General features: G+C 42.5%; 4 protein-coding genes across 10 annotated transcripts; 3 read left to right on the plus strand and 1 right to left on the minus strand.

Annotated features, from left to right (window-relative positions):
• The first annotated feature begins 27629 nt into the window (after nt 1-27629).
• LOC147889053 (polyphenol oxidase, chloroplastic-like) lies at nt 27630-29980 on the plus strand. The gene is made up of 2 exons (XM_087392708.1): nt 27630-27807; nt 27895-29980. Exon 2 carries the CDS (start codon nt 27981-27983, stop codon nt 29712-29714), a length of 1734 nt encoding a protein of 577 aa, XP_087248834.1. The 5' UTR covers nt 27630-27807; nt 27895-27980; the 3' UTR covers nt 29715-29980.
• Nucleotides 29981-33520: 3540 nt separating this feature from the next.
• Nucleotides 33521-114224, minus strand: LOC147889054 (Polynucleotide adenylyltransferase family protein). 7 transcript variants are annotated; one of them, XM_087392754.1, is made up of 17 exons: nt 113872-114224; nt 113631-113761; nt 112381-112498; nt 94774-94826; nt 90138-90187; nt 89922-90020; nt 89709-89818; nt 89479-89606; nt 81475-81541; nt 81219-81302; nt 55277-55339; nt 55058-55172; nt 54788-54958; nt 54453-54550; nt 34074-34243; nt 33920-33960; nt 33521-33586 (listed from the first exon to the last, which is right to left on the minus strand). In XM_087392754.1, exons 1-15 carry the CDS (start codon nt 114001-114003, stop codon nt 34139-34141), a joined length of 1524 nt encoding a protein of 507 aa, XP_087248880.1. In that variant the 5' UTR covers nt 114004-114224; the 3' UTR covers nt 33521-33586; nt 33920-33960; nt 34074-34138. The 7 variants fall into 7 exon arrangements, with proteins under 7 accessions (XP_087248880.1, XP_087248881.1, XP_087248879.1 ...); XM_087392755.1 differs by having other exon boundaries at nt 33543-33586; nt 33920-33953; XM_087392753.1 differs by lacking the exon at nt 33521-33586 and having other exon boundaries at nt 33615-33953.
• A 9967-nt stretch (nt 114225-124191) lies between these two features.
• Nucleotides 124192-125555, plus strand: LOC147889055 (uncharacterized). Its single transcript, XM_087392765.1, has 3 exons — nt 124192-124377; nt 124604-124673; nt 125070-125555. Exons 1-3 carry the CDS (start codon nt 124236-124238, stop codon nt 125212-125214), a joined length of 357 nt encoding a protein of 118 aa, XP_087248891.1. The 5' UTR covers nt 124192-124235; the 3' UTR covers nt 125215-125555.
• Nucleotides 125556-137554: 11999 nt separating this feature from the next.
• On the plus strand, nt 137555-139579 carry LOC147889056 (uncharacterized). Its single transcript, XM_087392547.1, has 4 exons — nt 137555-138174; nt 138409-138649; nt 138766-138883; nt 139003-139579. The coding sequence occupies exons 1-4, from the start codon at nt 137615-137617 to the stop codon at nt 139092-139094; spliced, it is 1011 nt and encodes a 336-aa protein (XP_087248673.1). The 5' UTR covers nt 137555-137614; the 3' UTR covers nt 139095-139579.
• The last annotated feature ends 4600 nt before the right edge of the window (nt 139580-144179 follow it).

Raw genomic sequence — 144179 nt, forward strand, 5'->3', positions numbered from 1 at the left:
ATGCGAAAGTCATGAGAGAGAAACTCTCCACCATTGTCAGTATGTAGGCATCTAAGCATTCTATCAGACTGATTTTCAACCAAAACCAACCATTTCTGAAATACTTGGAACACATCGCTCTTCCAAGCTATAGCATAAGCCCACACTTTCCTAGTTGCATCATCAATGAATGTCACATAGTATGTATCCCCACCTAATGACCATGTAAGCATGGGACCACAAACGTCTAAATGCACCAAATCAAGCCTTTCAAGCTCTTTCTTTCCCCTTCTTTTATGGGATGATTTAGTCTACTTCCCATAGAGACAATGCTCACAATTTATGTCCCACACTTGGCACCTCTTGCCAAAACCATAGAGCCCTTTTGAATTTTCAAACTTTGAAAGCCAAAGGTGATCTGAAATCACGATCATCTAGCTGACCCATTGAAATGAGATCTTCCTCAACTTAGGCACATGTCTCACATTTTCAAAACAAATGCAGACCCATTTGCAAAAGAAAACTTTATGTCACCTACTCCCACTATGTCACATGCATAGTTATTTCCAAGATGCACACAACCTGTCTTTCCACTATCATAAGTGAAGAACCATTCCCTATGGGGAGTAACATGGAATGAATCACTAGAATCCAAAATCCAATCCTAGGAATATGAATCATCTGAAGTGGTAAGCAACTCTATAAGTAGACTAGACATGAAGAGAATGTCATTGTCACTATCATCAGAGACTGCATTGATCTCATTATTTGCACCCCAATTTGCATTCTTTTTCTTATCCTTTTGCTCTCTTTTCAGCTTGTAGCAATCCTTTTTCATGTGGCCCTTCTTGCCACAATAGTAACACTCAATGTTCCATGCCCTCGATTTGCTACAAGACTTCCCTCTTTCTTGGGAATTCCCCTTGAACTGTGATCTTCTTCTTCGCACATTTAAGGCTGCATCCTTCTTGTTGCCATCCATAGACTTTCGTCTAATCTCCTCGGTCAACAAGCTACCCACAACATCATCAAACTTAAGTCACTGCACTAGATGCAAAGTTACTCATAGTTGTACGAAAGGTATCCCATGAGGATGGCAATGAACACAAGAGGAATATTGCATTAGTCTCCGCATCAAAATTTAGCTTCTGAGCCTGAAGCTGGTTGAAAATAGTACTGAATTCATTCAAGTGAGACGCAATGGAGACCCCATCCTTCATCTGCAACTCAAACAACCTCTTCATGAGGTAAACTTCATTAGAGGTAGTTTCCTTCTTGTTGCCATTTATAGACTTCCATCTAATCTCCTCAGCCAACAAGCTACCCACAACATCATCAAACTTAAGTACTCCACTAGGTGCAAAGTTATTGACAATTGTATGAAAGGTATCCAATGAGGATGGCAATGAACACAAGAGGAATATTGCCTTAGTCTCCGCATCAAAATTCAGCTTCTGAGCCTAAATCTAGCTAAAAATAATAGTGAATTCATTCAAGTGAGAAGCAATGGAGACCCCTTCCTTCATCTACAACTCAAACAACCTCTTCATGAGGTAAACTTCATTAGAGCCAGTTTCCTTCTCATAAGTGGCACATAGTCTCTTCCACAAATCTTTCTTAGTCTGCTCATTTACCACTATGAAATAAACTAACTCTGCAAGATGAAGTCTAACAGTAGACAACTCATTCCAATCATCCTCAGACATAGCTACAGGCTTAGTTGCGATCCCTTCCAAGGGTTCAATATTCTTCTTTTGAATAAGCACATCCCTTATCTGTGCTTTCCACCGAGAAAAGTTTGTCCCATCAAACTTTTTAGTCCTGAAAAGCTCCTTTTCAGACATGGAAGAGGATGCCATGATGTAAATAAAGCAAAATCCCAAAAATGCAATGCTTAAAGCATCAAAATGCATCTGACTCATGTGCATATACTATGGACACATATGAGCAAATCTATCCTAAAAGAAAATGTCAACCTGCAATGACAAAACAATGGCAAACCAAATGCCAACAAGAGCCGAATGCCTCAAGCATAAACACCATCCATGGACATAAGCATCAATAATGTCTCATCCAAGAGAGCATAGCAAAGTCAGTGCATCAACTACAATGTTTCAAAGCTATCCCTCAGCATAAAATAGCATCTATTTGCTAAACATCCATCAATAAAGCATCCCACAAGGCAATTTGGTCCTATCAATGCATCCAACAAGGATCACAATGCATCCATCCATTCCAACCCAATGAGCACCACAAATGAGCGCACATGGCTCAAACTGCAACCAGAGTGGTCTGCATAAGGATATCCAACCAAGGATGTCTCAAAATAGAGGCATCACTACGGGATAGGACTCAGCAAGAAAATCTACAAATATCTATCCTCTGCTAGAACTCTAAAATCCCAACTAACAAATGTAAAATCAAAAGTCAACCCTTGCAATTTACCAACAAAATAAACCTTAGGTAACTTAGACCTTAGCAAAAATGACATGTGGCAAAAATCTAAAACCTCAAAGAAAATCTAAAAAATAAGACGAATTCATAGTGAACATAGAGTATCATAGATTAGTAAAAGCTCCACGGAATCGCCCAAAAACTTGTAGGTAGAGGTTTTAGCTCGTCCTCGATCCACCAAAGTAGACAAAATCTGAAATGGTAGCCTGTGTGAGCGGGTCAGAACCATGGGTGTTTAAACGTAGGGAGAGCTCAGAAAGATAAAACTTCTCTAAATCTCCACGAAATCACACAAGAGTTGACAGATAGGGGTTTTTCAGGTCTTTGGAAAGCAATGGGACAGACAGTTTCAAAAATTGTGTTCCCAATCATCGGGTCCAACACACGGGTTGAAAAACGTTTTTGCAAACAGATCTGTTTGTAAACACCACCAGAGTGCAAATGATGATGAGCAACATGTGAGCAACAAATGCCACCCGCAAGCATAAGATAGACCACTTGGGCTCTGATACCCGTTGAGAGTGCTCTCAACAAAAGTGGAATGGAAGAGGGTGAGAGAGATGGAGAGATAGAAGAGAGCCACACAAGTTTTTGGTGGGTGTAGAACAAGGATGATTTTTTCAAGTTAGTTTCATTAAGAAGCTAAAATTTTATATTGGTGTCAAAAGTTTGTATGCCCTAATAAAAATAAATGTTTGAAACATTCACCAAGATTTGAAACTTTAATGCAAAAATGTAAAGTTTCACCAAGATTTACATTTTTTCCTTTAAAATTCAAAAGAAAAAAAAATAAAAAGTACTACACTCTACTAATATTGCGAAGCTTAAAAAATGATCTTCAAAACTTGCATCAAGATTTTATATTAATATATAATCATAGCTTCGATAAAAACATCCCTGGTGTAGAACACCCCAATCTTCTATGTCATCCATATATATACATATGTCTTTGAGTATTGTACATAACCTGGGCTAAGGCACAATGGCCTTTAATCCCCACAAGGAGAAAAAGTTTAACTAGACAATTCAAAGAGGAATTGGTAGTAGATTGACATCAATGAACTTGTCTAGTAGATTTCCATTTCCAAGATATTATAAAGCATCAAATAATTCCCAAGACCACTCAGCATTTGGGTTAGAGTTGAAGATTCATGAGAAATGGGTTGAATGGGTAATGTCCTCACAATTGGGAAACACAAGATACTATTCACAAAAATAAAGTATGGAGTGTCAAGAGACAATGAATCATGGCACCAATCCTAGAACCCAAGAGACATGTAATGTTATCTGAGGAGAATATGGAAAGGACTCTTATGCAAGTTTGTTGCAAGAAAATTTGCATCAGAAAAGTTGCAAAAGATGATTGTGAGGCCATACATCTCGATATTTGGAGTAAGACAATGCCTAATAGACATAACCATCTTCTTTAAGAGTTTTCTTGCTTTCTTAATCAAGGTGAGGAAAAGGCAATAGCATCTTCCTTTGGGAATGACAAAGAAGGTTGTGCTAGAAAGAGTTAATAAAACTTTACAAGATAGAAATGAGAGCATGATTTCAAGGTTAACCTTCTATAAAAATCTGGCATGGTCAATTTTATTATGTCTAGACACCATTAAGGTAAAGGATGTCAAAATGTAAGACCTGTGATGAATTCATGGAAATGCCTAAAAGCTTAAAATCCATGGAAGCACTAGAAATGCAACTATAACATTAAAGCAAATCCTTGAATACCATGCATTGGCACAGCATCATCTTCACCAAACAATGCCATGGGAAGTGTGGTATGGCAATAGCATCTTCCTTTGGAAATGACAAAGAAGGTTGTGCTAGAAAGTGTTAATAAAACTTTACAAGACATAAATGAGAGCATGATTTCAAGGTCAACCTTCTATAAAATTTGGCATGGACAATTTTGCTATGTCAAGACACCATTAAGGCAAAGGATGTCAAAATGTAAGACAATTTTACTATGTCAAGACACCATTAAAGCAAAGGATGTCAAAATGTAAGACATGTGATGAATTGAAAACGCCATTGAACCTAGTAAATGTGAGCAACAACAAGGAATATATATAAAATGGCAAATAATCCATTTACTTCATGTTCATGTTCTAGGATTCTTGGAGAGAGGAAGCTATTTCACATGTTGATAAGTCCATGTGCATAACCATTGATGGCATGGATTAGAATACAACAATTTTGCCAAGATATAGATGCACCCCACTACCATTGGAGGGTAAAAAAGGAGTAAAGACAAAATTTTGTGGACTATTAGTACATGGATTCCGACTCTTTTGTGATGTATGGATTGATAATTTGCATGAACACGATAGTAAGCAAGAGGCAAGCAATAAAAAAGGTCAAATATGCATGTGGATGTTCACCTCCTACCTTGCATATCCAGGCTAATAATTGCTAGAGAAAAAACAAGAACAGATATATATTTGGTTTATTCTCTATGCTGGTTGGTTTGAAATTTTTTGAAGAAGTGAAAGTTGGTTTTCTTATTATTGGCCATACACATGAAGACATAGATGAAATATTTAGTGTTATCTTTGGCAAGTTGCAGTCAAGGGATGTTTTGACAATGGATGATATGACATTTCAAACTAAAAAAAACTTTGGAGGTTCTTGAAAGGAAGAATCAGAAGTGGCTATCTTAGAGAGGATGGTAGATTGGAGAGCATTCATAGAGCTACATTTAAAACAAGGAGATGATGCACTAATAGGAGACACAAATCCACACTACTTTTGGTTTACCATGCATAAAAATACTCCAATATGCAATGGAATCACTAATCAGTGGATGTTACCAATGCTTTCAAACCTCATTTGTCAAACGAAGCTTCCCCCTCTCTTATTTTGTCCTCTTCTAGCATTTTCCAAACAAAAATTCATCGTTTGATGTCAATAGAAAGGAAGTTTTGAATTTTGGGCTAAACTTTGAATAAAAGCAACTTATCAAATCAAGGAACACAAAATTTCCAGTGTTCATAAAGGGTGATCACCCACGGACATGACTTGCTAGGGAAGACGATCCCAGTGAAGGTCCTCAGACATTTTTCCATCATCCCCTGAATACAACACATGTTCAGATGCAAGTCCATTACGCAGCTGATGATGTGGCATGCTACACACTAGTTCACCGATGACACTTTGGGGGTCCTAGCAAATTGTGCTGCTTGGAAGCACATAGACAACATGTGGCCAAAGTTTGCAAGGGAGCCATGTAATCTACATCTTCGGCTCGCAATGGATGGCATGAACCCTTTCAGGCTACGCTCCACATCTTGGTCGATATGGCCCATAGTCTTGGTGAACTACAATATCCTGCCATGGCTAACAAGAAAGAAGAGACATCTCATGCTTGCCCTACTTATGCCAGGGAAGTACCCTAAGGTGCCAACTCCATTTAGTAAGAAAACCTATCAAAATCTTGAGTATGAGATGAATTTAACAATATGCCATGAGTAGAAATTATTCAAATTAACATGGTTGTGTTATACACTAAAAGAGCTGCAAATACATCTTTACACCTTGAAATTTGGGTAGCACATGAAAAAGTTACATCAATTTGAAAGAAGATGGGTTTTCACATTTTAGTGTATTTTTTGTTTTACCCCCCCTTCAAAAGACCCCCCCCCTTGGGCCTCACATATTATGAAAAATATGTACAAATCTTAAAAGCTTGCATATTTTTCAAGGTATATACCTTATATTTTGTGGGAGGGGCGACATGAAATTTCCATATTTTTCACTTGCATATTTGAAAGTTTTTAAGGAAATCCATGCATATTATGTATGGACCTTGTCCCCCCATACCTTGGATCTTGGATGAGGGTAGTAACATATTACACATTGAGTTGGTGCCCCAAGGGAAGTACAAGGCCCAAAATATGGACGTGTACATGGCACCCTTGATCAAGTAGACCCTATGGAGGGGCATACGTGTCTTTGATATTTCTAGAGCCCTGAGGCGAGAGCCGCAGACATGTGCATCAAGGGAATTTTGATGTGGACCATGCATGACTATCCAAGATTTGGGGGCTGTGCAGGTACGTGCTCTTACATGCCTATTGATACCTTTATGATTCTATTGTGGTGTGATCTATGTCAAATGACCTATGTGTCCATGCATATATGTAGGACTTAAAACACAAGGGTACCATGCTTGTCCTATTTGTGGCCCTAGTTTGAATGTGAGACACTCTAAACATATGAGGAAGATGGTTTATGAAGGTCATGCTCAATAGCTTTCGCTTGATCATCCTTGACATGAAGGTCAACTTGATCCACCACCAATCCGTAGGAAGGCAAGTTACTAGATTCGGGATTGGAGAGCTAATAGTGAGGAGCCTCGTCCTAGTATGGACCAGCTGTCTATCTTTCATGAGAGTCCATATTGGGGCAAGTTAAAAATCAATCACCTCTTGGATCCCATGCATATGTTCAAGAATGTGGGGGCTTCTATTTGGGCACACTTGGTTGGTGACAAAGACACAAGGGGAGTGCAAGAAGACTTGCACGAGATGGGTAAGATGCCTCACTTGTGACCCCAAGAGCATATGCATAGAACTCAAGAGTTTGGTTCTACAATTTAGGAGGGTGGTTCAGGAACCCAAGAGCATCCTCCACAAAGTGTTCTCCCAAAGGCACCATGGATCCTTTCCAAGGTAGAGGAGGCAAGGGTCAAGGCATATATTGCATCTTTTTGGACACGCATGGGACACATGCATTGCCTGAGGTGTGCGTTTACAAGGGACAATAAGTTTAGTGGTCTCAAGTCCCATGATTGGCATAAGGTCTTATAAATATTCTACATGTTAGCTTGAAATAAGAGTAGAACTAAGATTGAAATGCTTTCGTGTAATTAACTTATATGATTGTGACACATTGTTATAACTCCTTTTTTGCTTGGGCAGTTTATCCTCCCAGTTACAGTGAGAGGATGCTTATTAATCAGAAGATGTTAGAACCGCTATCTACAAGATCAGTGGCATTGTCAAGTATGCTTACTATCATACCACCTTCCTTATATTTCATACAATTTTAAATGATGGGTATAAATTATTGAATCTTACAAGTGCATGTGGAAAAGGTGGATCTCACAAAAAGAGATCTCTGTATCAAGCATCGAGAGGGCTAAGTTGGGCTCCATGCTGTGTGCTTGCTTGAGAAGCAATTTTACTCAAGCATTATGACGACTTAGCTACACACTTGCTTGTACACGTAGTTGATGAAGTCACCCTTCCGAGAACCATTCATAGTTGTTGGACGTTTTTCCTTGAACGGTTTATGAAAACCTTGAAGGGATTTGTAAGGTAAAGAGCTAGACCCGAAGCAAGCATGGGAGAGGGATTGCTTGTGCAAGAGTCATTAGTATACATCATAGAGTTTCTTGCATCCATGGATCTTGATATGCCACATGCTTGGAACATCAAGGATGACGATCGTGTCATTGTAGAGGTTCCCCAAGGTAAAGGGGTTGAAAGAAAGATGAGCGAAGAGCAAAAAGAGAAATTCAATAAGTTTTGTGTGCTCAATAGTCCCAAGATGCAAAGATGGGTGGAGAGATATGAAGAGGCCAAATAAATAATAATAAATGAGAGGGTGAGATTTAGAGTCATGCATAGGCAGAGGGTGCCATATCCACTGGACCTTACTCTTCTCCCTAGACACATGTCCCTTGATTGGCTACAAGAAGCCCTTCGTGAAGCCAAACATGATGGAGAGGACATTACTAATCGAGAGCACGGGACCTTGCAGATGTATGCCACATGTAAGTTTTTAACATTTCTACTAAATTTGGGAATTTATGATCACAATCGCCAAAAAATGCATCCTCATTATTTTCATCATGTTCTTTTGTAGTACAAAAATTACTACGCATTGTGGTCACATGGACGGCATTTTTGTGTCGAAGGCATCTATTCAAGGAGAGTCACATATGATTGTGGAGTCATGGCTAACTTTGTACAAGATAGCTGAGAAAGTGCTTCTAATACCAATCTTCTCTCCTCACAGTTAGATTATTATGGGGCCATACATGACATCTATGAAGTTTATTTTAGTTGATTTAGTATTTTCATTCTTGATGTCAAATGGTTAAGAACTATCTACAATGGTCCCAATGTTATAGTCAAGAGAGGTAGCGATGGTTTCTTTGCCATTGACTCCATCAAACCCTGGACTGATGAAAGTGATACCTCTGTTCTTCTAGAGTATTGTGAATAGGTACACACTAATTAATTGATTGAAAGCTAATATCTTAGTTTTCAAACAAATGTTAGTAGATATATGTTCATATATATATATATATATATATATTAGTTTTTTTAATTTCTACTTGAGCATAAATGAATATAATTACTAGCACCTAATTTGTATCTTCAACGTAGGTGGTATTTCATCTTTGATCATTTCGATCCAAGATGGTGGTACGTGGTCCAAGTTGCTCCTCGAAGCAAACATATTTTTGAAGATAGGAATGTGGGTATGGAGATGCAATGGATCTAGGGAAGAGGATGATGATAATGATATGGGCCACGAAGAAGGTGAGAATAATGACACTGTAATGGAGGATGGTGGAGATCGTGATTTTGGGGAAGAAGAGGGAGAACTAGAGGATTAAGTCTTAGGTAGACATACAGTAGATGATGATGTAGGCAATCAATTGTATTTAAACCTTGAGATAGACATATTTGGCACACAAGACTTGGCTCAAGATGAAGCCATCAATGTAAATGCTACTAATTCATAGTTTTGGCATTGATGAGTCTTCTTATGTGTAATTTGGCCCTCACATTTTTATAGTGACATTTTGTACATTAATTTGTATGTTAAGTTTACTATCAATATATAAGTGTTTTGATCTCAATTTTGGTCTACATACTCTTATATTTTTTATCTTTCAAATGACCAAACTTGTGGTCCAAAAATATTTTGGGACGCTTGGAAATGACGTTCTGTAAAAACATCGATATGGAAAATTGTACCCAGAAGTCAGTGAAAGCGTCAATAAAAGGGTTGGTAGCAGTCTGTATGGTAATCGGTATATATGTTGGTATAAGGGTTGGTATATACCAACCCCTATACCGAAGATATATCGACAACCATACCAATGGCTATTTGATGTCTACATCGACATCTTCCATGCCTGCCACCCATACCAATGATCTTTTGCCCATGCTCGCACCCGCAAAGCATCAAAAGATAGTGTCTGAAAGAGGCCCGTGTCTTGTACTGAAACATCTCCAATTGCATACTCGATTGTGGACAATGTAGTCGCACACCACTAGTCCCAACTTGAAATTGAAGAAAAAAACGTGGGTCTTAGATACTTGGGTAAGCAGTCAACAGCTATGGAAGGTCGCTCACAAAGTGCAACTACGCATAGGAGTGGCACACGGTCCCTAGCACAGTTGGCAAGTTACTCGAATGTGCATATGGAAAGGGGAAATGCACTAATGTACCTCATTCCAATGCATGTACACGTGTGCATCAATAGTCCTTGGAAGCCTCCTTCAAAGCATAACACAGTGTGTTTGAAGCTATCTGTCGAAAGATTGTTTTTTAGCTTGCAAACATTCTCTTTGCCCTTTTCTTTAAAGCCTTCGGGCTGTACCATGTAAATTTCCTCATGCAGATCCCCATGCAAGAAAGCTGTCTTGATATCCATCTCCATAAGCTCCATATCCTCTATTGCCACAAGTCCAAGTAGGCAGCTAAGTGTGGTAATCCTCACAACCGGAGAGAATGACCATGCAAGCATGGGACCACATACGTCTGAATGCACCAAATCAAGCCTTTCAAGCTCTTTCTTTCCCCTTCTTTTATGGGATGATTTAGTCTACTTCCCATAGAGACAATGCTCACAAAATTCAAAGTCAGAAAAACACAAATGCAGTACATAACCCAAACAGCATAAGAGTTTCATTTCATTTTGGCTCATGTGTCCCAACTAGCAATGCCACAAAGAAGTACTTGGCTACTCGATTATTGCAACAACATGATCAAACACCCTTGATACATGTAAGGGATACAATGTCCCACACTTGGCACTTCTTACCAAAACTATAGAGCCCTTCTAAATTTTCAAACTTTGAAACCCAAAGGTGATCTAAAAATCAGGATCATCTAGCTGACCCGTTGAAATGAGACTCTTACTCAGCTTAGGTACATGTCTCACATTTTCAAAACAAATGCAGACCCATTTGCAAAAGAAAACTTTATGTCACCTACTCCCACTATGTCACATGCATAGTTATTTCCAAGATGCACACAACCTGTCTTTCCACTATCATAAGTGAAAAACCATTCCCTATGGGGAGTAACATGGAATGAAGCACTAGAATCCAAAATCCAATCCTGGGAATATGAATCAACTGAAGTGGTAAGCAACTCTATAAGTAGACTAGACATGAAGAGAATGTCATTGTCATTATCATTAGAGACTGCATTGATCTCCTTATTATTTACCCCCCAATTTGCATTCTTTTTCTTATCCTTTTGCTCTCTTTTTAGCTTGTAGCAATCCTTTTTCATGTGGCCCTTCTTGCCACAATAGTAACACTCAATGTTCCATGCCCTCGATTTGCTACAAGACTTCCCTCTTTCTTGGGAATTCCCCTTGAACTGTGATCTTCCCCTTCACACATTTGAGGCTGCATCCTTCTTTTTGCCATCCATAGACTTTCGTCTAATCTCCTCGGCTAACAAGCTACCCACAACATCATCAAACTTATGTCACTCCACTAGATGCAAAGTTACTCATAGTTGTATGAAAGGTATCCCATGAGTATGGCAATGAACACAAGAGGAATATTGCGTTAGTCTCCGCATCAAAATTTAGCTTCTGAGCCTAAAGCTGGCTAAAAAAAGTACTAAATTCATACAAGTGAGAAGCAATGGAGACCCCATCCTTCATCTGCAACTCAAACATCCTCTTCAAGAGGTAAACTTCATTAGAGGTAGTTTCCTTCTTGTTGCCATTTATAGACTTTCATCTAATCTCCTTGGCCAACAAGCTACCCACAACATCATCAAACTTAAGTACTCCACTAGGTGCAGAGTTATTGATAGTTGTATGAAAGGTATCCAATGAGGATGGCAATGAACACAAGAGGAATATTGCCTTAGTCTCCACATCAAAATTCAACTTCTGAGCCTAAATCTAGCTAAAAATAATATTGAATTCATTTAAGTGAGAAGCAATGGAGACCCCTTCCTTCATCTGCAACTCAAACCACCTCTTCATGAGGTAAACTCCATTAGAGGCAGTTTCCTTCTCATAAGTGGCACATAATCTCTTCCACAAATCTTTCTTAGTCTGCTCATTTACTACTATGAAATAAACTAACTCTGCAAGATGAAGTCTAACAATAGACTTTGCTAATGCATCCAACTCATTCCAATCATCCTCAGACATAGCTACAGGCTTAGTTGCGATCCCTTCCAAGGGTTCAATATTCTTCTTTTGAATAAGCACATCCCTTATCTGTGCTTTCCACCAAGAAAAGTTTGTCCCATCAAACTTTTTAGTCCTGAGAAACTCCTTTTCAGACATGGAAGAGGATGCCATGATGCAAAGAAAACAAAATCCCAAATGCTAGTGCTTGCATGAAAGAATCACACCAAATACTAGGTGCACCCAAATATGTCTACCAAAATGGAGGGTAATATCACCAAAAAATGCAATGCTTAAAGCATCAAAATGCATCTGACTCATGTGCATATACTATGGATACATATGAGCAAATCTAGCCCAAAAGAAAATGTCAACCTGCAATGACAAAACAATGGCAAACACAATGATAACAAGAGCCGAATGCCTCAAGTATAAACACCATCCATGGACATAAGCATCAATAATGTCTCATCCAAGAGAGTATAGCAAAGTCAATGCATCAACTACAATGTTTCAAAGCTATCCGTCAGCATAAAATAGCATCTATTTGCTAAACATCCATCAATAAAGCATCCCATAAGGCAATCTGATCCTATCAATGCATCCAACAAGGATCACAATGCATCCATCCATTCCAACCCAATGAGCACCACAAATGAGCGCACATGGCTCAAATTGCAACTAGAGTGGTCTGCATATGCACCCCACTACCATTGGAGGGTCAAAAAGGAGTAAAAACAAAATTTTGTGGACTATTAGTACATGGATACCGACTCTTTTGTAATGTATGGATTGATAATTTGCATGAACACGATAGTAAGCAAGAGGCAAGCAATAAAAAAGGTCAAATATGCATGTGGATGTTCACCTCCTACCTTGCATATCTAGGCTGATAATTGCTAGAGAAAAAACAAGAATAGATATATATTTGGTTTATTCCTTATGCTGGTTGGTTTGAAATTTTTTGAAGAAGTGAAAGTTGGTTTTCTTATTATTGGCCATACACATGAAGACATAGATGAAATATTTAGTGTTATCTTTGGCAAGTTGCAGTCAAGGGATGTTTTGACAATGGATGATATGACATTTTAAATTGAAAAAAACTTTGGAGGTTCTTGAAAGGAAGAATCAGAAGTGGCTATCTTAGAGAGGATGGTAGATTGGAGAGCATTCATAGAGCTACATTTAAAACAAGGAGATGATGCACTAATAAGAGACACAAATCCACATTACTTTTGGTTTACCATGCATAAAAATACTCCAATATGCAATGGAAGCACTAATCAGTGGATGGAGTTCATTTATGGATTTATTACAACAAATAACTCCATTGAAGGAAGCTAGTTTTGTTCTCACAAAAACAAAGAACTTGACATAAATCTCGAAACACTTTATTAAACTTATTGAAAGTAGGATGCAAAAGCATCTTGAGCCATCAAATAAAAATTTGGAGATAATTAAGTCAAACGAGGCACTTGTCAAATCTTTAAAGAAATAAGAAAAGTTAATGAACATTGAATACTTTGAATCTTTTTGGCCAGAACAACCTGAGTAACTAGGATAAACATCCGATGAAATATGGTGATTGATGTGCAAAAAGCTAAGCAATTCCTTCTACCTTGGAAATATTGTGGTAGGAAGGGTGACAAACCCTTGCTGGAGTTTGTACTATCTAACAAGATTGAAGACGGTTTGTTTGTTGCAGTTTGTGCATTTGATCCAAATTCAAATTTGGATCACAAAGGTGGCCCAAGTTATGTGGCAAAGGTTGCCTAGATAGCAAGGGAATTCCTATAACATAATAGCTTTCTGGTATGAACCAAATCCATTAAAATGTCTCCCAAAAAGATATACAATGAAACAACTCTATGAGGGTTTCTTGCAAAAGAAATGTAAATGGGTTCCAAACAAAGAGGGCTTAATATAGATGGAAGTGAGTAGCATTATTCATTGCTATAAATTGAGGACTGGAAGTCTTAAAAAGAAGCATGACTATGATGTTGAAAAATGTATAACAATTACTAATTCCAGCCGTGTACGTATTAAATATCATTTGGCTAGATCAGATGCAAATGCAATACTAGAATTTGATGACTCTGAACATAATTATTGTTGAATTTGGGAGACTTATGGAAAATTTTATAGACAAGAGGGTTTTAAAAATACTTACCTAGTGTATTATGGACTTTTAAATCAAAATTGAAATATGTATACTACAAAAGAGGGGAAATAATTATTTTAAATATATATATAAATAAAATAGGGGTGTTTTAAATGTGATTATTCTCATATGTTTTACCTTTTTTTGTTCACCGCTTTTAAATGACATCAATGTTGTCCTCCAAATACAAAGAAAGCACTATCCTAGCTGCCTCCCAGGGACATCAAACATCGAACAAGCCTTGCTTTGAAGCACAAGAACAAGAAGAAGTGATGCAACACTAAGGGCACAGGTTTGGAGATGAAAGCTTTCATTTATTTGAGTTTCTTTAAATCTAGGAGCTGTACATTCACTGTTGATTTTCTTCTTCTCGCTCATATTACATCTCTTCTACATTTTCTGCATCCCACCCTAGCACCTCTCATAATAAATGCATGTGTGTGTCTCTCTCATAAAACTCATCAACGCCCTTAGCATCAAAGGAGGACTACTAGAAGGAGATCCTAACACCCCTAAGATTGCCTCTGATGTAGTAGACCACTTTGGAATTGCACGTGTTTATGGATCCAACAAGATTCAAGTAGGGGAAATGGTAGAATTTGCCAGTGGTATGAAAGGAATGGCCTTGAATTCTGAGAATGAGAATGACGGAATTGTCATATCTGGTATTGATACTACCCTGGTTCCCAGCATGAGCAGCACACACGCACACACACACACATGCATGCATGCATATCCACATGCATGTGCACGTACACCCATGCACGCACGCCCACACACAGACACATGCATACATACATACATACATATGTATGTACATACTTACGTATGTATATACATACATACATACATACAAGGCCTATTTTGAAACAAGGGCCTTGAGGTGCTTCCAAGGGTTGGTTTTAAAACCAATCATGGGTTTTCTCCTCATCACCAAGGTTCTCCCTTACAAGAAGAGGTGCCGCCAAGACCTTGCATATGCTCCACCTTGCTTGAGGGCCTCCCAATTCAAAAGGGGAGGTGCCACCAAGGTCAATTTTGAAACTAACCTTGGGTATACTGTACAATCATTTATGATCTCCCTTGCAAAAAGGGAGAGGTTCTAGCATCACCAGTCTTAAAAGCAAGCTAGGGTATTTTCCACCTTGCCTAAGCTTCTTCCCTGACCAAAGGAGAGGTGCAATCGATGGTTTTAAAAACAATTTTTCATATTATCCTTCATCAAGATTGCTCCCCCTTGCAAGAAGGAGAGGTGCTACCTGGGTCAGTTTTAGAACTAACCTTGTGTATCCTTCACGATGCCTAAATGTTAAACTCCTTCCAAATAGAGGGGTGCCATGAAGGTCATTTTAAATCCATCTTGGGCACCATTTTGCATTACTAATGCCTCTCCCTTACTCTTTGGAGAGGTGTTATCAAGGTTGGTATCCTCCACCATTGTTGAGGCCTTTCCCTTCCAAAAGGAGAGGTGCCACTAAGGTCAATTTTAACCTTGGAAATGTTGGCTCCATCACTAACACTCTCCCTTGCAAGAAGGAAGACGTTCTAGAAAGGTTAGTTTTAAAACTCATCTCGACTATCCTCCACCTAGCTTGAGGCCCTTCCCCTACAAAAGGAGAGTTGCCAATGAGGTTGGCTTTAAAACCAACCTTTGGTAGCATCCTCCATCACCATGTCTCTCCCTTGCAAAGGAGAGATTCCATCAAGGTTGATTTTAAAACTGATCTTGGATATCCTTCACCATGCTTCAACCATAAACCAATTTAAAAGGAGAGGTGCCACCAAGGTAACGGACCTTTGGTATCATTTTCCATCACCAAGTTCTATCTCTTCCTCTCATGAGAGGTGCTAGAAAGTTCAATATCCTCCACCATTACTGAGGGCCTCCACTTCTAAAAGGAGAGGTGCCAACAAGGTCAGTTTTAAAACCAACCCTAGGTAGTCTCCTCCATTACCAAGGCTATGCCGATTGAGGATGGTGTAAATTGCACCATACCCTAAGGGCATTAGGGGCAAACCCTAACCCTAAGGGGCTCTCATGTATATATTCATTTTTATGATCAATACAACATAGTGTACAGGTAGCTATATCATGTGCACTCCTCTATCTATCTCTCTCTCTCACTCCCCACTTTATCATGGTACCAAAGCACTAAGTGCTCCTAAGCCCTTGCATCTTGTCAAGGCATCAAGCCCTCCTTGTGTGAAGCACCCTCCATCTCCGAGAGAGAGATCCACGAGGTCCTTTCTTTCTATGATAGAGTTTCCATTGTGAGAGAGTCAAAGACCTTGTTCGGTCAAGGTGACAAGCCCCCCTTTGTGAGGCATTTTCACCTCTTCTTGTAGATCCCCTTCTCATCTTTGTTTCGGTTTTGAAAGTTTAGGAATCCGCTTCCTGGAGCTTGAGATAAAGCCTCTTGAATGATATGTGGCTCATTTTATGATTATGTTCATTTTAGTGAGATTGTGATCATTCAAATCCATCCAATCTCATATCATAGAATTTGCAGCTTCATCAATGACAGAAGAAATTCTAGCATCACAGATTCAAGCAATACCTTCTCAAGTAGATTGGCTTTCAACAATAGTAGCTTGTAGAGTTTCTTGTTCTTCAATAGCTTTTGTGGACACACATCCATTCAAGAAGCTCCTAGTTGCAAAAATAAAGTCACCATCGATGCACATCAAGCTAATTCTTTGGCAAAAATCTCTCACTTTGGTTGACGTATTGATTGACTGGAGTGTCTATGCCATTGTCTTACCATGGAATTCACATTCTTTAGCTCAACGTGTTTCTTGCAAGACTGTTGTAAATATTTTTTACTATTCTATGTAGCCCATTTTATGTTTCACAAATGGAGCAAGTAGTGTACAAAGGGTGAGATATTTCTGCAGATGTTAACTCACTGGAGACCTGAGTAGTGAACATTGCACGAAAGGCAAAAGTACTTGTGAATGAGTCTTTCAACCAAAAAGTAAATGTATGCTGAAATGTCTTCCAACAAGTATGCTACATGTTTACTTACCAATTCTCACTATTAATTTGGTCCTAGGAGTACTTGTAAACTACTACTAGCTATTGAATAACTAGCAAATTGCTATTGAATAACTAGAGACAATGAGCATTTCAATTTTTATGTGCTCTTGGTCATTATCGAATGTGAGCTAGATATCAAACGTGGTTTTTCTTACTTCTAAAATTCAACATTATCACAAAGCTACTCACAATTGTGCAATCATCTATGCTTGTGCCATTTGCAAATTTTAGATAACAACTTGTTGAACCTATTAGTTTCATACATGCCAACGTCTTCCAAAACTACACCACAATTGTGCCAAGCATATGTGCATCTGTGCTTTGCAATAGTTCTGCTATTGTTATTGTCTCCTAGAATGTTAGCTCAATTTGATGCAAACAAAACTTTCAAGGCGAAATCACTTCATTACTTGGAGACAGATACACAAATCTCTCCTCTCTCATCTATGTCTCCAATATTGACCAGTCAAGGCTCTCAAATCAAAATTAATTAATATGTATTATTACATTGGAATATTGTTATATAAGAAGATAGTCGTTTGTCTTTTTGCTAGTATAGGAGGGGCAGATAGAGGAAGGGAAAAGAGAGTGAGAGATTATATGTTGAATTGCTATGTTTTCTTCCATTGAGGGGATGATTGAGGGAGAGAGACAGAGATTGTATTTCAAACTGCTAGGTTTTAGAAGTATTTGAGAAAGAAGGAAGAAAAAGAGATCCTAATCAAAGAGTTTTGGGAGGAAGAGAGAGAGTGATATGATATTCATAATTTTTTCTTTGTTTGTGGAGAAATAGAGCAGGAAGAGAGCATATCATAAACTAAGTATTTTAAAATAATTTGATGTTTGTTTGTGTGAGGGGTAACTTGGAAGACAGACTGAGAGAGAGAGAAGTATTCTATGTTTTTTATAATAATATTTTGCTTGTTTTTGTGAGAGGTTCAGTTAAAGGAGAGAGATAGAGAGAGAGAGAGAGAGAGAGAGAAAGACTTGCAAAGAAAGAGAAAGAGAGGGATAAAGAAAGAGAGAGTAGAAGACATAAATTTGGAGGGTCTATGGAAGTAAAAAGAGCTAATTTTAATCATATGGTACAGGGGCAAGTAACTATGGAAGTAGAAAATGATAGATATAGAAGTAGTTTATAGTCTATTATATTGAAGAATGTTAAGAATGAGCATGGGGAACAGATTCCTCAGGTCTACAGGAAATATTATTGGATCAAAATGCAACCCACTAATCATGGGTGCTACAAAGTGGGTCAGAAGGATACAATGGACATCTCCAAACACTGGAAGGGAAGGATCTTAGATTTTCAAATTTCTCATGGCAGTAACACAGTGACACGGGTATATATTCAGCATGTCTTTACCCATGCTAACATATATGTGCATCCGAGAATCCGAATGTAGGACTTCCATATCATAGGCCCAATTGAAACTTTTTCAAAGTGTAGTAGTACTTCATTTGCTTTTTAGAGTATTTGCATTTATTTTGGGACTTTGACACAACTGTCTTATGCCTTGTATTTGTTTTATAGACTTATATCCATCTACTTACAAAGAGTGGGAGCCTACAGCATGCGTATCTGGGGTGTTGTATGTCCTCCATGTTGAGATTGGGAGTCTTCAGTATGAAGGTCACACACCATCAAAATTAAAAAAGGATGGGATCTTCTTCTATGACTCAATGTTCATTGTGCCAAATGAAGAAGGATAGTATGGTAGATTAGAATCTCTTCCCATGCCCTCTTTTGATAGTCCAGAATGGCCGCTTCCAAGCATGGAGATAAGTGAATCATATAGAAATAGAATGTTTACTGATGTGAGAAATGCTATGAAGCCAACTACTAGTGGAGGAAATGCTAGGTTGAGCTGGTTTCTTCCATTTCCATGCTTTGTTGATTTCTTTGCAAGTTGTAGGCAATTAAGGAAAACAAAGATTACTTACACTTGCAAGAGCTTAGAAATGGACTAGCTGTCTGAGCTATTTGACAATGGATGGACAACAAGAACATGTCATACTGAAGATTTAGTACAATGTCGATTGAGCACTTCAGATGTGACATTTCAGTGAGCAAATCTTGCAATTCTTGTTTGTATAAAAAATGATTAGGATACTATGTATTAACAGATCCCAAATTTTGTAGGTATTTTAATGGAAGGCAAAATCTTTGCATGACTTTCACATATAGAAGGTTTAGATGGAAGAACCTGCAATGGGAAGCAATGGATGATGATCTGTGTGATGGGACTCACAATACTATTGTCAAGGTATCAATTTATCGACAACGACATCCTGATCTAATGTTGGAATTAGAAGAGGAGTGGGCCATGCGATTTATCACGGAAGAATTGTAGTTGGCAACATCAAGCCCTCCCCAAGACTATTATTTTAGACTTGATAATCACAAAGTTAGATATAGGGATGAGACAAGTATCCTTTGTAAGAAATTTCCCCCCCCATACTCTAGAGATAGTAGAGACATGATGGCAGGTATTTCATAATATCCAGTTTCTTAGATCCTTAGTGCTTCAACAATGCACTTGGCAATGAGGTATTCTTACATGTATGAGCAGAAATCATAAATAATACAAAGTGTTGTTTCATTTATTGTTAAGATTTTATTTATTAAGTTTGCACCTCCAGATTGATGGCTCTCTATGGTCTATGAATGATAAAGCGATAAATATTTGTAATTTTAAATCTGTGTGGATATTTGTATATCTGTATTGTGCAAGAGATAGTGTGTGAGAGAGATAGATAGCAATTAGAGTGTGCAAGAGAGAGAGAGAGAGAGAGAGAGAGAAGTTGAGAGTGCAATAAGTGACACAAATAATGCACCTGGCCATGAGATAGAGTTAGATGTATGAATAGAGAGAGAGAGAGACAATAGTCAGGGACACAAATAATGCACCTGGCCATGAGACATTGTTAGATGTATGAATAGAGAGAGAGATATACTATGAGAGAGAGAAAGAGGTAGAGAATGGGAAGAGAGAGAGAATTAAGATTGCATTTATTCATTTGCACCTCTAAGTTGAGAAAGAGAAAAATAAGAAAGTTAATTAAGGTCTTTGAGAGACTATGAGATTGAAAAAAAGCCCAGATACAACTAATCCAAAGGATGGAGCTGCTAACAAAATACAAAAAGTGTATATGTAAAATCAATGTCCATGACATAGATAGCTAAGGGCAACAAGGCAACAAGAGCGGGTGTCAAAGAGAGAGAGAGAGAGAGAGAGGGAAAATAGGGACACAAAGGGAGGGAAAGAGATAGAGAGAGAGAGAGAGAGAGAGAGAGCGAGGGAGAGAGGGGGAGCAAGAGAGAGAGAGAGAGAGAGAGAGAGCAATGAGGGACACAAAGGGAGGGAAAGAAAGAAAGATATATTAACATCCTCATAAGACCTTGCAGGTCTAAGAGAGAGAGAGAGAGAGGGAGGGAGATAGCTAAGGGCAACGAGAGGGAGAGAGAGAGAGAGAGAGAGAGAGAGAGAGAGAGGAGAGGGAGAGAGCTAAGGAGACAGAGAGAGAGAGTGAGAGAAAGAGAGAAACACTTTCCAAAGAAAAATAAATAAATATAAAAATATTGTAATTAAGAGCATTTTTAAGAGCAATGCCCATTTTGTAAAGTACACTTCTAAGGTCATTTTCACATTTTCAGTTTCCACTCTTGAGTAACCTTGCATTCCACAGCCTCCTCTTTCATCTTCCTGAGCATCTTCCTACACTCATGGCTTTCCCTAGAGAGGCTTTTGACCAGTGGATTTCATCCCCACTGATTCCCATGCCTCTGCAAATCAGGTTTATCCTATCTTCTGCAAGGCATTCCATCTTGAGTCACATTTGAGAGCTCTCCTTCCTACTGATAATCCCTCTCTTCAGTTTTTTGATAGACTTATCCATGGGCAATCTATCGTGATTGCTAACTCCCCTCACCAATGGGTTTCATTGGATATTTTGAGCTCTTTCAACCAGAGTGCTAACTTCAAGAAGACACTAGGTAGGGCCATGGATAATGTCCCTATCTCTCTCCATGACTATGCTATTCCCATCAGGGATGATTCATCTTCCCCAATTCATTTGATCGAGAGAGATGCAGCCCTTACTGTTCTCCTTGCAACTAGCAAGTTTGATGAGGATGTTGGCAAGCAATCCAAGGGTCCTGCATCCACAAGTAGTAGAGCAGGTCTATCAACAAGTGGTGGAGGAGATGACCTAAACCTATACCTGGAGCCTGAGGAGGATACTATTAGCCTAGCTAGGGAACAAGTTGAAAGAGAGGTCATCTTATCTTCATATTCGACTCGTGCATATCCAACCTCTACCTATAATCTAGATGAGGTAACGACCAAGCCACACCTTGCTTCAGTTGCCCTAAATTCGACATCGTGCAACCAAAGCCCAATTTCTAATTGCATGATATCAGATTTAGTACTTTCACAGAGTTTTTTTGCTTGAAAATGATGCACATGGTTGCTAGGGTCTCAGTGGCCTCCCAAATATGATTTAGGAAATTAAAAGTAGGGTTAAGGGTTTAGGGTGCAAAACCCAACCAAATTTTATGATTTTAAACCCAGGACATCCTGCCACTGCCACTTGCCCTTGCCACTCCATTTGTGGAAAAAATTAGGGTTATGGTTTTGAAACATAGGGAAAATAATTGGTTTATATTTTTTATTCAAGCCACATGGAATACAATTAGTTTTAGGGAATAAAAAATAGGGTTTAGAGTTTATAGTACAAAACCCAACAAGATTTTATGATTTTAAACCCAGAACATCCTACCAAGCCACTTGACCCTGACACATGCCCTTGCCACTTGTTGCCCCTACCACTCCATTTGTGGAAACAATTATGGTTATGGTTTTGTCACAGATGAAAAATAATATTTTTAAAAAATCATATTTGGGAGGCCACTGAGACCCTAGCAACCATGTGCATCAATTTTATGCAAAAAAACCCCTTGTAAGCCCAAAATCCAACATCGTGTGAGCTCTAGTCGCACGATGTCTAATTTTGGGCTTGTAGGGGATAGAAACTGGGCTCTAGTTGCATGATGTCAGATTTTGGGCTTAAAGGGGGGTTTTTTGCCTAAAATTGATGCACATGGTTGCTAGGGTCTCAGTGGCCTCCCAAATATGATTTTTTTTAGATTTTAATTTTCATCTATAAAAAATCCTTATTCTTATTAATTCCTAAAAAATTATGTTTTATTAATTTATGTAATCTTTGGGTTTTGATGTGATATGTTAGTTGCAGGATATCTTATGGGTTGATGAATATACCGGATGCAACGGTGGAACCAAAGGGTCTTCTGGTGGGGGGATGGCTTCGATCGACCACTACATCAACAGAGTGGCTCAACACCTTTTGGTGTTCCATCGACAATTATTGCCAGATGGAAAGATGAATATCATGAAGTTCAGGGTCCTTAGTCAGATGGTGAAGATGAGGCCAATCTGTCCTAGTACAGATCGCGTTGTTCTAGTTAAGCGTAGTGTAGCTTTATTTTTGTTCTCGGATACATGATCCAATCCTCTCCATAATATCATAGTTATTGCAAGGCTAGCTGACATTATAGATCCCCAGGCTATAGAGAATGAAATCGTGCAACCCTCTCTGCTTCAACAAGCAAAAAGGGGATATGAGCCAAGCAAGAAGAAGCGTAGACTAGAGTAGCTTGTGTGTTCAAGTGGGAGCTCTTTGTAATACTACTCTATGTCAATAAAGAATACCGTTTTCAAATTATTTTCTCTTCCTGCTACAGAACATTGTTTCCTTTTCCATGTTAAGTAAAATTGAATATTATTTCCTTTTGCATGTTCTATTGAGATTTGATGTTTATTATTTCATTTTGCTATTGTATACGTCATCAAAAAGTCTTTCATAAGTAAATTGAGATTGCATGTAAGTAAATTAATAGATTGCAAATACACTAAAAATAAATTTGAGATTGCACATACAAAGACAATTCAAAAAAGGACATTTTATTATATTGAAAAGAGGCTAATACAAGATAGATTCCCATAGGCAAAGTACATGAACTCTAACTATTGCCCAAGGTGGAGCATATAACATCCCTAAGTTCCCTTGGGCTTCCTAAGATGGACAATAAACTGCATGTCTGAGGCGGTCACCAGTGACCCTTTTCTTATGGATGGCAACCAGTTGGGTGTCATCCATGAGGTCTACTAGGTAGGCCTCAGCTGCATGCTCCATGGAAAGCAAGACATCTCTAGAAATATGCCAGGGAGCCTCCACAACTCTGCGCCTATAAAACTGGGACATTGAGCTAATGTTGTCATCCTTCATGACCTCACGTACCACCCTTGCGAAGCTCACCATCGGGATGAGCAAATCGATGGACTTTTGAAACTTTCTGATCTCCTGAAATGCCACCGTCCCCAGTTTGAATCTATATCACCTCACTAGAGGAGGGCCTCTTTGCCCTTAATGTGGAGGGCCTCTTCCTCGATGTTGACCGCCTCTTTGCCCTATACCTAGAACTCGGGCACCTCTCCCCTATTGGCGTGGACCCTGATTGTCTGCTCTTGCCTTGGTCCTCTACTCTGTCCTTCATTGTTCCTCTTCCTCGCACTCCTCCTCTGTGCTCTTTGAGTCATCAATCTCTACATAAGGATCTTCTTGTGCCTTTCTTTGTCCCTCTTGTGCCTTCGTCTCTCCCTCTTCTTGTGCCTTCCTTTGTCCCTCTTGCTCCCTGTCTGGCTTCCGGATTGGCAGTTTCTCCCTTTGATGGGGATCATTGGGGGGAGAGGGGGGGAGGCTATCACTCTCTGTCTCTGAGTCTGGAGGTGGGTCTAGTTGTGCCAGTTTCCGCAGTGCCTTGATCTTGGGCCTTGCCATGGGGGATGGAGAGAGTGTGCAAGAGAAAGGGTGAGGGTGCGAGAGATAGGGTGGAAATGCTAGGGGCAAGTGGAAGGTGGTGTGGGAGTGGAGAGCTCTTTAAACAATGAAAAGGAAAAAAGGGTCCATTCTTTTATATAGGGCCAAAACGCTAATTTTTTAAAATACTTGTTTCACTAAAAACTCTAAGAAAAGTAAAATTAGTGCAACCTTAAGGTAAATACTTATAATTAACATAGAATAGCTCTCTAGGAAGGTGACACACAGTGCAAGGGGGGCTCGGTGCTCAACTACACCCTAGAGTCCAATTGGATACTGTCCTCTCATTTGCTACCCGTTCCGACACCATATGACTCTATTGAAGACATGATCCCTATCCTCAATTCCCGATGGAATACCTCTAACTCTACGCTTTGTTGGAAATGAAGATTTCGACTTATCTAGTCTAAAGCTATTCTGGAAAAGATGTCAACCTTGCTCTGGCTTGTAATGCTAAAGGCTGTTTGGACAAATGCAAGGGGGGTTAAAATTGGAAAAGGGGATGGAAAATGTCAACGGTGTCCAAGAGCTCAAGAGGATGTTTTTCACCTTTCGTAGCATGCCCGTCAGCTAGGAAGGTCTGGAAGAAAGTGCAGATACAATTAGGAGAGCCAGTCAATTGGAAAGCAATTCTCCTGGGGGATGTATCTAAAGTCAAACACACACGATGGGCATGCGTGCGAGCACATGCATTGTGGTTTGTGTGGATTTCCAGAAATGAGCTTCAATTTAACGATAAGCATACTGATGCAGAAAATTTGTTTTCTGAATGGTTAGCAAGCATAGCAGATTTATGACAGCGACCTCGAGCAGTTCTTCGTGGAGATCAAGAACCATAAACTAGAGCACCGCCAGACTTTCAACAAAGAATGCCACTTCAAGGGATCCATTTACTATGAAACCAACTCAGAGTGACTTATCTACGAGATATTATATGGCTAACTCACAATGTGTAGATCTACATATATAACTATTGTTTTTGGGAGCTAAATGTATATCTTATGAGCTGTTTATAATATAAAACCTTTTTTTCTCCCAAAAAAAAAAACATATGCAAGAGCACTGGATGTTCAAGGGTGGTGGCATACAGTTGTGGAAAAGAGATGCTCTTGGAAAAGCTTTGTGGCCAGGTGGTGGACAATTGGTGCAATGTTATACAAGACTATATAAAATATTAGGACAAGCACAGGAGTAAAATGGCTCAATAGACCCTTGTTCTATATACATAGGGCCAATGATACAATATTGAGAAAACAAGGCTGAGGCGTTATCAGAAGATGCTATGCAAAGTCAGAGTACATGTAAAGTCTTTTGGTCATAGTCATGTAGTAGAATGAAACACCAACACCAACACCAATGACAACAAAGAAACTACATAAACATTTGTGGGATCATAATATTATGATATCAAAGAGATATATTATTCCCAAAATTAATGAAACTCTTGGACACATTTTCTCATTAGAATAAAATTAAGGAGATAAATAAAGATATTACGAAACATTCCCAGAATTAACTAAACAATGGAGGCATTGTCTAAATTAACAAGGAGAGCCATAGTTAATGAAATAAGAGACTCACAAAAGTTAAAAAATTGATGCTCTTGAACCAAGATGAAGATGGACAACAAAGATGGCAAGAATATGCAAAGGGATCATAAAATAAAAATGTGAGTTTTTCTCTCCCCATTACATTTTCCCAAATCTTGCAATTTTACCAAAATCAGTAATGCTCTCTTAATAGTTTTTTCTTTAAAGAAGTATATCCAAGTATTTCTAGAAATAATCATCGGTGAAGGTGATGAAGAACAATGCTTTACCTATTGACTAGTAGAAGCATAGCCCCCTATGTCAAAATGAATGATTTGGAGAACATTCGAGCTCCTGGACCATGATGTTGGAAATGGTTGCCTATGATGTTGCTTTTTGATGTAGCATGACTCACATGGGACCAACATACGTCATACCTTAGTTAGGGATTGAACTATCCACCATTGATGCCCACACATTCATGTCTACAAATGCCACAATTGAGGTCAACACTAGTAAAGAGCTGATTGCGGGATGATTTTTGGGAGATTTGGAGTTCAGTCTAACCAATTGAGTATGTTATGCTAGTTTCTCATCGTTCTACTTAAGATTGAGCAAGTGGTCTTGGTGATTGAGTATTTGTACAAAGAAGGAACGTGTGGCCACCAAATGAAGTGGGTTTTGAAGTATCTCTGGGCTTGCTATAAGGGCCTTTAAATTATAAGTATCCATGTTGTTTAGTCTTGACTGTTGTAAATTCTAACTAGAATCTTCCTTAAAGTGTTACGCATTTATTTTCATATTCTTCATCACAAAACCATCTAAATTACTTGTTCGTATTCAATTTATATGCATTCTTAAGAAGCTATTCATACATTTAACACAGCTAACCACATTTTCATTAGTGATCCTCCCTTGCTAAAAATGGGAATAGGCCTTCGCCTATGTATCTGCATTCGTGTGAGGGTGTTGGTTTGAGAAAGGTGCAAGCATGGGTGAGGTAGAAGGATATCTATGATTTATTTTTTCCCCTTCCATAATCACATGACTTACACACATCCTATGATTGAGTCCAAGTGTCTCAAACCCCTTCAAGGTACCTTTCTAATGTGTGAGGGTTTTTGGCCTGCCCTTTAGTGACTGTTCATCTTGAAAGCTAAAATTATTTTGTGGGATTTTATTTCGTCCACATCCACCATGGAAAACTAAAGTAGAGGCTTCCTTTAAATGTTTTTTATGTTAGGGGGTTCCTTTAAATGTTTTGATGTTTACAAGGTAGGCATAATGAATGCTAATCATATTTTTTCCCTTGTTTTTCCCTAGTACCATGCCGTTGGAGATGTGTCCACCCTTGAAATAGGTATTGTTCGACATTGTTGGAAATGGCTCAAGATCTTCCAAGAAGCCTACTAGATTTGAGGAGGCATCATTATAGTGAGGGATTTTAGGGGAATGGTTTTGGGTAGGCAAGTAGGCTAGAAGTGACATTTCAACCGAGTGGGAATGCATTCTCCTACGTGGAGAAAGGTAGGAACCAATTCCCATTCCTAAGCGGAGAAAGGTAACAACCGGGATGAAAAGCAAGGTGGGGCGCATTCCATGAAAAGGCAAGGTGGAGCATCGGAATGAGAAGGCAAGGTGGAGGGACGAGGATGGAAAGGTACGGTGCAGTGTTCACAGAAAACATTTTTCTCAACAAATCATAAAACGTGGGGTTTCAAATTTTGAAGGTTTTTCCTGAGAATTTGCCGACCTTTTAGCTAAAATATAACTAAATTGCCTAAAATTTTGCAGATTTTACAAAATTGAGAAAATATTTTTTACAGGTGAAAATGAAAATGTTACAGGTTCATTGTATATAGTTTGCAAGTTTTCTGTGAACACTGGTACGGTGGGGCTCATTCCATTGAGAAATGTAGGAAAGTGTGAAGGGTCCTAAGATATATATTCGTGTGAAATGACAGTTCAAACCCACGGATCTTGTGTGTGGGAATGTGGGGATGGTGGGATTTGAATCAAAAGGCCAAAGAAGGCGGCATGCAAAGAAAAGAAGGCACACGAGTAGGAGGGGACGCTATACATGCTTATTAGGAAGTTAAATGAGCGACGTGTGCATGGGTTTAATCACCGGCACACGTTCCCAACGTTCTTCTCTCCCACGGACTTCTCCTCGCTCCCCTCCGCCTCTCCTGTCTGCTTCTTTTGCCTCTCATCTCCCTCCCCTCACCTGCTTTAAGACCACTTCGCTCACCTTTCCTTTCGCCATCTCCCATCCCAGAATTTTTCTCAGATTCGGAACTTTCTCTCTTCTGTACGCCTCCCAGCTGCTGCCTCTGCTCACGTGAGTATCGTCTCCAGCTCTTGTTCCTTCGCATTCTCTTCCAGTTTGCATTCCATCTGCTTTACCTTGCTGCGCTTGTGCCTGCAGATTGCGGGAGGGCTTTGACGGTTCCCCGTCGCATGAGAAATTGATTCGGTGCCTGTAGCGAAACTATTTTGAGCTGCTCCTCCGTCATGGTGGATTTTCATCATCAAACTGCACAGCAGCAACTACGAGCTTTGGCCAGAATGCTGCGATGCAATAGACCAAGTGCACCTTCTTCTTCTAGCCAGAGCTCATCACTGTCGTGGTGTATCATCCTGGGTATGACGGTGGTGATGCTGCTCAGCTTTGGAAGTGCGAGAATGGCGATGGCAGACCCCATTCTGGCTCCCGAGCTCAAATACTGCCATCTCCCACTCAATCTGCCCGACGAGGAGATCCCGTTCGATTGCTGCGCGCCTAATTGGGACAAGCCCGCTATAGACTTCGAATTCGACGAAAGCGCCCCCTCGAAGCTCAAGGTCAGGCCGGCAGCCCATAACCTCGACGACGAGTATGCTGCCAAGGTGAATCGGGCTTACTCTCTCATGAAAGCGCTCCCTCCCGAAGACCCTCGTTCCTTCGCTCAACAGGCCAACATCCACTGTGCCTACTGTGGCTCTACTTACCAGATGGGTAATTCCTCCACTCCCCTTCAAGTCCACGCTTCCTGGCTCTTCTTTTCCTTCCATCGCTGGTATCTCTACTTCCATGAACGCATCCTTGCCAAGCTGCTGGATGATGACACCTTCGCTTTGCCTTTCTGGAACTACGATCACCCCGATGGCATGACCATCCCTGCTGCCTATATCAATTACACCAACCTTACCGACAGGTACCGCGAGCCTTCGCACCTCCCTCCGTCGGTGGTCATGATTGACTACTACTACATGAATGCCTCGATTCGCACCGCCGAAGAGCAGACTGCTGCCAATCTCGCAATTGCCTATCGGATGGTTGTGAGTGGGGCTACCACCCAGTATAGTTTCTTCGGACAGCCATACAGGAAGGATGACGGTCCAGAGCCGGGCTATGGGACTTGTGAGACTATGCCACACAACAGTGTCCATGGCTGGACTGGGGACCATATACAGATTGGGAAGAAGGACATGGGAACTTTGTATGCAGCCGCCCGGGATCCCGTCTTCTACACGCATCACGCCAATCTGGACAGGTTGTGGGTTGTGTGGAGAAGTCTTGAAGGCAATGAGGACATCGACGATTTCGACTATTTGAACTCGGAATACGTCTTCTACAACGAGAATGCAGAGCTAGTGAAAGTCAAGGTGAAGGATTCCTTGGACACTGTGAAATTGGGATACGTTTATGAGGCCGTGGAAAATTTGTGGTTGAATACTACAGTCGCGAGTATCAGCGACGGTGTTGCGAGTTTGTCGGACAGTGCCAAACTGTGCGTAGCTGGAGAGGAATTGACGGAGCCATGCTCAGCTGTGGTAAATAGGGACAAGCTGAATGCTCTGCAAGCGGAGGAGATCCTCGTGATCGAAGGGATCGAGGGGCTGCGAGATACTCCCGCCCACTTCGAGGTCTTTGTGAATCTGCCCGAAGCAGACCTGTCCACCATGCTCAATTGCACGGAATTTGCGGGACGATTTTCCACAATGGCACAGAATCTGATCACCAACATGACGGGGAACTACATCAACACGTCGGTACGTTTGGCGATTAGCAGCAATGTGCAGGAGCTGGGGCTGGGAGGAGAGGAGAGTCTAGTAGTGACGCTAGTGCCTCGAATTGACGACCCTTACAGCCCAGTGACAATAGTCGGCATCAAGCTGGAATACGAGACGGTAGGGGTTGGGCATAGGCCATCATCTTCATCGAAGATTGTCACAGCTTCGTCCTTCCGTTCTGAGGAGCAGTAAGCCAGGAGTCATGGTCGTCTCTAAATTGCTCTCCTTTCACCTCGTAGAAGTAGTATATGGTCTTGAATCAGCATAGAACGTACAACTTCCTCGCTTCCGTACAAGTCTGTAAAGTTTTCTTGTACGTCAACTGAGATTGGGTAGCCTTCCATTTTGCTAAAGACCTAGGATGCTCTCGTTACCCATTTGTCCTCATGAGCATAATCATCTTTGCCTCTCTTTACTTTTGTCATTCAAATATATTTATTTACTCATCATTGATGAGATATTTACTTAGTCTAAGCTTATACATTCATAACGTTGCAAAGAATTTGACTGGGTCTCCCAAACGTGAACATTTCATACCATGGAGTAGGATTGTGAGATCTAAATAGAAATGTCTTTCGTTGATATACCAATTTTTCAAAGAAAAGCACATATGTCCTACATATTGGAAATTATGATAGTTATTGCACTTTTTTTCATTATTTTTTTTCTTAAGTTATCCATTTTTAAAGTACATATCTGTAGTGCCAGATTTAAAAAATGGTAATCTCTTCACTCATAAGAAAAAACTTAGAAAACTCTTTCACTCATGGAAAAATCTAAATAAGACATAAAATAATTAGCCTTGCAAAATATGACATAAAGATAAATTAAAGGTGATTACAATTTCATAGTTCATAGATATGATGATAAATTGGAAGATTTAGCTTATTTGGCGCAACACTGATGCAAAAAAGATTTTCAAAGAATGAGTTCATTTAACATGTGTGTACCATGTGCACATATGGTTGATAGTCTACCAAGGCATACATCTACCATGTGCACATATTGTTGATAGTCTACCAAGGCATACATCTGAATAAGTCTAGGGCAACCATCACCCTAACCTTCTCAATAGAAATGTGCATAGTATCACTTTCACTCTATGAATAGAGATGTACATAGTATCAAATCTAACTTTCACAAGGTATAAGAGCCTTCTAATGGGACCATTTACTTGTGTTAAAGGTTGGAAGGTAAAAAGCTTTCCAATGGGACGTTGTTTTTTTGTTAAATTTTAGGTTGGAAGGTACACAACTTGTACATCTCCACTAGGGCGCGTGTTTCCACTCCATGTTCACATGCTTTTGCTTTCATAGAGGCCAAAAGAAGATGTCACTTCACCATGTTTACGCGATCAACTTGTGGTGGATAAGGGCTTGCCCAAACTTAATAGAACATAACCATGCATCTTAGGCTAAATAGTGTAACCTAGTCTAGCAAAAATTGATCCATGACTTCATTTCTATCTAGATTGCCCATCTGCTTTAACATTTAAAGCCCACCTATTTACAAAAACAATTCAGTCTTCTAAACTCTCTCACTCTCTCTCTCTCTCTCTCTCTCTCTGTGTTGCACATGCAATAAGTAGGGGAGACCCTACCCCTCTCCTTTGTCACCTCCCTTCCCTCCCTCACTCTCTCTCTCCTCTATCCCCTCTCTTTCCCACCCACACGCATGTTGTGCATGCAACAGGGTTGGGGAGGCCAATTGACCGCTCACTTCCCCCCCAATCCCCTACTCCCTCCCCCCCACACTCTCTTCCCGATCCCCCCACGCAATAGGTGGGGGAGACCCTACTAATCTCCCCCTCACTCTCTCTTCCCCTCGCCCCCTACCCTCTCTAATCCCTCCTTCCCCCCCTTCACTCTCTCTCCTCAACTCAATCTCTTCCCTACTCACCCATCTATTACGCATGCAATAGTTGAGGGTCAATGCACAATCAAAGAGCTATTTTAGGGGCAATTTTGGGACTACAACGCGATACGCTTGTGCGTGAGATTTTGAATTTAGGATGAACTCGCACTCGCGCCGAAATTTTGTTGCAGCTCGGCACCTATCATCTAACCACAACCTTTTTCACGTTGGTGCAAGGAAAACGTACTATACTAATCCGAGTATGTAAATCTAGCATCGTGAAAACCCATGCTTAAAGCATGTGCAACCATCGTGCTAACAAGGAGGTGACATTGGCTTGGAGCGACCAACACATTGATTCTTGGAGTTATTTTAATGTTGGTTGTAGTTAATCATAAAGTAGCATCATGAAAACCCATGCTTAAAGCATGTGCAACCACCGTGCTAACAAGGAGGTGACGTTGGCTTGGAGTGACCAACACATTGATTCTTTGAGTTATTTTAGTGTTGGTTGTAGTTAATCATAAAGCAAGGAAAATGTATTTCCTTGTGCAACCACGTAGATCTTAATCGGCTCGCCTTGCAGTCCCACAACACCACAGTTTTTTTGTGGATTCTATATGAACCCCATTCATATATTTCGCATCATTTGCCCTTGAGGGATCGACTTTCATGTCGATCTCGTCCTTGAGGGGTCGTGAATTTTATGGAACTAAGCAAGGGTAGTAGCATTCTAGAGTGTTAAATTATAAAGCATATGGTACCAAATCACTAAAGGGTGATCTGGTGGTTCCTCTATTTGGATGGTACCAATGGCTAAAGAGTGATCTAGTGGTTCCTCTATTGGATGGTTCCCTTGTTCAAACATACAATGTACCATCTTAGAGTGAACTGTATATACAATATCAACTTTGTGTGTGCATGTGTTTCTTTTTTTTTTTTGGGAGAGGGAGGAAGGAGTGGCGAAGGGAAAAAAGGAGGAGCAGAGGAGAAGATGAAAGAAGTGGGAGTGGTGGAGAGAAGCCGGTGTTTTGGTGCAAGTGGTGGTTCAGGATGAGGAGATGATGGACCCTCGACTCTCTGTGAGGGCGTTATCCAATCCATGGCCAACACTCAATGCCCCAATGTAAAGACAAATAACATTAATTGTTATAAGGGATATCTTTTAGGCTAAGAAACTATTGTGACACAATCCCCAAAGAAAATGACCACAATGAAAACATGCAATAAGCGTTAATTGGATCTTACAATAGCTTCATTACAAGGAGAACTCCATGGAGACATGTCGTTTAGAAAAATACAAATTTCATAAGGCTAACGCACATGGTTTGGCACTTCAATCGACACTCCCATGTCTCGACTCAAAATGCTCTCTAAAAATGGGCTTGTCTAGATATATAAAACACTGAGTAGAAGGCTTGGCATTGAATTTAAAATGGGAATATCGATGACATACAAGTACTGATTGCATAAAAAAGAACTACTTAGTACATTAAAGATACTTGCATTACGCTGAGTTGAATACTATATATGGACAAGGAGATCAATTAGATTAATATTGGGAAGATTCAAATGTCAAATCACCAAACCAAACTCGCATAAAAAGTTGAAAGTAATGCCCTCTCATATTGTAAGAGAGGTTATAAATGCACATGCTAGAACATAATGGAAGACTACAAAGTCAAGGTGAATAGTATGCACACAATAATAGGAATGAAATATAATTGAAAACCTTGAATTCTTTTAGCCCATGAAGCATGATATCATTTTTAGGAGAGATCAGAAAAAAAATTTGAACGAGCCTTGTGTTCCCCAACAAACGTAAGAATTGCAAGCAAAATGATGAAGGCACTTGCATGCGTGCAACATAACAAGCTTGTCAAGCTCATGGCAATCACCCAACACTACGATATGTTTAGGGGGTGGATGACAAGATATCAACATGTCATGGAGGCTCACATCTAATGTAAGGGTAGCGTCGAACTATGGAAGAACATCACAAGAAGCTAATTACACATTAAAGCTATCTTGAATTAAATCATTAAATAAGCTAGAAAACCTCCTTTTATAGGGTAATAAGTTCACACACCATATAAAGTAAAATTTTTAAGGTGGCGTAATCCACTAAAACTAGTTTCTTACCGTTCCCAAAAGTAACAAAAGTTTGGTTGAATATTAGGTTCAACCATTGCACTAGTAATTTGGTTACCCTATTGCACATCACACGTTCTTTTTAACAAGTGAAATTGATACAAATCAGGGCAATTAAAAATGGTGTACAATTCCAGACATACTGACTTTCCAATGCTACCTATTCAAATACAAATTGAATATCAACCAAAGTGCTCAATAGGGTAAACAATTGGAGCAAAGGACTATCAAGCATTAACCTAGGACTCTAAAAATGCATGTGCATAGTTTGCGATACACTCGTGTAATCATGGCTTATCATCTAGTCCTTGAGCTAATGATATCACTCGAGGTAGCTTTTCCCATTTGCAATGGGAAGGGCTTCTAATCTAAGATTAAGTTTAAAGACTTACCAATGGAGAGTAGGCCACGAGCTCCAGTATCCACCTTTTGACTCCAGTATCAAAAATAAAAAGCCAACTGCAACAATATGCTCAACTCAGACACAAAATATAATGCAATCAAGCAAGATACACGAAGTCTACAACCTTGGTTCAAAGCACAAACCTCTTTCTTCCCATCTCCAAATCACAGTGTCTTGTTGTGAAGATCCATATTGCTCTTTTAAAACCTCAACAAGCCCTCTGACACTTTGCATGTTCCTTTCTGAACCAGTCAAGGCAGTCATCTGCTGTGCCCGTTAAATGAGCCAACTCCCATTCAAGAAGCCGGTTTTGCTGCTTTGCACGACAATTATAATATTAATGATTTGTAGAACCTGTTCCATACTAATTCTCTACTTGCAAGCACCTTGTCACAACAATAATAAACTAAATTTAGTGCATACAACTATATAGCCTTACAATATTATGAGGGGAAAAGGACTTCCATTTTGTTCAACATAATCTACTTGCAAGCACCTTGTCACAACAATAATATACTAAATGTTTTAGTGCATACGACTATATAGCCTTACAATATTATGAGGGGAAAAAGACTTCCATTTTGCTCAACATAATCAAGCCAAAAGGAAACTGAGCAATATAAAATTAACAAACTATAAATACCTCTGACATGTGAATGTTCCTGTAGTGCAAAAAGTCACAAATCCTTGAATGTCATCAATGCACACATTACAAAACAATGGTACATGCAGTCATACACAGAAGAAGCAACAATCCATATAGCCATAGAGGGCACATGGACAGCATGGAGTCTAGGAAACCTCAAATAATCTATAGAGGGCAGCACAACTTCTTGTTCGTTTCGTATGTGCATTGGAGTGGGTGCCAACTTTGCACGTGAATTGCAGGATCTCACTTGGGATTCTTTTAGTGAGTTGGGGTTTGTACCAAATGCTGTACATTAAAATTTAGAGTTGGGATCTGCACCAAATGCACATTTAGAGTTGGGATTTGTACCAAATGCTGTACCTAAAAACTCTTGCTGCTGCACATAGTCCATGCAAGAAGCCATACAGCAATGGGCATTGCACAAAGGTAGCTTCGCCTCAAACAGAATCATGGCTTGATATTTGTGATGCATCAGATCTCAAATCTTGCTTAAACATTTCAAAACAAGTTAGTCTTGATTCAGAGTACAGATTTGGAATCCTTTATTTGTTTTTGAACTGAGATTTTTACTGGCGATGTACATCTTGAACAGGGACATATTGGAAGGCATTGTAGGGTCACTGCAAAAATCTCTCCCCTGCTGACCTTTACAAATGGGATAGCCTGAAGTAAAACTCCAAAAGCTTGAGTCCAGGCTAATAGATGGCTTAGTGAGGCAGCACACATTCCCTTTGAAGGAAAGTGTGGGAGGAATTGATTGTGATCCTTCTTTCACATAGAGGATACATATTGCAGGCCAAGCATGAACGTAAAATTTATCAATACTCTACTTGCTTGTGTTGAAATCTGAGGAAGCCTTGACAATATGACACTTCACTAAGACAATAATGCTCGGAAGGTCAAAAGAATCAGGTTTGGAATTCAATATGTAGAATTTCCTCATCATGAAAATCTTGTGGGTATTGGTATGAATTCACGGCAGAGTTTGAATAGTAAATGCATACCATACAGCCTGAGCCATAATAATGGTACGGTACAGTGAAAAAAAAGATGACCTACCTGTATAAAACAGCCCAGCAAAAGCAAATTTGTTTTCTGCCATTTTGCCACAGTAGTTCTCCGTCACCTGCCAAGCACCTATCTACTCGTGCATACCCTTCTCACTCACTTCCTCCTCTTTGCCCTTGCTCACACTTATAACCCCATTCAAGGCCTCGTGCCTTTCATCTACTTGCAGCCCATACTGCACCTTCTGTGAGGGAAAAGTGAGGGAGTGGAACGATGATGACAGAGAGAGAGAGGGGGAGACAGAAAAGTGTGGGTGTGAAGTGTTGAGCCACACCACAAACTCATAGGTTTTATTAGGATTAGGCTTTCACCCTATGACTGTCTTAAGACAGTCATAGGTGTCATAACTTTAACAAAAGGGTGGCAATGTGCCTTTACCCCAACAACCTCCCACCTAAAGGCCAATGTGCCTAAAGGGGAGAAAAGAATAAAAATTACAGCAATATACAGTTACTGTATACAAGACCATAAAATAAGAATGGTCTCATCCTAATCCCATGATGTGGCAGCAATGTGCAAACCGCTCTGTAGGCAAGCTCTTAGTGAGCAAATCTGCAGGATTATCATCAGTATGCACCTTCACAAGCTCAAGTCGCTTGTCTTCCAGTACCTCCCTGATGAAATGATATTTCACATCTATGTGCTTGGTCTTTTGATGAAAGACCGGATTCTTTGCCAACATGATAGCACTCTGACTATCACAATGCAAAACTGGCATATCTCTTGTAATGCCCAAATCTCCCACCAGCCGAGTAAGCCATATTGCTTCCTTGCAAGCCTCAGTGGCTGCAACATATTCAGCTTCAGTGGTTGACAGTGCAACGCATTTCTGCAACCGAGACACCCATGATATAGCACCTCCTGCAAATGTGAAAATATAGCCGGTAGTAGACTTCCGGTTATCTGCATTCCCTGCATAGTCTGAATCTGTAAAACCATGCACCAATGCATCCTGCCTACCATAGCATATGCACAAGTCTTTGGTACCCTTGAGATACCTCAAGACACCTTTCACTGCTTCCCAGTGCCGCTTGCCTGGATTTGCCATATACCTGCTGATGACTCCCACCGCAAAAGCAATATCCGGACGAGTGGCAACCATGGCATACATCAAAGAACCAACTGCAGATGCATACGGAATCTTGGCCATTTCAGCCTTATCATCATCTGATCTGGGGCTGTCCTTACTGCTGAGTTTTAAATGTGGAGGCAACGGGGTACTAATAGACTTCCCCCCCTCCATTTTAAACCTCTGCAGTATTTTGTCAATGTACTCCTTCTGTGACAGAAACAAAAGTCCCTTGGACCTGTCACGAATAATCCGCATGCCAAGAATATGGTTTGCATCACCCAAGTCTTTCATGTTAAAAGACTTATGCAGTTGTTTCTTCAAAGAACTAATCTCCTGCTGAGATTTGCTGGCAATCAGCATGTCATCCACATATAGAATGAGTAGCATCAAACTGCCATCCTTTGCCCGTTTGGTGTACAAGCAATGATCGGTTTCACACCTATGATACCCTTGGGACTGCATGAAGGCATCAAACTTCTTGTACCATTCTCTTGGCGCCTGCTTGAGTCCATACAAGCTCCTCTTGAGCTTACACACAAGCTGCTCTTTCCCTTTAACAGCATATCCCTCTGGCTGACTCATGTAGATCTCATCATGGAGATCTCCGTGAAGAAAAGCAGTCTTCACATCCATCTGACATAAATCCATGGCCTCATGAGCAACAAGAGCTAACACTGCTCTCAAAGTAGTCATCTTGACTACAGGGGAAAAGATCTCATCAAAGTCAATGCCCTTCTCCTGCTTAAATCCCTTGGCAACCAATCTGGCCTTATACCTCGGTAAAGCATTTGAATCCACTTTGACTTTGTAAACCCATTTGCATGGCAAAACCTTTCTGCCTGCAGGTAGCTGCACCAAGTCCCATGTATCATTTCGAAGTAGGGAGTCCATTTCTGACTGCATGGCTTTCTCCCACTTCCTTTTCTCTGTTCTTCCCATAGCTTCCTTGAAGCTGGAAGGCTCACCACAATCTGTCAGCATGATAAAATCAGCCACATTATTGGCTCCTGGAACAAACCTGTCAGAAGGCCGTTGTACACGGGTGCTTCTCCTAACAAAATGTTCCGGATTAGGCTGCTGTCTAGCCTGTTCGTCATGCATGACGGGTGGCTGTACCACCATATTTGGCTGTTCTACAGCCCCATTTGCTGGCATATCCAGTGGTGCATCATTGGCAAAATTGTCTGACTGATTTTCAGCCTGTATACCCTCTTGAACAGGGTTATCTACAGCAGCCTGCTGCTGCATATTAATGGGCATTCTTTGCTGTCCGACATCATCATAAACAACCCTCCTGTATTCCACAGGTTGCATGGGTTCTTTGTGTACACTATCCTCTTTAAAGATGACATCATTGCTGCGTATAATCTTCCATTTGACGGGATCCCATAACCTGTACCCCATTTCACCTTCGTCACCATAACCCATGAAGATGCATCTGAAAGACTTGGCTCCAGTTTGGTGTGCAGTTCTTTGCGTACATGAGCAAAGCACTCGCAGCCAAACACACGTAAGTGCTTATATGAAGGTGGCTTGCCAGACCACACCTCTTCTGGCACTTTCAACTCCAAAGCCTTGTTCGGCGACCTGTTAATTATGTGAACTGCTGTTTGCACGGCTTCTGCCCAAAAGCCATGGGGCAATGCAGCATAAGACAACATACATCGAACCTTCTCCTGAATAGTTCGATTCATCCGCTCACTCACACCATTTTGAGATGCATTATGAGGGGCTGTGAGTTCCTGTTTAATGCCCTTAGCTTCGCAAAACTGTACAAAAGCATGTGACACATACTCACCCCCATTATCGGATCTGAGGCATTTCAACCTGCGACCTGTCCGATTCTCAACCTAAGCGACAAACTTCTTGAAAGCATCTAAGGCATCGCTTTTATGCTTCAAGAAATAGACCCACACTTTGCGTGTGGCATCATCAATAAAAGTAATGAAATACTTTGCACCCCCTAGTGATAGCTGTAGCATCTCACACAAATCAGTGTGCACTAGATCAAGCGGTGCTCTATTTTGGGGAGTTCTCCTCTTACGAGGAGTCATAGAATGCTTGCCAAATATGCAATGATCACAAGTAGGCAAATCTGAAAATGAAAGAGACGGCAGATAACCCAAACGTGACAGTTCTTGCATTCCTTTAACGGACATGTGTCCCAACCGGCTATGCCACAATGAGACCTTTGGCAGCTCGGCTATGGCAACAACATGATTACCTACACTGGAAACATAAAGAGGGTACAAGGTATCACTCTTATAACCCTCAGCCACTACAACCTGGCCATCAGTAATCACCCATTTGGAATCCCCAAATGTGGTGTGGTAATCACTGTCATCCAACAAGCCAGTGCTAATCAAATTTTTCTTGATTTGCGGCACATGACGAACACCATCAAGCATAAATGTGCGTCCATCAGGGAATACTATCTGTATACTGCCAATCCCTGCAATCTGACATGCATAGTTGTTCCCCAGGTGAACAACTCCATGAGTACCTGTGTAGGAAGTAAACCACTCCCTATGAGGAGTAACATGAAAAGAAGCACCTGAATCCAAGAGCCAGGTGTGCATGTCATGACCATCAATAACCAATGTATGTGCAATTACAGCAGAAGAGCATAAAACATCATGTCTGTCACTGTCACTGTCCTCTGCTGCAACATTCACTGCATCCAAGTCATCTGCCTTGGCCTTGCCTTTGCCTTTGCTTCCACTGCCTGCATCCTTTGTCTCAGCCTTCTTGGCTTTCTGATCCCGTATAAACTTGAAGCACTTAGACTTCACATGTCCCTTCTTGCCACAGTAAAAGCATTCAATATCCTTTTTGCCACGGGACTGACTGCGGGATTTGGACTTTCCAGCAGATCTCCCCTTCTGCTGAGTCCTACCTCTTTCCTGTACCTGCAAAGCATTGGAAGACTTGCTGCCCATATTATTCTTCCTGCTCATCTCCTCCATAAGGAGAGAGCTCTCCACATCAGCATACATAAGAGTGACATTTGAATTAGACAGGGTCGTCTTGAAAGTGTCCCAACTCTCAGGGAGGGTACACAACAAGAAAGTAGCCTTGAACTCCTCATCAAGGTTCAATCCCTGTGCAATAAGCTGTGTAAAGATGGCATTGAACTCACTCAAGTGTGAGGTCATAGCTGTACCTTCCTTCATGCGAAGGTCTACAAGCTTTTTCAACCAATAAACCTTACTGGCTGAACTCTTTTGGGCATACAACTCTTCTAGCCTCTGCCATAGGCCATAAGAGGTCTTTTTAGCCTGAACATTGAACACAAGAGAATCACTGAGAGTAAGCATGATAGCAGTCCTAGCGGACAAATCAAGCTCCTCCCACTCATCATCTGACATCCCAGATGGCTTGACACCCTTCACCCTTATGGGCTTAGAAATCTTCTTTAGTAGAAGTACATTCAAACACTGTTCTGCCCATAATGCATAATTGTGTGCCCCTTCCAATTTCTTTATGTTCAGAATTGAAGATTCACTTCCCCCTAATGCCATATCAGATAAGGGAAGTACCTGACTCCCTGTAAGTCAAAAAAATGACTAAATAAAATTCTGATTTCTCAGAAAACCTGCTCTATCAAGAGCCAGGAGCACTCACAATAGTGCTGTTTTTACTGTCAAAAAATCTGCAGCAAAACAGAAAATTTTCCCTCCAGTCACTGTACCTTCTGACACACTGTACCGTGCTCAAATAGGCATAAAACAGTAACTTCAGAATGCTGCAGCTGTTCCACAAGTGCTTTATCAGTGCATCATCAGCTGACTAAGCACAAAACACTGCTGTCCTGGACACTTCTCCCACCTCAGATGAGGTATTGCACTGATTTTATATGCATAAACCACTTGTCATACACTGTTTTGTTCATTGAAAAGAGGCTCCAAACACCTCAGCCTGTCACAAACCTGCAACAAAGAATGGGACAAATCCCAAGCAATCACCCTTCTGCCAGGGGGATAAAAGGCATCTGAAGGTCTCAAACAGTAACTCAAGTGCTCACAAGCAAAATCTGGGCAAAAGCCCCTTGATTTGACACCTGTACCAAGTGAAAAACACCTCAACACTGAGGTAGCATACAAAATACAGCGCTCTCCTGGCACTTTCACCTGACAATGTAATGCATAAACGGCCCTGTGTACACAGTAACAACACAGATCCCAACGTACAAACACTGAAGAGAAAATCTTTTGAGCACTCTCAACGATGGACAGTTAGGGACCGAGTAAACTCGATGCGCCCTGGCCAAGCATGGCTCAACTGAGATTTTTCAAGGTGTCGTACACAGAATGTGACTTGCAAGAAATGTCACTGAATACACTGCGGAAACAAGACCAATGTGAGCACCCTGGCTCCACACTGCCTCAAGGCATACACTGCATAAACTTCCAGGCAAAAGCCCTTTGAAATTGTCACCCGAAAGCTGAGATTTGCACTCAGCAAAAGCATACACTGCATAAACTTCCAGGCAAAAGCCCTTTGAAATTGTCACCCGAAAGCTGAGATTTGCACTCAGCAAAAGCATAAAAGCCCTCTGCAAAATCAAGGCATTTGACCTTCCCGAAACAAGATAACTGTGCAACCACCACACACTGTGGCACTAGTCACCTCAAGCACGAGGGACACGAGGGTACTTGCTGTACCTTCAACACACAGTTTTGAGAACTGAACAACCGGGAATGAAGAGCAGAGTGCTCTCTTTTCCTTCTTCCCAAAAAAAAAAATGTGCCTCCTGTACCTGCTGTACCTGCGCAGGGTACCTGCTATACCCTGTACCTGCGAGGGCACAAATCCCAAGAAAAAAAAATTCTGACCTGTACCTCCCTGACGCAGCGTCTGTACGGTACAGCTACCTTGCTGGCCACACGACCGTACAGCCGTACGACGGCCTGTACGGATTCCGTACAGCCGGTACGGGTGGCTGTACAGGTCGCTCCTGTACGGCTGCCCGTGTGCAACCTGGGTGCGCGCCGGCGCTGCGCGCTGGCTGCGCCCGCTTGGTAGCGGGTAGCAACTAGCAGCAGCTAGCTGCTGCTGTTGCAAGTGCGAGCTGCCCCGCGCTGCCCTGTTCTGCCCGCGCTCTGCCCGCGCGCTGCTGTAGGGTGCGATGCCCGAGGGGAGGGTAGAGGGAGGGGTAGACCGGAGTGGAGTGGGAGAGGTAGAGGCTCTGATACCAGTTGTGAGGGAAAAGTGAGGAAGTGGAACGATGATGACAGAGAGAGAGAGGGGGAGACAGAAAAGTGTGGGTGTGAAGTGTTGAGCCACACCACAAACTCGTAGGTTTTATTAGGATTAGGCTTTCACCCTATGACTGTCTTAAGACAGTCATAGGTGTCATAACTTTAACAAAAGGGTGGCAATGTGCCTTTACCCCAACACCTTCTCACCACTAACTCCTCTCCAAGGGCTTCTTGCTGCCCTCTACTTGCTACATCCACTTCTCTACACATCCACTTCTTTCATGCTGTTGCTTCCATGCTGCACCCCCAGCCTTTCTAGTTTTGCAGCCCCTCTTCCTGTCTGCATTCGAACTCTTTGTTTGCTGCATTCGCAGCCCTTCAGTTTTGCAGCCCCTCCTCCTGTCTGCATTCGAACTCCTTGTGGTGCTCCTTTGCCCTCTACAGCATCTCCCTCTCTCACACACAGTATTTTGCATGCATGATGCTCCTTGGCTGCGAATTGCAAATTTGTGACACCAGCATATTTTGCTTATTTCTTTTGTGATCTCTCTCTTGTTGTGGGCATCCCATTTCCGAGAAGCACACCATCATTTCCAGTAAAAGAGCTGGCTATCTTGGTGAGACAATCGAAAAATCGCTGGCCGCACACTCCCGATTCACGTGGATCCGGATCCGACACACAGACACCCGTGACCTTTTCATAGCAATATGCTACTTCCCGCCAGACACATCCCACTTCGCCAGAGTGGCACGAGAAGAGGGTGAGACATCTCCATATGCACCCTTACATCACGATATCCCAGACCTTTCAACCCGCGGGGAAGTTCTCCTTGTTGGGGACTTCAATGCCAAGACGAGTTCGCGACAGGCACCACTCCTAGACTTCCGAGATGACTCTATCATGCTTCCAGACATGGACCTAGACGGAGCAGGTATGACTAGAACCTCATCGGACCGACACGGGCCTGTTACACCATATGGACACGCGCTCCTTGATTTGGGCAGGATGCATGATCTCATCATCTACAACAGGCTCGACCTTTGGCCCTCCTCAAGTGGTTTTACTTGCTTCCCACATGGGAAGGGGCACTAGTGTAGTAGATTACATCATGGGATCCCCTACCTTCACTTCATGTATCACCGACTTCACCGTAGCACCACTCCCTCCAGGAGCTGATCACACATACCTATTCTTCACTATCGCCACCCCATGCTTAGCCACACCACACACACCACATAGGAAGCACAACACCTACCACGACATACACTTTGATCACAGCCTCTCATCGACCTACTCTGGACGCCTAAACAGACTCTTAACCTACATCGATCACATACCACTCATAGAGGACCGTGCTGCCCTGATTAGTCGCACACTCCACGAGGCTGCCCTCCAAATCTTTCCCCACACCACACAGTCCACTAGACCACCACCTCTTGGTTCTCTACCCTGCAACAATTGGTACGATGCGGAGTGCAAGGCTTATCGCCGATAGCTCCAACTTGAAACCAGATGTCACCTCTCGAACACACCAGACACGGTACGCAAGTACCGACGTCTCGTACGTCAGAAGAAGGAGGTTTTTCTTCGTCAAAATGAGGAGCTGCTGCTGCAATCTTGTACAACAACAACTCTAAGGATTTTTTGCAGAGATTCCTTGAGCGTAGGTTCCCATCACCCCTCACCGACACGAGAGTCTGGCACACGTATGCACACCATCTATATGATGTCCCACACCAGCCCACTCCAGACCTCATACACACACCTCATCCCACCACTTGCACGTTGTTCACCAGAGGGGGGTCAAGGACGCGACATTGAAACTGCACAATCGCCAAGCTAAGGATCGCGAGGAGCTATGCACTGAGTTTATCGCATATGGGATCGACACGTTAGCTCCGATCCTAGCAAAGCTATTCAATGACACTGTTTGCCTTGGCTTCCCCCACATTTGGACACTCAACACCATCACCCCCATCCACAAGGTAGGGGATCCCATGGACCCGAGTAACTACAGGACTATCATGATTGGACATGTGATGTCCAAGATCTATGCAGTTGTATTGGATGCATCGGTCAACCTGTTCGCAGAGATAAGAGGGCTCACAGCAGAGGGTCAGGCCGATTTCAGGCGAGACCATGGGACTATGGATCACATACTCACCCTCACGAGTGTCATTGAGGAGACCAGACCACGGAAGGAGAGGGTATACTGTTGCTTTGTGGATTTCCGCAAAGCCTTTGACACAGTACCTCGAGCTCGTCTTATCACACGCCTACAGACACTGGGATTTGATCAAGAGATCATCTGGGCAATCATGGCACTGTATGAGAGAGTAATGGGCCGAGTTCGTACAGGCACAGGTTGGATAGATGAGATCCTGAGTACCATAGGGGTCAAACAGGGTTGTCCCTTATCACCGCGACCCTGTTTGGCCTCTACATCGATGAGCTTGAGACTTTCATGGGGACGTTCGGAGGGACCAGTTGCTCACTTGCCCGGATCATCATCAGGATTCTTCTTTATGCAGATGATGTGATACTCTTGTCGTCCACACCCGAGGGGCTCCAACGACACCTGGATGCACTACAGGCTTTTTGTTTATCCCATGATTTGGAGGTCAACCTTGGCAAGACCAAGGTCATGATCTTTAACACCTCTCGAGCAAACATGCAACAGAAACAGTTTACTTTTACTTTGGGTGGGTCACTAGTTGAGATCGTATCCTCATACACTTACTTGGGGGTCATCTTCTCCGGCCCGATCTTCACGATGAGACCAGCGATGCAGGCCAGACTAAGCAGGGGATACGCCTCACTGGCTCGGCTAGAGAGACAGTGCTTTCACTCCCACTTCCAGGACCCTCGAACCAAGGCTCTTCTCTTCGACTCCTTGGTCCGACCAGCCGGTATGTATAGTAGCCCTTGTTAGGGGCCTGACATGTCAGAGATAGAGTGGACACACGTGGAGCACTTGCAGATCCTCATGCTCTCACGGATGATCCGGGGGAAACCATCTGTACCACATCACATCATTCAAGCCGAGTTTGGTGCTTCTCCACTCCAGCTCGATGCAGCCTTTCAGAGCATCACATATCTACACCGGGTTAGATCATATGGGGACTGCACATCAAGGAGACAGAGGTTGCCGTGGTTGGCTCTCGATTCCTCCATGAGGTTGGCAGCAGAGGGAGACGAGCGATTTTGGTATGCACGGACTCACAGATGGTTTGTGAGACTAGGGTTCCACATCGATAGGATACCTCCTTTTCAGTACAGTTTAGATGCCCCTCCGGTACTCCCACCCACCATCCCGATTGGGCCACATACCAACCAGGTCGTTCGAGAGGATCTCCTGCAGCTACACACCTTTAGGACCTGGTTGGAGCCGAGGGAGCTTCCAGTGAAGCTGAGTTTCTACAGAGATTACTGTCTTCGCATTTCGGAGGAGGGATTCATCACACCGCCGGGGTACACTGAGCTTCATATGCCTCACTCACTACGGATCTCCATCGGACAGTTTCAGGTATCATCACACCGCCTCCGCATAGAGAGCGGCACAGCAGAGGGGATTCCTAGGGAGCATCACTTATGCATACTGTGCGACTGTCAGGAGGTTGAGTCGGAGGAGCATTTTATTTTCAGGTGCCCAGTGTACTACGAGATCCGAGGTCGCTACCACTGCCTCTTCAGAGAAGGCTCCGGGCTCCTTTCGAGATTCCTCACCTACCTAGATCAGAGATGCCTCGCAGCCTTCATTCACGAGGGAATCCGACATAGAGAGTACTTACTCAGGCGAGGGGGCTTGGTCACATCATCAGACACCTCTCAGAGCGGGATCACAAAGTTCTTCCCATCCAGTGACATTGATCGTTCAGTCTCTAGCCATCGACGTGACAGAGACCCCGACCCGACGATCGCAGCACGACATACAAGACATCAAGGGGACACACAGATCACTCTGGGGGACCTCCCGTCATTGTTTAGACCCGGGATACGTCCCACGGGAGTCACGGTGGCTCTGGTCTTGCGTCGAGCCTCATCCAGGAGACCGAGACGCACGGCACCCCTTGACGGGCACCAGCGTCCCATCACCAGCTATGGACCAGCCAGGGGGACGACATGACATACGGAGGATTCCGCTCCGCTCCACCAGTCCTTTTCTTTTCATTGTTACATCCAGATGTATTTGATTATGTATGATCAGACTTAGGATTCAGAACGGGTGATGATGCTCGTTTCAGTGGCTCCACCCTTACTGTGATTTGTATCAGGTTTTCTTTCAGTCTCATAGACCCATCGGTCTTCCGAAGACTCTAATAAAATTTCTTTCTTTCTTTTCTTTCTTCCTCTTTGTTGGTTCACAAGGTCTTGATCTTCTTTCCCCGGGCCTTCCACTGTTGGAATTGGTGAAGGCTTGAGACTTCTTTGCAATACAGTAGATCCAAATCATTCTACTGAAATTGTCGCTGAGATTAGAAAATACCAGCTCCTAAGAGTGATTTCGTGGACATCTTTCCACATATGTCAAAGTGGACCAGCACACTTGGAACCTTAGCTTGCTGCGTAGCCTCCTTTGGGAATGCCTCCTGGTGTTGATTGCCCTCCATGCATGCTTGGAAGACTTCAGCACTATCTGCTATATGTGGAATTCCATCCACTAGTCCAGCTCTTTGCATTTATGAAAGAGTTCCATAGCTAACATGCTTGAACCTTTCATGCCACAACTTTGAAAAGGACCAAAACAAGAAAACAAGAGAGTCATGGGTGATTTGCCAGATTTTCCTTCCAACCTCGTTGTATGGCACAACTCATGTTCGAACACCACTCACGTTTCAATTCATGTGTTTCTTCTTCTAAAGAGCCCCTAATCTCCCTAGATGGGCGTAGATTGCCACATGTCATCTTATAAGGCCACTTAGATGCTTTTTTAATCTCTTCTTGGGATTCCATTTAAACCATTTTACCCCTAGGCACAATTCATAATTAGGAACACCTACACCTCGTCACGATCGTTCTTAGGATCAATTCATAATTAGGAACCCTACAACTCGTTGTGATCATTCTTAGGATTTGTCCAGTTTTATCGAAGGCATATAAAAGGATATTCCGAGATAGTATCACCCTTGACTGAGCTGACATCAGAAAAAGTATCTTTCATGTGGGCGCATAATCAACAGGCGAGTTTTGATGCCATAAAGAACTCTAGTCCGGTGTTTAAAATTGTTCATCTCAGAAACCGTTTTTCCTTTAGAAACCAATGCAAGAGGCATTGCGGTAGGGCAATTAGGAGAAAAACATGTCCCATCAATGTCTAGTCAAAGAAGATGGTGAGGAATTAAGAGATCTAACTTCTGCTTACACAACTTACAATTGCCACGCATGTTGAATGCAGGGTATTATGCCCACTCTGAATCCTAGGCACAAACCATGTCATCACCTGAGTCTACAAGCACGTTCCAATAACTCTTGTCAATATAAGTCAGAGCCAGGTCATTTTCTTGTTCCGAAACAACCCTCTCTAGGCCTGGTCCACATGCTTGCTTTAGCCCCAGATATGCACTTCAAGAACAACACACACGTAAAAATAGAGCCAAGTGCTAGCAAGCAAAGCTTGTACTGCACGCTTTAAAAATGTGGGCTCTAGCTAGAAGAAAATGATTGAATACTGTTACGCTCTAGCCGAGGTAGCATGACCTCGGAAGAATCAGTCGACATTTCCCTTATAGGATCTATCTTTGTAATATATGTGTTTGCGCTTTATGTAAATGATCGGGAGGGATTAATGTCAAGGTCCTAGGTGAGGGCTGATAGCACCAGACTAGATAGATCTGAGACCAAGGGCCTAGTGCAAAGATTGTGCCTAGGGGCAAGGAATTAAATGCATCCCAAGAGAGGGGTGAAATGTTGCATTAGGAAGGCCCTATATGGATGACATGTGGCATCTAGATCTATCTAGGGATTTGGGGTCTGTCAAGGCTAGTGAGAGAATTGAAGAATTGGTGGATTTACGTGATTTCGATATAGCTCTCTCTCTCTCTTGCTTGAAGTCTTGGCAGAATTGGCTGGGTGGAAACGAAAGGTGCTACTCCCGTGATCTGTAAAGAGAGAAAGGCAGATATCTGTGAGAATTGGTATCAGAGCCCAAGGTTGTGTAAGGGAAGGCTTGGGTTCGGTAGGCTCCTTGGTTTGATCGTCCTCATGATCATTGGCTTCTTTTTCGTCCAACGAATTTAGACAGCTGAGTCGGACTTGAGAGATGCACGAAGCAACGCGTTTCAATTGCAAAAGTATTACGACGACGCACTCAACGAAGCAGCTGATTGACGGAACAGGGACCGTGGGAAGGCACGTCGTCGATCATAGCTGGTGACGAAGCTAGTTGGTAGGTGACGAAGCTAGTTGGTACTACGTTGACGGACGGTAGCTGGTGACGAAGCTAGTTGGTAGGTGGCGCAGGAACGTGGTGGTCTACGACGGATTGAAGAAGGAAGGTGACAGTTGCGGAGGTCTTCGGTGAGATTTGTGAGAGGAACGCAGACTGGTCGTGAACGAACCTGTGACGACAGAATATGGTTGACAGCGCGCTGCCACCAATTCAGCCGTAGCCTTGGCCCTCCAAGCTCACGTAGACAGCTCGTAGTTGGGACTTCTTTGGCCACCAGTTCCGCTTATATGCTGTAGCTAGTTGATTGCAAATTGCTCGGGCTGAAAGCTGTGGGATTCAAAGTCCAGGGAGCACTCTATCTATTTTCCTTTTGGTTTTCGTTATTCCTGTTTTGTCGGAAGCAATTAGATTTTCTTGGTCATCAGAGGTCGCAGTTGATGATGCTATGGCAAGAATAAATTATGCTTGAACAGATTATGCCTGTGTGTTTCAGTCGGAGTCAGAATGCAGGAATTTCCCTAGTATAGGGAAAAGCGCCATCTGTGAGATATGCCTGTATTAAATGCTTGATCAGTGTGAATGTGGGATTGCAGGAATTCCCTAGTATAGGGAATTGTGTTCAGAGTGTCAATACCCTGAATTGTGTCAGCTTGTGATTACAGTGTTCTAGGGGTGTTTTAAAAAAATTATTTTTTTTTTAAAAAAAAAAAAAAGGCCCCAAAACAAAACACCTACTGAACTAAATGGAAGCAGAAGAAGGAGCTTCCAGGAGGGACCCTGGTGTATCGGGAGTCCGGCCGACCCAGCAGGGATCGCGCCCAGTAGCTCACACTTTATCTGGCAGGATTGCATTGCTGGAAGATGCCTTGCAACAGTTGTTAGCGCAGCAATTACAAGCCAACGCAGGGCAATCTGAACTTAGGAGAGTGCTACAGAGTATGTCTGCCAGACCTTCTCGAGAAGAGAAGGGAAAGGCTCCAATGGAACTGGAGTCTAGTGTCCATACGGTCGAGCCTAGGAAGGCTAAAGTGCCGAATATTGCAAATTACAGACCGGAAAAGTATTCTGGTCGGATGAACGACCGTAGCTCCGATGTCATTGAGACCTGGCTACACAAATGGGACGAGGCGTTCGCCATTTGTGAGATCAGAAATGACATCAAAAAGATCCGCGAGGCCACCCATATGTTTAGTGAGGCTGCGGATCGGTGGTGGATTAAACAACAAAAAGATGGCATAGCATCCACTACCTGGGAGGGGTTTAAAAGAGAGTTCAGGAAACACTTCTTACCTCCTGACGAGGCATCCCGAGCTTGGGATCAATATAGGAACCTTCGTCAGAGAAATTTATCAGTGGCAGAATACACTGATAAGTTTCGAGAGAGTGTAATGAAGGTTGACGAACCCCTGCCTCAATCAATCCAAGTGAAAGATTTCATATTTGGATTGAATGATTGAATAAAAATGGAAGTTCGGGCTAAGTACGCGAACACGCTAGATGATGCAATAGCTATAGCCCTGAACTACGAGGATGCCAAGGGCAGCAAGCCAAGTGGGTTTGCACAGGTCGCGACCCAGTATGGGTATCCGAAGAAGTCTGGGTTTAAGAAGAAGTGGGCTAGTAGAGGGAGTGGTTTGCAGCCGAGTGGTCAAGCCAAGCAGGCGAGACCGGCTGAAACTCCTAAACCGAGTACCACCATTGGAGTGAAAAGGAAAGTAACTCCAATGGCAGCCCGGGCTTGGTCTAAGTCTCCCTTAAACCCGGAACAAAGGGAAAAAGCGAGGAGAGAAGGCTTATGCTTTGGTTGCCTTCAACCTCATCAGTGGAGAGATTGTCCACGTAATAAAGATCGTCGGATGGCTGAGATGGTGATCTCAGAGTGCGACGTGGAGATGCAGGGAAGTCCCAGAGCGGAAGAGATGCAGATTCAGCTAGCGGGATCTTCTCAGAGGTTAGTACCTTGTTTGTTCTGTGTGTCTGTTACTAAGTTAGTGACGAGTGCACCTGATAACATCCTATCTAAGCCCGCAGCAACGGGGTATACAGCCTTCAATGATACGGAGTTAATCAAAATGAAAGGGCAAGTGGCCAGTCATGATGTCATTGTGTTGTTTGACTCAGCGTCAACTCACAATGTGATTAACTCCAAGCTCGTGAAGAGGCTGAAATTAAAGACAAGTCCATCTGACTATGCGTATACAGTCAGGATGGCTGATGGAAGTTCGACTGAAGTATGGGACCAAAGGGTTACCCAGTTAGAGCTTCGGATTCAGGACTATGCTGAGAAGCTTGATTTTGAAATAACCAAGCTTACTCATGCGGATATAGCCCTGGGAATGGCGTGGCATTCTAGGAAGAATCCAGCCATTGATTGGAAAAAGCACGTATATCAATTCGAGATGAATGATGTGCTTTATGTCTTGCGAGGTGAAAGAGATATACCTCAGGGACCGTTGGTTTCCGTGATGGAAATCAGAAAGGCTCAAGTAGAGTCTTTATACCTTTGCACAGCATCGGTAGAGTCGGTAGATGAGTCTTCGGCTAGCACTGATGTTACGCAAAGTGATGAGATGGCCAAGCTGGCTAATCTTATAACAGAGGAGTTCTCTGAATGTTTTAGGGATGAACTACCTTATGGGTTACCTCCAGAGCGGAAAGTTCAGCATAAGATTGAACTGATCCCGGGGGCAGAACCTGTAAATAGACCTCCCTATAGAATGAGTTTTACTGAAGAAGCGGAGGTGCGTAGGCAACTGGAAGAATACCTCAAGTTGGGACAGATTCAACCAAGTTTCTCACCTTTTGCTTCACCAGTGATATTAAAGAGGAAAAAGGATGATACGTTTCGCCTCTGTATAGATTACAGAGCATTAAATAATATCACTGTTAAGCACAGGTATCCGATGGCTCGGATTGATGATTTGCTAGATGCATTACATGGAGCCGTGATTTTCAGCAAGATAGATCTTAAGTGCGGCTATCATCAGATCCGGATTAGAGCCGAGGATGTGCATAAAACCGCTTTTAGAAGCAGGTTTGGTCATTATGAGTTTTTGGTAATGCCCTTCGGACTTACCAATGCTCCAGCGACCTTCGTCATGCTTATGAACGATTTACTACGTCCGTATATCGGAAAATTCGTAGTACATTTTATTGACGATATCTTGATATTCAGTAAAAGTATTACTGAGCATCGTGAACACTTAAGAATAGTGTTCAGTACTTTGAGGAAAGCCAGTCTTTACGTGAATAAAAAGAAAACTATACTGTGTATGGTTAGGCTTGAGTACTTAGGATTCATAATTACTCCACAGGGGGTAGAAATGGATCCGAAGAAGGTGGCTGCGATACTAACTTGGCCAATCCCTCAGAGTCTGACCGCGTTGCGATCATTCTTGGGATTTGTCCAGTTTTATAGAAGGCATATCAAAGGATATTCCGAAATAGTATCGCCATTGACTGATCTGACCTCAGATAAAATACCTTTTATTTGGGGACAAAATCAACAAGAAAGTTTTAACACCATAAAACAAGCTGTGGTCTCAGGACCGGTGTTAAAGACAGTTGATCCCCAGAAACCGTTGTTCCTAGAAACCGATGCAAGTGGCATTGCGGTAGGAGCAGTCCTCCTTCAAGAGGGAAGGCCAGTAGCCTTTGAAAGCAAGAAGCTTTCTCCCTCTCAAAGGAATTGGCCAACTCATGAATTGGAGTTGTATGCTGTTATCCATGCTTTGAAAACATGGAGGCATTATCTGTATGGTTCAGAGTTTTATGTGGATGTGGATCATGATACTCTGAAACATTTCTGTAAACAGCCTGACTTGAGGGGCCGCCAAGCTAGGTGGGCAGAGCTCATGCAGGAGTTTAATCTAACGATTCGGTACCGAAGAGGAAAAGACAATAAGGTAGCTGATGCGTTGTCTCGCATTATGCACAACCTGAGTTTCACGGTATTAGAGAGTGCTCTAATGACCGAGATCGGAGAAACTCAAAAGGTGGACGAGTTTGTCCAGAGCTTATGGCCTAAGGCTCATGTGTTACAACCCGGGGAAAATGAAAAGGATGACCTGGCATCCAGAAAAGGCCAAACTTATGCAAGATATACCATAAGGGATGGTATGCTAGTTAGAAATGGCAAGGTTGTAGTACCTGGTCAGAATGATCTCAGGCAGAGAGTCATTCGACAATGCCATGATAGCCCGTGTGCGGGACATCCAGGAGTCGAGAAGACATATGATCTCGTGAAGCGAGATTTCTTTTGGCCAAAGATGAAAAAGCATATTCATGAATATGTGACACGGTGTTTCTCGTGTCAGGTAAGTAAGGCCGAGCGGGTGAAGCCACCCGGACTTTTACAGCCCTTGGAAATACCACTAAGTAAGTGGGAGAGCATTTCCATGGATTTTATTGTAGGACTACCTGCAACACAAGGAGGGTATAATTCTATCCTTGTGGTGGTTGATCGTCTAACCAAGATGGCTCACTTCATTCCGACTAGAGAGTCTATTAGTGCCCCGCAAGTAGCGGAGTTGTTTATTAGACATATATTTCGTCTGCATGGATTGCCTAGATCCATAGTGTCAGACAGAGATGTCAGGTTTACCGGTCACTTTTGGACAGCGGTATTTGAGACACTAAGGACTGAGTTGGGAATGAGTAGTGGGGATCATCCTGAGACGGATGGTCAGACGGAGAGAGTCAACCAGACTTTAGAGGATATGCTGAGAGCATATGTGTCATTGAGGCAACATACATGGGACAAGTGGTTGCCATTGTTGGAGTTTGCCTACAATGATAGGAAACATTCATCTACTGGGTTCAGTCCGTTTGAGCTGAACTATGGTTATAGACCAGCTAATCCAACTATAGTTGGAGTACCTCAGAAAGTGCCTAGTGCCGCGAACTTTGTAGTTCAGATGCGGGAGATGCTAGCACTTGCGAGAGCTAATATCCGCCAGGCTATGGATAGAGCCAAGGTATATGCGGATGAAAATCGGTCTATAAGAGTATTTGAAGAAGGAGAAAAAGTTTTTCTCAGAATTCCTTCGCACTCGAAGTCGTTGACTTCAGGAGAGTGTGTTAAGTTATCACCTCGATACTGTGGGCCGTGGTTAATTCTAAAGAGAATAGGCCGTGTAGCCTATAAATTAGAATTGCCACAGGGGTGTAAGGTGCACCCGGTTTTTCATGTTTCACGTTTAAAGAAATTTTTACATACTGGTGACTCACTAATCGAAGGTGTGGTTTTGTTTCAGGAGATAGAGGATATTGCAAGGCGCAAACCAACAAGAATCCTGGACCGAGGAACAATGCAAATACGAAATCGGAAGATACCCACGGTGTTGGTTGCATGGCATGGTCAGCCTCTATCCGAAGCTACCTGGGAATCCGTATATCAGTTGCGGAGAGTGTTCCCAGACTTTATCATCGAGGACGCTGATGTCTGAAGAGGGAAGGAATGTTACGCTCTAGCCGAGGTAGCATGACCTCGGAAGAATCAGTCGACATTTCCCTTATAGGATCTATCTTTGTAATATATGTGTTTGCGCTTTATGTAAATGATCGGGAGGGATTAATGTCAAGGTCCTAGGTGAGGGCTGATAGCACCAGACTAGATAGATCTGAGACCAAGGGCCTAGTGCAAAGATTGTGCCTAGGGGCAAGGAATTAAATGCATCCCAAGAGAGGGGTGAAATGTTGCATTAGGAAGGCCCTATATGGATGACATGTGGCATCTAGATCTATCTAGGGATTTGGGGTCTGTCAAGGCTAGTGAGAGAATTGAAGAATTGGTGGATTTACGTGATTTCGATATAGCTCTCTCTCTCTCTTGCTTGAAGTCTTGGCAGAATTGGCTGGGTGGAAACGAAAGGTGCTACTCCCGTGATCTGTAAAGAGAGAAAGGCAGATATCTGTGAGAAATACTCTGCTGACATGACCTATTGTGGGATTCCAACCCTCAAGCTGAGACTGATCTAGGCTTCTATTGTTAGGTCTTTAGACAGTACTCATATACACGTTTAAGAAAGAATAAAAAAGGCATTTGTTCCCACATTTTGGAAATGGGCACATGCTAAGGCTGGATGTCAATTCCCAAATCAAGTACTTCATATTGAACCTAGGTTCAGAGAGAGAACATATACCCATTCCTTGACTTCAGGGCCTCCTTGCTTCAGTCCAAGTTCATTCATTATAGCTTTTCCATCCAACAATCGCTTCCGCTCCCAAACATTCTCTAGACCTGCAAATTTCCATTTTAATAATTCATTTTTCCTCTTGACTATCTAATGTCAATACTGAACATTAAGTTTTGCACTACAAAAGTTATACTACACAATTTTTTAATGACTGCATATCAACATGGTAAAAGTATTCAAATGAACAAGCATACAGAGTATATTCCTTTTAGCAACTCATTTTAAATGCACAAAAAACTTTGAAACACCTCATGCATGAAAAGTTATTGTCGGTGCCCAACCTAGTTGAATGATAGCAGACTCAACAGCCAAGCAGTGGTTTGTCTTTTCTTCGACTTGTAACTTCCTATTTTCGGCTGTCGAATCAGAAGACAAGATCGCTGAGGGTTCCAAGACTGATGATAGCAGCACAGCCACCCTCCACAGCATTTTTATCTCCAACATAACCTTCCCTAGCCCAAGAAACTGGTGAGATTAGAACTCCAAATCAATTAATCATACAAAACACAATCAGTCATCCAGAAGGGTATCATTTAATGACGATTCTGCACCTGTACTGATTGCCTGACTCGCACAATTAGACTTGTCTAGCTCTTTTGTTTCTTGATTGAGAAGTTGATCAGATATGTTCCGGAACTGTTGTGCTGCCTTGTGAAGATCAACCACCTGATTTTTTCCAAGACAAAAAATGCATGTTGACAACAAATACCTGAATCGTTTGGCATCCTTGGCTTGCAAAAAACAATACGAGAAAAGAAAAACAGCCACACCATTTCAGCATCCTTGGCTTTTAACTTCAAGGAGTCCCTAATAATTGTTTGTGAGACTGGGACCTGCACCGCCAAATGGAACAAAGCTTGTTAGTACCAGAGAATGACCCTCTCTGCAAGGCATGCAACAGACGAATAGCAGCTATCATTATCACTTGGTTGCATGTTCCTTTGCAGGGAGGATGCCTAGGCCAGACCCCCTAAAACCAGGTCAAACAGGCACTTTCACTAAGCATTTAAAGGTTTTGTTTCAAGCTTTGCATGTATGAAGGAAAAGCGAAGCACCGTAGTCCTACAGAGTTAGATTTGATTTAATGTACAATATGATCTGGGCACATAAAAACAGGACTCTTAAGTCTGGCTGCACCTATATGTAGGAAATAATATGGACTTGCGCATAGCCCTTAACTTTCAGGACATTTCTCAGATAATTCCATCATTGTTTGAGTTTTTCATCAATATATTCCTTATACAAACTGGCTGGTCCATAAATGTGCTGATGTAACTTTTCAGCCTAATTTCTCGCAGAGTGGTCTTGGTCAGCGTGGTGAGTGCCATCTTAATTGAATGTCTCCGGAAAAAACATGAGAATCTTGTGGAGTTGAATGTGTGCGCGCGCACACGCGTGCATGTGTGTGTGCGAGTGTCTGCATGCATGCGTGCGTGCATGTAAACGGGCATATGATGTGCACACGCGCACGTGGTGTGTGTCCCTAACAGCATGCTTAGACTCATCCTTTAAAAGGAAAACAAGTAGTGCAGTCTGAACCTCATGATAGCCATGCCCAAAGAATAAACCATAAACTTTCACACACAAGAGGGGACAAATCAGGCCTATTTATCTTCCTTCTCCAAGTAACATGACTTAGCAAACTTCTGCATAGCTGCACCGATATAATGGTGGCATTCAATACAATTAAAATCTCAAGAAAGCTTAGCATCCACAACACTTAAACCCTTCCCCCTGCACCCCAACAAAAAGAACCATCTATGCAATTCACCTAGTGTGCATTAAATTCATGTAAACATATAGCACCATTATTGCTTCTACCATCGCTGTTGCCTTGAATGGCTTGGGAGCAACATGTGCACTTTTATGGCGATATTCCCTACCTTTAAAACCAGTTCAAAGGGAGATTCTCTCAGTTCTTATACTGTCAGAAAGTGGCTGGTGCCATTTAAACTGCCACATGTCACAGTGCTTTAAAAAATTTTGAAAATCTACAATGGAGAGCAGTTTTGAGCTGATGACATAAGAGCTTGAAATAGCCCCTTCCACCTTTAGGTCTTCTTTGAGAAAAGAGTCAAAATTGTGGAGACGCTATTATATGTAACAAACAAGGGGTCCTTGGAACCTTCACTGTTTTGGAGGGTTTTGCATGCTGTGGGGTTTTGAAATTGAGTCTTGGGGGTAAGCTGATCGATGCTTTTATTACTAATAACTATTTATTAAAAAACTGATACTGCTAAAGAAAATTTATGAAAATAACCAATTTTGAAAAGATTGGAAGAGAGGTAAGGTTAGAACAAGGAACTGACAGTTTATTTGTATGCTGGTCTTTTGACAGTATCAAGAGCATCCTTATGAGAAAGTAACGGAATCCTTTGGAATAAATGTAAAGCCTTTAATGTGGCAGTATGTAAAATATCATGGCTTAGTATGCAAGGTTAATTAAGGACACATTGCATTTATGGATAATGGAATGCAATGTAGCATACATTGCATTTATCTAGGGGAAAAGATGGTATGAAGTTAAAATTGTTTTGTGGAAGAACTTGGATGTCAATTGTGATAAGTAACACACGCCCCTACATGATCATCATAAGATAACAAAAAACTTATCACTGATGGACCTGCGTGCTTTACCAGGCTTCCACATGGCGTTAGGAGCTGATGGACCTGGATATGATGATCCTTTACCAGCACCATCTATGGTGTGGCAGGCTGTGATGACACTGTTTGGAAAAAGGATCCATGAGTCCACCACTGCTTTGCATTCCAAAGAATTGCAAGAAAACCCTGATAACAAGCTATTGGTTATGCAACATATTTTAATGATTGTCACAAAATTGTGGTCGTAGGCAGAGGGAAGGGGAATGAAACAATAAGCATCATTGAACAATTGGCACAGCCGTTAGAACAGATGATGGAGGAAGACAACATAGCATTAAATGAATTTGCAAAGAAATTCCTGAATACTATGAGGAATCTGTTCATCTGTTTCACACCACCACAGGAGACATCCTCAACTATGACGCAGCAAAGCTTCAGTAATTTGGTGCAAGGAACAAATGGTGAACAGGTTTGAACCGAATTGGCATGATCAAACCAAAGTGGTTGTGCCCCCTAGCTTAGCTTTTCCTCGATCCATCTGCATTTTGAGTAGATCTCCTCACATTAAAAATGTCAATTATATATTTTGGGGTCCTTCTATCATTTTCAAATATGTTGCTCTTGCATCTCCCAGCAGCAAATGCTGCCAATGGAACAACGTTCATTAGTGCATAATTATAGGTAATATTTAACTGGAAATTCCCAGTCTTGTTTTTGTAAATTCAACTAAACCTACAAAAAGATCCATGTGTCAACTTCAAACAGTCCCAAAAGATTCATATCATGAACCTTCCATACTTTGTTGATGTGTGCTATAAGCTTTGCTTTGAGAACTCTTGATGGAAAGAAGGGGTTGGTGTATGTGAAATAAGCATTCTTTGTACGTGTTGCAGGAGATGACATATTGATGCCTGCACTATGTCTGAGAAGATCTTTCTTGCACGTCCTATGATAGAACATCCAAACTACAGTTGTGAGCTACTTCATAGTGGAGGATGTGTCTTGCGGTGACATGAATCATTTCATCCTAAGGTTGTCGGGGGAAACTGGCCCATTGGGGATGTCAATTTATAGCATATAACACATTCCTCATAGTATTCTCAAATTGCTCTCCAAATTCCATCGATGCTATGTTGACTTCCTCCATCCTCTATTCTAATGACTGTGCCAATCGTTCAGTGATGATTATTGTTTCATCCCCTTCTGTCTTTTTTTCTTTTTTTTTTGGGCAAAAAAGAGACTTCAATTTAAGTAAGAAAGAAACTTGCTAGAGCAAGCTCTGTGCGGAAATACAACATGCTAAGCATGTAATAAAAACACCTCAGAGGAATGAGGTAGAAAGAAACCAAGGCTGAGGCTGAAAATGCCAACTCAACCCTGTAGAAGTCTCATCAAAGAAGGGAGAGTCTCTCCAATCTTTAAGTTAAGTAACTCTCCTAGAGGAGACTGCTCAAGATGATCCCTGCATGATCGCCCAAATGGCCATTAGAGGGTATACCGTATCTGTCCAAGTACTGGCCAAGATCTGAGAAAGGTGAACCTGAGAACCCTCCAAAGCCTCAGTGCATCTGGCTCTCCAAATGTGCCATGTTGCAATGCTAACGAAGACCTCCGAAGGAGAGTCAACCGAGGAATGAGCAGCCCTGAAGAGAGTGGCCAGAACATCCTCTAGAGACCACGACTCCACAAGGTGTCGTCAGATGTGAAGAGCCCAAGAGGAGTCAAGTCTCTCAAAGAAGACCTGGGGCCCTGAAAGAGTGAGCCAAGCCACTGATCCCCAGGTCATGTAGAAAGGTAGGCGAATAAAAGTGCTGAGAAGTCTTGCCATCCCCTTCCATATGATTCTTGCCTGTCTGCAATCCCAAAGACAGTGCTGTATTGTCTCCAAAGCAGAAAGGCAACGAGGGCAAGAAGGGTCAGCTCCGAACCTGGATCTCCATTGGTTCACTCCTATCCCACCATGAATAGAAAGCAAAAAGAAGAGAGTGATTTTTCTATTCCAGTGGGATTTCTAGAGCCTCTGCCAAAAAATTTTATGCAAGTCAGCAGAAATCTGAAAGTTCTCCCAATGAGGAGCTCTCGTAGGCCTCCGACCCCTACAGCTGAGCTGGAATTTCCTGGCATTGCTGACCGTGTAACGAAAGAAGGGGGTGCCCTTCTCTCGATGCCCTTCATCTATCCAATCAGCAGCTTATTTGTATCATGGTATTCTACAATTCTTGTAAATCCAAGGCAATGATGAACCCATGGACATTGGATCCTTTTTCCAAACATTGTCATCACAACCTGATATGCCATATGGATGACGCTTGTAAGGGATCATCATATCCCAGTTCCATCAACTCCTCATGCCATGTGGAAGCCTTCAAAGCATGTAGATCCATTAGTAAAAGTACCATATCATAATTACAGTAAAGTTACAACCCAATTTCTTCCCTCAATGAGCTGCATCCATAGTAAGTTATGGTTACAATTTGAGGGTCTTTCAAATTTGTAATCCTATGCATACTTCTTGGGACAATGCATTTTTAACATGCATGATTCAGCGTTCAAAAGTCCATTTTCACAGCTTAATGCATCTCATCATAGCCACGTATACACTGTTTATTCAAGTAGTGCATCATGTGGTCTTAAAGAATAAATTTACTGCCAATAAATAGCTGGAAACAATGCTAGTACCTTATGTAGAAGCTTAAATCGTTAAAATCGGCATAACAGCAGTCTAGCTGACCCAGTCATATTCCAATCTCTCTATTTTTGTAATAGCAAAGATCTGGTTATCATGATCTAGCCTCAGCTGTTTGCATTGTTTTCTACCAATGAAGAGGGAGCTATTTTCGTGACCACCTCCAATAACACAGCTCATGTACTCACAATCCAATATACAGCAGGGACCCGAGCAGATACAAAAGCCTGGAAAACCCAAACACAAAGGCAGCATGCACAAAAAACTGAACGCAACAAAGGAAAACATAGCAAACCAACAACACGACATCAACCACCGCAACAAAGGCGAATGATGCATGCAACAGAATCAAACACGCACAAGATCTTGACATTTCCGTTCAAGATTAAATGCCTATGTTCATAAGCGCTTCGCTTATCTTGAACAACCTCAAGGGGCCAGATTCTGTTTGAAGCATCCTAGAGTGTCCCAGTTTGATCTTGAGTCCTCTTAATCCTTTCCATGTCAGCCTTTCATTGCATTCCCATGCATATATACACGGTGGAAGCTAGTTCCATGCTCATCCTCAGCAAAGAACATGCAGGTAGAATACACGCACCCAGTCCAAACATTGACAACAAGCATTCATACATGACTCATGCACCCATGACATGCACCCAGTTCAAACACTAACAAAAACATGCAGGTATAATACACGCACTCATTCCAAACACTAACAAAAAGCATTCATACACAACTCACGCACCCATAATCTGACATGCAGAAGGGACCCATGCTCACACACATGTTCCCATTGCCAACATCCTGAGCTCACCTAGACTCGGGCTCACCCGGATCCAAGAGGGCCATTTTTTATTTGAAGTAAACTGCAAAGCACCATTGCATTCACTGGCAGCCAAATACTAGAGAAGGTGAAATGCCTAAGATCTAGGTTTTATACTTGCAAGCCCAAAGCATATTCATGTTCTCTCCCATTAAACAACTTCTCATGGCTGATTCTTGGAGAGGGGAGGAGTTTGGCAGATGGCTTGACTTCATGGAACACCAAAGGTTTCGTGTTGACCGATTTGAGCTTGTTTAAGTAGCTCCCGCATTCCTCTTTACTTACTAGGCTGTCAGGTTTAATGCCTGACCTGATAAAAGAATTTAAAGAAATGCGAATGCAAAGTTTCTTGTCCCTCACTCCCCTAGGGCTTGAAAATGCTTCAGTTGTGTCTATCTTCATTTCTCCTTTTGAGGTCTCTAAGAGGCTTTTCTTCATTTTTTTGTACTCCTTTTGAGGTGATGACCCCATACAGACCACTATCTTCTCCTCCAACGTCTCTTTTTGCAGAAAATCAAGGTGCTCCAAGCATTGTGCATGTACTGGTCGTATCAATAACGACTCACAAATGTTTCTAAATCTCTTTTTCTTTGAATCCCCCTTGCTTCCTTTTCTCCTTCCTTCAAGTTTTTCCTTATCATTCCTCCCTCATTTTCCAAAACAAGGGATGAGTGGGCTTTTCAAACGTACCTTTATTTCTCAAGCTCATGTTAAATTGAAGATGTCACACAGCCAGGATTCTCAAAGTGTGTGTGATTAAGTGTGTGTGTGTGTGTGTGTGTGTGAGTTGACATCTTTTAAATCATCCCAAAAAGAAATATAAAATTCCACCGTAAGGCCATCCCAGCTAGGGGACTTGTATTTGCTGAGGTGGAACAATGCGTTATCAAGTTCTGTGTCAGTAAAAGGTCTTTCCAAGGTAAAAGCATCATCCATTTCCACTATTCCAGAAACATATTGGAGAAATTCAGTCCTAGCATCAGTCATTTGATTTGATGGGGAACCAGGAGCGGAGAACAATTTTTGGAAATAATTTTGGCATTCATCTTGGAGATCAGAGAAAGAGTGCGTCCAAGAGCCATCTAGCTTCCTTACCCTTAGACATGAGTGTTTCTTTCGAGTAGCATGCAAGCCCTGGAAAAAGGCTTTTGATGAGCCGCCCTTATCCATGAGGGGCTTCATTCTTGCCCTAATCTGCCATTTGTGCAATTTCCTCTGATCATTAACAGTCAATTTAATCTGAGCATGTGAAAGGGAATCGTTTTCTGAATCAGAGAGAGGCCTTAACTGAGAAAATTCAGTCAATTGTTGTGCTGTCCTTTTTGCCCATTTAACCTCATTCCTCCATTCAGTCATATGCCAGTTGTCATACTCCCTAATGACATTCTGCATACGAGAGACAAAACTGTCCCAAGCATAACTCATGTCCTCCTAGGCATGCAAAGGCAAGGGATGAATTGCAAGTCTGATCATTTGCTGGAAATAGTGATGTCGGAAATAAGCCTGATTAACATGCAATAATCTACTAGAAAGGGGTGGCAAATCATCCAGAGGCATGCCAAGCTGCAAATTCATCCACAATGGGGCATGATCTGACAAGCCCAATGAGAAATCTATAAGGAGATGAGGGCTAAAATCTGCAAATTGTTGTGGGTAAAACAAATACCATCTGTCAAGCCTTGCCCAGTATGTAGTAAGTGCATTATGGTGAAAAGTATATCCAGGCACTGACCCTTGGAGAAGCAGCCATAAATCTTCAGCCTGCAAAAAAAGAAGCATGCTATCCCATTTCTGCCTTTCCAATGATAGCATATGAGATCTTGAAGTGGTGTTATCTCTTGGCAGAGGGGAATTATTAAAATCTCCACATATGAATGCATTGGATCTCCATGGATATCTGCATAAAGAATCCCATAATGAAGCCCTCATGGCAAAGGTCTGGGAAGCATAGACTGATGCAAACTCAAAAATATCACCATTGACATTACATTGTATGACCATCCATCTGCCACTGCTGTCATTGAAGGCTAACTGAGGCTCCAGCTCATGTCTAACCAGTATGCATACACTTGAGTAGCTAGTGGTACCAGCATAATATATATCATAACCGCCAAAATAACCATGATGACCAACCATGGAGTGTTGATTATGCTCTTGCAAACAAACAATATCTGGCTGCATTTTATGTACATAATTCCATAAAAGCCTCCACTTTGAGACATTGCAGAGGCTCTGTACATTGTATGTAAAGCACTTAAGTTGCCGCACTCTTGGAAGCATGGCATAGTCAAACTTGTGCCCAAAAAACATCTGTGTGACCATATGTCAAATTGGAGGCCTATTACTTTGATGCCTGTAGTTTACAAACTCATTGCCAAAATGATTGGGCATAGGCTTCATAGGATACTGGATGCGGGACTTCATCCTCATTAGTATGGGTTTGTGCCGCGAAGACAAATCCATGACAATATATCCAATGCCTTGACTGCAATTGAATATGCTAAGTATTCGCATCAAGATGTGCTTATATTGCAGGTGGATATTGCTAAGGCATTTGACACTGTTCAATGGGATTTTATCTCTCAAATCATGACAAAGTTGGGCTTTGGTCCCAAGATAGCAAATGCAGTTTACTGGCTTTATTCTGGCTCTACTTCTCAGTGCATTCTTGGGGGTCATCTCTCTCGGTCATGGACATTGGGTCGATCAGTTCGACAGGGCTGCCCTCTTCGTGCTCTCTTCTATGCCATTGCGACCCATCCCCTTTTAATGTATCTTGATCATCTTACAAACACAGGAAAGATGACTGGTCTTAAAATCCCTGGGGCTGCATCTTTTTTGGCGCAAGCATATGCTGATGATTCCTTCTTTATGCCACAGAATTCTCCCCAGGAAGTTCACATGCTTATGACCACTCTTTCATTATATGGTTTGGCAGCGGGATTGCATGTCAATTTTAACAAAATCTAAATTACTTCCCCTGAAACAATGTGACTGGCATTCTATTCTTTGGCTAAATCAGGTGGTGCATTCCAAAGATGTAGTCAGGCATTTGGGATATCCCATAGGATGGCATATCACCAGGAAGCAGCAGCTAAAATGGATCTTCCAAAGACTTCTACATAAACTGGAATACTGGAAGATTTCTACTTGGCCTCTTCATGTCAGGCTCAAAATAGTACAGTCCATTGTAATGTCCTATGTCCAGTTCTATTTGCCTTTGCTGCATTGGTCCTCTAGGGATATTTCAGCCTTTATGTCTCAAGCCATGGAGATGTTATGGAGGACAAAAACTGATGTGAAAGCATTGAGACTGATGAAGATGGAAATGGTGTGCTCTCCTAGGATGCATGGTGGACTTAATGTCCTCAATATAAGATATCATGTACTTGCAAGAAAGGCGACTATGCTGCATACTTTTTTTCGCCAACAACAGCCATAGACTTGTATGCTAGCATCCATGTGTGTCAACACGAGGACTTGTGCTTATGGTCATTGGATTACTGATCATTGGGAGGTTGTCATTGGAAGATTTGTAGGGAAGATACATGGCTGTCCTTTCTCTACTGCTCTGATACTTGACTGGAAACAAGTACTTTCTAAGGTCAAATGGGCTCCTGATAATTGCTTGGGAACAAACTCGATGAGGAAAGAAAGTATTCATTGGAGTGCCATCTTTGACATTCCACTCGCTTTACAAGAACCTGTTCGGGCATACAATCTCATGAAATTGGGTGATGTGGTAGATGATCAGGGCTATGTCTTATCTTTTCCTCAAGCCACTGCTTCCTATGCATTGGCAATGCATCATAGGTCTATATGGAAGAAAATTGCTGATTTATTACATCCTTTTCTACCTGTTCCTCCTGTGGCTGACACAAACAAGCTTACAGATTGGCAATTGCAACCCTCTGCTACATGCACTCATCCTGTTCCTCTTCCTGCCTTAACCTCCATCAAAGCCTACAGGCTTCTTCAGCCTGCTCCATGGATTCAGCAATATGCTAATTCTCTGTGGCATATAAGGAAGCCCCTCTCAGGGTGGCGGAAGAATCTCGTTATGGAAGTGTAAAATGCCATTGAAACAAAGACTTTTTCTTTGGAGATGTATGACAAGCACATTGTCAGTGGGGGTCACACTTGTTGAACGTCGCATTGCACCATCCACATGTTTAAGATGTCAGGCTCCTTCAAAGATTGTTCTTCATTTGCTTTGGCACTGCCCGTGTTCTAGGATCCTCCTCGGGAGAATTTCAGATTGTCTTCGGCTCCGTTTCTCGAGTCACAGATTTGGGATCTCAATACTCACTATTTCTCTCTTGGGTGAGATATTGGGCTCTTTGGACAATCTGGAGTGAGCATAATTTGGCATACTTGGGTCGGCAGATTCACAAGTCATATGAATCTTTCCGAGCCTCATTGCGGCAATCCTTATATTATGCCTGCCATGAGGGTGATATGGATGCTTCTTGCATAGAGCTTTTCTTTTTATGTTTCTGATCTTTGGGATACTCTCCATTTTGGAGACCTCCCATCATGTAAATTTATGAGCATATAAATATACTGCAGTGGATATTCCCCAAAAAAAAAAAAAAAAAAAGTGTGTGAGTTGACATCAGTCAAAGAGAGAGAGAGAGAGAGAGAGAGAGAGCTGAGGAGCCCCCAGCCAACCCTCCCTGCATACAGCTACGTTCCCAGCCCCTGTTTGGGGGTTTGCCAACCCTCCAGCTAGGTCCTTGGCCTACTGCACTTTCCACAGAGCTCACTGCTCAGGTTGTGCCTCTTTTGGTGACCTGCAGGAGGCTGTGTGCAGCCTTGTCGAAGCTTGGGTTGCTGCTGTGCGTTGAGTTTCTGGCTATCCTTCTGTTCGCGGCTCATTTCCGCCCTCTTTTCACCACTGCTCCATGCCTGATTGTAGTCGCTGCCCTCGGGGTGTATGGGTTGGGTTGTGTGCATGAGTAATGTGAGCATTTCTCTCTTGAATCCATCCGCCCCTTTTACTCAGTCTGCTACCGTTCATTTCGCCTGCAAATAGTCCTTATTTTCATGGTTCTTCATCACCATTTCACCTCTCTTTATTTTGACTGTGCATAAGTTTCCCTTTCCTCGCCAGTTTTCCCTTTAATTCTGACTGTGCATAAGCCTCTTTCTGTCACTCTGGTTTTCCATCCTTTACCTTCTTTTCAAACTTGTCTTTGCTGTGAATTTCTGCTTTTCTTTTAACACTTTTCTGCCAGCTTTCTCCGTGTTTACACTCAGCCGGTTTACAAGCTGTCTCCTCTCGTTTTATACCTCTCAAACAGCCTCTTTTATAGGCCTTTCTCGGCCTAGCTGTTCATCCTTGGGTGAGACTTAAAAAGCTGTTGTCAGAGACATATCTTGCTGAGTGAAGATGGCTTCTTATCAGTATGACAAAACCTTCAACAAAGAAAGGAGCTCCGAACAAAAGAAAACGCAGGGTCAGGATGACCCTCCTAAAGTATTGCATGAGCCCAGCAAGTGTCTGAAGTGATGTATGAAGGGTTTGAAGACACTTGAAAGGATTGACAGGAGCCGGCTCCTACGGTTGGCATCATTGCCGAGGTTGATGATAAAGTCCATCCTTTTCCCTCGGCAACCTCGGCCGAGAAACCAAGGCATTATAAATATCATAAATATCAGTGATTATCCTTTTCCCTGGCCATATCCCAATTGCTGCATTTGTGGGAAACTGGGTTACACACATTATGCAGCTCGGGGGGGGGGGGGGGGGGGGGGGGGTAAGCAAATGCTTCTGGGGTACTCTCCCCTCTTTTATGGGCAGCAGATGGTGCATGTACTGCTTTGTCTCTCCCCCCAATACTTCCATTTTTGATCCGCCATCGCTGCCCCGTATGAGTTGATTTCCACAATGTCTGACAAAATTATTGCCAAATGGGAACTCAAATAGAATTTGCATCATGTGGGACACGGATGTCTCCACACCGGAATCATACACTGTTACTGTGAACAATGTTGCAATGGGTAGTGCATTCTACAAGCTTAAATGAGGTCTTTTTGAAGGCGCTTGTTTTGAATGCAGGAAGTTTGGTCACATGGCTTCCCAATGTTCCCTGGCATTGCATAAGATGCCCCCTAAAGCTATGCCTGCTCCTGTACAAAGCAAGGATGTTCCTGGGACTTCAGGGATTAAAAATAAATCCACTAAGCCTATCCAATTGTCCAGGATAAAGGCAAGGCTAAGGTTACTCCTGCCTCAAATGCCTCCTACAACTCAAGCAAAAGCAAGGGAAAATTCCTCACATGATGGCTGGCAATCTCCAAGGAAATTTGTCTCAGCTAGGAGGGCCACTTCCACCTAGTAGACGTACTCTATTCCAGAAGATGAAGTGGTCCTCTTATGGCCTGGCTCTAAAGATCATGCTTTGGATCCTAAGGTGGACATGCAGTCCTGACCACTATTTAGGGTGCTTTGTTTTGTAAATATGCTACCAAACTACAATGTTTGACACATAATGTACAGGGATTGTGTGATTTGCACAAATGGAAGATTATATGGACTTATATAAATAGATAGCAGCCTCATATATTGGCTTTGCAGGAGCATGGGTTATGCAAGCCAGACAGGTCACTTTTCGGGATATGACATTTTCTATGATGGAGTAGTGCTTTTTGTGAAACATGACCTTCAGCCAATCATGGCATTTAATGAACGGGCTGGTCGTTAGATAATTGTGCAATGCGTTGTGCAAAGGATAAATTTTTGGATTTGCCTCGGTGAATGCCCCCCAACCACTCATTGCAGAGCTTTGATCTGGCGGGACATGCTAAATTATCATTGGAGGCAAAATGCCTTTCTCCGTGGGGATTTTAATAATGCGCCTCAGCTAGGAGACAACACATCGTCTCATACATATATGCTTGCCTCTGGGAGAATGCAATGGACACAATTACTCTCTCAATTTGGTCTTGTTGAACTCTGGAAAGAGACTCAGCCCTTGCTTCCTAGTTCTACTTTTCAGCATAGTGCACAGTCTTCTTATCAAGCCCACTTAGATCACCGGTATCTGTTTAATGCACAACAATATGGTGCCTTCACCTGCAAACATGTGGGCTGATTATGCTCTCCTGCATTCAGATCATGCTCCTTTGTGGCTGCGGTTGTGTTTTTACCTCTTTGGACACATTATCACATTGATGCTGATTATGCATGGACAGATTTTGTCTTCCGCATGCAGCATGTAATTTTGTGATTCCGGCAATAATTTTATGCGTGCTCTCAGAGAGGATGTTGCTAAATCTAAAAGTACCTATCAAGAATCGATAGAAATTAGTCATTTTCAAGAATTAACTCATCATGAGGCTGCGTACCTATGTCAGGCTATGCATTTTCTCCGATGCAATGACCAAAGGAAGGTTCAGAAATGGGAAACCAGGTCTAGGGAGAGGGCTTTCATTGACAAAGGCTGGTCCTCAAAAAACTTGCATTCTAAGAGGCAATGTGGCAACATTTGCCAGGTCAAAAATTCAGATGGTTCTTGATCAGTTCCAAAGATCATCTTGTTGAGGCTTGAGTTTCTCACTTTGCTCAACATTTTGGGCAAGTTGATTCTCCTTCACACGATGTGATGTCAACACTTGGCATGAACTCCTTTCAATATGCCAGTCCAATGCTACTCCACAACAGGCTATGCAACTTGAATTGCCCTTCATGGAAAGAGAGCTGAAAGATGCATGTGGGAAACGAAAATTCCAGGACAGGATGATCTAACGGTGGAATTCTATCTACAATATTGGGATGCCATTTCACCTGCATTATTATATATGATCAATCATGCATGGGACACTCAACAGATGCCAACAAGTTGAAAAGGGGCTTGGTGAAATTATTGTCCAAAAAGCATTTATGTGAGTCTTTTACAGATAAGAAGCCCATTACACTTATGCCTATCATCTATAAGCTGGTTGCTAAAATGATAGTGGCTCAGATCAAAGCCTTTCTGCATAATGGGTTGCATCCTGCTCAGTATGTTTTATTCCCCGCAGACATACTACTGACGATATTGCCAATGCCTATGTGGAGATAGAATATACAATATACACTGCGCAAGATGTTCTCCTGTTATTACAGGCAAAATTTGATAAATCCTTTGACACAAAACAATGGGATTTTATCTCACAAACCATGCAGGTTTTAGGATCTGAGGAAAAAGGCAGCATCTTATTTTAATTAGTTATGTCAAGAAAATCAAGCTGCTAGCATTCTAGCAAGTGATATTACAGATCACTAGACCCTTTTTTGTTCGGTACGACAAGGATCTCCTCTCAATGCGTTGTTCTATGCCATAGCTACTCATCCCATGCTACAATACAAGGATCATTTGGTAGATGCAGGTGCCTTGCATGGTCTAGAAATACATGGCAGCAGACCCTCGATTGCATAGGCTTGTGCTAATGATTCCTTTTTCTTGCCCCCGAATACTGAAAGGGAGCTTTCATGCCTCATGTGTGTTTTATCGCTATATGGTCTGGCTGCTGGGCTGCTTGTCAATTTTCAGAAATCTAAACTTCTGCCTCTCCATGAGAAGGCTTGGATCTTTTATTATGGCCAGGGAACATAGTTTTACCTAACCAGCCGGTACGCCATCTTAGTTACCCTTGGGTGGACAGTTACTTGCCATCAACAAATGGACTGGCTATTTGACATACTAAACCAGAAATTGAAATATTGGAAACTGGCAACATGGCCTTTGCACGTCCGCTACCACAAAGTTCAATCGATTCTAGGTGCCTATATCCAGTTTTATTTGCCTTTGACGATGTTTGCCAAGCAAGACATATCCTGTCTTATGTACACTATCATGGAGCTTTTTTGGAGGTCACACTTTTGTCGGAAAGCACTTAGGCTGCTTTTGGTGGATCACCTTTGCACATGCCTAAAATGCATGAATGGGACATTCTTTTAGGTCACATTGACGGTTAAGTAAAGAGATGTTCTTTTGTTTCTTGTTTATTTGCTGATTGGAAGCACATACTCTCCCATCTTAAATGGAATGGCAGGGAAGGTATTACCTTCTTCCCTTTTCTATAAGAGACAGTCCTCTCTCTCACAATCATAAAAGAGATCTACCATCTTTCTTTCATTGTGCTCTCACACCTCTTGCAAGATGCATCTATTCTATCCTACGGGATCCTACAATTGGTATCAGAGCTTTAGGTTCTAGATCTAGCCTAGCCTAGCATTAGATGCTATCTCTATCATAAACTACAAGTTTCTTCATCTTCTCCATTTTCCTCCTTCCCAAAATCTTTAAGAGCTCTGTTCTCTGCCTACAAACGACCATTGCCCAAACCCTTTGAGCTGCAAACTCCTCTTGTATGGGCGAACTTCCACCTGCAAGCTTTTGGTGAAATTTCGACTGTATGTGAAACGCCAACACTCACACTCTCTGACGCCTTTTCTTGCAATGCGACTTGCTGGAGCAACCATTCCAAAATTCCTCTGAGCCAAGCTTGCACAACAGTATGAGCTAGCTCCTGTCCAGATTTGAAGGGAAATGGTCCACCAAGGAGGGAGAAACAGCAAAAAAACCAGTCGACTTTCAAGCTACTGGCTATGGCGACGTGACGCGGCATTTCGCCTCTCCTCCTCAGTGGCTCTTCTCTGGTATACCAGCTTTGTTTCTACCTAGAAAGCCCTCTTTTCTTTGCTTTAAAGAGTGAGATACAAGCCCTCCAAGTTCAGGTCTCTGTTTTGGACAGTTTTGACAATGTTGAGTTTGATGCTACATTAGATGCAACTTTAGCATTTCTGATGTTTTAAAGTGTTGAATAGCTTCAGTACAACCATGGCTACAGCTTTGCTTTAAGTTGCTACACCTGGATTTGCTTGGAATGCTTTCATTTAGCCACCTCTATGAAGCATGCAAGTGAAAACATCATTTCCATTATGTTTTGTAGTATGGAATTCGGTTACAGGCTACTCTAAATGCTTGTATTTTGAAGCTCTTCAACTCTTTCTAGCCTTGTAAGAGAGTAGAAACTGCCCATTTTGGGTTAGACCCTCTCATGGCTATCATCTTGAATATGGATAAGTTCAATGGTAAAGGCTTTCACACATGGTAGATGAAGATTAAGTTTGCATTGATGAGGGAAAACCTCTGGGGGCTTGTCAAACCTGCTTCAACTACTTCTTCAACAGCCTCTAATGCTAGAGAATCCTCAGCTCCGACACATCCGGCAGCTAGAGAGGAGAAAGCCTATGGCATCATTGCTCTTGGCTTAGGAGATGACTATATTCATCACATTTCTGATTTAGAGTCTCCTTCTGAAGCTTGGCAGAAGGTTGACATTATTTTTTGTGCTAGCTCTCACATCTCAAAATTGTCACTTAAGATTGCTTTCTTTGAATTGAAGATGGCTAGTGGCACTCCTTTGGCTGCCCATGTCAATTATATGCGGAGTCTCATGACTCAACTTGCTTCTATCAACTCTCCAATCACTACAGATGATGCAATGGCAGTATTGCTCAAAAGTATGCTTGAAGATTATAATCATGTTGTTACCACTCTGAAAAATCTTCCTAATCCTACTCTTGAAGGTCTTATTACTGCTCTTCAAGAAGAAGAAAGGCACATGGAGCTCCGGAGAGGCAATGACACAGCCTACCAGAGAGGCAATGGCACAGCCTATGCCATAAAAATTCAAAGGGGCAAGTTTTCACCTTGCAAACATTGTGGGAAGACTAATCACCTCTCAAAAGATTGCTTCAAAATAATCCATGCAAACATTGTGGCAAAAACAATCACCATGAAAAGTATTGTAAAGCCAAAAAGGAAGAAACTACAAAGTCAGAAACTGCCAATCTACTTTCATTTGATGAGTCTCCACATGATGAAGACTATGCTTTTTAGGCACTTTGTTTTTTTGTTTATCATCACTTGGTCAAATTTTGAGGTTCTCTGCTTGGAGTAGTACTCCAAAAAGAATATGTAAATCACCTCTGGTCACCATATGATGTAGACCATGTGATATGTGTTTTGACTATCCCATTTCTCTGAAACTCACACCCTTGGGAACCCTTGCTAGCATGAGATCCTAGCCATAGATTAATCCTTGACCACCATGAGATGGCATGAGAAACTATAAGACTAGATGAATCCTTGACACTGCAAGAGGCAATCCCTTGAGGGGGGTTTGTTGGGGTAAGTATGATCAAGGGCTTGCTCTATGGTGCATGTGTGCATCTAGGGGAGTCACATGTGTGTTTGTGTGTGTTGTAAAGGCACATCAAGTGCTATGATGTGTCTAGTGTGTGACCTAAGTGATGATGTAAGACAAAGGCAATCCCACAGATGTAGGGATTGATTCCCACTGATGTAGGGACTGATTGCCACTATGTAGGGAAGGTATTACCTTCTCCCCTTTTCTATAAGAGAGAGTCCTCTCTCTCACAACAAATCCCCCTTGAGGGGGGTTTGTTGCGGTAAGTATGATCAAGGGCTTGCTCTATGGTGCATGTGTGCATCTAGGGGAGTCACATGTGTGTTTGTGTGTGTTGTAAAGGCACATCAAGTGCTATGATGTGTCTAGTGTGTGACCTAAGTGATGATGTAAGACAAAGGCAATCCCACTGATGTAGGGATTGATTCCCATTGATGTAGCCACTGTGTAGGGAAGGTATTACCTTCTCCTCTTTTCTATAAGAGAGAGTCCTCTCTCTCACAATCATAAAAGAGATCTACCATCTTTCTTTCATTGTGCTCTCACACCTCTTGCAAGAAGCATCTATTCTATTCTACGGGATCTTACACAGCCTCATGTTATAAGCATTGTATTTATCCAAGTTATAAGAGGCCTTAGCATATAGCATGTAGTCTGCATACCCGCTAATTGAAAATAATCAAGTAAAGAGTGACAGAGAGAATGGAGGCTCATCAGTGCAGCAAACCTAGATTACACATTCAACCAGGAGAAAAATGATACATTTGGCATTTGTGAACCTATGAGCTACATCTTTGCAGCTAGCCGGAAAGATTTACTGTGATAACAGTTGCATGAGAGGAAATATATGTCTCCTTGCTCCTTGAAAGGAAGCACTGACAATATGCTAGCCTATGGATATTATGGCCCCTAAACTATCATATAGAAAGATGGGAACCTTGCATATCAGTTGGAGCTGCCAGCTCCTTCCTGAGTTCATAATCTGTCCCACGTATCTCTGCTCAAGCGACATTTCAATCCCAATACACCAGGTTCCTTGTAAGTTCCCACGTGTAGATGACAAGGGTCACATCCTCTACAACCAAGATGTTGCTATGTGTAGATAAAGAGGCTCACATTGTATTGACATTAACCACTACCATTTAGCAAGTTTTCCTTCCCAGGCATGGGCAGGTTTAGCAAAGACTTCTGAAGAGTTAGTGGAGTGCACTCTCCAGTCTCTTAGACAGGCTGGTACTAGAAGAGCATGTTTCCATCGTCACTTCATTGTCCCATCATTCCTCTAGGCTCTACTACCCTATCTTTTGCTATGCACATTCTCAACACTTGTTAAGATGGAAATGGTATCATAATTGGGAAAGGCCTAGTGGCTCTAGATGCTAGACTCAAAAGCACTATGAAAGAGAAATTTGCCTTCTTTCAACATTGACATATGAATGTGGTGGTTCAAAGAACCCAAATCATCCTCGTTGCACCCTAGCTCCACACCCTACTCTTCATCCTCGCCACACCCTATTCAAGCTAGGGTGACACTAAGCTTCTCGCTTAAATGCCCCCCCCCCCCCCCCCCCCCCTCTTTTCCTTCTCTGCCTCACCTTCCAAGTGAGGCAGACACAATACGAGAGCAATATCGTCTGGTCTACCAGAAGAAGCAGGCTTTAGTTTGCCACAAGGAGGAGTTAATAACCATTTTGTCTTGTAACAATTCTAAGGACTTCTGGTGGAAGTTTCCCAAGTGACGATCCCCTTCTTCTCTCACGAACACCACACTATGGCACTCTTACACACACACACGCTATATGAAATCCCTCACCGGACATCACATGACCTCTCGCACTTACCATGTCCTACTTCCTGAAAACACTGTTCACAACCGGTGGTGTCAAACACGCACCTTTGACGGCCGATCGAAAGATCATGAGGGACTACATACTGAATTCATTATTGCATATGGAATAAATATTATGGCTTTTGGCAAAGCTTTTTAATGAAGTGGTTTGCACCGGTTTTCCTCACACCTCAACCCTTAACATCATCACTCCCATTTACAAGGCAAGGGATCCCATGAGCCCAAAAAACTACAAGACCATTTTGATCAAACATGTCATGTCCAAGATCTATGCATCAATGCTCGACACAGGTTTGCAGAAATCCAAGTACTCAAGGCCAAGGGGGGTAAGTAGGCTTTGGGGCTGATCATGAGACTCTAGATCACATACTCACTCTCAAAGGTGTCATTGAGGAGGCAGAGCACAAAGATAGATGGTTTATTGCTGCTTTGTGGATTTCCACACTACCAAGAGCTCACCTCATTAGACATTTGCAGGAGCTTGGGTAAGGCCAAAGATCATTTGGGCAATCATGGCACTCTACGAGAGGGTCTACAGCAAGGTTCGAATGGGAACACGGTGAACAAAGAAGGCCATGAGCACCATCGGGGTCAAGCAGGGTGCATGTTATTGCCAACCTTGTTTGGCCTCTACATAGATGAGCTTGAGACTTTCATCAAGACACAAGGGGGATGTAGATCCCCCTATACGTAGACGATGTGGTCTTACTCTAACGATTTTTTGCGGCGATTTCTAGAGGGGCGGTCCCCTTCACCACTCACTGACACTCAAGTTTGGCATATTATGAATCCCAAGCTTTATGATATCCCAAATCAGCCAACTCCTGACCTCTCACACATACCCTGCCCCACATATTTCACACTCTTCACTAGGGGGGTGTGAAGGATGCCGTGATGAAACTTCATAATGGCCGACCGAAAGATCATGAGGACCTATGCACTGAATTCATTGCATATGGGATTTATCTCCTAGCCTCTATCTTAGCAAAGCTCTTTAATCAAGCTGTTTGTCTGGGGTTCCCACGCACCTGGACTGTTAACACTATTTCACCCATCACAAAGGCAGGGGATTCCATGAGCCCAGAGAACTATAGGACCATTATGATCAAACATGTCATGTCGAAGATTTATGCAGCAGTGCTTGATTATGAGGTCAGTCGATTCGCAAAGATGCAAGGACTTAGAGCAGATGGACAACCTAGATTCCGATGTGATCATGGGACCATGGATCACATCCTCACACTTACGTGTATCATTGAGGAGGCGAGGGCATAGAAACAGAGGGTTTTTCGCTACATTGTGGATTTTTGCGAAGCCTTTGATACAGTTCCAAGAGCCCGCCTCATCAGGCGTCTACAGGACTTGGGTTATGACCAAGAGATCACTTGGTCAAAAAAGGATTTGTATTATATATTATTCAAAAAATATACATTTTTAGAGCCAAGTTTACATTTTCAGTAAGACGTTTCAAGATCATAACCGATAACCAGGTAGCAAACAGAAAACATCATCATTCGGAATCTGAATCTGATTTGTAGAAGATGTTCCCTTTGAATTGGCACTCTTCACTAAATATTCGGAGATGTTCCTGCTCATGTTCACGAATCCCTGACAAGAAAAGATCTAAATCACGATCGTAGATCTGAGATGCCTACTAACCAGTCAGCAAACAGATGATCTGCGTTAGTAACATTCTGACTGAATTGAAAATCGTTTCTGGGAATCCAAACAAACCATAAGGCATGTGCTCGAACAAGTGCCCCGTGAGAGTGTTTAACTGATGCTGCATCTCCAAAGAGTATGGCTTTCCAGTTCACTGGCTCCTAGTTGATTCTCTAGACCCTTTTGGCAGATAGGCAAAACACGAAGAGATGGAAAATATCTTCTTGTGCAACGCTTATATTTACCATCCCCTTTTCCAAGCCTCAGCCCCTCAAATTGGTCCAAACCGCTTTGTGTAGACATCTTCTCAGGTATTGTATTTGTCCAAATCAAGGAGAATCGCCTCCTCTAGCACTAAGGGGAGTCAAGAGCATTCCACATAGCATTGAGGACAGGGATCATGTCTCCTTCGTCCTCAAAAGGAGTAGAAACAAATAAAAGACGAGGCGTGAGGATCCAGCTAAACTCTAAGGAGTAAATTAACACTGACCCCCCCCTCCACTGAATATCCCCATCCCATAGGGCAATTCTTGCCAGTGACTAAATGAGCTTCCTGATTTGTAAGTTTGAATTCCCTCCTGATTTCAAGCAAATTCTTCCATCTGAAGTGTTCACTGAGCCACCACTGCCCCCACATCTGCAGACCCTTTTTAGAAAGATGACAAGCATTGATGAAGTCCTCATTGTCTAAAACAGCATTTCTGTGAATTGATGAGGACCAAATGGAGTCAAGTCACATAAAAGAGTCTTTCCCAGAGAACTTAATTGGGTTTTGATTGATTCAAGAGCATCCCATAGGGATTTCCACAAGGGACTTCCTTTTGTCGAGCAAGGTTCAGGGCTAAAGACTGCAGATAAGATTGGGTACCTCTTCCATCCCTTGGCTCTCACTCACCTGACGTGTTTAAAATTCCTGGATAAGGGCATAGCCCAGTCAAGTTCTGTATTTAAAAGGGCTTTTATTATCCAGGTTAAGGCAAGTTTAGCTGCAGACTGTTTGATGTCCACAACCCCAAGACCTCCTTCACTCTTCGGTCAGGTGCAGAAGCTCCATCTGACTTTTGCAATCCTGTTTGATCGTCCCCAAAGGAAGGACCTGCATTTTGAGATAAGCTTATCAAGCCCAGCTTGATTCGCGTGCCAACGTGAGAGCTGGAAAATAGTGATCGGATACAGGAAATGGTTGAGCACCATTCGTCTTCCTACAAGGTTGGCCTAGAAGCCTCTCCACTTCTCTAATTTAGAACTGAACCTGCTTAGGACCCATTCCCAGCGGTCCTTCATGGAGACGTCAAAACCCATGGGAATGCCTAACAATCTGAAAACAATTCCTTTAAGGATCGACTAACATTCCAAGTAATGTAGGTCCTCTTGCAGCTTTCCACTGAGCGTGCAGTACCCAGTTTTGCTATGATTGATCTGAGATCCTGATGCTGTCCAGAAAATTTCCAGATACTCCAAAACTTCACGGACATCTTGGGGGGAGTTCTTAGGAGTAAGATTAGTGTCATCCACAAATTGCCGCATAACAAGCTGTTTTCCAAATGGCATTTCAATACTCTTTAGTGAACCAGCTTGAGCTTTGTCAGTGAGTAGCCACCCCAGAGCATCCGCAGCTATAGCAAATAGTAAGGGGGTGATGGGACAGCCTTGTCTAATAGATCTTTTCAAGGGAAAAGGTGAGGACATCTCACCATTGATGCAAACCTTGGCTGACGTATTCGAGAGTAAGATTTGGACATGTGAGATATAGGTTGGACCCAATCCCATGTCTCTCAAGGATTGAATTAGGAAGTCTCAGTCCGGCCTGTCATAGGCTTTATCAAAATCAACCTTGATAAAACAAACATCCTGACCGAATTCCCTCGCATATTCACTGCCCCCCCAGATGTTGACAATAGCCTCAAGCAGAGGTCTACCCTTTATGAACCCCTTCAATTCTTGGAGGATCCACCTGTCCATCTTGTGTTGAATCCTGAGGACCAATGCTTTGGCAAAACAATTATAACTGCAGTTAAGCACGGTGAGAGGTCTCTAATTTTTAATGAAGTCTTTCTTGCCCTCATTGGGAATAAGCTTGATTATGCCACTATTTACATGATCAGGAAGAGAGCTAACTACTAGGCTTTCCTGCCATACCTCAAGGAGTCTGGGACCCACCCAATCCCAAAAGGATTTATAGAACTCAATTGGAAGATTGTCATCCCTCGGGGTCTTGACATCCTTCATAACATGAACAGCTTCTTTGAGTTCCTTCAAAGTAAAAGGGGCCTCCCAACTCTACAAATCAAGCCCAGTGGTTTGGTGACTCTCTGTTTGGCTGCCTGACACCTGTTTCTAGCCCGCACAACATCATCATTAATCTGCATAGTACTTGCAATAGTTTCCTAAATTGATTGCAAATAAACTCATTTTCAGCATCCGAGTGGGCCCACTTGTTTTCACCAATTTCAAGCATAGGAATTTCCTCAACTGCTCTTTTCCTGCGGATAAGTTTGAATGTCTCTTTGGGCCTATCTAATTTGCCTACCCACCATCTTCTGGTATACAATCTGGTTGCAATATATTTGATATGCTCAAGCCTGACTAGCTCACTCTTGGCAAGCCGTAGCTCAACCTGAGCCTAAATATCTCCTTGTCTTGCCTATGCCTCTAGGTTATCTCGGCGCTCTTTGGCAGCATCCATCCTCTTGCTTCGAATCTTATCTTTGAGTTTTCTAGCCCCTTTTTAAAACTTTATGGGTTTCAAAAACATTTCTTATCCAAAAGTCACCAGCTGATTCCTCAGTGCATTCCAAAGATCTTGATTTTGCATTGCACCGTTCCCAGCTAGAACAGACTGGCATTAGCCTTAAACCAGGAGGAGGATCTGCTTCCTCAGCCAAAGTCACACGTAACAAGCAAAGGCTTGTGATCAAAAATTGAGAGAATAGAGAAATTTGTACCTTCTTCAGAACACCAAAGATGATTTGGGTTGTCATGGCAGTTTACGAGAGGGTTTTTGGCAGAGTTTGGATAGGGTCTAGATGGATAGACAAGATCACGAGTACTATTGGGGTCAAAGAAGGGTGTCCTTTATCACAACCCTATTTGGCCTCTACAGTGATGAGCTTGAGACAGTTATGCAAAAACTGGGGGGGAGGGATGCTCTCCAGCTGGCACTCTGATTCAGATCTTGTTATACGCAGATGACGTGGTACTCTTATCTCTAGAGACACCTAGACCTTTTGTAATTCCCATGATTTGAAGGTCAAACATCCCAAGCCACTATGCATCGGAAGCAGTTCACTTTCGACCGGTCGCCGGTTGAGATTGTTTCATCATATACATACCTAGGGGTTCTCTTCTATGGACCTATCTTTACTATGAGACCGGCGATGCAGGCCCGATTGAGCACAGGATACGCTTCATTGGCCAGACTAGAGAGGCAGTGCTTTTATTCACATTTCCAGGACACCCGCGAACCAAGGGCTTGCTTTTTGACTCCTTGGTCCACCCAGTAGGGATGTACGGCAGCCCTAGTTGGGAGCCGGATCTGTCAATTATAGACTAGGCTCGGGTGGAGCGCCTACAAGTTCCTATGCTATCACGGATGATTCGCAGTAAGCCTTCAGTTCCTCACCAGATCATTCAGGTTGAGTTTAGCTACAACTTGATAAGCAATTCAGGTTATCACCTTCCTGTATCCGGCTAGGGGGTACGGAGATTGTACTTCTGGATGCAGCAGATTACCATAGCTAGCATTGTCCTCCTCTATGGCACTATCAGCACGTGATTAGAGATGCTGGTTTGCACGCACAGAGAGATGGTTTGAGCGACTGGGACTCCACATAGATAGACTCCTCCCCTTCCAATATAGCGTTGATGCATCTTTTTCCCCTCTCCTATCTCATGAGATCAACCAGGTCATTCATGAGGATCTTTTGCAGCTACACACTTTCAGGATCTAGTTGGGACCGAGTGAGCTTCCAGTGAAGCTCAGCTTCTACAGGGATCATTGTTTACATATCACAGCAGAGGCTTTTACCAACCCACCAGGATATATGCAGATCCACCTATGCCACTCACTGAGGATCTCTATTGGGTAGTTTTGGGTCTCTTCACATAGACTTCGCATTGACAGTGACAGGGCTGAGAGTTTGCCCAGGGAGAGGCACATCTGCACATTATGTGACACAAAGGAGACTGAGTCAAAGGAGCATTCCATTTTCAGATGCCCAGTATACTATGAGATTCAAGGACGCTTCTATTGCCTCTTCAGAGACAATTCTGGGATATTGCCCCGCTTTCTCTCCTTTCCAGACAAGAAATGCTTAGCTGCCTTCATTCACGATGCAGTCACACACCACGAGCATCTACTTCAATCACAGAGAGAGGAGCAGACCTCCTTGATAGACTCTTTTCAGAGCTTGATCACTGATTTCTTTCAACCAGACCAAGCGGACTCCCATACCACGAGGCCCCGTCATGGTCATGACACACAGCCAACGACACAACAGCTCAGACAGAGGGTGGATGCACATATTACACTTGGGGATATTCCTTCCCTATTCAAAGTTGGGGCTCCACCAACAAGGATCACAGTAGCCCTTGTCAAACGAGAGCTACAACCAGGAGACGACACAGGACCACATCCGCCGCCAGCACTCTATCTCTGACTTATGCCCTCACTACCTCATCCCCCTTGACGCTCTGATCATGAGGATGTTAGTGTTGTGTAGACGTTCATCATTCTTATATGACTATGTAGCACTCAGCACTTATCATTTCGCATTCTGCATTGGAGTGGATGCTCGTTTAGTAGCTCCACCCACACAACTTGTTTGTATCAGGATTTTTCACAGTCTCATAGACCCATCAATCTTTCAAAGACTTTAATAAACTTTCTTTCTTTCTCATTCTCAGCAAAGGGCCTCAAGCAATATTTAGATGCACTCCATATCTTCTACAAGACACGTGAGTTGAATGTCAACTTTGGTAAAACCAAGGTCATGATCTTCCAACAAATCCCGAGCAGCCATGCACACAGAGCAGTTCATGATGCATGGGTTGGTTGTCGCATCCTATACATATCTAGGGGTTCTTTTCTCTGGCCCGACCTTCAGGATGCGATCAGCGATGCAAATCCAACTGAGCATGGATATGCCACACTCGCTACACTTAAGCCGCAGTGGTTTCACTCTCATTTCCAAGATCCTCGGACCAAGTCTCTTCTCTTTGACTCCTTGGTCCACCCAATAGGCATGTATGGCAGTCCTTGTTGGGGGCTCGACCTATCAAAGGCAAATTAGCCTGAGTGGAGAGGCTTCAGGTTCTCTTGCTTGCCGTTTCAACCAATGGCTCCTGCTCCGCCAGGTCCAGTTCTGCATAAGCATCCCAGCCTGATACACAGGTCGGTACCACCACCTATGCGTGGTGTTGGAGGCACGCAGGCCTCTGTTAGTTCCCTCAACTTGTTTCTCGCACATCATGCGGGAGGAAGGTCCGCTTTATTCAGGTTTTTGAAGGCTTCCTGTGTGACCTGTTGGGGCAAGGTAGCAGGCAGAAGTGGCCATCTTGAGATCTTCATTGATTTGTAGGATTTGTATTGATGTCTATCTCCCACCCTCTTGATTAGGGTATGCAAGGTTATGGATTCAGACTTATCTCCCCACCTCTGATGTATTGGTTTTTTTAGGGGGTTTTGAGGAGGATTGGGACGGAGATAGTTCTCCCACTTGATTGCACTTCAGTACTTTCTTATTTTGAATGAAATATATTAGTCTTTTCAATAAAAAACAAATATGGAACAAAATTGCTTTTGCAATAGGACAATGCTTCCAGATGTAGAGCAAGCCAATTGAAACTATGCAAAGATACTGTCCTTCACTCAAAGAGGAGAGAGACCGATTTCTTTTTCCGATCTTGATGCTCGCATGATCTTAGAGGTAGCAGTAAAGCTGCATAATAGCAGATCCTCCTTTGTTCTGGCTGCAGCACAATAATGCAAGAAAAATTAGATGAAAAACCTAGACACCGAGCATTTCCATTTAACTTTGAAGTCCTTGATATTCACTAGCACATATTCCATGTCTAACCAAAAAAAAAAAAAGGAACACCCCTGCTTTAGAGAAGTACTCTGCGGACAGGTGAAAAAACGTACTGGAATTTTTGAAAACCCAAATCCCTCAAGTATCTCATAGGTGGCCTCCATGGTGCTTAGACACAACCTGAGAGAAACAGAAACCTATCTGCACTTAGTTTCCTTCATAGATAATGGGTGCCGCATTACAAATAACCCAAACAATGCCATTTACGTCGTTAATAGCTAAGAAGACTAATGGCAGATAGCCTGTAAAAAAACGATGAAGGTCACCTATTTATAGGAACAGCACCTATTTATATGAATAGGTGCAAAAAGTCTGAAGATGGTAGGATAATAAAACAAACTGCACAATTTTCCTTCCTGTTTCAAAATCTCAAAAATTCCACAGCTGATGTCTCTCTTGATCCACTGCAAATGGATGTAAGCAGTGTACCACAGGTCTCTCAATCGCAACAGCAAAAACATTTTGACCCGTTTATCTGCAGAACATAGAGATTTCCGACATATACAAAGTACTAGAGGAGATGTTTATTACCCTTGGCAGTAAAGAATTAGCTGGCAAGTTTGTAGGAGTAAAGTTGCTCCTCCTAGACCAGGACCAGTCCATAAGCTTTTCGCTTGAACATAGTGCAGTTTCAATCTCATGATAGTCACTCACAAGGTTGAAAACCATAAACTCCATCACACATAGCAGGGACTAGCTACTATGACATCTCCACTGACATCATCAGCGCCCAACAATGGGGGTAGACCATAGTATAAAAACATGCTCTCACACATACAAATCCACACACCCACACATACTTGAGCATTTTAGTAGAAGCCTTCCAAAAAGTTGCCACATATACTGGTGTCCACCCCAACATGGCAGCCAGTTCTGGTCTCTAAAATCAGTAGCTTGTGAATATGAGTAAAGTATCCCAATACAAATAAATAAAACACTTCGAAACAAAATGACCACTATAAGTTGCCATCAAGTTACATCTTGTGTGCATATCTTGTCATGCATGCTTCCATCATGCTGCCTGTCTTAGTAAAACTATTTAGGCAGGGCAATCATAAAATGTGTGCTAGAGGTGAAGAGATCCATAGAAGATCTTTGATGATTGGCCCAAAATGCTACCTCCAGCAAAATATCTATGTAATCCAGACAAAAAAATTCAAACAGATCACCTCATCGCATGGTGCATGGACAGCCTATCTACGGCATGCAACTGCACAATAATGAGCAACAGGGCTCATAGGCATGAACTCGTTTCTGGTGTTATAATTAGATTCTATTGTATATTGATCTCCATATATGGTAGTCCAGTCATCTGAGTTTTTCCATCGAATTCTTCATTTGCTAGTATCTAGCATCATATGCAACAGCATGTCAACTTAGTATCTCATTGCAATATGAATTGGCTTCAACTCTTTCATACTGTTCTTATATGATTTGGCTTCAACTCTTTCATACTGTTCTTATATTCTTCTATTCTATCTCAAAATCAATTATCAATAATCATAGCTTTAAACGAATTCCAACCATTTTTTCTGCTTACAAGATAGAGCAGAATTCCAATAAGAAATATTTGAGGGTATGACGGGGATGATGACCAAAATTTCCTAATCATGTGTGGCGAGTAAAACCTCATTACTATCCACTTTTTTGCTTGCATAGGCTATAACCCCATGTTCTTATTTCCAGAAAGCTCCCAGGCCCCTTCCACTAGCATCGGCTTTGATGATAAAGGTTTGCTGCAAAGAAAGGTAATGAAAGGTTGGTGAAGTCATTCTCGCCTTTTGTGCTCTTCAAAAGCTGACTATGCAATTCTGTCTCAAATAAAATAATTCCTCTTCAAATGACGAGTTAGAGCTGCAGCCCACTGGGCATACCTTGTTATAAAGTTTCTCTAAATACCTGTTAAACACAAGAAACCACATACTTAAGTGTTAGTGGGCTGAGGCCATTCCATAACAGCTTCAACCTGATGCATCCTTCAAAGCTGATAATACTTAGCCAGGTCATAAAAGAGCATTTGGAAATTTCAGCACAAATTTTGTTAAATGGAAGTGCAGCAGCAGACAGGCGAGGATGATTTGGATGGGGGTAGCCAGGATTTTCAGCCACTTTGCCCACTCCCCATTCTTTATGACATGGGGCTCAGTGGCTTGGCTTTCTCTTACAGGGCCTCAGGTATTCTATGAGAGACTTGACTCCTCTCGGGCCATTTCGGTTCGACGTCATCAGATTGAGTCCTGTTCGTTGGATGTGGTACCACACCTTCCTTTTTACAGCTGTACATGCCTCTGTGGATACCTCTTGGGAGATTCTAGCGAGCATAGCATCCTAGCATATCTGAAGAGCCAGATGCACAAAGGCTTTGGAGGGTACTCAAGTTCATTCCTCGCACACATTGGCAAGTATCTGGACTGACACCGTACATACTTTGATGGCCGTATGGACGAATATGCAGGGAGACTCCTGTGCAACCTCAACTAGGAGGGCTTCTTTCTTCAGGGAATGGAAGGATTCTCCTTTCTTCTCTGAGACTCCTACAGGGTTGAGGTGGCACTTTTAGCCTCAGTCTTGGTTGTTTTCCACCTCACTTTGAGGGGGTTTTATTTATCCTCATGATTTCATGATGTATTCCTCTTCCTAAAGTTTTACAAGAGATTTAAAAAGAATGTGGTCATATATATGCTTAAAGTTTATATGCTGGGAACTCCAGGAAAGACGTCACCTTCAAAGTTGAAGACCCTGATATGCAAGCCTTGCTAAAGCAGTTTACAGATTCGTTTCTAGTCTACAGGTAATCATGCTATTTACCTAAAAGAGGGCTCCAAACCTGTTAAAAAAGTTCCCAATAGGCTGTCTAAGTTGGAAAAAGGGCGGTAGACAGATAAAGAGCTTATGCAGAAAAGCTTTATATGACAGTCATCCCCCTTTTGCATCTACGGTTGTGACGAGAATCCATCTTTTAGGCTGTGTATTGACTACATAGTGTAACCTTTAAAAGCAGATTCCTGTAAGGTGAGCTCACAGGGGCCAATTGCTTTACCAAGAATCAAGATAAATCTCAGGTTTGGGTATCATTAAATAAGAAATCAAGGAAGGGAATGATTTTCTGGACTGAGTGGTTGCAGCCCTTTTTTTTCAAGTATGCCTTGGTATTCTTATGATATCCTGTAAGCAAAGAGCATCTTGAACACGCTAAGCAAGTGTTGAGGCACTTCCTTTTTTTTTTTTCCCAAGAAAGAGACTTCTATTAAGTAAGAGAAAAAACCCGCGAGAGCAAGCTCAAAGCTATAACCTCCATAGGATCACTCTTAACACCATTCAGCTACGAATTTGGGCTTGCAACTTGTGTACAAACTTGGTCATCCTGCTCCTTTCATGATGCATTTGACAAATAAAGAATTTTCCAGAACAGCCTGATATAAACCTTTGACGCTTCCTTGTTGACAAAGGTCAGACTATTGGCAAACAATCTCGCCTACAAGGAGAGATAACACAAATGTTGAGGCTTGAATTTTTCCTTAGTATTAATCTGCACCCTGCAACCAGCTTCAGCTTCACCCCACCAAGGATGAACAGAATCTTCCAAGCATTATTTGCAAATGCACTTTAGCCTTGTCATCCCTAAACAACAGCTTGACGTAATCTTCCAATTTACACAACCAATATTCTGTTTATGTAGGGCATGTGGACTCTCATTTGAACTTTTGGAGGATTATGTCCTTCCTTTGGCACTCCCTCATGTAGATTCCAAAATGTTCCCCAAAGAATAGGCCATAGTTGACGCAAGTTGAAGAAAGGCAAAGCCACCTTGACATGAGGGTCCTGGATGGATGAGGTCACTTTCTTGTCTTAGCTCCTCCTCTTACCATTGTTTCGACTGAATCATTAGATTCCATTACTTCCAGGCTCACCGACATCAGCCTTGTGATAAGCAGTACCTACATCACATTAAATGTGTGGGTGTCCATAAGATAATCTCTGCTAATCTAGGATTACATACAGATTAACCCCCTCTGAACAATTGGTAGATTATAACTGAAATCCATGGGGCTCTTCCCTTTGACAAGTTGATTTCTCTTGATTATCAATATCTCATATTCAAGACTGACTTCCATCTCATCTTAAACTCCTAGTCATCTTGATTCGTCATAAATTCTTGAGTGAAAAATTCAAAAACGTTCTTTACATGAAAACTTGGGAGATGCAACCAATGGGATGTAAGTTGCCTTATTTGGCCCTAAGGATCAATAGTTAGAGAACCCTTGAGACTAAGGCCATCGCAAGGGTAAGCCTAGCAAAGGCAAGCCCAAGAAGGACAAATCTGACAAGGGAGCGGACTCTTCAAATGAAGAGAACAAGAAGAAGAGAAAGAAAAGAAATGATTTTATTGTGATGAGCCAGGGCATTTTGTGAAGGATTGTAAAAAGAAGAAGCCTGATCAGAAGACGAAGGGTGCCAGCTCACCTCCCCCCTGTGAGCCCCCAAATGAGGAGTGCATCGGGGGGGTAGACCATAGGACATGGGCTGCCACATGGGGCAGCACATGGGCTGCCATGTGGGCAGCAAACAAAGAGAGAAACTACCTAGCAAAGGAGAGCCACCATGGAGGGCAGATGTAGCAGGAAGTTTCCAAAGGTTGCCCATGCTTGGAGAGGACAGGGCTGCATAGGGAAACCAGCACGCAAGGGCTGCATGGCCAGGAGGATGATGTCAGCAGGGCAGGGGATCTGTACGGAAGGCTGCGGACAGGTGTACGGACTGTTTGGAGCAGCTCCGGAGGTCTGCAGTTCGTGGATGATTTGGGTCCACATGGGCCTGGTTTGGGGCACACAACAGGGTTGGGAACAGCCTGGGCAAGTGGCCGGATGCCAGGTCAGGCGGGCCAACAAGAGCCCTCAAATGGGAGCCCCTTAGGGAATTTATAGGCTTCCCCCTCCAGTCGGCTGGTAGGGGGGAATCCAGTTGGCCAGTAGGGGGGAATCCAGTCGGCCTTTATAAGGGGGCTTTTGGGGCTCCACAAGGCATCACTTGGAGCAGCCCTCAGAGGAGCAAAAGGAGCAGCATGTTGCCTTCCTTGGGCCTACATTTAGGAGGTGAAGGAGGCACAAAGAAGCTGCAGACTTAGCTCAGAAGGTGCTGCCCACCTAGGCTGACTACCCGGGCAGTAAGGAGGAAGGATCACTGGACAGAGAGTCTACATAAGCTCAGAGGAGCACGCGGGCTTAGAGATCTAGAGATACCAAGCAGATAGGAGGAGGACTTTGGGTAAGATCGGACAGACGGAAATATATCATTGTCGCTTACTGTCCGTAAGGCTCAATACCAAAAATCAAAGGTAACTTTTAACCCTAACTATAAAGTTTACACAAGCAACGGTACATTTTTACCTATTTCTTGTATACATTTCCAATACTTAGTCTAATAAAACGAGAAGCTACAAATGTTGCACTTTAAGATTGCTATGTCAATCTTGTTTTGAGTGGGAACAGCATTGGTTTGGGCAATGCCGGGGTATATCAACATTTCCCCATACCCTACCTAAACATTATTACTTGAATATGGAGATTTAGATTATATTAGTGTCCAGAGTTTTCTCACAAAGCTCAAGGTGAAGAGCTTCTTCAAAAGCTCTACGCTTTCAGTGCATAGTAAAAGTGTCTTTATGACTACTTGATCTGCAAAGACCAAATATTTGTACTGCCAAAACCAACCTTAGCTTCTGGTACCCACGTATTACTGGATCGAACATGGACATTAAAATGACCACAGACTGTACTGTTGACCAAAAGGTAATGAGCCTTGAGCTTCCCACATTTAGAATCAAGAGATAATTGTTTTAAGAAAATAGAAGCTTCAAAATGATAGTATCTTTGCATGGTTTTATGGGACGCCTATGCATTTCAACTAAAATTTCAAGTGCCAATGGGGAATATTTTTTATTCTCTTCAACAGGTTTTATGTGCCCCATGTTCAAAGCTTTAGTCCTACATGTTAGCCTTTTACACAGCTTTATGTGGACTTCTTGCTACAAGTCCACTTACTTTATTATGTTGTTTAATGTTCTCGGTTTATTATCAGTCGAAAATAATAGACATTCCAATAGCAAGGTTATGGATCATCTCTTGCCATTTGTTTTCATAACAAAATTATGTAATATCTCTACATACGATATTGGTTTGTACATTAAACATGCTAGTGATATTCTAAAAGTATCATAAACCTATATATGAATGCCACTTAACATTAATGCCATAATATTCATGTTCTTATATTTAATACTTAGCATATTATATTTTTTTCATCTCCAACAGATTACATTCTAGGAAGTCTCCACCAACCCCTAAAATTGAAAAGGAAAGCATAGTTTTTCCAAAAACCATGCAAAGCTGCTGCCTTTGGGGAGGATCCATTGATCTGTAAACCTCAAAGCTTGAAGCACATTGGGCAGACACCCATTAACACAAAATAAAGAAAGAAAGACCATTTTCTTTCTCTAGCTTATCCAGTACAAAGCATTACCTATCTTGAGATTAAATTCGGAAAAGAGACTGCTTGTAGTACACAAACATGTCTACGCACACCATCATAGAAATACCCATTTGCAGTGACATTCAATGCAATCCAATAGGTACAGGCAAGGCAACCACTCATCATCCCAAAAATCAATATGAACAATTTCCTGTAAATCTAGATGCACTTTCTTCCATGCATGAGTGAAATGGGCTTACCCCCTTTCCATTTATATGGATCCCTATGGACAGGTCTACAATAAAAGTTCCATTGAGTTAGTGCAAGGATGACTCTTTATTGTTGTGTGATCTCCTACAAGAGCATATATTTCTGACTCTATTCCACCCATAGTAGAGGTGCTTTCAACAGCATGATGTTGACAATGTCAGCATGTAAACACACTGTAAATCTTCTTAATAAACAAAAAGAGATATTGCATGCATTACACATAAGTTTATGTCTGGGTGCATTGATAGCTTTACCAAATTTACCTTTCTTGTATTTATGAAGCATTGGATAAAAAGTGCAAAGAATGACTAGGTCCTCTTTTTATTACCATTACTTTCTAAAGTTTAAGAATGTAAAGCAATATTATGGAAAGGATCAACAAATTGGTTGCTTGACCCTGAATCATGGTATGAGAAGAGGAGCTTCATAGAAATTGACTATTGGTTTCTGTATAAGCTGAGGTATTTGATCTTATATACGCTTAGACAGTATACAAAAGGTATACGGGAACCACAGATATTGTTAAAATTTTGTTTAGACTTTGTACATATCCACAATGCTACAAGCATAGGTGTCCAAGAGACTCACTCCTTGGGGTATGGGATTATGGCCCTTTCTTCCTATTTTGAAACGTAAGGCACAGTCCTAAAAATTAGTATGACCTAAATTATGAACATAAGTCAGGAGCTCATTGTGCGGTCTGTAAGGTAACTCATCTCGCATAACTGACTCCACATGCAAGCTCTACCTTCAGTTATGTTGCCTCAAGGGCAGTTGGTACCTTGACGTCATCTTTTGGGTAAGAATCCATATCAAGCTCTTGTTATTTGAAAGATGGTCAAATATGATCTGAGACCTTTCAAGTTTGGGCGTGACTTGAAATGGAAAACGTGGTCAGTCCAATAGCTCCCCTCCGTATGCTTGTGAATTGCAAGTAATCGTGTGTAGAAGTTTACAAGACTGGATCAAACAGACTTCAAGTAAAACTTTGTGCATTTTTGTAAGCATCCTTAACCCCTATTACTATCTATGTAATGTTCTTGTTAGATCAATGACGACTACATCTTGGGGATGATACTAAAAGCAAAATGGCTAGCAATTGGTGTGAACGTTGTTCCTAAATGTGGTGATCCTGAATAAATATGTGTATGTTTGCATTTCGAAAATGTACAAGGATGGAGGCTAATAGCCTTAACTTGGGGACAGTCCATAGAGAGTGATCAACTCCATCCATGATGAGGAGCAACCTTCTACTGCCTGAAAGGAACTGTAGAAAGCCCTGTGAGTTTATTAAATATCAAAAAGGAAATATGAGGTACCTCTCAGTGCCTTTTGGTGTGTCACTCTTAAGTTGCGGTGGCAAGCTAAACACGATCCAAAAAATATCCAGGCTGACTAACTCTTGTATTGCTTTCACCGGATGATCACCCATAAGCATCAAGTCAATCTGCAAGATATCATCAAAACCATCAATGCAGCCCTGAATATAATCAAATCAACAAACACGGCATTACTTACATATACAATGCTCTTTCAGATAATAGATTACCTCATGGCCAACCCGCTCTGGACTAACTTTATTTGCCAGTGCATTCTTAACTACCTTGTCAGAAGCTGCATTCCTCAAATCATCTTGAAGCTTATACTGAAATCTCGCCGCTGCAGATGTCAACTGAAAGAGATAAACATCCTAAGCATAGATAATGCCAAGCAGTATCTTAACTTATGTCATCTGCAGGGTTTAAGTGAGCTACAGACACACCAAATCGGATTGCCCTTAGGACGCGGAGTGGATCATCCATGAAAGTATCCTTTGGAGGCAAAGGTGTTGCAATGATTCCATCCTTTAAGTGGGATATCCCTGCGAAAGGATAATAACTAACATATAACACCAATTGCAGAAGTGACAATAGGACACCAAGATAAGGCTTCACCAAAGATTACCAAATGTTTAAAAATGATAAAGATGATACTTTACCTTTCCCTGTCAAATCCTCCACAGAATTCGTATTGATATTGTAAAAAAGGCTGCAACCCATCATAATTTTAGTGCTTCATAACTAATCCTTATGGATGGAAACAGCTTTATCATATCAATAATTCGACAGAGTAAGGTTCAGTACTTGAGAATTGGGGGGGAAAAAAAAAACGGCTTTAGCAACTATACTGAGATTGAAAAAAGATTCCATGCCCGTTGTCTCTAAATGATAATAATACAGCATGTGTTTTCAAACATCACCATATCTCAAAAGATTCAATTTAAAGAATATGTTTGTGAAAAACAGCACAAAAAGGACAATCCAGTTTGGCACCAACATGATATAGTCAATGCTTCATTAACTTATTACCCACCTCTCATCGACCCCTAAAAACATATTTGTAACTTTAACGGCATTTTAATTGTTATGCTCATTAAGGCTTACTTGGAGCTACCAACAGGCTAGCTAAATTCATATGATCAAATAGGATAGTTCTAGGCGACTCATGTAATGGCCGTGCAAGCTTCCTTTTTTTAACTTTGAAGTAGAGAATATAAACACCCAGACTTATTGCTTACATTCATGAAAACTGGTTTTGCTAAATCTAAGTACTCGAATAGCAAGTGTCTAAAGAAAATCCAAACAACACTTTACGATGTAAATTGGATTTTAGGTTGGCTTGGGAACTCTACATTGTGTTTACCGTTCTGGTTGATAATGGACCAGGCTGAATCTTGCTCCCTGCTGTACTTTTTAATGACTGCTGCCACAAGTTTTACTAACATGACGGACACATCTTTTGGGGGGAAACAACAACTCTTCAATCAAAATCTTCAGATCTCTTTGATTCACTGATCTAACAACCGTCGTAAGAGTAAGACATTCAATTCCAAATTGAACCGCTTATATCTAGATGAATCCAGAAACATGCCCAAAATGAACCACTCTTGGTTCGAAAAGGTGAGGGGGGTCAGAACATCCAGACTTATAAGGCACCTCGATGTACTTGAAAAGTTATTCTTATGTTACTGACAGGATTCTGACAGGATTAAATATCAGATGCACAAATCATATAAATGTGCCTCATGCCAATTACTTGCTCCATTGAATTTAGTAACCCTTACATACTTTATGTCGGCCTCAGCCAAAACCCTTTACTCTACACAATTGAGTCTCTCATACTGCATCTTTGGTACCATGCCTAACTTTCTTCTGAGGCTCCAAGACCACCAAAAGAAGAGCCAAACCCAGACTAGGTCCTTAAAAGAAGATTCGACCACCAAACGAATAGCAGCAGAGGCCCAATGCAAAGGTCAGAGCCTGTGGAAAAGAGAACTCAAGAAGCCATTCAAATTTCAAACAGATAAAGGTGGGGATCAAAAACGCATGGACACTACACAAATGAGAAGTAAACAAAGCAGCACACAACGGTGCAACAAATAGAGCATGAGACTTGTACCCATCATATCACTGCAACACAGAAATTCATCCTGTATTTCCCATCCATGAATTTCATAATGGATCTGTTGGGTATTCGGAGCCACGTGTGTGCGTGTTTGAGAGTGGTCTTTTGTGAAGTGGTGCTTAGACTTGACCCTTCAAACACTCTAAGCACCACTTAAGATAGACCACTCTCAAACACAAACACATGAAAGGGTCAAGACTAGATTCTGTGTGACATCATCAGTGATATTCTTATGTGGTAAGATAAGACTAGGCCTAGCCTATAAAATGAGGCATGTACCTTTCAATCAATCAATCATCTGCAGTACTTGTCTCACTCTCCCATGTCCACATCATGTGATCTTCTCCTCTGTCTTCTCCTCTCTTCACCATGGATTCCTTAAGATGGTATCAGAGCAGAGAACATCACCTCAGCTTCGACATTCTCTACCTACAACATGACAGCTTCTTCTGGTTGCCAAGCCTGACGTAGATATCCTATTCTATTATGCTGCCACGTTTGAAAGGAATGAACGCCGACCTTCAAATATAGTTGTGCCCTCCAGCTCATGGTCTTCCTCAGAAATCTGCCACTTCTATGCATGCTAAACTCTGCCTCCGTTTTTCTGAATCAGCCGTTGCCTGGTACAGCCACGCGTGGAAGAAGTAAAGTAAATCGAGAAAACATACCCTAGAAACTTAGTTTGGTGTTGCTTGTCGTTATAGCTGATCCCAGGGAAACTTCTCCCTGTGTTATTTGTCTCATGCCTCTGTGCTGTCTCCACCAGCCAGCTATGGGGTATCACCGCATTTGCAATTGTCCCAATAAGCAGGAAGTATGAATGCATCCTTTAGTTTCCAGACCCTGACACTGTCTAGATCTGCCAGAGTTATAGCATTGCCTTTGGAATCCATCACATAGGCAGGTTTCAGCTCCAGTCCTTTCATCATTCCCAGATTTCCCACCAAATGGCTCCAAATCTTCACTTTCCAGATCAGATAATTTGTCCCGTCCAACTTTCCAACCTCATGGAAATTTGGAATGATTGAGCTGGATGCCATCGTAAGGTGTAGATGGCTAGAAGTCTCTTACCCTTTCCTGCACTCAATGCAAGTCAAACAAACACTTTAATGTGGAAGCTAGTTCCTACTCGGCAATGACACCACCCTTCAGTTTGAAGAAGGTCCCAGTCGTAGATCTCCTAGGCTCTGACTCAGGAGCTTGACTTGGAAACCACGGCTATCCCAGATTGAGAACCGGGCTAATACAATGTTAGAGAATATAAGATTATGCATCCTCTACCATGCAAGGTCTGGATACCATATCATAAATAGAGAGAGCTTGCTTCCTATAGACACCTCCCCGCAATGGAAGACACCGATGAACAATGAGATCAGCAACTTTGCATGAGACAACTCAATCCGTCTGCATGCAGGTATAAACTAAACACTTTTGGATCTAGAGAGAGAACACTCAGATGTACAGCCAAAAAGAATATGTATTAATGTAGAAACCAAGTATAAAATCGGCCAACACGTGTACCAACACCTCCAGCATACTGTCACTGAGTTAAGACACCAAAACCGGCTCCATATGTTGTGCCTTCTGCTTAGGTAAGACACCAAAACCGGCTCCATATGCTGATCCTTCTGCTGTACATTCATCCTCTCTACCACGTGCCTTCAGCAGGCTTCAGTCACTACCAAGGACAAGGCGGTGAGCTCCTGTGCTTACCTCCTGTGCACCAACATGCGCTCTTCTACATAGTGTAGATCTGCACTGTATGTGTAGATCTGCACTGTGTGTGTGCCCTGGAAGCCCTTTGGCTGCCTGCAGACAGAATTGCTGGGACCTCCAAATGAGGCCCCTTTTAAAGCTTATACGTCCCTAGGTCTCACCAACTAGTCTGTAGGACAGACCAACCAAAAACAAGGGCTGACTGGTCTGCAGTAACACAAAAGGCTTGAGGCCAAAAATTTTAAGTAAAGGCTGTATACTTGGAATTTGATTAAACACGGATCAAACATAGCGAGACTTCTTTGGTACAAGCCAAGAAAAGGTGTGTCCTCCTTTTATGTGACAACTCATGAAAAATATAGTTTGTAGGCCAAATTCTCCTCCTTATTGTTGGCGTTGTTGAGTTGGATTTTACAGCTTAGTAGGCACTGGGTGTGACCAAAGAGATCCATTCTTTCAAAACTAAGATAGAAGCTTAGTCTTGGGTTATTGATGTGAACATAAGCGTAGCTTTGCTATCAAGCTATTTTCTTTTCTTATTTTAGCTTTTTTTTTCATTCCCTCCTCTTTTTCTTTTTTGCCCCTTAGAGTGACCATGCTTTCTCCAAACTTCAAGGCCCAACTTAAAACAGATACCTTCATAAGACTAGAACATATCCATTCTACAAATTAAAGCTTTTGAAAAGTAAAGGTAAAAACAAAACAACAAGAGGAAGGGTGACTTGACAATGATCCCAATATACCACACAAATATGATTGAGGTCAGTCTAGATCTATGTAAGACTTTCAAAGAGCTTAGTGGTGTGAAGAACCCAAACTACTAAAGGTGGTAAACCCTTCAAACATAAAAGGTGGCTAAACCTCCTTGATTTCTGTGACAATGAATGCAAGAGCGCTGAATCAGGGACACCTGGCCCTTCCCCATGGTGACTAAACTCCTATTTGTTTCCCAGTTTGTATTGAGATCATGCTTTTGAGAGAGTTGAGTCTGGTACGCATGATTTGCACATGCAAATTACCATGCCTTTATTAATGTGCAAAGACGTCATCCCTAATTGTGTTCATAAAAAGAGAACCTTATTGGGGAAGCAAAGCCATTGTTACCAATGGAAAGGTTTTAAGAGCATGCTTACCTGTTCAATAAATTTAAGAAAAAGGGAATAGTGCAACCATCTATTGCACTACAACAAAATGAAAGATTTTCCTGTTGATGAACTTTCACACATACACTGTTATGGGGAGGTCAACAAGGATCGTATGAAAACTAAAACTTTAAACTGATGAAAATAGCAAAAGGCAACCCATACCATGATGAGTTACCTAATTTCAAGAAAAGTGTGAACTCTCCTTTTGAATGACCTAAGCCATGTAGCTTTCATCAATACACATAGTACAATTATACTAGCTGATCAATCAAAAGTAAAGATGGAACAATTTTGCACAATGAAAAGTACCTGTTTATCGTTAAATCGCGCCTAAAAGCATCTTCTTTAGCTGTACCGAACTCCTACATCAAGCCAAGCAAACACCACATGAGATCCTTCTTATCAATAAAAATCTAGACAAGAACATCACTTGGATACCCATTGCCACTTCATTCTACCCTCCCCCCACCCCCCCACCTCTCTCTCTCTCTCTCTCTCTCTCTCTCTCTCTCTCTCTCTGGGAGAGAGAGAGAGAGAGAGAGAGATTACCAATGAAAGCATGGGAAGCAAGTAAAAGGCCTCAAAAGACAAACAAAAGCAAGATGTTATCATCTGGTTGGTGGCAAGACATTCAAAGATGGTTCCAAAGATGGAGAGTAACATCCTACCTTGAGATGTCATCCGGGGAAATGGATGAGAAGGCATTTCATAAAGCTTTGTTGGGAATATTGCAACAAAAATGGCAATCAGCTGAGAAAAGGGCTAAGTATGAGTACTATTGTACACATATCAATCCCATCTATTGGGACACCTACTCCAAGGAGGAAGATAATGCACAAAAGTACATAACTATACCCATACCTGCAAATGCAAGAAGAAGTATTGCACTCATCCGCACCCGATCACACACTTTGGAGGTAGAGAAAGGTGCTTGGGGAGATGTCTCAAGGGAACAAAGATTTTGCAAGTTATGTGACCAAGAACAAGTAGAGACAGAGGCACATGTCCTCCTTACATGCCCACGATATGCATGCATAAGGAGGGACTTTAACAACATTACAAAGGAACACGACACCCTCGCAAGCTTGCTTTCACATACCCATATAGCCACTCTGGGCAATTTTATTGCCAAGATTCTTCAATATCGGGAATGTTGTATTACTCAATGTATTTCAGAATAGTTGTTTTCCTACCCCTTCCATAAAAGAAGGGAGACACTTGTATTGTGATTTTCATGGGTCCCATGGGTCGGTTTCTCGGCCCCCAGAGGACGGTAATACATTCTTCTTCTTCTTCTTCTTCTCTCTCTCTCTTTTCCCCCAGACACATCATCATATGCACATGAGGTTGCCACAAAGGGTCATAGCCCCTATGAGACGATATTTGATGATGTCTTGGAGTTCTCCAAATAGGGAGGGATCCTACTTTTGGGTGACTTCAATGCATTATGCGGGGGACAGACTGGTGGGCCTGCTTGACTTCAAGGCTGATCAACCTCAGAGTACCAGAGCTAGACCCGATAGAGCTTGGGATAGCGAGACATTCAAAGGATGTACCACACATCACTGCATATGGCCAACATCTAGGGAAGAGAGAGAGAAAGAAAGAAAGAAAGCAAGTTTATTAAAGTCTTCGAAAGACCGATGGGTCTATGAGACTGTGAAAAACCTGGTACAAACGAGCTGTAGTAGTGGAGCTACTAAACAAGCATCCACACCAATGCAAAACGCAAAAAATGCAGAATGGTAGTACTAAGTCCTAAGTACAACATAGTCATGTCGATGGTCGACTATATATCAATCTCAGCATCATCATCATCATCATCATCATCAGCATGACATCAGGGTAAATGAGGCAATGGGAGCATGAAATCGGCAATAGACTGTTGTCGGCCACTCAAAGGTGCAGTTCTCACACGTCTCCTGGTCATAGCTCTACGTCTAACCAAGGCTACTATGACCCCCGTCGGTCGGGCTCCGACTCTAAACAGGGAGGGGACCTCCCCAAGTGTGATCCGTGGGGGTCCATTTGATCTGGCTGAAAAAACTCCGTGATAGAGCTCTGAGAGGGATCAGCCAAGGAAAAAGTATGCTCTTGTCTCCGTGCTCGGAGTATCCTCTCGTGGTGTCTAAGTACCTCATGAATGAAACCTAGCAAAAATCATTGGTCTGGGTAGGAGAGGAAACGGGCCAATATCTCATAGCTATCTCTGAAGAGGCAGTAGAAACGCCCTCAGAGCTCATAGTAAACAGGACACCTAAAGATGAAGTGCTCCTCTGTCTCAATCTCCTGCATGTCACACAATGTGCCTATGCGCCTCTCCCTGGGTGGTCGCTTTGCTCTGCCGCTCTCGATACCAAATTTGTGTGAAGAGACCCGGAACTGCCTAAGAGAGATCCTCAGTGAGTGGGGTAGGTAAATCTATGTGTATCCTGGTGGGTCAATGAAACCCTCCGCTATGATATGTAAGAATTGATCTCTGTAGAAGCGCCCTTAGAGCTCATAGTAAACAGGTTACCTAAAGATAAAGTGCTCCTCTATCTCAATCTCCTGCATGTCACACAATGTGCATATGCGCCTCTCCCTGGGTAGTCGCTTTGCTCTGCCGCTCTCGATACGAAATCTGTGTGAAGAGACCCGGAACTGCCTAAGAGAGATCCTCAGTGAGTGGGGTAGGTAAATCTATGTGTATCCTGGTGGATCAATGAAACCCTCCGCTATGATATGTAAGAACTGATCTCTGTAGAAGCTAAGCTTCACTGGGAGTTCACTCAGTCCTAACCAGGTCCGAAATGTGTGTAGCTGTAATAGATCCTCACGGATAACCTGGTTGACCTTATGTGATAGAAGGGGAGAAAACGGAGCATCCATACTATACTAGAAGGAAGAAAGTCTATCCATGTGGAGCTCAAACCATCTCTCTGTGCGTGCCTACCAGCACCTTTGGTCCCCTCCTGTGCAAGTGCCATGAAAGAGGACAAAGCTAGCCATGGTAGCCTGCTACGCCCAGAGGTGTAATCCCCATACTCCTTAACTTAGAACACATACGTGATGACCTGAAATGCAGCATCTAGCTGTGGGTGACCCAAACTCAGCCTGAATGATCTGGTGAAGATGGATGACTTACCACGAATCATATGTGATAACATGAGAACCTGTAGCCGCTCCACACGAGCCCACTTTGTATCCGACAAGTCTGACTCCCAACATGGGCTGCCGTACATCCCCGCTGGACAAACCAAGGAGTCAAAAAGCAACCCCTTAGTCCGTAGATCCTGAAAGTGCGATCAGAAGCACTGCCTCTCTAGTCTGGCCAATGAAGCATATCCTCTGCTCAAGCGTGCTTGCATCGTGGGTCTCATAGTGAAGATAGGTCTGAAAAAGACAACCCCAAGATAGGTGTATGATGAAACTATCTCAATAGGTGTGAACTACTCTTGGCGCATGACGGCTCGAGATGTATTGAACATCATGACCTTGGTTTTACCCAGGTTGACCTTCAAATCATGAGACTCACAAAAGGATTGTAGTGCGTCAAGGTGTCTCTGGAGCCCCTTTTCCAAGGAAGACAAGAGAGCCATATCATCTGCGTAAAGCAATATCCGGATTAGCGTACCCGCAAGAGAGCAACCTACTCCCACTATGTCTGCATTACTGTCTCGAGCTCGTCAATGTAGAGGCCAAACAAGGTAGGTGATAATGGACACCCTTGTTTGACCCCGATAGCGCTCATGATCTCATCTGTCCACCGAGATCCTACCCGGACTCTGCCTGAAACTCTCTCGTAAAGTGCCATGACAGCCCAATGATCTCCTGGTCATAACCCAAATCTTGTAGGCGCCGCAGGAGGCGAGCTCTCGGAACCGTGTCAAATGCCTTGCGAAAATCCACAAAGCAACAATAAACCCTCTACTTCCGAGCCCTTGCCTCCTCGATGATACATCTGAGCGTGAGAATGTGTTCCACGGTTCCATGATCAAGCCGGAATCTGGCATGTCCTGCTGCTCTAAGTCCTGGACACTCTACAAATCTCCTGACCTCGGAATCAAGTATTGATGCATAAACCTTGGACATGACATGTCCAATCATAATGGTCCTATAGTTCTCCAGGCTCATGGGATCCCCTGCCTTGTGGATGGGTTCCGTAAATGACATAGCATTTATAAACTTGCCTCGACTTAAGACATCTGCCACACTATTCAACGAACCCTTCGATAACGTATTTCAAAATCAAAATCTTGCATTAATTCTACCCATCTAGCCTTCCATCCCCTCAATTCAGACCCATCACACACATACTTGATTAACTGATGATCGGTCAATACAAGAAACTTCGAACCATACAAGTAGTCTCTTCAAACCTTCAGAGCATACACAACTGCATAGAGTTCTTTTTCTAGTGTGGGCCAACGCTATTCGGTGTCGTCTAGCTTCTTACTCTCAAAAGCTACAGATCTGCCCTCTTGGAATAAAGCTGCCCCAATCGCAAAATCGCTCGCATCGGCCTCTAAAACATAAGGCCGGGTACGATCGAGTAATGCAAGAACAGGTGCTTCCTTGATAGTTAACTTCAAGGTTTCAAAAGCCTTGTTCAATGCATCATTCCAAGAGATCGACTGGGTAGACATGCGTCCACAACCTTTCAATATGTTTGTCAGGGGTGCCGTGATGTGTGAATAATCACGCACAGGACTTCTGTAAAAATACCGTAAATCCTAGGAAAGAACGAAGTTGTTTCACAGTCTGAGGGATAGGCCATTCTAAAACCTTCTGGATACGATCCAAATCAATGCTAATACCTTCTGAAGAAATCTTGTGTCCTAAGTAAATGACTACATACCAAGATGTCATCTAAGAACACGACAATGAATTTGCCCAGAAAATCTCGAAACAAATCGTTCATCATTTGCTGGAAGGTGGCAGGAGCATTGGTCAAACCAAAAGGTAATACGAGAAACTCGTAGAGGCCATACCTAGTTCGGAATGCGGTTCTATCTATGTGTTTAGCATAGATACAGATTTGGTGATAACCCGTACGCAAATCAATCTTAGTAAAATACTTCGCTCCGGCCAAACGGTCTATCAAATCATCAAAACGGGGAAGAGGGTATCGATTCTTAATTGTCACTTTATTCAATCGTTTATAATCTATACACATTCTCCACGAATTATCTTTCTTCTTTCTTAAGAGGACAGGGGCTCCCCAAGGTGATTTACTTGGGCAGATATAGCCCATATTCAGATAATCTTGTAGCTGTGAAGCTAACTCATCCTCCTCAAGCTGGCTCATCCTATATGGTGGAATACTAATAGGTTGAGCCCCAGGTACTAAATCTATGCGATGGTCCACTGCCCGTTCTAGACGTAAACCTTCCGGCAGTTGAGCACGGAATACATCCATGAAATCATCTAACAACGTTCTCAATTCACGATGTTCAAACACACTTAAATCATTCTTGTTATTAACTGAGACAACAAATGAAGAAAGCGGAATCAAAACACACTAATGCACATCATAATGAGAAGTGTTTAATATATTCCAAAGCTGCATCGCAAATACAATAGGTCCCTGAGAAGAGGAAATATTATCACACTGAATACAAAATTGGGTGTCCTTATCCAAAAAAGAAAGGGTATGCTCTTTCCATCCAATCCGATTATCGTGGGTTTTAAACCACTCAATTCCGATTAACAAGTCCACATGTTCCAAGTGCATGACATAGCACGTAAGAGCAACTGTGTAGTCTTAAATCCGGATAGAAAGTGCCTCAATCTTGCGATCCCAAAACTGCTTCCTAGCTAGAAGCTGCACCTTGTAGGTGTGATCGCTAGGTATCATGGGCATCCCATCTTTTGCACAAGTTTGTAATTAACAAAGTTGTGAGAGCTGCCCAGGTCAAAGAGAATGTGAACTCTTTGGTCCCTAACTTCTCCATAAACTCGAGAAAGATGATGGGAACCAAATAACGAATATTAAAAGTGCAATTACAAGAAAGTGGGCAGGTAATTACATTTACAGAAATACCTGTCATTGAAACTTGATTAGCTCCCTTAGCTTTGGTACCTGGACCCGCATGGAGCTTCGGTCCCGACGCTTGCTTCTGGTTCTTGCACTTAGGACAATCATTCCTAGTGTGGCCCCGCTCCTCGCATACGAAGCAACGTCCTTTCTTTAGCTTCAAGGTACAAAGAAAACGGGCACGACCATTCTTCGCCTAAGTCGAATGTTTCTTGGAGGCATTGTCTAAAGACTTCGACTCCCCAGTACCAGTGGTAGACTGGAAGAACTTCCTCTTGTTCTTCCCACCCATGTCGGCAACTGTGGTTCCCTTTGCGTTGGCCATGGTATCATCATAGATGCGCGCGTAATTCATGGCCTCTTGCAAAGTGGTACACTTGTTGTTCTTAATCTGTAACTTGTACGAGTCAGGCAAACCATCCACAAAGAAACCTAACAAGGTCACTGGATCCATCTTTGTAGCTCTGGTCTGCAAATCCCGAAACCTTTGTAGATAAACCTCAAAAGTCAGATTCAGCTTGGACATATTGAGAGCTTTGAGCTTGCCTATGATATCGTAATCTTCCTCCTTCTTCAGAAACTCTTTCCTGAAGACCCCTTCGAATTCTATCCATTGTTGCAGGCTTGGGTCAGAGTTCCTTCCACCACAATAAAGCCTTTCCTGACATAAACCCTGCTGCAAGCTGTATTTTCTTGTCATCTGGTAAGGGTGAAACTGGAAGTGTACTTGCCACTTGTGCAGCCAAGTGTCAACAACCTCCTTGGTACAAGACTTCTAATCTCCGGGGAAAGGATCTGGAGTGATGTTTGGACCTAACACTGAAGCCATGGCATCCACATGCATGAGCGCCTGAACAGTCCTAGTCAAAAATGTGAGTGTAGTATGAATCCCTTGGAGTTGTTGTGTCAACCCCGTTTGATTCGCGTTAACCTGCTCAAACTTTTCATCAAGAGCAATGGTGAATTCACTGAAGGCTATCTACGTAATCACATCATCGTAGAGACCCTGGTCATCCTCCACATGGTAGTTCATATCCCGGTCTCCCATCGCAAGCTCGGGGTCTACAGAATCAGCCATAACTGAATCGAATCTGATGAAGAAAATAGGCTGAGAGAAGAGAAGGAACAGGTGGGCTCGAAACTGGGAGGCTGGAACAGAGAGAACAGCTGACGAAACAGAGGGGGATGAGAGAAAGAGGCTGACTGGTCGAAAGGAGAAGGGGCTGGCGGAGGCTGTCAATCCAAGAGCCGAGCTCCTTGCTGGCCCGTACGGAAATCTGCAGCAGGCGGAACCATGGCGTCAAATCGGGAAGGGGGATGTGGAGGGGTAGAGGCTTGCGCACAAATCTGCCCGTAGGGGAGGAGCTGCTGCTGCGTTAAGGTCTAGAGTGGGGAGCGATGCTTTTAGAGAGCTCAGCCTCTAAGAAAGCGCCCCCCTCCTAACTTGGAAGGGTAGTGCTTTTTTTAGCATCCTGCCCCTCCCCCCCCCCCCCCGAATAGACATAGCTTTACCTGCGGCCCGCTCCAAGCTATGGCGCACACCTCAACTCCCTCCTTGACTGCGAACAGCCCTTGGCGCCGTACCTGGGTTCAACTGAAGCTCTACCTCAGCCCTTCGCTTACCAACGATCAGCCCATCGCTTCACTCCTACGAGCGCTTCTCTCCTACAATCTCTCTCTCCCCTGCAATCGTTCTCTATCCCTCCAAGCTACACCTCGCTCTCTCTCTCACCTAACGCCTCAGTTCAACTTCGAATTCACTCACTCTCTACCTACTCCTACCTTCTTTCCCTAATCTTAACCACTTCCCTTGACCGATGAACCAAACAAGCACTGGCAAAGTAATGAACATGAATTTCGAATTTAGGGCATACCTGGAGAAAAAATCATCCAAAATTCTTGCAATAGAAGTTCCTACCTGAGGAGTTGGCTCTGATACCAACTGACACGACCCCAGCACTCCTGAAACCTCTGACCTGAAGCAAACACAAGAACACACCAACGTGAAGAAACTGAGCAGGCTGCTCACCACCCAACCATGACATCTATGGGATGCAATCCCGAATCTGGAGATGTCCCCTCCGAGCCACAAGCTGAGCTACTGGCACAAACTCCCAACCAGATCCTAACTAGCCTGGTGTCCCATACCACCAGGTGGCACTGTGAAGCCTAGGATCTGCAGCTGGGCCTTGGGCTACGCTATGATGCAAGCGTGTGCCCGTGACTCAATCCAGGATCAGACCTAGCACCTGGGAACGAGACTTGCTCCCATCGGATCCCTGAGAACTGAACCTCTGGGCCCCTTATATAGACTCGGGCCCCATGCGCCAAAAATAGCGAAGACCTCTATCTGGTTTGTACCCTTGCCACTCAACCCGAGAATCAAGCCTGCCTAGCTCTAAGCCTCCCCAAGCTACCTGAGCTAGTCTTGTGTACCCAGTACACGTTAGATACCAATCCGTGCACATGACACAGGGGGTGGTGGACGGGTGGTGTGGGGGAAAGCGTGAAGAGCAGCCTCGTGTAGTGAGCGGGTGACCAGGGCAGCACAATCCTCTAAAAGGGGTATGAAGTAAATATAAGCGAGAAGTATGTACAGATGGCCAAAGTAAGTAGGTGAGTGATCGCGGTCAAAGCATATATCATGGTAGGTGGAGTAAGAACTCAATGGGATAGAAGGTGTTGTGCGGTGTCCTAGCTGAAACTGTGATGGCTGTGACATGAAAGTGTGGGGATGGGTCCGGCAGCTGGGCAGTGACTAGGTGAACTGGGTGAGGTACGGAGAGAGAGAGAGAGAGAGAGAGAGAGAGAGAGAGAGAGATGAACATCCTCGAAAGACCTCACGGGTCTATGCGACAATATACACAAAAAAAAAAGATAGCTCATACAAGCCTCATGGGGCTGAATCAAAAGTAAAGGGAACGTTAAGGCCCTTTTGCTGAGTGCTATCATCTATGCTATGCTATACCAAGATACAGAGCTCAAAAGCTCAAATGCTTAAACAAAGAAACACAAATACAAGCTCAAATGTGAAAATGTGAGCCGAGGTCTAAGACTCAAAAATCAAAACCCGGCACCATGAGAGTTCTCCGATGTGCTGTGAAGATCTCCCGCATTTGCATCTGTCGAGCTGTCTCGCGCTATGGAGGAGGGCGTGGTCTCCTCGATACCTGAATCCAATGTGTTGTGTCAAGGGTGATGCCTCATCTCTGGCATCTCCTCTGAGGAGAGCTGAGATAGGTTTGACACACACACACACAGAGAGAGAGAGAGAGAGAGAGAGAGAGAGAGAGAGTAGGCAGCTTGTAGAAAGGAGGGAGAAGAGATAGGATTAGATGTCATATCAAAAGTACACAATGAGTGGTGGATGAGGACTTATATAGTCCCTCCACATTTCCCACCTAAAGGGCCACTAACATAGCCCTTTTCCCCCTTCATTACAGCCATCCCTTGCCATAGAATTTTACCCTCAAAATTACATGTACTTGCTGCTACGCAAGGGTGCTGGGACATCCAAGTGATGTTGATCAGCCTGGTCAAAGATAGGGGTACTCGAGGCCAACTCTCTGGCTGCAATGATTGTTCATCCTCTGGAAGCCCTTTCCATCTTATGAGGTACTCAATGATAGCAGAAGTGAGAGAGGGAGGGAGAGGAGTGTACAGTTAATCTTGTGTGCACTCCTCTCTCTCCCTCTCTCACTTAAGCCCTTATGTGAATGCCTCTTCTAGTGTCATGTTTTGCAATGAAGCAGTGGGACTCCTATTCATCAAGTACACAGCTGTGTCACATGCCTCGGCCCAATACTGTCTCGTAACATTCTTCTCATCGAGCATGCATCTAGAAGACTTTGCAATCACCCTGTTCTTTTGTTCAGCAACCCCATTTTGCAGAAGGGTATATATGCATGTGAACTGAAGTGTGATGCCATAATGTTTGCAAAAGACATTGAGCTCTATGGACTTGTATACACCTCCATTGTCACAACGAAGGACCTCTATGCTTTAGGTACTTGCCAGTCTGCTTTTCTACCAAGGCTATGAAGTCTTTGAAAGTGTTGAATGCATCAGAATTCTATTTCAGGAAGTAGATCCAAGTCTTCCGTGAGTAATCATCAATGAAGGTGATGAAGTACAAAGCCTTGCCAAGAGACAGCATAGAAGACGGACCCCATAGATCTGAATGCATGATCTGAAGGACGTTGGTACTTCAAGTTAAAGATGTTGGAAAGGGGTATTTCTGTTGCTTACCTATGCAACAGTAGAAAGTACAACTGTGGAAGCCCCTGTACCATGTTTGTCTTTTTGAGGGATACAAGGCTTCTGGAGTTGAGGTGACCATACCTCTTGTGCTCAAATAAGCATCCTGATTTTGATGATGAGCTGCTAGGGCTCTCTGGATCGGAATGGCAGAAGAAAGCTTGAACATTCTTCCAATCTTGACACTCTAAGAAATGATGGATCTGGGACTCTTGAGCTCTCTCACGATGCATCCATACTTGTTGAAGACGACTTCTATATCACTCTCACTCATTTGTCCAAATAGAGAGAAGGATCTGTGCCATTGTGGGGACCATTGTGGGAACATAGAATGCATCTCCAATACTCCCTTGGGTGCCTGCATTGCTGTGCAATGGTATGTTGCCGATCCCTTCACTTTTGTGGGGTGTCATCTCCCCCATCACGACATTCTCTCGGTTGTTCCAGTTCGGAAGAAGATCGGAGAACCATTCTTTTTCAGGTGTCATGTGGTTGCTCGCACCAAAGTCAAACCACCATGTGTCCTCATCCTTCTGTATCTAAGATGTGGACCTCATCCTTCTGTATCTAAGATGTGGACTTCCCAGATTGAGCATATTGCGATATGAGAACTTTGTGTTGACAGTCCTGAGAGTTGTCTTCATCATAGGCATAGTGGGCGGATTGCCATTGATGATGGTTGCCTTGGCGAGGGTTGTGAGACCTGCTTGTCTGGCCCCCATTGGCTAAATCCCCATTTTCCCTTGATACATTTGCACACTTTCGACATCAACTTGGTCTCCACCAATTGCAACTTAAGAGGGGGAAGTGAAGGTTAAGTCATACACCTTTGTACATACTTTTTTCCTCGGTACTCTTTTTTCACTCTTGTGCATCTTTTTTTATCTTTATTTCTATTGCCACTATGCAACATTTAAAAAATCCAAAATTGTGTTTCGTAAAGCACCCTTCTTATGCAGTGCAATTTAAGAGCGGGTGTTGAGAATGGTGTAAATTGCACCATAGGTTTATGGGACAAACGGTAAACCCTAACCCTAACCTTAAGGGGTCCATGTATATATTCTCACTTTCCATGGAATACAACTTAGTGTACAGGTAGCTATATCATGTGCACTCCTCTCTCTCTCCCTCTCTCTCTCTCTCTCTCTCTCTCTCCCCCCCCACTTTATCACTCAATGTATACCCTCTTCCAAGTACTCGATCTCTGAAACCCACAATGGGCTCGGGAACATAGAGAATATGACCCTCCTCATCCATGGGTGGCAACTCAGGTAGGACATGCACATGATGTCCCACATGTGGTTTCAGCAAGGATACATGGAAAACATCATGGATCTTATTGATACGCTACCTCTCCAACCTTGCAGATGATCTTGTAAGAACCGTAATACCTATGAGCAAGCTTGGTATTGGTATTTCCTTTTAGCAAGGCATAGCGGTTCTTATGGAGACACACGTGCACATAATCCCCCTCTTTGAAAGACACATATTTCCTATGTTTGTCAACATACTTCTTCTGCTTGGCTTGGGCATCCTACATATTCCTTTTAGTGAACTGTAGAAGGGCATCCATCCTTTCCAAATCATTTTGTGCTTGCTGACTTTTCACAGCCATGTCTGCAATTGAAAAGGGCATCCGTACATTGCCTCAAACGAGCTCATGCCAATAGAAAGATGCTTGGTACTGTTATGTGCCGCCACATCTGCAGCCAAAGGATGGTGCAGTCCTTGTATAAAACGCAGCAATTTGCCCTTTTCAGATATGCCCTGCACAAACAAAGAGAGCCTCCAAAACTCCTGGACCATTTCAGTCTGTGATAAGGCATAGAACTCAGCCAAGTACTGCTCTAATATGAGCGAGGATACAAAGGTAGTGACAATGAGTTCCATGTGGTTAACTTCTGAGGTGAATCCCTCATATACCGCCACCACATGTGAACATAATCCTGCATATGCATGCCTGCAAAAATGATGCGATCCTCACTAGACTTGGGGTAGCAGCGGAAGTAATCTTCCATCTTCGTGAGCCACTCCTTCAGCTCATTAGGTGTGTGAGTGTCCCCTTTGAGCTTATGACGGTGAGCTTGTCCTTTAAATCTTCGGCTGCATAGTTCTTGTTACCATAACCACCAGATGAGCACGCATCATCACGCTTAAGATTCACATAGTAAACCTTGGCAAGACCAAGGTTATGATTTCCAAAACCTCACAACAAGCAGTACTTCAGCGCACAGTTTCACATACCAAGGGGAGCCAATGGAGATAGTAAAGTCATACACCGATCTTGGGGCAGTTTTCGCAGGCCCTTTCTTCACAATGGCACACGCAGCTCGAGCGCAACTCACACGAGGGCAGGGAGCTCTAGCTCGACTAGAGAGACAATGCTTCCAAGCAGACTTTCAAGATCCCCTGACAAAGGGGTGGCTCTTTGATACACTATTGAGACCAACAGCCATGTATGCAGCACCCTTCTGGGGATGTGATCTACCGACAAGTGAGTGGTGGAGATTCAAGAGGCTACGGGTAGGTAAGTCCCATACCGCGTGTAGATATGTCACTGTCTGGAAGATGGCACCAATCTGCAGTGGTGTCATATTGAACTCAGCCTGTATGCTCTGGTGAGGAACTGATGGCTTACTCCTCTGATCATCCTAGACCCCATGATAGAGTCATCTAGACGATTAGCTAAGAGCAAGGTCAACACAGCCCGGTATGCACGCACGTCCAAATGGTTTCGTTCTCAAGGCATTCAAATGGATCACCTCCCCCGCTTTCAATATAGTCTAGACTCCCCATCCCTCTAGATCCCACGAGATGAGATTAACCATATCATACTGTTGGACCTACTCTAGTTATACACATCACGTACTTGTGGGGGGAGACCAGAAGTTCCCTACCAAGATTCAGTTCTACCCGGACCACTTCCTGAGAGTATCAGAGGATGGACTGATCATCAAGCCACAGTATCTGGGAGGACAGACAGGTTACCCAAGCACCGAGGATTGCAATAGGACAAATGTGGATCTCGTCTCACCAGCTGAGGATCAAAGCAAGGAGGGCCGCAGGCACACCTAGAGAGCAGCGGATTTGCAAGCTATGCACACTGGCAGCAGTGGAGATAGAGGAGCACTTCTTATGCATTTACCCTGCTTACTATGAGATCCGAGGACAATAACATTGCTTCTTTCAAGGACACAAGTTCAGGCCACTCTCTCGTTTGATCCATTTCCATGACCAGGTGTGTGTTGGCCTCTTTTTGATTGAGATGCGGCGACCCTGCTACACCAGATCAGACAGCAGGAGGTGACAGCACTACAAGATATTGACCGAGCACAAAGACACGGCACTAATTTCTATGCCTTTGAGTCAACCCCGGGACACATCAAAGTAGAGGATGAGGAGACAGCTGACATGAGGGCAACCAAAGCATCCACGATAGAGGTCTAGCCCATCCCTGCTGTACTCAGAGGAGACCGACCGACCCGAGGTGTCACCCTTGATGTGGCTCATCGTATACAAAGATCTCGGAGACCACACCCCCCTCCACCACACCTCGACAACTACAGATACGTGACATCTTTGCGTCTCATCAGAGGGCTACCACTGGATATGTCCTCATCTTTGCATCTCATCGGAGGGCTACAGATACGTGACATCTTTGCGTCTCATCGGAGGGCTACCACAACCCCTGGATATGTCCTCGAAGCTTTCGCACTACCTACTAGAGTCTCCTAAGAGCTTCTGAGTTTTTTTAGTTTTGAGTTTTTGAGATGATTAGCTTAGCTAGCACTTAGCAAGGGCCTTAACGAGCCCTTTGCTTCATCCCATGGTGGCTTGTATGAGTTATTTTGTTGATTGTACTTTGTCTCATAGGCCTGTGATGGTACAACTTTCTTTCTTTCTCTCTTTCTCTCTCTCCCTTATCACCAACCCTGTTTGACCTCTACATCGATGAGCTTGAGACTTTCATGGGGGCTTCCGGAGGGATCAGTTGCTCACTTGCCGGGATCATCATCAGGATTCTTCTTTATGCAGATGACGTGGCACTCTTGTCGTCCACACCCGAGGGGCTCCAGCGACACCTGGATGCACTGCAAGCTTTTTGTTTATCCCATGATTTGGAGGTCAACCTTGGCAAGACCAAGGTCATGATCTTTAACACCTCTCGAGCAACCATGCACCGGAAGCAATTCACTTTCGGTGGATCACTAGTTGAGATCGTATCCTCATACACTTACTTGGGGGTCATCTTCTCCGACCCGATCTTCACGATGAGACCAGCGATGCAGGCCAGACTGAGCAAGGGATACACCTCACTGGTTCGGCTAGAGAGACAGTGCTTCCACTCCCACTTCCAGGACCCTAAGACCAAGGCTCTTCTCTTGGACTCCTTGGTCCAACCAGCCGGTATGTATGGCAGCCCTTGTTGGGGACCTGACATGTCAAATATAGAGTGGACACGGGTGCAGCGCCTGCAAATCCTTATGCTCTCACGGATGATCTGGGGGAAACCATCTGTACCACATCATATCATTCAGGCCGAGTTTGGTGCTTCTCCACTCCAGCTAGATGCAGCCTTTCAGACCATCACATATCTACACCGAGTTAGATCATATGGGGACTGCACAGGAAGACAAAGGTTGCCATGGTTGGCTCTCGATTCCTCCATGAGATTGGCAGCTGAGGGAGACGAGCGAGGCTGGTATGCACGGACTCACAGATGGTTTGTGAGACTGGGGTTTCGCATCGATAGGATACCTCCTTTTCAGTACAGTTTGGATGCCCCTCCGATACTCCCACCCACTACACCAACTAGGTCATTTGAGAGGATCTCTTGCAGCTACACACCTTTAGGACCTGGTTGGAGCCAAGGAAGCTGCTGAGGGAGCTTCCAGTGAAGCTGAGCTTCTACAGAGATCATTGTCTTCGTATTTCGGAGGAGGGATTCATCACACCACCGGGGTACACTGAGCTTCACATGCCTCACTCACTACGGATCTCCATCGGACAGTTTCGAGTATCATCAAACCGCCTCCGCATAGAGAGCAGCAGAGCAGAGGGGATCCCTAGGGAGCATCGCATATGCACATTGTGCGACTGTCAAGAGGTTGAGTCGGAGGAGCATTTTATTTTCAGGTGCCCAGTATACTACAAGATCCGAGGTCGCTAGCGCTGTCTCTTCAGAGATGGCTCCAAGCTCCTTTCCAGATTCCTCGCCTACCCAGATCAGAGATGCCTCACGGCCTTCATTCACGAGGGGGTCCGACACAAAGAGTACTTACTCACGCGACGGGGCTTGGCCACACCACCAGACACTTCTCAGAGCAGGATCACAGAGTTCTTCCCATCGAGTGATATTGATCGTCCAATCTCTAGCCGCAAACGTGACAGAGACCCCGACCCGACGACCACAGCACGACACACGAGGCATCGAGGGGACACAAATCACTCTGGGGGACCTCCCGTCATTGTTAAGACCCGGGACACGTCCCACGGGAGTCACGGTGGCTCTGGTCTTGCATCGAGCCTCCTCCAAGAGACCGAGACGCACACCACCCCTTGACAGACGCCAGTGCCCCATCACTAGCTATGCACCAACCAAGGCGACATGACATACGGAGGATTCCGCTCCGCTCCAGTCTTTTTCTTTTCATTGTCACACCCACATGTATTTGATTATGTATGATCAGACTTATCACTCAGCACGGGTGATGATGCTCATTTAGTACGTCCACCCTTACTGTGATTTGTATCAGGTTTTCTTTCAGTCTCATAGACCCATCGGTCTTCCGCATACTCTAATAAAATTTCTTTCTTTCTTTGCATATATTACGAGATCTCAAGGAGGTGTGCCATTGCCTCTTCACCCACATATACACAAACATGAGTCGAGTCATCAACTACCAAGACTACAAATGTGCCACACTCTTCATGCATAAGGTTACCTGACTAGGTTCTCGACTCATGAGTCACACCATGGATCATAACATTAGACACTAGGAGATCACAAACTTCTTCTTCACACGAGAAGATGTGACTGGAAGACACTGAGAGTGAGACCTTGACTTTCAAACACGCCAAGTCAACAAGAGAGTAGATGCAAGTCCTATGTGCACACGTCCCATGTGGGACACCATCATTGCACATCTCAACAGCAAGTTCCCTCGTGCCGCACACGGAAGGAGCCAAGGATGCCAGCACTAAATCTTTGACATCTTCCACAAACACGACTCCTCTCGATAGGACCCCAGTCGAGCCCACGTGGAGGCTTCGACTACTCATGACCAATGTAACCAAAAAAAGTGTTTCGTGCTAGCGAAATCGACGAAACATTTTCACAAAGCACGCAGGCTAGCCGCGAAGCTTCTTGCTCCACCTATCGTTTAGCACCTCACCTCAACTTCCCTTGCCTCTCAACTATCGTCTAGCAACTCACCTTCCCTTGCCTCTCAGCTAGTATTGCTCTCCTATTTGGTGGACATTGCAGCCATAATGGACAGATTGGGGCTTTTGCAAGCCCGGGCTGGCTGTTTTGGACAGCCAAGTAGTTCTCCCTCCCAGCTTCCCCATTTTGGGCCATTCATCCTTCACTCTCTTTCCTCCTCCTTGCACACCCAGCTCCCTTGTTTCTTCATCCCACATCTCTCTCCCTTTACTTCAAGCAGAGCCTTCTCTCCTATCCTTCCCTTGATGCCATCCTCTCCCAAGTCCAATGTTCTTAACTCTTAAACGCTACGATCTACCATGGCCATCCTCTCCCAAGTCCAATGTTCTTAACTCCTAAACGCTACGATCTACCATGGCCACAAAAGGTGAAAGCACAAGGGGTGATGTATGCAGGACACTGATGCCCTCTCTTGGGGAGCCTACACTCACCCTCATAAAGAGATATGGCGCATCTGGCACAAAAAGGACAGTATGCAAGTTTTGTGCAGAGATATGGAGTCGATCAGCCCCTCAAGTTCAAGCACACTTTTATGGGAGGGAGGCCATGGTACGAAGAGTTGCCATGCCATTCCTGACGGGATACTCTAAAAGTGCTTAGCATCCACCTAATCTATGTTGAGACACACCATTACTTATATTTGGGAGAGATGTCAGGGTAGTTCCAGGCAGCTTACGCTTGATATCAACTTTATCTCTGACATGGGATAGGACTCTCTTTCCTGTAAGCACTTGAAGCTTGACCTCGCAATAATTTCCATCCCTAGTTCGGCTACAAAACCAGCTAGCAACCCCATATCGTAACCAACACAAGGGCAGTGGAAATACATGTTGTATTGCAAATTATATGCCCTTAGTGCTTTTGGTTGTTTTTACCTGGGGTGCTATTTCAAGAGCTGGGCTTCATTTTTATTGTACCAGGCTATGTCGCCCTGGGGTTGACAGCTGAAGAATTTGACAGGAAATGCATCCATGGGCAGCACTGTGTCCAAGCTGCATCCATGAGCATAAATATTTGCATTGATGTGATGCATTTATCTTGAGTCTGCCATTGCTCAGACATTACTTAGAAGGCCTTATTCCAGCAGGCCTTGGCTTAAAGACAATGCATTTGTGTTAGCAGAACAGACTGTGATGGAACAAAGAACAGGACACACACAAAAGCACCATTCCTGTGAGTAAGCCTTAAAGATTACCATGGTTGGGATTCGGCTGTTGTCCGCATATGTTTCTGCTCGTAAGTTCACAAAATCAATCCACACACCAAACATTTGCATTCTAGCAGTCTCCAAATGTTTTGACTGTTCCGGATTGCTGCAAATACCAAACCACGGTATCAAAATAACTTTCCTTCAGGATTTGATAACCATCAAACGATGCACAATTGAGAGGTCAACAGAACCTGGATGGGTTTGAAAATGCCACAATTCGGGAGCAAAAACATATATTAAGCATATATTACCGCTAGCAAGAACACATATGGGAGGAACAGGAAAAATATATCTATATCTACATGAACTCGGAACAGTTCGCAGGGGAAAAAAAGGTGCAGTTTCAACCTCATAATGGTCACTCGCAAGGGTTAAACAATCAACTCCAGCTACTATGGCATCCCCCCAGACATCATCAGCACCCATGGCGTACTTGACCTTTGCATACACATAGCTCTCACACATGCTCATATGCACACCCATGAGCGTCCATTCAGACACAAGTCTTCAAACTGAGCTTCTGTCAGGGCTCAACTTGGAGAGAACGTATTTGAAGAAAAGGCTAATCAAAAGCAGTCCACATGATTATCCAACCTACAACTGCCCTTGCGCACAAGAATGTTTTATTTTAGTCTTCTAAACAAACACTTCTAAGGGAAAACTTATAGTTGGTGCATGTCAAATCGTATGATGCGTACAAATGAAAAAATTGGTATAAAATCCCAGTCATCAGCAGCCAATAGGGAACGGTGCAATGCATGATCCTGTTATAAGGCGTTGAGAGCAACTCCTAAAAACGTGTCTCTACAATCCATTATTACAAGTGCCGGCTTTTATCGTATACCATATGTACCTCGTATAGAACCAAGAAGCTGGATATTTACAAACCTGCTCTACTTGCACATGTATGGAACCCTAGCCTGATAAAACAACCTTGGGGAATCGATATTGGGATAATGAACTTGATAACATGAAACACACTGAAATATCCAAAAATATAGTTGTAAAAAGTCTCTATAGCTGTCCTGTTGGTGCAGGGTTTCAACCAGAAAATTTCATGCCGCTTCTCCTTATAATTACGGGCTCAACAGCTTTCTTACATTCCTTGTTGCGCGTTCATTGTTAGCTTCCATACAGCATGGGGAGCACTCGTTAGTGATCCATTTGAAAACATGAGATTACACACGGCGGTTTACACGCCACACCAGAGAGTTTGAGCTAGTAATAGTGGGCACCTTTGGATGACACCCATACCGCGGACCTCTTCCCCGATACCCTTCAGGTACTCGTTAACCTTCTCGCAGAAAACTCTGCCCAGCATATCATCGAGCGCTATATCGATGTCATAGCACTCCTTTCCTAGAAGCTGTACAGATTTGATCAATATTACTAGCAATGCTCCGCAAACCCAATTCAGCAATTTAGAGTTCACAAAATGAGGTTGGAGGTCCAAGAGGAAACCATGAAGAGAGGCACCTTGTCTCGGACCCAGCCACCGGCGACACGGAGCTGGGTATTGAGCTGGAAGCGAAGGAGGACGGCCTTAAGAGTATCGAAGATCTTGTGTTCGAGGTGAGAGAGGTGGATGGAATGAAGCGAGGCAGGCATGGCGAAGGGGGGGGGGGAGCAGAAAGGGGAAGCGAAAAGGGAGGAGGAGGAGGAGGGGAAACGAGGAAAGGGGTGCGATTTGAGGAGGAGAAAGGGAGGTGAAGCTGCAGAAGCAGAGCGGAAGCAAGCGCAACAAGACGAAGACGAAGACCAAGACCAAGACCAAGACCAAGGCCAAGCCCTCAAGCCCAGCAGAGTGAAGACCCCCGCTGCTGCCACTCCCACTGCCATAGAAAGCTCTTCCCCCCTCCATCTTCCTCCCCTTATATAGTTATGGGTTCTTGGACCTCCGTTAGTGTTCACTTAACCTCACTTCATTGCTCCCTTATGGCTTTCAAACTTCACACCACACCTCAGCCTTCTCGTCGGTGTCGCGTGATGGAATGGGCCAGTTGGGCACGTAGTGGGCGGCTTTTGTGTGCCAGACACAAATCTCTTACGTCAGCGTCCGGTGTTGTCCCTCCAACTAGGACAGCATCCCCCTTTTGGAGAATGGCTGGCACTTAATAGTTTGCATATCGAGGGCATTCCCACATAGCCTACCAGTATTGTGGAGCACTTTTACGTTGGACAACCAGAGGAAACCAGGGAACAAGGTGAGCTAGAATGCTATATCAAAGTTTTTACCGTCTCATGTGAGCTTTGAGGCTTTTGTTGGTTGAGCTTTGCAAGGTCGAATTCTAAGTGGATGAGAGATTTTCAGCTCCAACTTCAATGTCATTAAAATCCCCAATGTTGATGGGAGCTCCTCTACACCCAACGAAGAAGGCAGATTATGCATATTCTTTGCCTTTGCGCAAAAATAGCACATAGGAATCACCACTGTCCTCATAGGCAATGCTATGTATCTAACTTGCTCCTATGGAGTTCTAGCTTCCCCCCTTTCACATGCTCTCAACTCCTTTTATTGATCCATGTTAAGTTACCTCTATAGTACTCCAATTGTGAATATGTGATTAATCCGTGTGTGCTTTGCATGCCTTTATGCGTACATGTGCATGTATATGTATATGGTAGTAGTTAGAGGTTGTGAGAGCATGCATGAGTAAGAAAGAGTAATATATCATCGCTTGAAACATCATCATCTCCATCTTCAATATCACTCGATGGGGCAATAGTTCTTCTTCTTCTTGTTTCATTACAATAGTGAAGAGAGAGAGCGAGAGAGATTGTACACAAACATTTGAAGAGAGGGACTAAGAAAGAATGAAAGAAAGACTATTAAAGTCTTCAAAAGACCAAAAATGGTCTATGAGACTAAAAGATGCTGACACAGTGAACGGAAGGGTGGAGCCACTAAACAAGCATCAACACACAAGTTGAATACAAAAATCCATGATCCTGCCCATAACGGCATCGGTACATAAAAGGAAAAAACTCTCTGAGTGGAAGCTAGCAAGAGTGTCAATGTTACGAGGGGAGCATTGATGTGTGAGGTTGCTGCAAGGGCAAAAATCATGTGACACTGCGCTGGCGCAGCAGGCTATCGACATGTACAGCTTGTTGAAGTCTCTTGGTTGTAGCCTAGTAAGCATGGAGAGATAAGGTCCCCTAGCGTGATCTATGCCTCAGTGTTCTAGCGAGTCTGGCATGTTTCTGGCTCTAGCTTGGGTCCCTATGGCCGCCCTACTTATTAATACTGTCTAGTTGGTGATCATGCTCTAAATGAAGTCTAAATGCCTCTAGATGTGTGTCATGATCTCTCTTGCGTGCTATGAGCAACTGCCTCCTGTGCCGTACAGCGTCATGAATGAAGCTACCAAACATATATGGTCTACGTAGGATAGGAAGTTGGGTAGGGAACTGAAGCCGTCTCTGAAAAAGGTAGTGGTACCGACCTCCGATGTCATAGTACGTTGGGCACCTATGCTCCTCTGACTTGATCTTGTGGGAATCGTACATGGCATAGATGCATCCCTCTTTGGGTATGCCCTTCGCTCGGCCACTTTCTATATGGAGGCGGTGTCATGAGACCCAGAACTACCCAATCAAGATCCTGATGGAGTGGGGGAGGTGGATTCAGGTTTATCCTAGTGGGTCGATGAAGCCCTCCCCCAAAATCCTTAGGCAATGGTCATTGCAGAGGCTGACCTTCATAGGGAGCTCACGGGGTGCCAACCAAGTCCTGAATGTGTGTAACTGTAAGAGATAGAGAAAGGATATTTATTGTTTATTATACACAAACCATTACAAGAGCTTTGTGAGAGTTGTCAACACAAGTATCATCCTTCCCCACTTGCAGTTATGTTAAGTCAACAAGCTTAGCATAACAAGCTCAATTACGTTATTAAACCTAATAGTATAGTTCTATTTCCAATGGTACCCATCACGTCATGTAACCAAATGGCCTTAATACTATTTTTCCATACAGATGGTTTCTTTATGTATTGTGAAGTTCATTGTTTGAGCTTTAGATCACAATGACTTCTTCTTTTCAAGGGCTTCCAAATGAGTACCTAGATTATATGGTGGACGGATCTTTTCTAAATGGATAAGTTATCCATAAGTATGTGTGGGAGGACTATGATAGTTTTTTAGATAGAGCAAGATACATGCCAGATAGAGATTGGCGACAATGTGTTAGAATACATGCTCATCTCAAACACATGACTATATAAATTAGGCAATCTTATGTTGGCCAACATATCCTTATAATTAGACCATAGACTCTTGACAAGTATTAAATGGGAACAACCAATGTAGGTCATGCCATTTGTAGGGGTCACATAACATGATTGATTGCCATTTGTAGTGGTCTCATAACACAAATAAACTATTAGAAGCGACCTCATATGCTAAACGAGTGCTGGACTAGTAGATACCTAGTTAAGCAGTGTGATAGAAACACTAATCTCGAGAGACGTGGTATAGTTTTTTAGACATACTAAGAGGCTGTGTTGAATAATTCAAGCAAGACAAAAGGTGAAAGATGCCATGGACTTAACTCGAGTTGGTTAAGCAAGAAGCTTCAGACGCGTTGGGGACGTCAGAATCACCAAATTCTAAGCAGAAAATCATCTTTTGAAGATCACATATGTTAGACATAATAAAAGAAAAAGATTTTGAACATGACTTATTTCATAGTTTTACATGGTTTTTGGTATTTTTACAACGTTATGTTGGCCCTCTTCTGATTGGTCAAGGGCCTATTTTTTTAAACCCTAAAAGGCCCCAAAATGAGCTCCCTTTTATGTGGCGTCGCATAATATGTGGTGTTTGGCAGTTTTTGGCATCGAGACGGTTGTAGAATCGAGCAGAAGGGTGAACATCTTAATAGATGCTTTTTCTGGTTTTCATTTGTGTTTGTCTGTCTATATAAGAGTGTAGGTCCAAAGTGGATTGGTGTGTGGGGGTTTCACTGATAGCGTGTTGAGATCGTGTGTCGATTGGAAGTATCTGCGCTTGGAAGGGGGCTAAGATGAGCAGCGTTTGCAGAATGGAAATGGTCCAATCTGTGGGAGGTGATTGTGTGCTTCATTTAAGGTGAAAGATGCCATGGACTTAACTCGAGTTGGCTAAGCAAGACATGGGAACCCTTGTGCGTGGAAGATATGGGCATTAGGACTACAAGGTGGACTTGGGCCCAATTAGCTTGCTAGTGACCATAAAGTATTCTGGAAATAGCAATCATAGAGGTAAACTCCCTATAACAATGGAGCTTATACATGCGTATATACTTACATACATACATACATACATATACGTATATGTATACATATACATATACATATACATGTACATGTACATATACATATACATATGCATGTACATGCATACATACGTACATACGTATGTATGTATGTAGATATAAATATATATATAAGGGGGGAGAGAGAGAGAGAGAGAGACATATGTATGTACGTATGCATGTATGTATACATACATACATACATACATACATACATATATATATATGTGTGTGTGTGTGTATAGATCCATACCCTTTGTTCCAGTTTGTGTATGCAAAGATCAAACAAAGTGAAAGAGGTTGAATCATTAGTGAAGGCCGATGATATCCACACACATCTTCATATATTGTGGCAATGACAATCATATGTTCCAAAGGCACTCCCAAGTCTTCCATCATTTTTCATAAATTTTCTCTAGGGACTATACCAAAAACCTTGGAGAGTCCATGCAACAATAATAAAGGTATTAATTTGCTCTTTCATGAAGATGTGTGCAGTAATTAAGTGGTCAGTATCACTTTATGCTTTGAAAAAACTAGCTTGCCCCTTGGCCGTTTTCTCATTACCTTCAACTTATTTGCTTTCCACTTGGACCTTTGATAGTTACCTTCAACCTATTGGTGGCTGATTTTCACCTTCATAGCACCTCTACTCATGTGCAATAGTACATAACATGCACATGCGACCTTTACATACATATGTGTGTGCACCACACCTAGATGCATGTGTGCATGCACATAGGTTCATCATTGCACGTTCATTGTTAGATTCCATGCAGCATGGGCATCACTCGTTAGTGATCCGTTTGAAACATGATATTACCCACAATGGTTTACACATGAACACCAGAGAGTTTGAGCTTGTAAAAGTAGGTTCCTTTGGATGACATCTATATCATGGTCCTCTTCCCCTATAATCTTCAAGTACTTGTTAACCTTCTCGCAAAAAACTCTACCCCACATATCATTGAGTGCAATATCGATGTCATAGCACTCCTTTCCTAGAAGCAATATAGATTTGATCAATATTTATAGCATTACTATGCAAACCCAATTTAGCAAACATATGCAGCATGAAATCACTTTAGAGTTCATAAAATAAAAGAAAACCATGTAGAGGCACCTTTATGATACAGAGCTAGGTATTGAGCTCAAAGCAAAGAAGGAAGGCCTTAAGAGTTTTGAAGATCTTTCGTTCAAGATTAGAGAGGTGGATGGAATGAAGAAAGGTAGACATGGCGATGATGGGGGGCACGAGCAGAAACAAGAAGCAACGAGGGAGGAGGAGGATTGGAAGAAGGTGAAACGAGGCAGGGGGTAGGATATGAGGAGGAACAAGGAAGGTTAGACGGTAGGGCAAGAAGAAGAAGACCAAGCCTAAGCCCTCAAGCCCAGTACAATGAAGGGTCATGCTACCATTCCCACTGCCATGAAGCTTCTCTTCACCCTCCACCTTACACCTTTTAAATACATATGGGTTTTTTGAACTCGCTTCACTTAGCCTCACATCTTGAGTTAATGGTGACTCAACCTCATATAATTTCTCACATTACATTAGTGGTTTGCATATAGCTTGCAAATAAGCCCCCCCCAGCTTGCAAGTATTATGGATCACTTTTAGGCTGAAAAATAGTAGGAACAAGGATGGTTGGAATGTTATATCAAAGTTTTTTCTCAAAGAAATCGTGACAGGGCAAATGCAACAACAAATTCTTATACAAAATGCTCTAAACGAAAGTAGGGATGTGCACTGCAAATAATAGAGACCCTACAACAAAAGCAACTACAACTTTCAGATGCCTTGAACAACAAGGAGAAAGTAGAGCATTCACTCTATGAACTACAATAATATTTTGATGAACTAACAAGATAAATAATGCAATTAAAAGAAAACCTGATGTACAAAGATGATGAAAGACATGCAATAAAAGCCACAAACAATGAGTAATGAGTTGCAAAACAATCTCAAAGATTGGAAACATCAAGTTCATGCACTACAATAAGAATGTACAGCATCAAAGACACACATGCGCATGCACACAGTTCAAGGAATGATATATTGCTCTTTCTCATTGATGCATGTTCTCAAAACTTGTAAATACTACCACACACATGCATATGCACATGTACATAAAAAGACATGCAAAGCACGCATAAATGAATGATTGCACGCAAAGCACACATGGATGAGAATAATCACATATTCATACGTGGAAATGCAGAGAGTACTATGGAGGCAAGTTAATATGCATGACAACACAAGCGGTAAAAGCAATTGAGAGCTTATGAAAGGGGGGAAGCTTGTAGAACTCCATTGGAACAATATTAGGGCATTCCCACGTTGGGGATTTCCATGCACTATGTTTGTGACGTGGCGGGGAGGCAAAGAATAGGCATTGTCTATGAAATCTTCCTTGTTAGAGGAGAACTCATTAACATCGTGAATTTTGGTGATGTTAGGTGCAGTTTATCTTATTGTATTTTTGTTTAATAGCTTGTTGTGGTTGAGTAGGTGTGGTGCAAACATGTTAATAGTGGCTTCCACATTCCCTTGCCACAAGAGAAAATTATGAAGAAAGTTGGGGGTTGCTGGCAACTGCGGTCACTGGCAAAGGCCTTCTTTAATAGCTTCTCTTTATAGTTTGGTGATGTTAATGATTCAAAATTTCTATAAGCTATTCGTGATTGCAAAACTTTGTCAATATTTGTATCGTTTATGACATCTTTATCTACAAGAGTAGTGTTGTAGACCTTGTCCTTTTGTCGCGTCAAACCCTTATGGACTACATCACATGTTGAAGGAGTACTGTAATTGACTTAAAGAATAAGATAGGTATATTTTGGCTAAATTTAAGGACACATGCATTAATTCCCATTTCACAATATATAAGTGCGTTAATTTTGTGTTAGTAACTAATCTTGGTGATCCAAAGTTTCGTCCAAAATTTTCGTTGTTCACTATTCTTATCTTGAAATAAAGCAAGTGGCTTGTATGAGGCAACAAATTTTGTTTGTGTTTCATAGTCAATCATTTGCTCTATGCTGATTAGATTAAAATAGACTACAGTTCCAAAATGCATCACCAAAGGTTAAGTAAAATAGCTTGATGGAAGAAACAAACAAGAAATGAAGTAGAGAAGGAATAGAAGGCAAGGATCAGCAACAACCACCACCACCGATGAGGAGACCTGAGGTGAGAGAAGACAACAATAAAAGAGATGAATAGGTTTTGTGCCAGTAGGGTTCCAAATTTAGGGTTTACTTAGTGACCAACTAGGTTGTGATAGGTAGCCTTTCCGTTTCATCAAGCATATAACTACTAACTCAAAATTGAACTTGAATCCTAGGATTTTATCAAAATTTTAAAGGAAAAAAGAGAATGAATAAAAATGTGGACATGAGAGACAACATAGGGTCCATTAGGACCCGATCCTCCCTGCAAATGCAGGGATAGTGATTTATTATTGACTAGGCCATATTGTGTGTGTGTTTTGGGAGTTGAAGCCCAACAAATACATGAATAAGACGATGCTCACAAGAGCTCATAACTGATCCTCATTGTAGTCTATACAATATTGTCACATGGACTGATCCTCATTGTAGTCTATACAATAGTGTCACACGGACTACAATCATATGAATAAAGGTGTCAATATCTTTTGAGGTTGCCTCCAGCTTGGATTTCCTTGCTCCCTCGCATTGAGAACATGCATCAAAAGAGAGGAATGTTGTAAGAATTTAGATTGAAAATAATTCCATACGGCTCACAAACCAGATTTCCATTAAGCAACTTACTCTTTCCAGCCATCTCATGTGTTCGACAAATCTGGCAGGAACAAGACTGTGAGTAAGTCTGATTTCATTTACAAAATTTAAATACTACAATAAAGAAATGTAAAACATGCGGTTAAGGCAATGGACATGTTTGTAGCGTAGAGCATAGGGCATGCAAATCAAATATCTCCTACTGTTCTTAAGTTAGCATCAACCAAACAAACACAATCTCTTTTCAACTCATCTCCAGGATAAAGTTTCTCGTGAAAGGTTGCTACTGAGTCACGCTTATTGTCTCGGGCCTTTCTTGTACTTCATCCTTACTTTATCCTCAACTCTTTTTTACTTACAAAATAGCCAAATCTAATTGCCTTTCTTAATCCCGTACAACAGATAGTGACAATGATAGAAGCCCCAGAAAACCTCAAAATTAATCATATAGAGGGCTGAAGAGTAGGGGTTGTCTTGATCACACTCAGTTGTGCTACAAAATTCACTAGCGTAGCAATAATACACGTAGAGGCTTGGGAGGTTTGGCAAGGGGGGAGAGAGAGAGAGAGAGAGAGCATCGCAATCCTTGCTCTTTGTTAGTTAGATCGCGCCATTGATGCTTAGACTTCTCTCTTGATCCTTGATCTTCCAATTCTTGTAGGAGGGGCGAGGCTCATGAAATTGATGGCAAAATTCTAAGAAGATCATTCATGTATGCCACGTACCAGCTCTTGCAACTTGATTATAGCCGGATTAGCAATAACATCATCATGTAAATCTAGTTACCATGCTCTGCCATGATCATGTACACATCATTTCTATATCAACAATCCCATTTTCTTCATGCATTCGTGACTGTAAGAGACAGGCATAAGAGTAATCTTTCACACTCTCAATGAAAAGCTTTTGTTGCCTTGTACTACGCAGGGATGCCTCTCCTTTCCCCTTTCATCCAACCAACCACAGGTTGTGATCTGACAGTAACAACAAATTGTGACAGGTAGAACAACTTTTTGCTGTGGCGATGAGGAATGGAGGATTGAAGTGCATGTGACCATAGTTGGACCCTTGTAGGTTATAATATTTTCTTTTGAGATCACGTGCATACAAGCGTTGGATCCATCCTCACGTACCTGGAAAGATTCACTCTTTCCTGGGGAGAGGCTTCCAAATCCAAATGTAGAACGTATTTATTTCTAGGATGATACAGAGCCTGTAGGATTCTTTTCATCCTCATTCCATCCCCCTTCGATCCTTGTATGGCATAGGCAAATTTCAGGTCATAGACTTCATGGGCACTCCTGACTGCTAGAGAAGCTATAGGGAAGTTCGAGGTGCACGGCTAGCCCGGTTTGTTTATAAGAATTTTTTCTAAACTCCCACTGAGAAGAAAGGAAACTTGTAGCACTTCTCTTTTAATTGCCCATGGGCAACGTATATAGAGGGAAGCTGCTCCCTGCCGTTAGCTTTTACGCTCTTCCAAATTCCCTTGCTAAAGCTAATTAACCAGTCAATGCTCAATCCTCTCTGTTTTTATGGCAGGCTAGTGTGGATCTCTTTCTCTTGTTCATTGGTTTGTTTGGCTACGTTTTCCTCCTCCCATGATGTTATATATATGTGAGCTTTTAGTTGTATTTGTGGAAGCTTGTCTTGTTATCATCAATGGAGACCTTCCTCCTGCAACCTCTCACGGAGCTCTGATTTGGGGAAGGTAAGCCTTCAAATTCACAGAAGTAAAAGTGTCGCGACTCCAAAAAAGCAAGCCTTCCCACAACTTCGCACTTATCGGGAAGTAATCAATTGTAAAAAGCAATCACTCCTAAAGATCAACGTCTAAGATTGTGACAAGTGGCTTCATAAAGGCTCACACAAGGGAAATTCCCCCCTAGGCGGCCTGCCATAAACATAAAACCTTCACCTAATTATGTAACTAACAACTAATCAGGGGGGTCCTTAACAAAATTAGCTTGACGTTTAACATATGAAATGAAATGTATGCACATGTCAATAAGGTGTTTACAAACCAGTGCACCATGGGCACCACTCCTCCCATATCTAGTCCATGGCCTAGATGCATTCAATGCATCATGGGCATCTCTAGTGTGTAAACAATCTCCATAGACCCTTGGAGAGGCACAACAAAGCTACTAAGAGCAGCTCCCTACCACGAGCTACTGGAGATGGAGGGAGCTGTTGAGTGCAGCATTCCAGCTTCAGCAGATTATGTTCCCATGTGTAGTAGCTGAGACCAAAGTATCCGTGAAGTGGGCTCCCCCTCCCTGAACCTGCAATCTAGTCACCCCGTCCACCAAATGGGAGAGCTGCTGGAGATGGAGGGAACTGCTGAGTGCAGCATTCCAACTTCAGCATAGATTATGTTCCCATGTGTAGTAGCTGAGACCAAAGTATACGTGAAGTGGGCTCCCCCTCCTTGAACCTGCAATCTGGTCACCCTGTCCACCAAATGGGAGAGGATCTTTCCTCCGAGGAGTCCAATGCTGGACTGGAATCCCAATATTCAAGTTCTTTGGGTTGGCATTTGACTGCTACGGAGCTCGACTGAGCCAGCTCTCAAGTTGGGTTAGGATTTGGCTCAAGTTGGGTTGGGAAAAAATCCTGCTAGTTTGGCTCCCGTAGTAGGCCCTCTCGCAAGCTCCCCCACTCCCACTAGGTCCGGGCAGGGACGCCCGCTAATGTGACCACGGAAGTGGATGAGGCAAAGCAACAACAAAGTCATGAGGCACTTAGTTTCTCCTTATCCTTATGAGCAGCGCGAGAGATGGCTTTGGCGATGGCGTGCTCTTGCCCGTCCCTGCTGCTTGCCTCCTCGCTCCTCCGCCCCCAGCTTCACGCCCTTCGCCCTCCTCCTCCCCCCCTCAGGTCCTGTCGCCGCGCTTCCCCTCGCCCCTTGGCCCTCTTCGGTACTCGGTTCTCCGTTGCTTTCTCGTCATTTTTTGTATCAGCATTCACGGCCCTCCTCTCAATTAGACATTCTTCTTCTTGCTCCTTCCCCTACTTCCTTGCACCCTCGCTTTGACAGCATTGATAGGCGATTGATTTGGGCCTTCCTGCCAATGCTGTTTCGGTGAGCTTTCTCCATGTCATATATGTATAAACTCGATCTAATTCGTGTCTCTTTTTCTGCAGGCGGTAACACTGGCGAGGACAAAGATAAAGACAAGAAAAAGTTCATCACAAAGGACGAAGAGCCGGATCAGTAAGCGCTCGTTTGTTTTAGCCTTTTCATTAATGGAGTATTGATTTATCTTTTACAGTAGACCTCAGGGGTTTTGCCCACTGTTTTCCACACTAATCCACCGCCCAGCATTGATCATCATTCCGCCATTTTTTCCCTTCGTCAAGTTTTGTCGCCCGCTGATCAAGGCGGGCTGATCTAGTGCCACTAGGCATCTTTCTAGTAGCGACACATTGGTGTTGTTCTAGCTGGGAAGTCTCAGAGGGAATTGAACCAAATGCCTCCTTTGGCGATTCTAGTTTCTCTGCATGGGTACCTAAAACAATTCATTTCTATCCTTCCTTTGTTAATACATAGTAAACTGCTACAGAACTGAGAAGTAACACTTAATCTGTTGCCTCTTGGTACGCTTTCCAGATATTGGCAGACTGCAGCAGAAAAGGAAGGCAAAGGGCCCATGTCAACTGTTCTTCCTTACATTGTTATCCTCGGATTTCTCACACCTTTCATAATTTTAGGCATTGCTTTTGCCAATGGATGGATCAAGGTGCCTGTGCGATGACAAGCTATGCATAGCCCAGAGGTTGGCAATGCATAAGGAACTTGCTGGATACAATTTTCATCAGCAATTGCAGTAGTCGCCAGGTCCTGCTCCCCCGCCCTTGCTGCCTATTTTCCCTTTGTTGAAATTTATCCTCAATTGATGAGATAAAAGCCACCGTGTATTTGTATAGCATGTAGCTGCACCATGTCCACACCCACAAAGCTAGTGTGGACAATGGGCCAGATGGGATGTTTAAACGAGGCCTGTTAAGCGGCTTTTGCTTGTTTCTCTCTCTTGGATTAACGTAATCCTTTAACAAGAAGAGGAATGTGTTAAAATGGACTTCGTGTTGTCCAAAAGTGTCCCTTAGTTGCTCCAAAATCTTTACGAATGTCGAAGTCAATGGGCTTGGATTATATTCTTTGGTGTATTTAACTTTATTAGCAATGCCTCCTTAGAGATAGTGCTATAGTGAAGGATTGAAAACTCCTTTTTGAATTTTCATAGCAAACTCAATATAATTGTAAAATGGATTTTCCTTGCACTTGATCATGGCATGCATGGATCACGAGAAGCTTTTCTTCTATGCATTGTATCATGGTTAGTGAGATCTTGTTAATTTATTATGATGGAAGTAACTTAGGCTACCATGTTCAATGAGGAGTCATTTCCCATGATTTGATGAGTAGTAAAAACCTATCAAGTCGTATACAAGTGAGACCATAGAGACATGCCTCTTGAATGGAGAATGAGTTTCTAAGGAATGGTATTGAAATTCGAATTGGTCTTATTTGTATGCTTCATGAATGGAGTGTGGATGTAGAAAGTGGCACTAAGAGCATGTCTTCAACCTTGTAGTTTGACAATGTAGAATGACCCCTTCGAGGAGACAAAACGTATTGACTAGTTGAGGATAGAGTGAGCTACCTATGCTAGTTTTACCATTGATGTTATACTAAGGGATCTTGTAGTGCTAATGGACTAACAAATGTGTAGAAGTTGGATGGTAAGTTTTCATTGATTAAACTAGGGGAATAAGTCCATCCATTTATAGAAATCTTTTACAAAGCCTCAATACATCACATATAGGGACCAAGTAGGTGTCCACTACATTGAAAAATTGCCATTTCAATTAATAAAAGGCAGTGTGATGCAATTAATGTAAGGTTTATGGAATAATTAATCAAAGGAGCGATCAATCTAAGCAAGTCACGACGGTGGCCAGGTGTAAAAATCAATGGTTCGTTGAAAACCGAGAAGATTCGATTGTGGAAAATCTAAGACGGCTTAAATTCTAGAATTTTTTGCCGTTGTCGTCTTGAGCGATTATATGAGGGGGGTGGTGGGGAGGGAGAGGGAGGAAGACAGAGAGTCTAGGGACAGGGAGCGCTAAGGCAAGGGAGGAGAGGCAAGGTGAAGGGGAGGGGAGTGAGAGGCAAGGCGAAGGGAAAGGAGAGACGAAGGGAGAGGAGATGCAAGGCAAAGCCTGAGGGAGGTGGCAAGGTAGAGAGGAGAGGGTTGATTAATTAATAGGTATACTTTAGCTTAAGTTAATTGTTAAGGGAGCACTTCAGACACTAATTAATGAATAAAATTAGGATGAGAGAGTACCAAGAGGTTGGATGGCAAGTTCTCATCCATATAAATTAAGGCTATTGCCCATCCAGATATAGAAATCTATGTATGGTAAGTAATAGTGCCATGCCCAGTAAGTACATCACATATATGTGCCGAGGTTGTATTCCAATGCCATTGAAAGGGCTTAATATGGCCCCTCCCTCCCTCATTCAACCCCTCATGTCTCATATCCCTCTCTATGTATGGTAAGTAATAGTGCCATGCCCAGTAAGTACATCACATATATGTGCCGAGGTTGTATTCCAATGCCATTGAAAGGGCTTAATATGGCCCCTCCCTCCCTCATTCAACCCCTCATGTCTCATATCCCTCAGTATTAAGGATGCTCCCACCTTATATTAATCACTACCTTTGCCTCCCATTTTTAGCCCATTCAACTTCCAAAAACGTGCATGGGTGCATTGAACACAACAATTATTTAGATAATGGGCAAGGCAATTTGAGACCATTTTGTCCCATAGAGCCAATTGACTACTAGTGTTTCTAGGCAAGCTCGGGTGAATATGTTGAGTTGTATTTGACTACCATAAAATTGAAAGTTAAAAAAACACAACCTCAATGAATGCAACTTACATTTTCATGGTGATTTTGACTTTAGGATAGCTTGCCTATCTATTGGAGAATGAATTGTGGCAGAGAAGCTTAAAGTATGATTAAGACTTTTGTAACATTATCAATTCTTCAATAAAAATTATTTCTAAATTGAATTCCCTTAAAAGTATGTTTTCATCCATAGAAGCCATGTGTTTGTCCTTTGCAAAAGTTTATAATATTGCTTCGTATGTGTCCAATATAAGGCACTATCATTGGGAAATTAGTTGAGTTGGGGAAGTTTTTCAAGGTAACGTTAGATTGTAAGATGTTAAGGAAAATGGTATTCCTTACAAAGGAAAATTTCTTGAAATTCTCAAGTTTCAAAGAAAGCATGCGATAAGGTACTCTTTCCACTTAAATGAGTATGTGTTCAATATAAGACACTATCATTGGGAAATTAGTTGAGTTGGGGAAGTTTTCAAGGTAATGTTAGATCGTAAGATTTTAAGGAAAATGGTATTCCTTACAAAGGAAAATTCCTAGAAATTCTCAAGTTTCAAAGAAAGTAGCATGCGATAAGGTACTCTTCCCACTTAAATGAATAGAGGAATTGGAGAATGAATCTCAAATGGTTAAGTCAAGAGTTAATAGAGGAAATTTACTATGAGGTTTTTGAATTTGCAAAGCATAGGAACAAGACATTTGCTTTATTAGATTGCCTTTGGCAAAGCTTATAATAGAATGGATTAGACTGGCACATTGCAATTATGATTGATATGGGCTTGGTATCAAAGATTGTAGGGTATACTTGGCTTTAAGTCTCTAATGCTATTATACAAGCATGAAGGGAAAAATACCACTTTCTATAATGCTAAGAAAGATCTATTTGTTAAGGCCTACCCAATTTCTCATCTTCACGTTGTCGTGATAGCAAATTCTTTGCAGCGGTCGATAGTAAACAATGAGACTACATTGAGAAGACTTTTACTAATTGTACTTCCCAAAGGAACTTAGATAGTGAACCAACTATTTGTTGATGACACCATTCTCACCCTTAACTATTCCTAAAGGCTTCAAGGTAGAGTTGTAGTTTCTCTGAAGCTTTTGTTTAGCAACTCAATTGTTGATCATCACTATAAGACGAAATACAGTACATTAATTATTCAAACACCTACCTCATTTGGCATGGCAATGCACTAAGACTAAAGAAGCCTTTTTTTTTTTCAATTATTGGAAATTCTCATGGGGCATAATGTTTTATTGAGGTAAGATGGGCTTGGGGTCTATATAAATGCCATGGAGCTAGAGGTAAAGGTCCAATAGCTCATTTAGCTAGCCAAAAGCTTGTATTGAACCATTGTTCATATCTCACTCATATCATTCACAAACTTGGCATCTTACTGAATAAATGAAAGACATCACATTTAAGTGTTCCCATAGACTCATTTGCATTTGCTCTTCTAAGATGTTTAAAAAATAAGTGATTTGCTATGGATTCCCTATAACTTGTTGTCCATCAGGTTGTATAAACCAATAGCAACTTGTTTCGAATTGAGAAATTTGATGGCAAGTGAAATATTTACCCTCTTTGACAGAATAATTTTTATTTGTACTTTTCGTAAAGTTCATTGAGAAGTAATGAGAATAACTATGACACTAGCTATAGTTGAAATATGGGGGTTTTGTGTGCAACATGTTTCTTAGAGGAAAGTATAATATTAGTCCATTTAAGTGAAGAGGAAGCTAGTAATTTGCAACTTTCTATGTCATTGGTATAGGAAAGAAACATTGAAAATTTCAATGTCAAACAAGGAAGTACTACAAGTGCACAAGTCACTACTTCTAGCACAAAGATTTCAAGACAAGGAAATGAGAATTTCAACGGTAAGGGTGGGGTGAGGGTAAAGCAATTGTGTACCAGAATGAGCATTAAAGATACTCGACAAAAATACATTTGGGTTCCAAAGGAGTTAATTAAGGCTCAAATGTTGAAAACAAGTATACCCCCTAGAGTCAAGGGCCTTTCAAACACCTCAAAAGCTAGAGGAGAAAAAATGGAAAAATAGTGGGATCAAAAGAAAGCCATCAATGGGAAATCAAAAGAGGACCAATAAGTAGGGAGACTTGAGGCTAAGGGGAGGGAAGACACTATCGAGGAGACTTCACCATTAGTCAAGAATCACTCATTCAACATGCAATTCAAGAACCCTTGAACAATCTAGCATTCGAATAGGTAGACTTTGGGTTCCAATGATAACTTACTGGACAGTGGAGGGAGTCAAAAATTCAATATAGACCATATCCAATGCAAAAGACAAGGATTGAACTGCAAAGGATATTTGATGGACACTAATAGAGATCTTGCCTAATGCAAAAGATCAAAGATTGAACTAGAAAGGCTATTTGATGGGCTTCAATAAGTGGTCCCTTCACAGGTTATGATGCCCTTAAGAATGTATTATTTGATATTAGCCTCTAGAGTTAGTGGAAGTTAGTTGCATTCATAAGCTAGATATATTTTATATAGGACATACATGTGCCATAGTATTTCCCTACACTTAACGAAATGCTAATTGCATTACTATAAACAATATAGGAAGACACTAAATATCACTTGGGAATACACACATAAAAAATAAATAAAAAGGGGCAAAAAAGAACTAGGTGGTACAATCAGGCACTTGGGACAGTCTACCAACAACAAAAGGCACTAACCAATTATTCACTATATTTTTCTGCAAAGAACAATTTCCAACCCATTTCCAATCCCTCTTGTAGATTTCTAGTTTTGCAACCCTCAGTATGAATGAATTTTTAGAGCCTAATAATCATCCAACTAGACACAAGTATCCTCAATTTGTGACTCAACAACATGAGCAAAGAAATAGCTCCTAATTTAAGGATCCACATAATTCAAAGAATCATGCTCCCTTTGTCCAGTTTATATGATTACAACCCTTCATGGAGTTCAGATCAATGCAAACCCTTGTGAAATTTAGATTAAGATCAAAGGATCAGATTAGTGGCCTCTTACAGCTATAGTCTTGTGAACCATTCGTGAGGTTCAAGCTTGAGCAACTAAGACGTTTTACCTTAATCACTACATATTAAAAATGGAAATAGATGGAATAGTCCTTTCTTTTCATTGAGATGTTTCTCCCTTAGTCCAAAATAATTCAAATGTAGCCTTCAACATCTCTACATGCTTGCACTACCAAAACTCCATTGGCATCACTAGCAAGACTTCAAAATCTTCTTTGCTTGAATCCAAGAAGTTCTTGCCACAAACCCAAAAAACAGTTGAAATAAAGTTTTGAACTACTTTTTACCTCCACGCACTTCTTAGAGCCAAGTAATAAAGGTATGGTAGAGAGCAAGAAGAAGGCATTTATTAATTCCAAAACAAGAAAACCTAGTGGGAAAAAACATAAAAGAAGAAGGGAATAAGAAATGTCTAGAGGCAAACATTTAGCCTCCACCCCATCCAAAATAATGTCTTACTACAATGGGCAATGGAATGGCCTTTGTTGCCACCTTGATTTGAGCCACTTGGTTTGGTGATAGTTTAGACCCTTCACAAAGAGCTACAAAGCCCACAAAAATGAATAGTAAGTCTCACAATACTAAATAAGAGGCCACAAAACTAAATATGAAGTCTCACAATACTCAACAAAAGGCTCATGGGACTTTTTTAGAGATTGAGGAGTGATAGGATGGCTAGTGAGGAGAGACATCCTAAGAGCATGTCCAGTGATGAGACAGTTCATTTAAGGAAAGGCTCATGGGACTTTTTTAGAGATTGAGGACTGAAAGGATGGCTAGTGAGGAGAGAGACATCCTAGGTGCATGTCCAGTGATGAGACATTCCATTTAAGGAAAGGCACTAACCCACATCTAGTAATCGACATCTGAAGCAATGACATGCAATGGGGACATGTGCAAGAAGATTCCCAGCATAGTTTGTTTCTTTGTTGGGCTTCACCCTAAACCTTGAGGAGAAAGGACCTCAAAAATTATCGAAGTAGGTGGAAGCTATCAGAAGTTTCTTAGCTGAAATAAGAGAGAAAGGATTGACCAATAGGTGACAATAGTAAAGGAGATTTGGACCAAAAAGGACTCAAAGGGCGGAGATGGATACATGCAAGGATGCACTAGAATATGAAAGAAAGAGAAAGACAAAGCAAGGAACAATCCCATGCATGGTCACCCCTCGTATTTTGGGCAATACAAGAAGGAATCAAGTGCTTCTTCAAGTCATTCTTGTGCATAAAATTTGTTTCCTGTCTTCAAAATTGGAGATGAAGTTTTAGGAGAACAAAGATCTGATGGCCCAAATGCAAGAGATGTCGAAAGGCTTCAACAAGAACTAACAGGTCAGTACCAATTTGTGAAAGTTCATACATGACTATTGAATGGAACAACCATGTGGTTTTGCTTGAATGCAATAGTATGCTATTTTCAAGGACCTAGGCCACCTGCAACTTTTCTAAAGAGATGGGTGAGGAATACTTGGATCAAGAAGGGTTTCCTTGTCTCCAATTTTTTTTTCCTCTACAATGGATATTTGGTTTTCCTATTTGAGAAAGCAGAGATGGCCAATTCTATAGTGAAAAATGGAATCTATTCCATTAGAAACCAACCTCTCTATTCAACTTTTGGAATTTTTTGAAATGACTCCCCCCTCAAAGGCACCCATACAGGTAGAATTCCTTGATCTATCCCTTGCCCTTTTTCCTTAGGTTGAAACGTTGTGAATGCCGTTAGGGAAATTTTTTGGATTGGAACAATAAAAATTCATCAATTTGCAAGGGAATCTTCATGGATCTAACCATTGAACCACCTAGTCCCTTGAGAATCAAGGATGGGTTGTGGAGGGAGTTAATCTCCCCGCAATGAGCTAGTCATAGGTATTTTGTCAAGAAGCGAGATGAAAAACAATAGAAAAAAGGAAATAAGTAGCCACAAGAGGAGGAGGTTCCACAAACTTAGAAAGAGAAATGAGAGTCAAGGAACAACAATCTCAATAAGATGACAAAGGTAAAGGATGGGAATGTGCAAACATTTTTGAGGTCTTGAGGGATGAGGAGGAAGAAGAGGTACTGCCAAACACTCAGATTTTTAAGGAACAACTTCTTGCAATAGACAAAGATAATTTGGAAAATAAATAAATTCCTTGTATAAAGGTAAATGGTAGGAGAGGATCTCAACTAGAAAGGGTGGGATTAAAAGAAGTAAGAAACTTAGAGACAAGGAAGAAAAAAAAGCTTGTAATTTCACGCATGTAGATCCTAATAGAATTTAAGAAGAAAAGGAATAAAAATTGTTAACCTAATGAAGACAATAATTGACAAGCATTCACTTTCCTTAATTCGAATTTGCAAGAATTGAAAAGTGATATGAAGGTGATCATATTAAAACCATGGCTTACAAAATGGATATTAGACCATATTTTAGGCTCTGAGATTTATTCTATCTATGGTCCAAATTCTATGAGAGATAGAAATGTACTTTGGGGCTCCTCCCCTTTTTGAGGATTTGCAATTATAATGGGAGACTTAAATATGGTTGAGAATAGGACAAGATGGAAGGGGCTGGAAGTGTGATCAAGGGCAATGAGTTTGTTGTTTGGAAAGACCTTAAGGATGTTGATACCTCCTTTACTTGAATGATCATAAGCGGGGAGAACCACAGATGGGTTAGGATTGACATGATTTATATGCAAGGTCATAAGTAATGAGTCCCTTTAATGTAAATGTAGTTGTCTTTTTCCTCTTCCCTTTATTGACCATAACCTAGTTTTAATGATGCTAGAGGGGGCTCTTAGTAGAATTTGTAAGTCTTGGTTTAAGGCCAATCCCTTCTCCTTCTAGATTCCCTATGTCTAGGACAAGATTAAGGGCACATGGGTTAATGATTTTGGAGGCACAAACTCAATAATTGATAAATGGGTTAGAGACATAGAGAGACTAAAATTTTCCTAAAGCTATTAGAAAAAGTATAGTGGGCCAAACTCAAATGATGGATGATAGAAAAAAAAATGCTTTCTCTTTCACTAGATTTTTCAAAATAGGGCCAAACTCAAATGCAGGTGATTAAAGAGCAATTAAAAGAAAAAGAGCACATGGCAACTCAGCTAGAAAAATGTTCTATAAGGGATGGTGGGCTGGTAAAGTAGATAGCTCCAATGGTGACGTTTTTAGGAGCATTTGGAAGAAACATGCCTAGGAACCTTTCTCTTAGCTTAGGGAAAATGATCAAGTGGTGATGGATAATTAAAAAATATTATAGATTGTGACATCCCATTCTGAATGATTATTGGAGAACCCAAAATATTATAGATTGTGACATCCCACTACGAATGATTATTTGAATGACATCCCAATAAGATATCCGACTATGAAACCCACAAATTTATCAATATGGAAGCTCATATGAAGGGAAAATGTAGTTAGGCAAGGCCAAAAGTTGTGTCCAATTTTGACTCAAGTTTTTTGGATAGAGACTTCATGATGGAGAGATTCAAAGAAGCAGTCGGATACATGGCCAAAGGTAATACCCCATGTGGTGATGACAATCTCCTCATTGAGCTTATGTCTGCTGCTTTAAAGGGCGAGACTACTCAACTTTTAGAATGTATCATGGGAGAATGATCTCCTTGAATCAAAGAATTAATATAGGCATGTTAATGCTAATTTCAAAAGGGGGACCCAAAGAAGAGGAATTGGAGACCACTCACAATGCTCAAGTCTTGTTAATTAGAAGATCTTTGCCAAAGCATTGGCACTTCACTAGGGATAAAATGCAAGAATAGATTTGGGCTATACTTACACTAATGGAAGGATTGGAAATGTTAGATGAATAGGGACATGATATATGCTTCTTGAAGATAGATTTTGGCTTATGATATAATGGAGTGGGATTTTATCAGTGGGTCATTACAAGATATGGGGATTGGTTCCAAATTTAGACATTTTGTGGAAGTATTGCTAGTCGAAGCAGCTACTAAGGTAGGGAATGGCCTCACTTCACCTCCTTTGCTCTAAAAGGTTAATCAGACACGTGTGTCCTTTGTCATCTTTGCTTGTTGCTATAGCCATAGATGCTTTAGGATGGGTTATATAATGGTATGCATATTTAGGGAACCACTTCATGGTTTGAAGCAAGCTTTAAGCACTTAGGATAACAAAATTGATGCATACTTCAAGCCCAAAGGGTTTGTGAGAATTATAGATGATCATGGATAAATCAAGATGGACATTTGAAAATCATTTCTCTTTATGTAGATGATTTTATCATTGTACGCAATAGCATGAAGATGATAGATCAAGTTAAGGCAAACATGAGTAGGCAATTTGAAATTAGATTTCTAGGACAATCACATGACATTTGGGGCATAGGGGTCAACAAAAAGGAAGATATAATCTTTCTAAATGAAAGAACATAGATTGATGAGATGGTCAAATAATTTGATATGATATATTGCAAATATGTCAATACTAAAATTGAACTAGGTCACAATACCTCAAGATTGAAAGTAGCATTGTATCGGCAAGCAGTTAGCGATCTAATTTGTCTATGATAAGAACTAAACCAAATATTTGTTATGAAGTAGGCTTGGTCAACTAGTTCATGGAAAACCCATGTTAGCATCATTATAAAGTGGTGAAAAAGATTTTCAAGCACTTTCATAGTACAATTGACCATCAATTGTTGTCATATTGAAGCTAGGTTCTTGTGAGTGAAGCATTTTAGATTGAAGTAACTGAGAATATAATATATTGTATAAACAAGATGAAGAAAGAGGTCCAAGTCTGTGTTTAAAGCAAAGGATGACCCCAAGTGGAAATTATCACATAGATGTTGTACATGATATTCCATATTACACTATCAAATTTGGTAGTGTACTTTTGAACAAATAAAGTTTTGTCTTTTATGAAATTTACAATGATTTGTTTAAAAAATAAACTTGCCCTTTTATGACTTGGGAAAAGCACAAAAGCCTGTAGTCACATGGACAGTAGATTTATGATACTATGGAAAACTATTTTTGAAGAAAGCAAATGTGTTGGCTTCCATGACCCATGGATTGACAAAAGATACAGGGAGAGCTTGGCTATTGGACATGCTAAAGTAGATTAAAAAGCATGTGCCGATTGCATATTAAAGGAATTTTTACAAATTGAAAGAAGTTGTCTGTGAGATGATGGTGACCATGTGAAGACTAGGATAGGGGTCTTGAATTGCTCAATGAAACTAGGCTTTACTGATATTTGAAAGGAGACAAAGGCATAGATGAAGTAGGAGGAAGCAAAGAGGAAGAGAACCCACCATGCCATGGGATTTAATTATATGATTAAACTTAACACCATAGCGATTGTTTTGGTTATCATTACTGGGTTGGAGTTGGGTGATCCACTATGCTTGTGGCAAGCACTAGTAGTAGTAGATGTGTTGTTGTGAGGGTGATGAGGAGAATGTTCAGAAGAGAAGGTGAGCATCATGTTGGTGTGAACAACTCTCTCTCTTGAGGAAGATGTTGTCATATTAGGCTTTGATGGAGTTAATAACAAGATAGTTTTTAGAGTACATGAATAGAATAAGATTCAAATGTAACACTTGATGTGGAAGAGTAGATGAACAAAAGGAAGAGAGCAAAATGTGGGGATGCCATGAAAACAAATGAAGGTGAAGAGCTATAGAGGGAAGGGACTTGGGAATTGAGGACGGTGACTTAAGATAATAGGAAGCCATGTGATGGTAACTTGAGGATCCTCATCCCTTCTCTCATGTGGAAGGACTTGTGGTTGTCCTTCCACGTGTGTATGCTATGGTAGGTTTGCAGGTGAAATGTGATGTGTTGGGTAGGTTTGTAGGTGAAAAGTGCTCTCTTGGGCCAAATGTCAGTGACACTATGATGTAGGGACTTTCATATGAGGAGCAAGGGGAGGATAACGTAGTTACCCACCCAAAGTGAGGAAGGGGTGTCCCCCTATGAGGCATCCATGTGGTGAGGAAGAGGTGCCCCCCTACGTGGCATCCATGTGGTAAGGCGTGATTAGCTATGCAAAAAAGGGGCACCCATTTTCATGGGTGGCCACTACCCCTTGCCTATTGCCCGCCCAACATCATACAAAAGGATTTGAACCGGCGCTGACCAATCAATTGTCCCTCAGCCTAAACCACGTAGGCGTTATCACCTTCTTGCAATAAGTGTAGGAATTCTTATTCTTACGTTGGTGTGTGTAACCCATGCCTTTCCCATGCCTTTTCTTGCTTGGGTCAACATGGATGGTGTGTAACCGCCTTAAGCTTTTACACATTGGCCTTGCACTCAAGCTTGGGTGGGTGACAAGAGGCCAAGATGGGCTATCCATCAAGTTTGGGTAGTGGAGACATTTGCCAAATCAGCTCAAACTTGCGTGTAGGTGTGTAAGGCTGGGTTCACAATTCTTGCTTGACTGTCCTCCAAAAATGATGGGAAGGTTTGTCATCCTACTTGGACGAATAGAAAAGATGGGCTTTGACTCTGACCCCAAAAAATAGTGTTTGCCATGTGAAGGCTACCCACTCATTGGGCAATTGAATTTTTTTGCATGCGAACACCGCTGAGTGGGGATTGAACCTGCACGACCGGTCAAACTTTGGTGTATTTAAATGGCAGCCTCCTCCATAAAACTTCATCACAGGTTATGTGAACCGACACACCTGGTGGCCGTGCTCCGAAAGTGTCTCTTCGCCATGGCCAAGAAGTTCTTAGTGAAAGGCCCATGCGGTGGGAGGCTTTTCACGAAATGAAGATGGCGAGCGACAACGATTGCGAGCCATCTTCATTTCGCGGCAGCGGCTCGCCATCTTCATTTCGTGAAAAGCCGGCCATGGCGGGCTTTTCACGAATGTCGAGGTTTGGGGCTTGCTTTTGATAGGAGGCTCATCTTCAAGAGGACATGCCGATGTGCTGGTCCATTTTCCCAAGCAAGCGATGACATCATACGGTGCATGTTGTCCTGCAGCCAGCCATCGCCACGGACAGAGAAGGTGGTGTGAGCGCGGTCTAAGGGAAGAGAGCAAAAGGATGAGAAGGTTCAAGTTGCTTCCTCGTTCCCTAAACTCTCTCTTCTTTTCAAGTTCCATGTGGCCTTTCATTTTTCTTCCTACAAAGGTGCCTTTGAATTCCAAATTATTTTCTTCTTCTTCTTCTTCTTCTTCTTCATTATCTTCTTCTTCGTCGTCATCGTTCTTTTCACAAATGGGCAAGCTCATCCAGCCTGATTCATCCACTCTGCTCGTCGACCCTCAGCCCCCTTCATCATGGCTTCCTTCCCCCCCCCTTCCTCCCCCTCCCCTCTCCTCCCTCGTCTTCCTTCCCTCCCCCCCCCAAACAGATTGGTCTTCCGTCCCTGGCCTCCATCCCCCCCAGCTTCGCTCCCTCCAGAAACTCTCCTCCTCCGGTGTCTCCTGGAACCCCCCCCCCAAATCCTCCCCCCCCTCCGTCTTCACCCTCCACCACGGTGGCGACGTCGATGCCGATGGTAACTGCCTCTTCACTGCCTCGCTCAAGTCCATGGCCTTGCCCGACTCCCCCCGTGCCATCCGCTCCCGCACCGTCGACCGATTCCTGAGTGACTACCACGACGACGCGCTGCCCAAACTCGCCACGGATTGCGTCATCAAGCACCTCTACAGTCCGGATCTTGATTCTGGCTGGGGCGTGCATGTTGTCCAAGAGGTGAAGCTCTTGGCCAAGAAATCCGACCGCGAAGCTCTTGACTCAGCGATTCGGGAGCTTGTTCAATGCGGCGTCAGCAGGTAACGCGTCTGCCCTCGTAATTAAGATGCCCATCTCTGTTTTCTATCCCTCCCGTGCGTAGATCTGGGCTGGAAATCCGCTGTTGGCCATGAAACGTTCCTTCAAACTTCTCCCGTTCGCTCGCCCGTCGCTGACAAAGAGCCGAACTCTCCAAGATTTCCATTGGGCTTGTTGGAAGTTTCCTGTGGATTCTAGTTTAAAAGTCCCTCATATAAACCTTTCTGTCGTCCCAGGGAAGAAGCCGCAGAAACTGTATACAAGGAACGTTGCATAAGAGTTGACGATGGAGAGAGCTGGGCCAAGTATATGTCTGTGGCAGGTGATGCCTCGGATGAGCATGACATTATTACTCTTCTATACACCCAGGAGGGTTTGATAAGCGTCGATGATAACCGAGAAGGTCGGGCGGCTGCATTTGGTGATGACATCGCCATCGAGAGCCTTGCTTCGGAATACCACCGAGAGATTTTTGTGGTGCGTTTACTTTGATCTTTGCGGGTACCCAGTCGTGAAGTGATCATTTGAAGCTTCAATTTATTCAGGATCAATTTGCCATTCCCTTCCGAAGGATGACTCTGCTAGTTTCGCAGCTCCAGGCTCATGGAGCTGATGCTATGGTCGACGAAGAACATTGTGTTTTTTTTCTATCCCATCGTCCACGAGGAGACATCCTGCATCCCCCGGCTTTCCTATTCATGAAGGGCACTGGTATAGAAAATTTATTCTTCCAACACTCATGCCTGGTCACGTAACCGTGGAACATGGTACAATTTTCTTCCGGTAGAGGTTCTTCATGCATGTGTTGAATTCAAAGCATTTGGTGGCAGGTTGGTGCGGATCTGGTGCTGATCATTATGAGCCATTGATTGCACGTCCTGCACCCTCAATTTTGCCAGACAAAGCTGCTATAGCTTTGTGACACTCTGCTACCATCAATTTTGAGTATGAGAGATGTACTGCTCTTGGTTCTTCACACTTTCGAGCTAACCCAGAGCTGATGGCGGATTTTGTTTTTCTTGGTGGTGCCTGAACCTGGTTCTCCTGGTATTGCGGTGGGATCGAGGTGGAGGCTATTTATTTGGTTTCTAACGAGCTTGACAGGTGTACCAAAGGGCTGGATTTTCACATTTTTCATTGGAACCAGCTTCTAAGACTAGAATCATTACATTCTTTGTTACCAGATTTATTATGTAGAAGTATTCTTTGTATTGAGCAGAGTCTATTGGATTTTCACTCGGCAGAGAATTAAGGAGTGATTCAAGGAGTTGATTGTGGATCTAGATGCTTCCATGAGAGTGTACTTAGTTGACCCACTTTTGTGTATTGTATTCTATCAAACAGTCGAGCAGAGACAATTTATTGGAGTTTCTTATTTGGCATTTCATCCGGCTTTGTGATGTTTTATGACACAATAAAACCTATTTTTCTCCTTTTGAGTATGGTTTTTGGCTCTCTCGGAGCCTCTAGTTGTTATTATGCAACATTACTAGTGGTTGGCAGAAATGCAGCGATGGCTGGCAACCGTACTCTCAATGGTAAATCTCTTGTATGTCTGGGTGGTGCAAATGGTCGTCTTTGTATTTGTTCTTTTGAATATTTTGCTTGTTGTGATGATAGTGCTCACTAGGTGTGTTTACTTGTTGATTTATATACAAACACTTGGATGTTGGAGTTGTTTCTAGTCTAATAGCCTGGGACTTCAAGATGAATTATTTGATAGCCTCAAAGTGCAAAGGAAGACAAGGTTCCCCTCTATATTTAGTAGCCTCTTGGCCATGCCTTGTTTGGAGTTTAGGCCTTTTGTGGTTTGTGTTGTGTTGGAGCGTTTGCTTAGGCATGGCTTATCTTGTAGGCATTGCCCTCGATTAAGGTGGGTGTGTGGGTCGAGATTGCTTCTGTCGAGGCATGCCCCCTACTCCTCAATAGAACTCAGAAGCACAAGGGAGGCGTAGGGGGATTTCATGATAGGAGGTGGTGCTAGCTACAAAAGGCATCCATGACTAAAGGAGAGGGAGTGGTGATAAGAGTTGGAGTGGATTGTGAGGCCTCTGTGAGAAGAGGTGGAGATGTAGTAGTGAGAGGTGAAGCGATGGTGAGGCAACTATGGAAGATTGGAGGGCGAAGATGGGGACATGATGGAGAGGATTGAATATGGAAGAAATCATGCGAGGAGATGTGAAGAAAGCCTCCAACGCTTACATATGGGTGTGAAAGAGCTGCAATATCCTCGCAGCCTTGGGTCATCTGATGGTCTATGAAGTGGGTAGGTGGGTAGGAGTAGGAGCTAGTGAAGAGGAAGAAGAGGTGAACACCCCCACCCGAATGGAAGAGGATGGACCCAATGTGGGGAATGTTGAAAAGACGGGTTTGATCTAAAGACAATCTTGGAGGCGACACAATTGATATAGGCGTTGGACATGTCGATGGGCCTCTATGGCAAGGCTAGTGTGACATGTGGGTATGATTGATGAAATAGGGAATGTGACAGTTAGTATCTTGTATGTGAGAGGCAAAAGATGAGAGGAATGGCTTGTAATTGCAAACACTATAGAGAGGCAAAGTTGGATGGCATGGTCCAAAGGCAAGCCTAGAGAGGGGCCGAGGGCACACAATAGAGAGGCAGGTTGGATGTGGTAGTCGAGAGGCAAGGGTGAAGAGGGCACACAATAGAGAGGCGAGGGGCACTACAATAGTTGAGCTCATTTTTGACGTTTTTTTAAACATAAAATACATTAATTTTTTTTCAAACTTTGAAATCCATCGAAAAAAACATCTATTTTAGCATTGATATTAACGTTGCTATTTAACTCATAAGTTGATATACAAATTGTAGACACTAATAGAAATGGTAAATCGACGCGTAGGTTGTTTTTGACGCTTTTTTGAACGGTAATATCAACTTTGGGAACAATTTTTTTATGGTAGTATCGACGTTGGTAAAAGATCTCAGAGCTATTTTGATGTTGATTTTTGTGGCCATTATATTGTATTGTTTAGAATTGTTCATAACAAAATTGCCTTTTGTGGCCATTATATTGTATTGTTTAGAATTGTTCATAACAAAATTGCCTTACATTGTATGTGGTAAAATATTGATACTATATACAGGTTTGCACTGGCTTTGTATGTCCGTCAATAGGCACATGGGTAGAATGTAGTGCTAGTCATTGCTGCTCCCATCCTCGTCCTCATCCTCTCTACAATTTTCATTCCCACTGGTGCCCTCTCCACGCGCTACAACATCCTCCTAGCGAGCTTCTCTCAAGTATTCATCTCTGTCCTGTTCAACTAGCCGGAACACGATTTGCATATAACTTCTAAAAAGATAAATGTAATAAGGGCTTACATTGAGGAATGGTACAAACTCTCCTCTCTCCACAAGTAGGTTCATTAGAGCTTCCGTTTGTTATTGTATGCATACCTATACTCCTCATTAGAGCTTCCATTTGTTGTTGTATGCATACCTATACTCCTCATCCGTACATCCGTGGCCCATTTTCACAAACTAACATCATAAGAATACATGTTAGTTTTAGTGATTCACATGTTGCCCAAAATTACGCACTAGTAATTCCTTTTTAGCAATTTTCCAATCTTTCGAAGTAGGCTTGAATTCCCTAGCCGTAGCCTTCTTGCGGATTTGATATTTTTGCGATGAGTGCAGCACTTGGGCCATTTTATTTAGCATCCAGCGGTTATCAAACTCAAGCTCCTCAGATGGCACAGGAAACTCCGCCTTTAATGTATTAAGGATATAATACTTTTTCTTTTGTGCCTGTTTAGGTGGCTTGAGAGATGAAATGGACGCTGAGAGTGTTATCAAGAGCAAGCCCTGCGGCAACTTAAATTACTTGAGCACGGGCAGCGATAATCCGACAAAGGAAGGGTGACGTCGCTTCATGATCTAAGGAGTAGAGAGAACATCGTTAGTACTCACCAGTACATACACGACAGACGAAAAGGCAATTGTCCTATATCGCCCCCAATAGGCAACGGCAAAGAATCCTCCGATGAAGGGCACGACCAGCGTAACACGTACCCAGTTGTTTGTGTTCTTGATAGACGAGACTAAATCCTCGTGGAGAACCTTTGTTAAATACGTGATCAAGTTAGCCGCAATGCCGATGTACGCAATCAAAATCCATCACCACCCAAAGGATGGAAGCCCGTGCATTCGGTTTGTAACCCAAGCAACCCATTATTATTTCAAACTCTCTATCAACCTCATAGGGGAGGGTGGTGGAAGTTTGGGATTTGGCTCCACTCCCCTTAACGACATTGCCTGTACCAGAGCCCAATCGTCTACGTCAACGGTGGCTCTCTCTCTCTCCCTAGGCCCACCTTCGATGGTGCCTTGGGAGATCTATACAAAGGCCGGTGGACCTGACACTCGCTATCTCTCCTCGTCCCACTTGCGCAAAGTCTTTCCCTACTATTGGGATCTAGCTTTGGGAGCCTTCTCCATACTACTACCCAAGGTGCTACTATCATCCCAGGAGGGTCACTTTTCACCCTTACCACTTGATCCTCTGCTTGGCATCCTTCACGAAATGAAATGGGAGAGTTTATTTAAAATTTCAAGAGATTTTATTTAAACTTTAGAATGCATTCTATTTAGACACGCATTTTTCAGGGAAAGGGAGGATTCCCAAGAGCACAATAGTGAAGTCTCCATCCATTTCAGCACTGTGTTCTTGGGAATACTCACTCCTGCATGGATGCATACTAACTAAACTAAATAAACACACATTCATTTCGAAAGAAAAGAAAAGCCTTAGAAAGCATATAAGCTTGAAGCAAGAAGAGAGAAAGGGAGAAAGGGAAGAGAGAAAGGGAGAAAACACAAGAAAGGGAAAAGGGAAGGGAAAGGGAAGGGAAGGAAAGGGAAAGGGAAAGGGAAAGGGAAGGAAAGAGAAAGTGAAGGAAAGGGAAAGGAAAGAAAAACTTAAGAAAGCCAAAGAAAATCAACAGACTTGGTGGAAAGGGATGCGTGAAGGTGTGGTGGTTGTCCTTAGTTGTAGAGAGGTGCTTCCAAGCTGTGGAGGTCCTGACAAGCTATATATGATCAGTGAAGGATAGGAGAGAAGAATCAAAGCAACATGATTTGGGATTGGGTTTTAGTTCCTATAGCGTCGATATTAGCATCGATATTACCATCCCTGAAAGCGTCAAAAATTAAGTAACATCATTTTTTGGGGTTTAGGGTATTTAGTCTCAAAATTTAAATGCAAATCCCTATTCTAGGTCTTTAAAGAGTTGGTAAGGTGATAGCTTGAAATGGGTTGTGAAGTTTTAAAACCTATGGGCATTGTTTTAGGGTTTTAATTGCACCGAGATGTTGTGGGTCCAAGATGTCGGTTTTCCATGGCCATGTTCGAAATCCATTCACAAAATGGGATAAAAGTTAACAATCCTCTAATTCACAGTGGAGAGGGCTTTGCATGACTGATAGTCATTTCAATCATTATTGGCATAAGGTCCAAGATGGTAGTGCTATAATGGACTAGAACTCAATACAAATATTATTGCTAGGTACTATTGCCTTTGATGTAAGAAAATGTGTTATTTTAAGGATCCGTATGATCACTTGTTAACCACTTATCAAAATAATGCCTCGGTACTCTTCTGGTCATGTAAATGGGATCTGATGGCCACAAAATTTATGAGGGACTCAAAATCACCTAAATTGAAGATCATGAAAATTATCATGGCCATCGCATCCCATTTTCATGGTCAAGAACGAACATTTCCATGTTTTTGCCCATGCATCCCCTCTTCTGGTTCAAAATAATGCCTCGTTGGTATTCTAGTCAATGTGCAAATGGGACCTAATGGCCACGACACTTTGCAAGGGACTTAAAATTACCTATATTGAGGCCCATGAAAAATATCATGACCACAGTATTCAATTTGCATGGTCATGAAAAAACATTTTCATGTTTTTGCTCATGCATCCCCTCTTTTGGTTCATAATAATGCACCGGTGGTATTCTAGTCATGCAAA

This window comes from Dipteris shenzhenensis, chromosome 21, assembly GCF_047967505.1.
Source record: "Dipteris shenzhenensis isolate YYH24624 ecotype China chromosome 21, Dip_SZ_1.0, whole genome shotgun sequence".
NCBI classification, from domain to species: Eukaryota; Viridiplantae; Streptophyta; class Polypodiopsida; order Gleicheniales; family Dipteridaceae; genus Dipteris; species Dipteris shenzhenensis.

Coding starts and splice junctions, on each gene's coding strand:
- LOC147889054 (XM_087392754.1), bottom strand. CDS start 114,003: ATGCCTGCCTCGCTTCATTCCATCCACCTCTCTCACCTCGAACACAAG. Junction 112,499..113,630: donor GGTATGGGTGTCATCCAAAG/GTGCCCACTATT, acceptor TGGTATTTGCAG/CAATCCGGAACAGTCAAAAC. Junction 55,340..81,218: donor AAGATCGGAAAAAGAAATCG/GTCTCTCTCCTC, acceptor TTGGCGGTGCAG/GTCCCAGTCTCACAAACAAT.
- LOC147889053 (XM_087392708.1), top strand. CDS start 27,981: ATGGTGGATTTTCATCATCAAACTGCACAGCAGCAACTACGAGCTTTG.
- LOC147889055 (XM_087392765.1), top strand. CDS start 124,236: ATGGCTTTGGCGATGGCGTGCTCTTGCCCGTCCCTGCTGCTTGCCTCC. Junction 124,378..124,603: donor TCGCCCCTTGGCCCTCTTCG/GTACTCGGTTCT, acceptor CTTTTTCTGCAG/GCGGTAACACTGGCGAGGAC. Junction 124,674..125,069: donor AAGGACGAAGAGCCGGATCA/GTAAGCGCTCGT, acceptor TACGCTTTCCAG/ATATTGGCAGACTGCAGCAG.
- LOC147889056 (XM_087392547.1), top strand. CDS start 137,615: ATGGGCAAGCTCATCCAGCCTGATTCATCCACTCTGCTCGTCGACCCT. Junction 138,650..138,765: donor ACCACCGAGAGATTTTTGTG/GTGCGTTTACTT, acceptor CTAGTTTCGCAG/CTCCAGGCTCATGGAGCTGA. Junction 138,884..139,002: donor CCTATTCATGAAGGGCACTG/GTATAGAAAATT, acceptor ATTTGGTGGCAG/GTTGGTGCGGATCTGGTGCT.